The sequence below is a fragment of the Coloeus monedula genome (assembly GCF_965178545.1).
Source record: "Coloeus monedula genome assembly, chromosome: 14".
Taxonomy (NCBI): domain Eukaryota; kingdom Metazoa; phylum Chordata; class Aves; order Passeriformes; family Corvidae; genus Coloeus; species Coloeus monedula.
In genome coordinates this window covers 17,911,637-18,025,544 of record NC_138794.1, presented here as the reverse complement: position 1 = coordinate 18,025,544, position 113,908 = coordinate 17,911,637, and the positions used below count along the sequence as shown (strand labels likewise).

The 113,908-nt window shown below is 40.6% G+C and overlaps 3 protein-coding genes across 7 annotated transcripts; 1 reads left to right on the top strand and 2 right to left on the bottom strand.

Moving 5' to 3' along the window:
- Window positions 1-379: 379 nt before the first annotated feature.
- On the top strand, window positions 380-26,728 carry NRG4 (neuregulin 4). 5 transcript variants are annotated; one of them, XR_014226835.1, is made up of 9 exons: window positions 380-642; window positions 2,022-2,171; window positions 4,396-4,569; window positions 5,560-5,614; window positions 9,577-9,670; window positions 17,271-17,420; window positions 21,145-21,224; window positions 21,321-21,412; window positions 25,827-26,728. XR_014226835.1 is itself a non-coding variant. In XM_082291016.1 (8 exons), the coding sequence occupies exons 4-8, from the start codon at window positions 5,605-5,607 to the stop codon at window positions 21,335-21,337; spliced, it is 351 nt and encodes a 116-aa protein (XP_082147142.1). In that variant the 5' UTR covers window positions 380-642; window positions 2,018-2,091; window positions 4,396-4,569; window positions 5,560-5,604; the 3' UTR covers window positions 21,338-26,728. The 5 variants fall into 5 exon arrangements, 1 of the variants encoding a protein (XP_082147142.1); XR_014226836.1 differs by having other exon boundaries at window positions 2,018-2,091; XR_014226837.1 differs by having other exon boundaries at window positions 2,018-2,091; window positions 21,755-26,728.
- A 270-nt stretch (window positions 26,729-26,998) lies between these two features.
- FBXO22 (F-box protein 22) lies at window positions 26,999-34,861 on the bottom strand. The gene is made up of 7 exons (XM_082290747.1): window positions 34,703-34,861; window positions 34,475-34,607; window positions 33,641-33,728; window positions 33,144-33,239; window positions 32,104-32,268; window positions 31,595-31,760; window positions 26,999-30,527 (listed from the first exon to the last, which is right to left on the bottom strand). Exons 1-7 carry the CDS (start codon window positions 34,804-34,806, stop codon window positions 30,098-30,100), a joined length of 1,182 nt encoding a protein of 393 aa, XP_082146873.1. The 5' UTR covers window positions 34,807-34,861; the 3' UTR covers window positions 26,999-30,097.
- A 142-nt stretch (window positions 34,862-35,003) lies between these two features.
- UBE2Q2 (ubiquitin conjugating enzyme E2 Q2) lies at window positions 35,004-82,813 on the bottom strand. Its single transcript, XM_082290932.1, has 13 exons — window positions 82,408-82,813; window positions 65,519-65,623; window positions 58,876-58,980; window positions 57,182-57,238; window positions 55,004-55,144; window positions 48,569-48,653; window positions 43,729-43,789; window positions 41,598-41,688; window positions 41,209-41,267; window positions 39,880-39,928; window positions 38,914-39,009; window positions 38,400-38,466; window positions 35,004-36,663 (listed from the first exon to the last, which is right to left on the bottom strand). Exons 1-13 carry the CDS (start codon window positions 82,591-82,593, stop codon window positions 36,632-36,634), a joined length of 1,134 nt encoding a protein of 377 aa, XP_082147058.1. The 5' UTR covers window positions 82,594-82,813; the 3' UTR covers window positions 35,004-36,631.
- Window positions 82,814-113,908: the final 31,095 nt, after the last annotated feature.

The window sequence follows — 113,908 nt, the reverse complement described above, 5'->3', positions numbered from 1 at the left end:
GGGCACGGCACAGACCGGGGCTCCCCGCACATACCTGTGGTCCCGGGGCTCCCCAGACGTACCTGCTGCCCGCGGCACCCGCGGCACCCGCGCCGCCAGCGCCTGGCGCGCGCCCCGCGCGGGACCGGCGGCCGCGCGAGGAGGGACCTGAGGAGGGACCTGGGGACGGCCCGCGCGCGATCCCGCGCGCGCCCTCCCGCCGTTCCTGCCGGGTCGCCTTGGAAACGCGGGGCCGGCGCGCGGGTCGGTCCGCGGTAGCGGAGAGGGCGCGCGCACGCCCGCCGAGCGTCACGCGGGCGCGGCCGGGCCAATCGCGGCGGCGGGCGGCGCGCTGTAGTACTACGGGCCGGGAGGGGAGCGGCGCCCCCGGCCCCGCCCCCGTCGGGGCAGCGCAGCCGCCGCCGCGACCCCCGCGCCGGGCCGGGCCGCGGGACCCCCGCGCCGCTGCGGCAGATCGGCACAGAGCGCTGCGCTCACCGTGCTCTGTTCCGTTCCGTAGAGGCCGGGATTACATAACGGCGCCGGAGCGAGCAACTGCAGGATTACACCATGCGGATTAGGGATTACGTTGATTCAGCAGATTGTCCTGTGCATGTCTGAGAAAGATTACACCAGCAGAGTTAAGAATACCCGTTTGCTGTGGTAAGCCGTGGTTTAAGTAGAACAAATTAACTCAATACAAAATTAAATGCACCAAAAAAAAAAAAAAAAAAAAAAAAAAAAAAAAAAAAAAGGAAGTAAAACACCCCAAGGTTAAGAATGTGCTTTAAATGGACAAAATAACAGAGAGACTGAAATTCTGAAATTCACGTTTTGACAATTATCTCCCGTATGCCGTGGAACAGCTGCCGTTAGCAGCAACCAGCTATTACTGCTGGATGAATTTTAAAAACCAAAATCAGTATTATGAAGACTAGTTACACTTGATTCCTGATGACTGCTACGTAAATATCTAAAACTCTTATGGTATACATTTTTAATAACTCAAAATTATTTCAGTAGCACTGGTCTATTTTATTATGTCACCATGTGCTAAACTGTCTCCTTGTATGTTAGCATGTAATACGGTTGTTCTGAGTTCTGATTACTAGGTCTGAGATTACTGACATTTGAGAGCTGACATTATGATGCGCACTACATCTGCCACTGAGGTATGAATAAAAATTAATCACGCAGAGAGACAAACTTTAAATTGCATTAATTTCAGTTGATTTCTTACAAGAGTTAGGGATGAAACTTGGAAGTGAAAGTGCCACAGAACAAATCAGTAAGCACACAGAAAAAGAACAGAAAGAAACAGTGGGGTTTGTTTTCCAAGACTGGGAGTGATTTTTTTAATGCAAGTGTCTTGTAAGATTTATTAATTCCCCTCACATAAGCACACACAAGCTTGAGACTGGAATCTCTATCTCAAAATTACAAATTTGTAGTATGACTACAGTAGTTCCACTTGACAGAAGCCTCAACTTTGTAGCTTTGCCAACTATCTGTATGAATATCTCATACAATAGAACTGGGGTTTCAGATGGCAACTTGCAGTTGGTTGCAAGCTACTTAGGAAATTTTGGCAGTGGAAAGTTTTCCCTGAAATTCACTGTAATGTCTCAAATTTCAATTTCAACATCATGACAAGAGTTTTACCCACTGTTTTAGTATATAGTTAATCCTAGACATACTTCAGTGGATAAAAATGAAAATGCAAACCTAAATTTTTGCTGTAGGGATTTCTAAGATAAGAGGACTCAGTCATTTGTTTTCATTTCAGAAAATTGAAATGGAAAGAATTTTGAACAACTGTTGTCAAAAACTTACCCTGTCAACCAATGCACGTTGAGATTTGTGAGCTATTTGTCATCTGCCTTTGCTTCCTGTCTTTTTGTTAGATCTTCCTGATACTGTGGCTATCCCATCCTAAAAGAAACTTCCACTGTGTAGATTTGAGTAAATTGTTCTTATACAGACTTGTTATAACATCTCACCTGGAATTCTTCCTTATAGAGATCCTCCTTTGTTTCAGGCAGTTCGATGGATTTTTTCTGGTGCCTGATGATTTTCTGTGCTCAGATCAGTAATGAGCTTCAGACACTGAAGGTATGAGAAGTTACACCTAGGTGAGAAAAAACAGACTCCTTTTAACAAGACTTCAGGACAGTTCCTGGCTCTTGGAAAAAGTAAGAGGTGTAGACTACTGACTGCTTGGCAGATATCAAGGACGTCTCAGAAGGCAATTTATATTTAATCAGCCTACTAAGCAATCTTTGAAATTTTTCCCCTTCATTGTTTTCATGACACAAATATTTGAGCTCACTATTGGGGCAGAATGAGATTTTACCTTTTTTGATTTTTAGAAAGAATGCATAATGCACTAAAATCCCATTCTCTAAGACAGCTGTAAGGTGCAACAATCTAAATGTACAAACAATGTATATTTGAAATAGCCACATGACTGAAACGATCTTCTTTAATTTGGGGGAGAGTTTATACAGAGATTAATTTTAAGGATGTTTGAATAGCAAAGATCTATAAACCAGAACCCAAATCATTATTCAGTGCTCATTATTCAGTATTCATTTTTATCTGCCAGTGCTCATTAAGACTTACAGGTACTGTGGATACTTAGGCCAGCTAACCAGTAAAAGTATACAAGAGATTCTGATTTAAATAAATAGGGAGTAAAGCACACAGGTTCATTTAAAGACAAATCTAATGAGTTCAAGACTTGTTTCAATATATCTCAGTATACACGTGACCTAACTTTAATGTATAAACGTTTCAAACAATGCATTACTATTATTAATACCAGTTTAGATGACGAAGATGAGGGGAGAAGGCTAGAACTGATAAGATTTTTCAACAAGCTGGCACAGAGCGAAATAGGTTATATTTTAAATTTCAGATTAAAATACTCTTAACTGGATATACAAAGTAACCTTTCACGAACTCACAAGATACATGGAAGATAAATATTTGAGCATTCATGCAATTGGATTTTTAGTTTCTGTGAGCATAGGCTACATCTGCATCTAGAGGAAGACTCAGTTTGGAAAATGCAAGGAAGGTGCACAGATGATCTTTGTGTTTCTAGTATGAACTCAGTGCACACAGGTGTAAGTGAGTTAGAATCGAGTTAAGCAACAATTTCTGCTGTAGTATTTCCTTTTCTTTAATATATAATCTTATTTTCTAATGAGATAGAGTATCCAATTTATTCTTTTTAGAACACTGATACGTACTTGAACTTCTGTTCAGAGTGCAAGATCTCAGAGAAAAACATCTACTTCTAAATACATGATTACCTAATGATGTACTTTTCAGTCTTAAAAAAGTCAAAACTGTGAATGCTGTCAGCAACATCTCTTTCAAAAACCCAAATTACGATACTTATTATCAGAACTTAAAAAATAAAGTTATGCTTACACATTGGTGAGGAAGTATTTTCACTCCCTCCTTTTGCCACTCCCTATTTCCTTTAATATGCAGGCAACAAAGTTTGAAAATAAATAATTAGTAGTCCCACAGCCTTCCTCAAGCTGTCTTGCTCTCTGCACTCAGCTTATGAACAATTTGTCGTACATGGAACAATTAGTCCTAGTCCCAAGAGATGATTACTTGCATAGCACATCCATTTAACGCATAGATGCAGTAGAAAACTGTCAGCTTCCCCTAAAGGATTTTCTGCCAGATCACTGGATTTAAACATCTTCTAAAAAAGTTAAACTTACATCAGGAGCAGCACCAGGGATAGCGAGGTGCATACTGACAGTAGGATGAAGGAAAGGAGATGTGAGATCTCCTTTCTGCAGTAGCAAAACTCAAGGTATTTTGTCAGTTCAAGGATTCATATCCTAATTAAATCTGGTACAGGAGCTAGTCTGAAATTTAGGTTATATATCCTGTTTATATTTTATGAGAGTTATTGGATATTATAGAATTTTGTGGAGCTCTGTGAAAAGGGAAACTAAACGAACAAGGACTACTTGCTCCAATAAAACACAAATTTAAATCAGATTTTTGATGCCAGTGTAAAATATATGTATGATACAATTTATATGTACTACATTATGTGAGTATTTTGAATTCAGCAATAAACTCTAGTACTGGTAACCCTAGAAAAATATGCAAGTGATCCTGTGAGCATAACGGGGTGTTACCCTATTCTGTACTTGGCCCCTGTACACATGTTTGTCTTTGTTGTAACCTCACCCATACTGCACTATATGTAAATTTGAAACCTTTTTAACAGCACATATAGAATCCAGATCTTGACTGCTAGAAAAATGAATCTCCAGGACGATTTATTTCTTTTTAAAACAGGATTTTAGTTCTGAAGTGACTCTTGTTCATTTGTTTCTTCGTGTCACATGCTATGTTAATTGTTCTTGGTTCTGTACACAGAGCAAAGCGTATCTGTGAACCAGATCAAGAGGACGCCTTTGGGTGGGGACCTTGCTGTTACAGCCCAGTATCACAGGGAACTGCCATTTCAGATTTTCTTGTATGGACAGGACACTTAAAAAGCTAGAGAAGCTACCTGAGGTCCCATGAAAACCAGAATCACCTACTTATAAAGTAAGTACAAATGCTTATACCTTTTGAAATGGACCTCTACAGAAAGTCAGATTTCTGTTAGTTAAAGCTGCAGTATAGGCAATTATTTCTCATAAAGCTGATAATTTATTTTATTTGATCATTTAATGGAGAAAAAAAACCCCATCTTTCTTCCAGTATGGGACAGTTTGCTTAAATATTGACTTTGTGTACACTCTGAAGAAAAAAGAGCAAACATGAAAAAATAAGATGATCTATTACGTTAGACTTGTTCAGTAACCTATTTGGTACAGTAAACCTTGACTATACCTAACAAGAAAACGGAATATAGCAAGGTTAGATGGTTATAGAGTTGGCATGTCTACAGAATAAGTTTCTTTTATCAATGTCAGGTGAACATCGCTTTCTGTCCAGGCAGAGGATTTCTACTGTAGATTTTAAAAATCATTGTACAAGTTCTGGTAAATTCACAGCCTATATTACTAACTTCACCTGACATCCAGGCATGAGGAACACTCAAGTGAAACACATGCTTGCCCTGAGAAATGACAAATTAGAAAGTTCTTCGTGGAATGCAAGAATTCTACCGCCAAGATCTTACCTGACTGAGTAATTAGCAGTCTGAGGAATGGTTCAGTTTTGTGCACTATCTTTCAAGGTGCATGTGTCAATCTAATTAGCTATGCAGAATCAATCAGATTGCCTAAATGCATCAGATATTAGAATTCTGAATAAATATAGCAGTTTGAAAAAAGTATTCACTGTTTAAACATGCTTTAGTGTGAAAGTTAGTTTTATTCTGCCTTCAGGGATCCACTAACTTGACAGCAGACTTGAATGTTTGCCATTAACTGTGAATTAATGGAACTTACATATAACATTACATTACTGTCAAAGTGCAACAGATGTCTTAGCAGAAACACTGAAAGTTGCATTCCAATAGCTATTTCTTCAGGGGAAAAAGACACCAGGTTTAAAAATTACATGCTTAATTTACATGTTTGTCTTTAGGTGCTGTTGCCTCTGATCAAGAACAAAAATTGTTGTTGGAATAATATGCGAACAGGTAATTTCTTCCAAGTCTTTACTTGGATACATACACAGATATAATTAGAATTCATTAAAACTGCACTGATTTTGATAGGTGCCACTGGGATTGTCACAACTGCCCCATCAAGCTGCCATCCCTCACTAGTTTACCAGCCAGTTGTACAAATTCTGTAAGAAGATATTTGCTTTGATCAATCCTAATGTGTCAGTTTGTGATTGACTAGTGTGCAGTCCAAAGTTGCTTACAAGTGAGGAAGCACGCATCAGCCCCCTTTATCTTCTGTCAACATTTCCCACTCCTCTCTCTTCCTTTTTTGTGTTAGCAGTCTCGTATTTTAGCCTCTGGACTAGGCAAGACAGCTGAGTCAACATGTGGATTATCAAGGCTGGCTTGGCTCTTTGGGGTTAAGATGGTGTTGAGCCTGCATTTGTTTTAATAGTCAGGACAGTCAGGTTACAAAAGTTTAAATGCACACAGACCAGATAGTTTAGGGAACACAGCACTGTACCAGCTACTAGGAAGAAAATTAACTCTATCCCAGCTGAAACGAGAATGCCTGCATGTCCTCAAAAAGAACAATTAGGAGTAAGTGTATTTAGAAGCTGCTATTACCTCAGTCAGTTTTAAGTATTCACAGTCTAGCATTAGAAAGAACAACCTCGTTTTATTCCTCTTCACTTCATCCACCAAAATCCAACTTTTTAAAAAAGTAGCTTGTGTGACCTACTTCTCTTCAATCTCTCAAATAGAAGGGGGTATCAAAATGTACATGTATATGTTACGTACAACATACATTGGTAGAGTTCTATTAATTTCAAAGCTATATCTTTTGTATTTTTTTAATTGCCCATCATCACTTGACTTGTTAAACTTTTCTATCTTGATTATGGAGTCTGACTGTAGTATACATTTGACTTTCAAAGCACACAATTTGCATTTTTAGATTAATATAATGTATTAACTTACCTCATGAAAAATCATAACACATTCACCAATGCTAATGTAATTGGGTTTTGGCTTGTATTGAACCCCTTCTGATTCTCCAGTATACTCTCTTGCATCACTGAGTATAGATTTAAAGGGATAAATGGGTGCTTTCACACTTTGCTGTCCATAAATACAGAACTGTAGCTTTGAAATTTGCTGCAAGCTACTGCATTTCAATACAGTAGGTGTGGAGTACAATAATACCTATTTTTGTATTGTAGCAAATTACAACTTGTTAGTAGTATTTTTTCCTAGTGTTAAAGCTTCCTGAATTTTCTTTTATTGTCTTTCATAATTCTAATATCTACTTTATACTGTGTTACTCTGATAGTTTTACTAATTAGTAGCAAAGTATTAATACACAAAATAGAACTAATGAAAAGCACAACTGGATGGAAAAAGGGGCACCTGATCTAGATGGACATAGAGGTTTCTTCAAGTTTCTCATTACTGCTAAAATTAAGGTTACCATTTTTCCCTTAGTATTGGAAGAAAAGTCTATCTCTAGAAAGAAATAGCCTATAGAAAAATTGTCTGTAATTACAATCAAAAAGGGTTCAAAGGCTTCCTAGGCACTTTTTGTTCTCTCTCCACCTCTCTCACTTTTCTCTAATAGACCTAAGAGAAAGTGCCTGAGGTATTTTGCCAGAACAGAAATGTCTGGTTGGGCTGCAGAGCTGGTCCTTGATACAAAGATCACACCTTAACAGTGTTCATTCTCTCAAATGTCCCAAAGCCTCAATGACTCGAGGCATTTAGGTTTCTTCAGTGCTCTGCCAGAATGCCAGTGTGGTACAGGTCTACTTCTGCATAAAGATGAAGAAAAGAAACAGAACTATAAGGCAGGATTTTAAGGAGGTTAGCAAATTCTCATTAATTCTCATGAGAGTTTCTTTGAGACCTTTCCACGAGCTGTTCAAAAGGATTTTTCTGCCGGGCCTACATTCTATCATCTTACTTTTCCATCTGGTAGAATTTCAACAATTAACTCTCTCAGACACTTAACAGAGTTGAGAGCAGATCAAAGTTGAGAGTTTTGTTTTTCTCAGTTGATTCTTTAAATTGTATAGATATTCTGATACACTGTTGATGTGTTCAGTGCCCGCTCTTCATTTAAGGAAGGATGCAGCCTTCCACTGAATTACGCTCTCACAGGAGGTCCACTGTTACATTTGAATAGAGTAAAGTCAAATAAGTTGTAGTTCTTGTTTAAAAATCTCCTTGTTTTTCTCCTGTTCCCATTTTATTCCTATTGCAGTGGTACAGTTACCCATACAAAATAATTTAAAGTCTTTTAATTGTGAACTTGCAGTAGACAAGCACAGAAAGCTTCCAAGTTAAAGTAAATTTCCATTTAACTTCTAACAAGGTAGGACAGAACACACATTTCTGTGCAACAAGGTCAAATATGAGCAATCTTTCCAGCCCTTCTCCCCTCCTCCAGCTTCCTAATTTATCTGCACACAGGCAAGAAGTTCCAGTTACCATTTGGATGCTGGCACTTTGAATTCCTCTTGGGCTGTGGGATATAACTGTCTTCATCTTAAAATAATGTAAGGGCTTTACTCACACTCCTACATCAGTATGCTGTCATAGAAATGGAAGAATGTAGGAAAAAAAGGGAAAGTGGAATTGCTAGAGCTGGCCTAGAGGAGAGCAGGATGCACAATGGTTTTGTTGCAGAGAGGTAGAAGTAGATGAGCATTTCTGCCACTCTTAGAAAAGCCAGGCCTATTTTAGATACAAAGCTGTAGAAGGTCTCTCTAGGGTAGAATGTCTTACAGCCACACGTCTTACTTTTTTTTTTTCTGCAGGAGTAAAGGGGAATCTTAACTCTTTTTCTTGAAGGACAAATAAGAAAACTAAAATCTTGAGTCCTCTTAACTCTATGTTATGTATTCTATACATGTCTTCTATACGTAAATAGTGACACAGCAGAATTCTTGTTTTCAGAACTTCTGGGAGAAATTACAGCAATAACACCTAAAGTGTGAGGTAACACATGATTCTCACCCTTGTGATGTCAGAAGACTACTCTATTTTTGTTTTGATTGAGATACTGGGGTTTCATAGGAATGAAGAAATACATAAAAATATAGAAATATATATATATATAAAATATATATATAATATATATGAAATAAGTTACTGATACATTAAATCTGTCATAAATCTATTCAGCCCAACTTCCAAATTTAGACTGCTTTCAGAAAGAGTGAAGTGGTACAGTTAGATTTGCTTTTTTAAGCACAAAATGGACAAGTGCTGCTACAAGTGCCAACATTAGTGTCCTGTATTTGGGGTGTTATTAGAATGCCTAATTATGCTTAACACATTAACAATTCATCTAAGAAGCCTACTGAGTTAGGAAAAAGCCTTTTTGAGATCTGTGGAAATTATATTGTAGCCAGCAATCCTCTAGATAAGTCACTGCTTGCAGGCTGTCTCCTGGTTTGGCCATTGAGAATTGGGGTGGGAAAACCTGGTGGTGTCCCAGAGCGCTGTAATTCAGCTTTAATGCAGCCCAGACCAGTCTCAGAATGTCTTGGCCCACACCTGAGACTATTCTGGGTGCATCTGTACTGACTGACTCTCCTGCAGGAGCTAGTTAAGCTAAAGATAGTTCGTGCTACTGGAACAGGAAAACCAGACTTCACATACGTCATGTGAATCACTGTACTCCCTATGGTGAGTGGTCATGAAAGGCAAAGGAAGTGATGGAAAATTCAAAAGTGCCTCTCACTGCAAGAGAAAGTTTGATTTATTCATCTAATTTAGGTGTTTCATGTCAAATATGGTGATAAATTGGTGATCTTTTCTGCATATTGTTACATGAAACAGTTCTGGAAAATAGTGCTCTGTGTTGCTGGCCTAGAAGGAAAGACTATACCTTTTTTGTTCATAGGGTGGGTTTTTTTGTGTGGTGGTTTGTGGTTTTTGGGTTTGAAGTCTCTATTTTTCTCAGTGTTTGTTTTGGTCTTACTTTTAAGATCATGAAGAACTCTGTGGCACCAGTTATGGATCTTTTTGTCTAAATGGAGGGATTTGTTATATGATTCCTACTGTATCCAGTCCATTCTGCAGGTCAGTGAAACTAAAGTTTGTGTGTTTAAGTATTGGACAGTAGCTGTCTAAAGATTATTTTTCCATTTTGTTTCTTTAAGAAATCGCTGCTAAAGCATTATCTAAAAGAAAATGCCAATTAGCTATTGCTCACCTTGCTTACAGAGACATGACAATATGAGAAAAATGTATGCATACTTGGTGTATACTTGCTTGGCAGGTGCAACAGTATTCAGTTACATATGCATTCAGGATTATCTTTTGAGCCACATTTCCTCATTACAATACAGAAAGAACAAAATACCCTTTGCCTCATCGAATATAGGCTGTGGGAAAGGCATTCAGAAAGGCAAAGTACATTCCCAGTTTTTCTTACAAATTAATTATATTGCAAAAACTTTTGTAACATAAAATGGACTAACCCAAACAAAATGCAGAGACACAAAAAATAATATAATCTATTAAGGGGGAAAAAAGAATGTAATTCAAGACTTAACTGTGTTCTTCGAATCTTGCTGAAATACTCAAAGGGCAGCTTCTTAGTAACAGCCAAAGACTACTTGATAAAGAAACATCAAGGCAGCAAATACAGGTACTTCTTACACCACTCTGTAACAGAACCATTCTTCCTTTTGAAGCCCATGTAGCAAACTGAAAAGGAAGCACTTCCTGGTTTCACATGAGGATACATATCTTGCGTAAATACTGCCCTATCTTTTTATTCTTTGATTTACCAAGACATAAGATGCAAAGTAAAACTCTATTTTTCATGGCCCTGCATTTACTAATTCTGAGTTATCATTCATCAAAATAAATTACGGTTGATATAATGGGTTTGCTTAACAAAAAAATAGGCATTCAGACAAATATTACATACACTTAAAGATATTACCTTTTTTATCTTCTGTGGCAACTTCTGTTCCCTCTTCTATCTTGAGCTACAACTCATGATAACTGGATAAAACAGTTGAAGAAGGAAACAACATATTTCCCCAGATGCCTAATTAAAATGTTACTTGCTTTTGTTTGGGACAGTTCAACTTAAAACTCAAGCATGTAAACTCATTTAGTTAGACAGGGAGAAAAGACGCAATTTTGTGGTAAATGCTCACTGGAAAATATACACAGCATATCACTGTCATTGTTCAGTGTCACAATGAATCAGAAGTGAGATTAAAGCTCTGAAGTGCTGTATGATGATGATTTATTCTAACTGCTAAACCTTGCAAGCTTGTGCAATATAAGATGAATACTACACAAAAAATATAACATTTTGAAATACATGTTGTTTTTTTCTAGAAGGAATCCTGTATTATTGTACATAAATGAAAAATGAATGGTTAAACTAAATAACAGCAGTTACACAATTTCAAAGCACCCTCTCAACTACTGCTGGACTGTGTAACAAGGAAGATAGATGTATTTGATGCAATAACTATAAATATGAAGTAATAAATACTCAGAACAATTCATTCTTCAGGAGCACAAACTAGTCAGCATAGATAATTTCCACTTTAACAGCTCCAAATGAAGTAATTTTCAATTCAGGTACTATAGGATTTTATAATCTGCTGAAGCAGAAAAGTAACATCTTAAGAGCATTTCTGGTGTACTCAGGCAATCTTGTTGCATTTAAATTATCAACTATTTTTTTCTGTATCTAGTGGTTGATTATGAAGTTAGATGGGTTTAAATAGCAGCATTCTATTTAAGCACATCCTCATTCTAAGCATGTTCCTTAATCAGTCAGAGAAGGCTAATTATAGATGAGAAAGGTTTTGTTTACACACAGATATCTTCGTAATCAGCAGTGATGTGAATAGAAACAACAGAAAAAATGCATCACTATTCAGCAGAATTCAGAAAATATTTGGTGCTTTGGAACTTCATGACTGGCATCATCACACAGTTGCGCAGTTTCTTTGATGAAGGTTTCTGCCAAATCCCACCCAAAGCTCCCCAATATTCTCAATTGATCATCTCCCACTGAAAGAAAACTCAAATCACTTTTAGAATCAAGGGCTGAATGATTGTTAATTAAAAGGAGGAGATGGAGAAAAAACAGACTAGCAAACTGTAAAAATACCTTACAACACATTTGCCTTGACATGGTACTTAGTTACACAAATGTGTTGAGCTAAGCAGAGTTAGTCCAGATTACCCTATGCAACATCACTGGAAGTAATTTCACCACGTGACTAAGAAAAATCCATCATTCTTTAGAACTATGTTTTTTAGCATGATAACAAATTGAGAGCTGCTGTTTACCTTTGGAATTCCAGTTATTTTTATCATTCAGAAACAGATATATACAAGGTGGAGATTTAATATAAACAAAACATTAGTTGACCTCCCCCAATGTGCAACAGTAGCAGATTTTAAATACAGCTGATGTGTGTTAAAACATGAGGTTGCTCAGCTGCCATCTTCCCTCATTGCTTTTCTAACAATGAGTTAATGTTCTCACAGCAAAAGGCACACCTGTCACCATAAACCAGATGAGCTTCAAACCCAGGAACACTCAAATGAATTAAATAAACAGGCAGCAGGACAGAGAAGGATGGAAAAGCAGCTGTCTCAGGTGTATCATGAAACACAAGGCTGAAAGGTGTTTGCCTCAGCACTTGATGCACAGCTGTCCCATAATCATTAACACACTGCAGAATTTAAGTGAAGATTTTGGTTTCTGAGGGGAAGCTCTGGTACTCCCATTTTTTCTTACACTTGGCAGACTTCTGAGGGCATTCTTTGTGTATTTCAAACAAAATACAGATGGTATAAGACAACACACACAGAGCTCTTCTTCGGAGGGCAGTACACACAAAAATTACCAGTGAATGCTCTCCTTTTGGGAAAGGGATCATACTCTGCAGAGGGCTAAGTACTGCAAGAGACACAGGCAAACCTTGCAAATTCCTCCCTGGAATTCCTGTCTATCTTTTCAAGGGTATCTCTGATTTTCCCCTCCTTTGCTTCTATCCTAACAGAATCTCTCCTCCACCTTTCCTATGCTAATCCAGTAAATCCCATGCAAATTCCTTCTACCACTATATGTATATTCCCTCCTTGCCTGGCTCTCTGTGATGGGCCCTTCATTCCCCATTTCAGATATCCCCACACGTCATACACTTGCTGTGCTGTCAGCCTTCAGAATATGCACCCAGCAAGTTACCAGGAAAGGGCTTCCCACTCATTTGGGTTTTTCTTCTTTCTCTGCCTCCAAAAATACACTTTCATGTACCTCAGGCTCTTCTGAAAACAAACTGTCCAATTAGTATTTTTCAAGTCATTTTTAGCTTGAAAGATAGCAACAAAAGTTAGAATACACACCAAAAATATAGATTAAAAGAATCATTAATTAAGATTTATTTTTAATGGGACATAAAATATAAAATGCAACACTATCTTATGTGTTTGAAAACTATCAGTAATCAGAATTAATATAACTGCCAGATATGGAAAAGCTTGCCATATAAACACATAGCTAAGGGACTTTTAGGGAAGAATAACCCATTCTTTCAACTTCTCTCCAGTGGGAACATTTTATTTTATTCTCTGTGTATAGAGAGTAACAGTTTTGAAACTCCTCTAAATGCAAAGCTTTTTAAAAAGCTGCTTAGGTGTCCAGTTAACTTTGCCATTGCTTATTCACTTTGGCTTTAAATTCTTTTTCATACTTACTAGATGTTCTTGGAGCTGATTTTGAAGTTATCAGCCATGTGATCTGAATTGCATTGACAAGCAGATAATTTCTCAGCTTTTTCTGCTCAGAGCTTTGTATTTACATGCAAGTAGTTTTCATACCAAGAAGTATCCAGGATTTTCCTAACTAAGGGAAGACTAAATGAAAACTAAAGTCAACACCCTGATAGTATAATGCAAAACAGTGAGAATCTGTGTGCATATTTGACTCAAATTCTACTTCCTGCTTTTACAGTCTGTCAGATACTTCCTTATGATGTCCACCTTAAAGTCTGGCAAAGGAAGAAACTTTACCTTCTTATTAAATCACAGTGCTATAGGATCATTTCCACTGTCCCACAAGCAGCATCTCAAAGGAGACAGCAGTAACACCTGTGTTACCGCAAGGCTGTTATGCTTTATGGTTTAGTTACTAATCAGATTGTAAAGGATCAATGTAATTTCAGACCTGCTGGTCATCTCCTGACATCTTATCCAATGCAGTCTATTTTCTTCCACCTTGCATTGATGTTGACATGATTAATACCCTAAGGTGAAAGATTCTATGGATTTCTTTCCATATGCTGGTGTTTTGTCTGGAGCTTCTATAGTACTTTTGTATACAACAGTTAAGGCTGGCTCGTGTCATCTGACAAGAGGTGTGGGTGTGTGTGCACGTGTGCAGGCATCTAGGAAAGCAGAAATCTGCATGCTATCTGAAAGTGGAAGGTTTTAGTCACAGATTTTCCTCAAACATTGAAGACTGCTGTCTTTCAACTTTGATTGAATTAGAAATTCTAGAGGGGGAAAGACCTTTTGTCCATTTTAAAAATCGACTTTGGAATGCTGCGTAGTAGAACCATTTAAAGGCAGCACCCAGGATGTGCAGAAACAGCAGGTTAACAGCATGCAGGTGATGTGCAACACCAACACCTGTCCCAGTGAACACAAATTCAGTAAGTGTAACTCTCCCTTACTACAGCCTGCACCAGACTCCTCTGGGTTTTGCCCCAATTCATTCAAGTGCAGCTGCACGGTGCCTGCCGTGTCAACAACTGCTCTTAACTTGTGCTCTACTTTTAGGCATCCGTTATAAACAAGATAAACTATGAGTTGCTACTGGCTTTTAAGGCGGTGTACAGTAAGACTGACTGCCTCTAGGAGACACTATATAGACACCATCATTCTGGATTATGTTCAGAGACTATGTTTCTGTCTTGCTTGCAGTCACTGTATATGTAACTCCACTGAAATTATTAGAGCTTGGTTAGTGCAACAGGATAAGCAGGTCTTCTGAGTGAATTCCACTAATGGTAATTACTCAAGTCTGCTTAGTTTCTTTCTCACCTATTTTAGCAAAGGACTTGCAGAAGGAACCTTTCCTGGTTGTCTTAAAGCATCAGTTGCTTCTATCTTTAACATAGGCCTTTACCTATTTGTATATCAGGAAAGGTGACTTCATAAAAGCTTGTTCAAACCAATATTTGAATATCTGGATTTTCAGAAACACCCTAACTGTAGCACAGCTTGGTCTCATTAGCTATAATTTTATTATTTAAATGTAACCCAGAGATACCTCATCCTAATTTTCCTGTTTCTATGAAAACCTACATAATTTTATATGACAGCATTTTCTACATAGCATGGAATCACTTTCAGCAAGTGTGTCAACAGGTCAGCCTAGAGAAAGTGGATGAGTAGTTTTGCAATCCCTAATGCATTGCTCACAGTTAAACAGATACTATCAAACTAGCTAGTCATGTTTCTACAACTTGTTTTTGTTACAACCAGGCAGAATTAATAGGTTCAGCATCCAGGATGTTTTAAGTTTGGCATGTGCTTTTTTAGTATAGGGTTTTTTCTCTTTGCTATAACCTTGGATTCATATCACTGTAGTTTTCCCCTTATCATCTTAGGCCTTCAAGCTCTTTTCCCTCTTAAAGACTTGTGATTACCTTAAGCATTTGGTTCTGTTTTCTGTTTAGTAAGAAGTGCTACAGTCTTAGTGACCTTTTTGCTATGCTGTCAACACATTCCCAATTTTTTCCTACAGTCTTTTGCAGAACATGAATACAGCTTCCATGCACTGTTCACACCAACTCACTCTACTGTATCACAACAGTTCAGTAACCCCCATCCTTTACCTGATCCTGTATGCAACTCTCTGCAGCTACAACTGTCTTTTCTTCCTCCTGCTTCATTTTGCTCTTTAGGGTACCGACTTATTCCCTTTATACTCATTCTTTAGAACTTTTCCATGAGCCTTAATTTGATGCCAAAACCTTTTTTTTTTTCTTCCTGTATCATTTTAGTCTTGCATTATTCTCCAGTTTTCATTGCTATTCAAGAATACTCCTATGAATTTCTTATTCCATTTTCTGTCCCTGTTACTCTATTCAGCTCTCCAAAGCATTTCTCTCTCACTTGCTAGAGAACAATACCCCACTCAAACTACACTTCTATTCTTAAAGTATTCTACAGTATTTCAGAAATAGGCCACTGAAAAGCCACTACACTTAAAATAAATATCTGGAACATTATCTCAAGCAATCAGAGCAGTCTGCCTACCCTTGCTTCTCCCAGCAGTGAAACATCATGACTTTGAAAAGTCTCAGATTGTCCTTAGTAAATGGTGTCTATTTGATCAGTTGCGTAGCTTTAATATATGATGATAATTAGATGTCTTTTTTTAGCATCTAAATCTTCCTTTGTATTTCCAAAGACAAAGAATTAAAATAAAAGGGTAGTAACTGTTTGTGCAGTGGTTTAGGCCAGCAGTACTGAAATACTGGTTCATAACCTGCAGAAACTGTAGTGGGAGTCACATCAGGCATCGTGGCAGAAAACTCACAGGGATCCTTTGGTCTTAGATATGCTAAACATTCTTCTCCTGGCAGTTCCTCCCCACTCCACCTTCTTATCCCTCATCTGAAATTATACCTTGCAGCTGCCAATGGCAGTTGAGAACTTCAAGTATGTTGCAGAGTTTAGCCCATTTTTCTCAGCTGGAGCCTGAAATTGCTTATGTCACAGATTATTATGACTTCAGTGCCAGAAATAGCAAGAAGGAGCAAGATCTTTAGTAATACAAATAGAGAAGCAAATTTACATATATAAAAAATACATGCAGAATGTAGATATTAAAAGAAGTGCTTTCCATTTTCTGCAATGAAATAAATTCCTTTAGAAAACTTAGCAGAATAAGTGCAAAATACATAACAAATGAAGATTAGTTTAGCTTCAACCTACCTATTTTTGACTGAATATGAATTACTAAACCATTAATTTTATTTATTTTTAATAAAATATCATACCATTTTACCATGGTAAAATACCATATTCATTTTAATCCTTTCTTCGAGGAAGTTTTCAGAAGCTCAACGCATAAAATAAGCATAATAGAGAAGACTTTTACCTAGGTCTCTCCAAGACAGGGTTGTTCACCAAGCCTGTAACATGTCCTGGCATGAATTGTTACACTGCATAAACTACTTTCACAATTTGAGCTGTACTGTGTCTCAATGAATTCCCATTTCCTTGATCTCTTTAGCTGACAGTACTATCTTCAACAAAGGAAGCCAGAAAGTTACCCGAAATGGGGAAAAGAAAGCATGATTACTGTGTGAGAACCAGTGGGATGACACAGTTAACACTAAAGAAGTAGGCTTAATTTATTAATTCTGTCAGTGATGAATATACAAAACTTAATATAGAAAAGCAGTATGGACCAGAATGTAAACTTGATGCCCAGCATGCCTAATTCCCTTTGTTCCACAAATATGAGGTGAGAGGAAATTCTGTAAGGAAACTTGCTATGAAGCAAATAGAACCTTTGAGTTGTGTCATAACTGTGTCATGTTTTCTATCCAGAAGAAGCCTTTGTGCTTTTCATCATAGATGACAAGCTACCATCTAATCCAAATACAACTTGGTTTCCCAGGTGTATTGAGAATTACACAGGAGCTCGTTGTGAGGAAGTTTTACTGCCCAGCATCAAGTCCCAAACAAAAGGTGACCTGTTTGCAGCTTTCTTGGCTTCCCTTCTTCTTCTAGGAGTTCTTGTAATTGGAGCATTCTACTTCCTTTGCAGGTAAAAGTGATTCATAAGGCTGAAGCTATTCAATCAAGCAGAAATTTCTTCTGGTAATCATGTACTAATTATTTGAACGTAAAAGTATGTAATGAATTATCCATAAGGTTGTATGGTTATTCAACATAACGAATGTGGATGTCTCAACTTGTTGCTTGTAATATTTACTTCCTAGCTTGAAGTTTTCTCGGTGTCATTTCTAAGCTATTACTTACAGTTGCTTTGTAAAAAATACACATAGTACACCCATATCTGAGATTTTACAGTCTATCTAGAGTTAGTGCTAACATTTTAAAACATTAGTCTACCTTATGTTGTCCAAAGACTGAAAAATAGAAGGAAATTAACAAAGTGCTTAGGGATCAGAAACTGTTCCTACTGAACTGGCAATCAAAGCAATTGGTGCCATTAGCTCCTAATTCCTCTACCACTCTTGGTCTAAAAAAGAAAACTAAGGAAAGAATGAAATTGAAGAATACTTCCAGGCAGATGTTTACTAGCATTTAGGACAAATCAGAGAGCTAACTAATTTGTCCAGGATGATCCATGTTTGAGTAGAAGGAAAAATGTCAGTGCTAGACAGCAAGTGCTGCAGGGTTGGTTTTAGTAGCATTTTAGACATATTAGGACTTGGAATGAAAACACATAAGCAGTTACTGGGATTGAGGCAACTATTTGATGCTGTACATATATCACCACACTTACACCAAATCCAAACTTATCATTTTCATCTGCAATGCAAGTCAACTTCCTATGTCCCCTCTTTAATTTTAGAGTACAGCACTTTTTGTAAGAACTCATTTTGTCATATACCATTAACATGTGTTTATGCATGTCTATACCTGTATAAGGCAACTAATACCCCCTGTAATTCTTTGCCATCACAGACTTGCAGCCTCTTTCTTTTCTCCTATACTGCATTTCTCCTTGGTTATGATAACCAAAGGTTCTTGCAATTCTGTTCTTTGTGCTCCCATGGTCACGTTGCCAAATGAACCTTTCTGATCTGTGCCTTTCAATGAGCGACCTTTGGAATAGCTGGTCTAGTTTTACCTCAGCTGCTGTCATGGAAACCCAATGAATGCCAGCTTCTCCCACAGCTGAATGTATTTAGAAGAGATAGAGAGCATTTGATAAAACACTTGGTATAAAAAACCCCCTTGTTGTAAAGGATACCCCCCACATTAGCAATTTTAATTAAATTAATCCTGCTTAGTCATGGAATGCCACAGCGGTTGTTTGCTAAAGAATATTTGCAAATTATTATAAAGTTATTAGAACAAAATACAGCTTTAACTAACTTAAGAAAAAAAATCATTCAAGTCTCATAGAGATACAGACAGTATTTCTTTAGAAATAAAATTTTCTCTGAGAAAAGGAAAAAAATGTCTTCAGAGAGTAATGTGTTAGAAGATCCCTTTTCTCTCACATACAGTAAAATTAGGGGAAAGCTGGAGACAATCTGTTGAGTTTTATGGTCCAAGTACAGAAGCTTAGAGTGACAGCAATGACAGGTCTGTGCAAGTTCTTTTATTAGCTGGAACCTCAACTTCTCTTTACTCAAGCTTTACCTAACTGGCAGAACAAGTAGTAGTGCCTCTTTATTAGCAAAATAAGAAGGGCAACAACTCATAACATAGTTGCCCTTGAACCCTATCTTATATACCAGAATAACTTGGGAAATCTCATAAAACCATTATCAACTTCTTTAGTACAGATAAAAAAATCTAACTGGCTAAAAATTATCTTGTCTTACCTTTACACTCCAGAGGCTGATGTAGGATGATCATCTGCTAGAGAACCCATCAATAAATAAAACACTTTACATCTGTAAGTCCTTATCTCTTGGCTGAAGCGACCAACATGTGAGGAGTCTCAAGTGGATACTTTAATCTACTCCCCTCTTTTCAGCTGAGTGAATGAGGATTATTGCTAAGAGCTGTCATTAATCTAGACTTTTTTTCTCAAACTTGATGTATCACCTGTATCTTAGAAGAGGGTGGAACTAGAGTTTACAAGGGTTAGCTGAGAGGTTGCATCATCTTTGACTTGGCCTCCTGACAGGATATATTAAGTTTAAAATGTTAAGAGACATACTGTGCTAAAGTTTCCACTGTTCCACTTTATTAACAAAGACATTTGATCCACAATCAGAAAGTAGGAAGTCTTTTCCCTGTGTTAGCAAACCTTTCCATGGCTCTTTCAGCAGATGGTTCTAGTGGGGTTTTAGTATAAACAGTAATGTAATCTGGAGGGGTGCAGAAGAGGAGATACTAATCGAAGTTCAGAGCAAGGAAACTGAATGCCTAAAATGATACATCAAATCTTTTGGAATGTAGGAACTTAATGCTCTACTCTCTTGTTCTGTATCATCACTTGTATCTCCCTTCCTTACCAAGTTTTCTTTTGCTCAGGCTTGGGGCAGATTTGGGGACCAAGCATGTGCAAGTGCACTTAATGCTCCCTAGAAACAAATCCATTCAACATACAAGGGTGGAGATAAAGGGTTTCACTGCTCTGCTTATAAAACTAAATCATAACTAACAGTGAAAGTAATCCATAAAAGAGTAGGGCTGCATATGAAAGCTCTGGGTGAACAGGGGGAAATAATTCTCCTTTTACATTTAGCTGAGTCATCACATTTTTATCAGCTGATGATTTATTTTTTCCAATCCACAGAGTGCCTGGAGGCAGGGCAAACGCAGATCTAGCTGCTCTCCATCTAGAAACACCCCCCCCCCCACCCTCTCCAACAAACAGTACTGATAAAGCCTGTCCTTCTGACATGGGCAAAACAGGAAAGGAAGTGTACAAAAATCCCTGCTATTACACTGGTACTGAGGAACAAATGGCATATTTTGCTTCCAGCAATTCACCTATCAGACCAGGTCCATCTGGCCTTCTTCCTCCAGAAACATATTGTACGAGGGTTACTGGAAGAAGAAGAAAGGTAGCTGATGAGAGTAGATGCCACGAGCCAGCTTTTCTTTAAAAGCTATAGAGAAGCCTAAATGCCACACATATAGCTCAGAGAAATAGAGCAAACCCTAGGGAAAACTAAAATAAATCTGCAATTCATTTCTATATTTCATCGTAAGTACATGCTGAAATGCCAAACTACCTGTAAGGTAAGTGTAATATTGATGAACAGGAACTCAGCCAGCCAAAACCACACAGTCTAGGAATAAAGCCATTTAAGCTGTCCAAGACAACAGACTTTGTGGAGGTGTTACATCACCACAGGACACAAACTGGACAGAACAGAGAATAGCTCATGACTCTTCTCAAGAGAGCAGGTATCTGATTACTATTAAAAGAAAGGAAACTAGACAGCAAGTGATCAGCTCCATTTACAAGATTTGCTTCTCCTCAACAAAGTGCAGAAAATTTCACATCATTTCCAAACACTAAGAGAATTGATAAATAATTACGTGCTATTTACTAATTGTTTAAATAAAGACCTGAGAAATCAGACAAACAGGAACATTACCTTCAGGAGAGAAGCCATGTAGTTCCAAATGCTGTACTGCCCTCTGTTCTTCTCCCTCGAATACATGCTTCTCAAAATCAATGAGTATTAATTAGAAAGTAATTGGAGAAGATCCATGTCACTTTTTTCAATGGAAACATCATTCCATTAATTTGTCTCTTCCCTGATAACTTTTTTAACTCTCTATTTTTTTTTCTCTCTTTCTGTTGTCTCTTTTTCGTTTCTTATGGTCAGGAAAGTTTCCATTCCAAGGACAAGTTCTTCAGAGTGTGGTGCCAACCTAGTTGAAACTACAAGCAGCAATGGCTGCAACAGTGAGTACAGTTTAAAATTAAATGACCAGACTCCACAAGGAAAGTGGGAGAGGAAGTTTTTTTTAATTAAAGTCACGTGTTTTGTTTATTTTTCAGAAATAACAACAGCATAAAGCATTAGAGTGGAAGAATGGTGGGGAAACAACATGCAGAGCAACCCTAAGAATCTAAGTTGTAGAGGTGACATGGTAAGCAAGATGAGAGAAGAAAGTTGACTGAAATAGGAGGCTAACATGTTGGAGAAGACTACATCTAAGACATAAACAGTTCCACTTAATGGACTTCCTATGTATTTTTAAAGATGTATCAATTATACAGGAATCACTATCATTTATGTTTGAATTCTGTAAGATTTTTTATGGTTTTCAATAACGCACAGGTAGATGCATGAGATAATTTTGGGTTTTACTACATGGGAAATATATAAAATACAGTATTTTTTTTCACTGCACAGAGAATATGAGATACCACAGGGTTTTAGCATGAGGTGATACTATGAACTTTTGATAAGGGATTTTCATTTTTCACAGGATTTCCCCAGAGGAGCTGAAGACAGTCTTGATTCAATAGTTTCAAAATTGATATTTGTGATACATGTCCAGACTTTGGCTTGTTTCAGATACCCTTACCAGATGTAGGGGAAAAAAACCCTACCTTGCTCCCAGCTGTTACTTTTTTTTTTTTTTTTTTAATTGTAAGACAACATCAGCATGAGGTACCACTGGTAGTTTATTGACCAGCTTCCAGGCACACAATTTTAATTCAAATAAAAGGGAAATATTAAGAAAAGAGATTGATAATAGTTAAAAAAGTTTTTTAGGCAGAGTTTGGTGTACATTCTTAATATTAAGCAAGACATCCTCCTTGATAGTTTTTAATTTTGTCTGGCTTTCTTCTAAAAATTTCACTACTGAGGGAAATTTAAACCTTACCTTAAATGTTCCAGTTGATATTTCAGATAGCAAAAGTCAGGAATTTTGTTCATCAGGTCAATTTCTGACACAAAATACTATCCAGACAGGTGTCTTGGCTGAAAAAATGCTGCCCTCTCCAAAGATTTGTTTCTTTTATTCACATAAGCATCTGTTGATCACACTAATATATGATACACCATACTTTGGTCCCTTACAGGATTCTCTTAGACAAACAGACAGAGAAAGAGAGGCCACCTGCCATGATCCATGTCTTTTTTTTTTGCCTTCACAACACAAAGAGAATGTCTGGTTAGTCAGAGGCATAGAAAATGTGAACCGAACAATTTTCTTTTCAACTTACTTCTAGCACTGGAGGCTGAAATCAGCAAAAATCAGATATGTTACCATAATGGCACATTACCAAGCAGGTCATTATATGGGATTTATAAGGTGGTATTGAAGGGAAGATTAGCTGAGAAAACTTCATGAATTGAAAGGAGAGAAAATGCAAACAGAGCTTTCTTATCTCTGAAATAAACAATCTGGAGATGTGTAATAACATAGGTGCACCGAAAATGTTGAATAAGCTCCTATACTAGGATGTCTACTACATGCTCTAGTGTCAGAAAAAGCAGTGTGTACTTTGTATCAATGTAGACAAAAGCACAGTGGGACAGAGAAGAAAAGGCACGTGGCTACAGTGTATAAGGTGAGAAGTCAAAGAGAAATCATGTTACAATGGCTACTAGAACACAAACCAGAAAAATTCATTACCTTCTGAAAACTCCTGTCAGAGAGGTCAGAGTCCAAGTTAGTATTCAGCATGTGAAAAAAGAATCTGAGAGCACCAGATCAGGTAGAGGACCTGATCCAGAGATTAAGTTATATAAAGCACTAGAAGACCACTTTCTCCCCAGATTAACCAATATTACAAGTTATTTTTCTGGACTTCAAATCTTTAGCAGACAAGCTGAAGGAAGCTGATAATATTGTTTTAAAGGCTAGGAATGATAAAAGTTATTTTTCATCACATAGGGACATGCCACTGTTGTACAGAGAGTTCAGGAGATGTGTAGCAGTACTGACAGCTACATCAGAATCAGCGTTACTTTGCACAGCCTCAGTGAAAATTAATCAGAGATGACAGTTGTTATATCACTTTGCTGTGTTATTGATCATGAGACAGTCAGACTTACAGTTTGGTATACTGTCTCCACTGAAGAAGGAAAAGGCTTGTGGTCATCTTCAGTGGCAATTCAGGGAGGAGCTACTAATAGAAGATATAAGAAATAAATGGATTTAACTTATTCTTTAAAAACTCTTAGAATCCTCTCAGCTTTCTAGACAGACATGGAATAATTATTAATTGTTACTGAGCTTGTTTGCATTATTTGGGAAACAATCGGTGCAAAAAGTGGGGCTGAATAAACTAACCCCATGTTTAAATGCAAACAAGCTGATTTATGAAACAGTGTTATCTGTGAAAGAAATGCCATCAGCAATTCAGACCGCCTCAAACCCATTGCATCTGGGAACATTTCGTGTTTTAAAATAATTTCAGTCCACAAACTTTGTGACTATGATGTTCAAATCAAAATGAGATCAGGCTACAAATTCATTTTAAAGTGGTCAAATGCCACAGAAAGTACAGGATAGTCAACATTATATATAATTTAATAAAATAGCACAACACTCTTCAGCAATGATTCCTTACAAAATTAATTAAGTAGTCCTGTGAGCAATAAAGTTAAGGAAACTCCAGTTCCAATGGATCAGATCTTGTGGTTGGTGTCACTGGAGTCTTAAAAATTATTACATGTTTATGAAAGGGTGAGTAATAAGGGCTCTCTCCTGTCTGACTCCCATTTTCATGAAACAGAAGACCTCATGTCTTTGAAACTACCTCTCCACCAGCTGAAAGGTTATGTAGGGAAGAAACTGGAAAAGACAAATTTCCTAAGAAACTCCATTACTATGATTACACAACAATCTATTACAGTGTTATGGCAAAAATTCTTTTATACCTGGGGATCATGTTATCCTGCCAGAACCTTGTAGTAAAAGTCTCTTCATAATGTATTGCAAAAACCTTTTGATCACTTGCAGAACTGACAGCAATTAGCAGGAAATCTCTTCATAGACCTAAGTAGGAGATTGCTTATATGTTACTCAATATGTAATTGTTTTTCATTAGCAGCCCAAACAAACACTGGAACAAAGTACAGTTAAAGAAGAAAGTCAAATGGCTTTTCAAAGAAAATGAGGATTTCTCTGTGCTACACAGTCTTTTGATTTATAATGTTAAATATTAAGCAGAAAAACCAACAAAAGTCTATTTGGTAGCACTCCCCATTTTCAAGATAATTTCAGTGTTGTGCAACCTGTTCAAAACTTACTACACTAAAAGAAAACATTTTCCTTCTGGCCCTGAATTTTTGAAGAGCTGTAGAGAGACTCTGTGTAACGCAGTTTTTTGAAAATGGAAAGCCAAGAAGAAAAGTGGGATAGAACTTCTCACAACAGAAATGGTCATTATTCTGTGTAACATTATCTGCTTGTGCTTATCCAAGTCTGTTCTTGCTTTCCTGGTGACTGTAGCCTGTTCAACATAATCTGTATGTAAGGCAAGAGATCCGTTTCATGATAGCAGAGTAGGCAATACAAACTGTGGAAAACCAATAGTCATGTTGCTGCTTAGTTTCATCTTTGACACGGATACTCCACTTTCAGCAGGAACCATTTCTAGAGCTAGATAAGGGCATGTGAGCAGAACCTACAGCTGCAGAACCTAAAATAACAAGAAGATACTGCTGGTTTTGTCCCCCAAATTAAAGCTCACTTTTCAATGCACCTCTATGTCAGTTTCTGTAGCATTTGAAAACTCTTTTCTCAGTGTATATTAAGAGACTGTTTTCAAATTATCCTCTCAATGCAAGTCATGATTATCTCATCTAAAACTTTTGTGCAGGTAAACAATGGGCTGTAAAAATCTAGGTGAGCATCTACTGGTAGCATTTTTTAAGAGGGCTGGGTCACTTGAATCTATATTGTACATTCTCCATCACAGAATTTGCTCCTGTGTCAAACCACTCAGTCATTTTCACCAGTTCTGAAGAGTCTAGGAAAGTTCCTCTTTTGAGGGGATTATTGTTTGCTGTCACTGTTGCCATTTGACAACTCAGCTGAGTTTATTTCAAAAAAAGCTGTTTCTAACTCTCATAGCTGTGAAAATTTATCATGGAAAGGTGACATGATCTACTACTGACTCAGTGATGTGAATCTTCAAAATATTTATTTTGAGAATTTTGTGCTACCTGCTAATCTCAGGGAAGATCTACCTGTGAAATGTAATGATGACAATTTATACATTGTATTTTAAAAGCATTTAGAAGCACAAATCCCAATGAATTGCAAGTAAATTTTTTCTCCTAAATTATCAAAGCACTTGGAAAAAAAATCTAATTAGCTATTTCTCTGCTAATAATTCTAATAGAAATATCCAGGTGATATCACTTCCAAATAATCCAAACCTGTCTTAGGCATTTTCTCTGAGTTTCCAATTTCTCACTGTAGCTGCATGTTCTCTTTAGAAAAATACCCCACATTGTCCTGAAGTGCTGGTAGGCATGAAATAATCAATAAAAAGGCCCTACAGTGTTTAAACTTGTATTTGTTTGACCTAAAACAGTCATACAGGACCAATGCACACCACCAGCACAAGTGAGCTTGGTTTACCTCACTGCACGCCTTGGAGCCTACGTAATTCAGAACCCCCTCGAAGCTGATCTGGAGTCCTGCTGAAACAGCCTCTTCTGGAGCTTGTGTCTGGCTGAGAAATGGGCTTAGCAACAGGAAAAATTTCAGATGATAGACTCAAACAACTGTGTTACCTGCATTTGTGTGCAGAACATACAACTGCTGTATTAAGATTAAAAGGATTTTAGAGATCTACCACAGATTTATAAAGTAAAAAAAAAAAAAAAAAAAATCTTCTCCACCACATAATCATGAAAAATAATCCCAGTGGAAGAAATCATTACTTTCTTAATGTTTGCAGAGTGCTCAGAGAGTATAAGATATCCTATAAAAGACCATTTAACTGTACACTTATGATCTTTGTAACTTCTAACTATGCAAACTTCTATACCTCAAATGTTATTTTTCTGTATCATTCTGTTGAGTAAAACAGAAGTAGGTATCTGAATGACAGATGCTTTTTGCTTGTTGTCTCACTGGGCCAAACACCAGGAAATTTAATTCCAATTTCTGATATGAAAGCTAAGAACCCCCACCACAAAGTTACTTCTAGTAGAAAGAAGTTCTCCATTTTTAGAAAGAAAAATATAAACTAAGAGGGGGTAATGACACCAAGTGAGTTTTGAGGTAAATTTTAAACTAAAAATTAATTCATAATCATATGTAACTATTTGTTCTTAAAAATTTTGCTCCTCTTTATCAATTTATTCTCGCTTAATTACAACTGCATGTTACAGAATCATCCTATAATGAGGATACCTTTGGATAGTAACTTTAAAATAAAAGTTGCAGTAATAGTTTTATGTTTGGTAGTTCCTACTTTGGTCGTGTGAGTACAAAGTTATACATCAGACTGCTTGCCTATTATTTTTTGTGCTTTGGAAACCTACAGATCAGTTAATTGATGCATCAAGAACAAATGTGCAGCAAAACACATTGGAAAAAAAAATGTCTTTACCTTTTGTCAGCAAAACTATCACTCCTTCCTGCAGTGACTTTGCAAGTTTTACTTTTTTCATAACAAAACCAAAATCCAGTTGTGGTCACTTAGGGACTCTATTCACTTGTTGGAAACATGTTACTGTCAGCACTGTAACTGCAGATAAACCCAATCTTTAGAGCAGTCCTGCTATTCACATTTGCCTCAATTGCTGAATACTTATTTAACTAACTTTACCCACTTCAAAACCTTGTGCTTGCTTGAGTGACAGAAGTATAAATTTTGGCACTGCAAAACTTTCTATCAATTATTTCTGCCTTTTGGTACATGCACCTTGTAAGCAAATATATTTTGGGTTCTCTCAGGAGTTGTTGTGGTTTAAGAGCAAGTAACAGCATGGAGGCAAAATGAATTTGGATAGCAAAACACTTTAATCACAGATGTTGCAATTTTATCATTTACACCACCTGCCTGTCACATGGAAGGCATGATGTGTCCTGGGACAGACAGTGTAGGGGTTCCAGCCATGTGCATGGTTCTAGGGTCTTTTGGGTTCATCCCCACACTTGTTGATGCTGGAAAGAAGGATTCCTGGTTCTGATGCAGACCCCCCCCCCCCAACTCCTCCACCCCTTTTCTTTACTATGTTTACCTCTGAAGTTTCCTCAGCTGTAGGACCTGCTGACTATGCCCTGCAGACCACCCTGTCGGTTCTGGTTTAGCTGCACCATTGTCTGAGCTCGCCATCAGCTTCTCTGACGTTCTGGCCGAGTCTACACTGTTATTGAGTACACATGGTTGATCACACTTCACCTATTCTAGTACAGCAACCAGTTAACCTTCCTAGGCTGGTTAGCATGGCTAACAGCAGCAGGAATCCCATCTGCATTACAGAAATGAAACATTTCCTTTCTGTCCTGGTAAACATGGAGGTTATGCAGTCTCAAAGGGCCAAATGCGACATTCTGGTTATGCTAAAATAACACAGTCACCTCCCACCAAGGGGCTTCTCTGAAAATTCAACCATACTCCATTTTCAGATACCTTTCCTTCTAAATGAAGTAACTGAACGTTGTCCAAGTCACACCCACACTTACTAATCTCCCATCCACAGATGGCCACTGGGAGTTCACAGCTCATCCCATCTTCTAATTAAAAAACCCCATCATCAATACAGCCAGGGGAAGTGCTGTCTGCGCTCAGCACACACTGACACCAACAGGTAAGTCTCAGGACAGATACACCCCTACCTTAGCTCGTCAGGCCAAGTTCACGAAAAGTTTTAACTAGACATGGGCACCAAGTTGCTAACTGAAGTCTTTCTTAGTGCATTTAAAGCAAAAAAAAAGTTACTTTTTTGTACAACATACAGGTAAATATTTTATTTTTACTACACTGAAAATGGGCCAGCTGCCTGATTTTGCATTTAGAAATTTGGTGATATGGTGCAAAATTGATCTTATTTTCTTGTCACTCTATTACTAAGTGAAAATAAAAGGGAAGAAAGAATTTAAAAAGCAGCAAATATATTATTAGCTATACTGAGACTATGCTGAATTTATTTGATACTGCATGCCAGCTGCAGCAATCAAAACAGGTGACTGATGTAAAAGCATAGGAAAAACATGCAAAAGCACAAGTCTTGTTTAAAGTCTCTATATAAATATAACACAGCCAGATCCTGTGAATCCCACAATTCCAAATTTAAGAACAAAAAACTTTAAAAAGAAACTTAAAGATAGACTTATTTCTAAGTACTCTGGATTTAAAACACTGTGATCATGCTACAAGAGAAGAGGCAACCACTATATTCTAAACCACACAGTTAAGACAACTGAAATTCAGTTCAAGATAATGAGCCCAGTTAAACTCTTACCTGGACATTTTACATCAGAGCTTTTTCTCTAAGAATAGAAGGCAAGGTACTTTGACATACTTCTATCTTTATTTAACAAGTACTTTGTTACTTTTCCCTAAAATTTTAATTGATTTTATCTAGTAAAACTGTTCAGTTCTGTAAATAGGACTCTGGCAAAGTTGTACACCTCTCTAGAAATAAAATCCAGGAAATGGGAGATTTAATGCATCACTAGTTTTCCTAGAGTGCTTTACATACGTAAATAGAGCACATCAAAGTACTGTTTCTTTTTACATTTGGGTTTGCCATTGACACTAAATTGGGAGGAGCTGTCAACTCCCTCAAGGACAGAGGCCCTGCAGAGACCTCGACCAAGAGAGATGGGCAATCACCAACCATATGAAATTTAACAAGGACGAGTGCTGGATGTACCTGGGACAGGGCAACCCTGGTTGTGTGTATGGACTGGGGAACAGGAGGGGGGAGGGCAGCTGTGGGAAGGGACCAAGGGGTCCCGGTCAATGGTAAGCTGGATATGAGTCAGCAGTGCCCTGGCAGCCAGGAGGGCCAAACATGTCCTGGGGTGCATCAGGTCCAGCATCTCCAGCCAGGCCAGGGAGGGGATTGTCCTGCTCTGCTCTGTGCTGGGGCAGTCTCCAGTCCTGGGGCTAGTTTTGGGCACCTCCATATAAAAAATACATTAAGCTTTAGAGAGGGTCCAAAGGAGGGCCATGAGGAAGTGAGAGGGGAAGCCTTATGAGGAGTGGCTGAGGACACTAGGTTTGCTCAGTCTGGAGAAGAGGAAACTGTGGGGAGACCTCATTGCAGTCTTCAACATCTCTCCGCTCTCATGACCAGTGACGGGCCTCGAGGAAACAGCACGAAGCTGAGTCAGGGAGGTTTAGGTTGGGTATCAGGAAAAAGTTTTTCACCCTGAGAGTAGCTGAGCACTGGAACCGGCTCCCCAGGAAAGTGGTCAGAGCACCAAGCCCTGCCTGAGCTCAAGAGGCGTTTGGACAACACTCTCAAGCACCTGGTGGGATTCTTGGGGTGTCCTGTTCAGGGCCAAGAGTTGGAACTCAATACTCCTGATGGGTCCCTTCCAATTCAGCATATTTTGTGATTTGTAGAAACCATTTTCATTTTGGAAGAAAAAGGCTTTCTTCAACTGCAGAATTCCATCAAATATAATTTCCTGCAATTCTGGTGTGTACAGGGGATTACACAAGATGCAAGGCTTTCTCACAGATATTATAGTAAACTCTATTGCAACTACAAGACTCGATATTATTACCAAAATGATGTTTACGTTTTGGAAGGGGCTTTGACTGCAAGATGTCCACTCTTCCAGACTTCTCAGCTCTCTGGAATGAAACAAACAGCTCACTGAAGCATTAAACCGTACTTATGCTTGGTTTGCTTTAGTTGAACCAAGGTGAATAAGAGTCATAACGGTAGTATAACCGTGAAGCAGGTCATCCTTTATGTCATTACATTCTCTTAATACGAAATTCCCAGTAACTATTCGATCACATCCTATTTCCCCATGTCCAAAAAAGCCAAAGAGGGGTACGTTTGGAAAAAACTTCCTAAATGCATCTGCTTCCATATTCCTTTTGGTTTTGTAATGCCGATATCCTCTGCCAACACACGCAAACATGAAGCCAATGGTGTTGTGCTCGGGGATGTTTGCTGCTTTGAGACGTTGCATGGCTGCTTCTGCTGTCCTCTCATCAGCCACATCCTGGTCTAACAGGACAGTGGCACTCTGGATCTGGGGACCGCTGAAAGCCAACCCAACCACACCGCAGGCATCACCGGGCTGGGCATGGTTACTGAAAGGCAACAGGCATCAAGTTAGAGAATGTTTTGGGGAGACCACTTCTCGCCTGACTGAACTGCTGCTGCAGCAGACGTAGGTTCAAAGCAGCCAATATTGTGATTCTGATACCATCCAGAGTTAAAAAGCAAACCAAAGACTTCACATTTTAGCAACGTTTTTTTGTAACAACCTTTCACAATGAAAAACTTCCACATCCATTACTGGCTATTAAGCATAAACTTGTTCCACACATGCCAAATTCAGCAGTTTGTGTATGTCACAGCTCTACAATTCCAACTAAACCATCCGTTAAACTTAAGACAAGCAAAGGCACTCAGGAGTTATACATGGAAGCAGGACAGCAGTCAGTAAAGTCAAGTTAGTAAAGGTTTTGGATTCATTTCCCTTTAAACTGGTTGGCCAGGACACATGTGGCTAAGTAGTTACGCACTTAACCTTTATCTGCAGTGACTTTATTTAAGGTCAGCTCTCTTATCTGGGGCAATGGTGCAGCCGGCAAAATCAGATGCAAGAAAAATGTTGGTATTAGTATGGACTCCAGACCTCCAACGGCATGAGAGGAGCCTATGGGCATGGCTGCACTGTGCTCCAGAGGACAGAGTGCCACGTCCTTCAGCCACCACAGTGGATCAGGTGAGCTCCTGGGGCACAGCCCCACTGTGTGTGCAGCTACTGCTCCGTGCTGTGAGCTAAACCGAGGCAGACAGACAAACACGTGTTCACATCCTGGGCTCCATCACAATGGGGACTCATTTACCTGCACTCCAGAGACGAAATGCTGACTGCAATAAATACACAAAGGTACCTGAAGCTGGAAATCTCCCTTTTCAGTGGGTTTCTCCTAGCTGGGTTTCCAGAATCCAAATTGTAACACAGCCATACAAAGCTTCCAGCTTTTCTGGCTAATCATAATGTAGCAGTCGGGACACTTTTCCCTTTAAGAAATTATTATTTTACTGCTGGTAAAGGGCATTTCCAATACAACTAGAATGCTATGGATCTGCAATGTTTCTCTCACTTTAAATCTTTTTAATCATTTACCTCAAAAAAAATACCTACTTCTCAGAGGTCAGTGATGTAAAGCTCTCCACTTGTCCCCCAGCCAGGATGATACTTTTCTCATTCAATGGATTGACTATTTGATGAAGAAATCGAGTAGCTCCAGTCTTCCAGGAGTTGTAGCCAAACAGAAGAACAACACGGAGATCTGGGTTATTCTTCAGACCTACAAACAAAAACAAACACCGATCCTCTTATTTTTAAATCCTGATCTCTGAAGTCCAACCATCCTAGTTTCTCCTCAAATAATACATCACACCTCTCTCTGAACAGTTCCGCTTGAAACGTAACTGAGGTAACTGGAAACTGATACTCAGGATAACTTAACCTTAGTACTCCAGAGACTGGGAGGAGCAGAGATGCAGTTACCAGCTGTAGCCCCACAGAGCCACAGAGCTCTTGGAGCCAGTACAGAAGCTGCCAGTTCTATGCAGAAGTCCAGTCTGGCACCTCAGAGAACAGCACAGCACCTCACAAAAGCCCATGTAAAAGAGAGAAAAATGACATACCTGCTTCAGCAAATTTACTTTCGTCAAAGACCCTGTTCTTCATGTCTTTAGAAAAATGGAAGGTATGAATTTTCACCCCATCAATTTTGGGAAACAACAGAGCAAACCCAGCTTCACCCTCTTCAATTTCTTGAGGCTGATTGCTACTCGAACCCATCGGGGTAACTACAGAGACAAAACCAAGCATCTTGTGTTCAGGGATTCTAACACTTTCATTTACACTGTAACATGGGTAGAAACAGGTTGAACAGCTCAGGTGATATAAAACATGACAATCTATTTCCATAACAACTTATCTAATTGCAAACTGGTGTGATTTTTTGGTTAATGTTTTGGAAAAATGAAACATGTGTAAGTCCTGCTGCCTATGGATCAGGCTGAAGTCAGTTTTGACAAGGAGACATGGATATATTTACACATATTTCCCCAGACACACCAAATATGAAACATTAGGAAAACAAGAACCGTGCAATACAAGCCTTCCTGCCAACTTCTGCAGGCGCACAGACATACTCAAGTTTTTAAGGTGCCCTATAAGCATGTGATGACAATATAAAGCAAACTGACACAAAAATTGGGAATGTATTATTAAAATATGGTAGTAATGATCAAATACCTTACTTATGATGTGGTAAGTGGATTTAAGGTGAGAAACTATAAAAAAACCAACTTTCTAGTGATAAAAGAGTGAAGCATGAGAAAAAGCCTGCCAAGGGGGCTGTGAATTTTCCAGTTACTGCATATGCCTCCTGCTAGACCATTACAAATAGGTATATACCAGGATGCCCTTTACAGTTAGTCACAATATGACTGAAACATATACATAAATCCAAGCAACATTCAGCAAGTACATTAAGGTGCCAGGGAAAGCTGCCTGCCGAATTAAATCAACCTTTTTAATTATAACTGCAATACATGAAGTAAGCGCCATGTCACTTAGCAGTGACACTGCACTCCTCAAAACTGAAGCCAGTACTGAACAAGGTGGGAGACGACACCTTCAAGCTGATCTCTCAAAAACCCACACATTTCACTCCTACCTACAATCCCTGGGGTGACCAGTCCAAGAACCTGACATCGCTTTGGCAACAACTTTTCAAGTGCAAGTGCTGTTTCTTTACTGTTTCTTTTTCTGGCTGTTAGAAGAAGAGACCGAAACAAACCATCAGAGAGCAGTAAAAGTGTGTTCTGAGCAAATCACACAGCCAACCCCGTCCTGTTTAACCAATGCTGCCCATCGGTGGCCGCCCTGGTAGTAGCACGCAGGTTTGTGCTGCTGCCCTCTGAGAGCACAGGGCTGCGGGCAGGCAAACACACTCAGTGTCCTCCACAGAAGGGAAAGGAACCCATCTGCGCACATTAACACAGATCTGTGAGCTGCTTCGTACCACAAATGCAACACTACGTGGTCGTAGTTTCTGCAGAAGATTTACTTTCCACTGAAACCAAAACTCAGAAAATTCCCTTTCAGCTGACTGTGCTCTACTTACATCCCAAATGTATCTTGAAGTGGGGGTGAGTTAGGTCCAGGCTTTACCTTTCTTTTGCTCGTGACACTCCTCGTGCCCGCTGAACGTCTCCGCATCAGCTATGTAGAGCACGGTCTGGGGCAGCACGTGCACCTTCTGCAAAGACACAAGAGGAAGAGTACATGGGACGAAACGGAGTGGAGGGAAAACGGGGATAGAAACCGAGGAGAAACTGCTCTCACTCCACCAGCAGCCCACGGTGGTCCCCTACCCCCTCACCAGGCTCCTGTCAGCCAACAGCCAACCTCTCGTTAGCCTCAGAAGTGCCCAGATTTACCTAATGAATTGACGGCACAGGCAGGGAGCTGACCCAAACCTCACACGACCAAGAACAGCTCTACAGACCGGTCCCATGACTCTGCTTCGTCTTTTAGCAATATCGAAACTCCTTGCATTTATGGTTGCCGGCTTCTGCTATTCACCAGTGCTGATACTGGGAAACAGTGTAGAGGCACTTCCGGCCTTTTTTGTCCCAGTTGGTTTAACACTGATCTGTCTACTGCTTAAGACCCTGACAAGAATCTCTGTGTAGTGAAGACCCAGCATCAGGTTAACACTGGAAAGGAATCCTGCCAGAGAAATCCTGCAGTGTTTCCCCTGAGTCTCCCAGCCTATAAGGGTTTAGCTCTTAACAAGATTGCCAAGATGAACAGATGTGCCCTGAACTGCAAATCCTCAGCGTTTTGATCAGTGCATTAACACGCAACACTTGGAACTGTCAAAACCACCTACGCCTCCGAGCACGCCCCTTTTGCCAGGCGGTGGGAAGAAGCGCGTAAAGCGTTTAAACGAAGGCACTGAGCTCGCGCCCCCTCAGGCCGCCCCTCGCGCCCCCTCCTCACCTCCAGCTCGCGGGCCAGCGCGCGCACCAGCGCGTGGCTTTCGGCGGGGCCCGGCTCCAGCGCCGACACCCACGCGATTCGCTGCCTCGTCCGCAGCGTCCGCCGTGCGCACTCCCTCCATAGCCGGCATACGCTGCAACACAACACGGATACACCGCGTCGGCCGCACCGCCCCCGCGAACCGGAGCCGGCCGCCGCCCACCCCACGGCTCCAGGCCCCGCCCTTACCAGGCGGCGCGCAGCAGCGCCTTGGTGGGCAGGAAGCCGAGGACGCGCTCCACCACCTCGGCGAGGTTGGCGAGGACGAAGCCGCCCTTGGCCGCGGATTCCATGGCCCAGTCGCCTCCCCGGCCCCGCCGCGGCTCCGGCGCCCTGCGTCACCCGCCCGCCACCGCGCCTGAGGCAACTTCCGGTCAGCGTGCGTGGGCACAGGCCGCCACACTGGCACCGCCTGGCGGCGGGGAGGACCCACCCCGCTCTCACCTCACCCCCGCCCCTCGCGCCCCGGGCCCCAGCACGGACACAGCGCTTCGTAAAATGCTTTTTATTCATAAACTTGATGCAAGTTTACAAATTACTGTACATTGCCAAGGAACTCTGCCAGAAGAAATGGAACCCAAACCGAAGCATGCGCCGAAGGGCGGAGGCCAGGGCCGCCCCCAGCCCCCCTGCGTCCGGACAGCGGCACAGCCCCGGCTGCCACCCACCGCACCGGGGACAACACGCACTGGAAGCGGGTCCAAACCTCTCCCATCGTTTCTTTCGAGCTAAAAACTGGATCTAGAAGCAAATGCACAAGGACCCGCGGGTGCCTGACAGAGAAAATAGCACAAGTTCGATAGTCAACCCAAAAAAAGAAAAAACAAAAAACAACATTACAAAAACATGCTTCTGCACTTCTGAAAGTGCTTAATCCATGGAACACACCCTTAGCTCGGCCCCGAGGGGTGCACAGGCCTAATGACTAGTACTACAACCAAAATAGAGTCGATTCTGGTAAGGCAATGAAATTGTGTAAGTACACAGACCCAGCTTCATCTCCTAAAAAAGAACAGTTCCCATTAGTCTTTCAATAACAAAACTGCCGTCATGACTATGGCAGCATTTCTTACACCTCTGAATTGGATGACATGTTTTTGTACTTTATTGTAGCTTTTATATAAAAATTTTCATTCAAGGACTTTCATCTCAATTTGTGCCAATCACTTTATAAGTTCATTAGTTTACAAATGATTGCAACAACCCGTTAATAAAATGGAACACCTAAAAAGGTTTTTAGTATTTTAAATAACTTCAAGCTTCATACTGTGGCTCTTCTTGTTAAGGAGGTTGAGCCAACAAGTAGCAGGAACAGCCCAGCAAGTTCTGATGCCCCAGTGGAAGTGACTAGTTACAAGGTTTTACTGGCACAGCCTTGCTCTGCATAAAAACAAAAAACCAAAACAGAACAAAAAAAAAAAAAGAAAAAAAAAAAGAAAAAAAAAAAAGAAAGAAAAAAACCAAACCAAAAAATTAAGATAATCTAAACAAAGAGCATCTTTTCCAATAAACAGTTCATATTCTCATACAGCCATGAAAGATGTTTAATGACTTAACATACATGTGTTTTTCCTATATCATTAATTTGGAAATACTACAAACGCTGTCATTTTAGACCAGAAAAACTACTGTGATTTGCAAGACCTGACATTTCCTAAAACAGTATTAAACATGTATTAAACTTCTTGGCTTTAAATGAAACAATACAACGCAAGTCTCTGCAGTCTGCATTTTGCAAAAGGTAAGAAATACACAGAAGTGTGTGAACAACTCACTCCTATTGAATGATCTTTAGTAAGTTGATAGCCTGCTGCAAGGAGAGTTTATGCTTTCAAATAAAAAAAGGGAGAAGGGAGGGCGTGGCCCAAATATGCTTAATCCATAAGAAAAATATGGTAAAGGCCCAAACTGCTCAGTCCAGATACCTAAGAGCGGAATGGTAAGGCTGTCACTTATACTGTACGTGTCAGTTGACAGATTATCCACTAACTTATCTAATAGCTAAAGTCCTCAGTACAGCTGTTATAGGGGCACTCATAGCTTGAGTCTGTGTGTTGGAAAACATAAAAAAGAGCTTGTTTTGTTGACATTGGTCCAGGTATACAACAGTCCTCAGCATTAGCCATCTTCTTTTGGAGGAGTGTACCAGCCTGTGGAGAACAGAGACACATTAGGTACCAGGATTGCTGTGTCCAGACCATCCTACTCTTTATCTGTGGGAGATGGAAGCCTAACCCGGCTCATTCCTTCCCTCTTAAAGCAGGCCAGCTCAGTGAGACTCAGCGTCCTAAACGCTAGTAGTCAGCGGTAGGAGACAAATCATGTGGCGCATTCCAGGATCAGACCCAATATTTGCGTGTGCAAACATAGATTTTTGTGGCAGCAGCTATCCTGAGCTGGACCAGCTGAACAGCAGCAAGAGGAAGCTGCTGAAGGAGGAGTATTGCTCTAACCAAACTTAGTAGAAGAGAGGTAAAACCCCCAAGTCTTCAAGCTACTCAAAGCATAGACATACAAACATGATTGCACTGGGACACTTACATAAATACCATTTTGTGTACTGCAGTTAGGCATGCACAAGCAACTGAATGGTTTATCCTACTTCTGCAAATTTTACTGAATAAGCTCAGAAATGTCAGCTGAATAACTGGTCTCCTGACATAATTTGGCATGTTTAGCAGCTGAATCATACCTGATCAAGTGTGCACAGCGTTTTCTAGAGACCTCCAGAGATCCAATCTTAATTCTCCCAGCCCCTCCTGTAAAATTTCCTCTAATTGTGTGTACAGTGACTACAGGGCCTATTTGTGCTGTCCCAGAAAGCAGGTAGCAGCTCTAAGCTCAAGACACCTTTCACAACAGCACTGAGTACTGCGAATGCTTTGCATACAGCTCCTGAGGCAGGATTGATCACTTGTAGCACATAGAAGTAAAAAGACAGCCATGTTGGCATTTGTAGCAAACTAAAGGAGCAAAAGACTCAGTTAACGGCAAGATCAAAATATTGTAAAATTGGAAAGCATGTTAAAGTCATTATCTTTGATCTTCCTCCCAAGAGTACAGGTGTTATGTTCCGTTTTACTGTAGGGAAGCTGAGGTGCTCTCTGCAGTCACACTGAAATACGTTCACAGTAACCCAAATTCCTGGAAGACACTGCATCCAACCCAGAGCAAAAAGCATCACGAAGTGGTAACTGGACTAACTCCTTCATCACAAGACCAGGGTACCAATTCTGCTGACTACCTTTATGTAACATGTAAGCTACTTAAACCTTTTAAAGCCTCAGGCTTCTCATACTGCCACAGTAAATTCAGTTAGATCTGAAGCATTTGTACACTTTTTTTATGCAGCAGAGAGACTTTAAATAGACTAAAAAAGCCCAAACCCAAACAGGTGTCTCCCTATTCTACTGCACAGTTTCCCAACTAGTGCACTTCACTTGGACTTCTTGTATTTTTTTAGTCTCAGGTCTTTCTTTCCACTTTATCTCTTCCTTAATGATTATTTCCAATAGGTTTTTGCCACATTGAAACAAAATCTTTCAGGGAAAGGAATAAACTTCCAGCAGATACTTTACCAATATCAAGAGCCCTTAAAGCTGCAGTAACAATAAAGTTCCTAGATCAACTGGCTGAGAGCGAAATGGAGCTGCCTTTCAAGAAGCAGTAGGAACACACACAGAACATTCAAGTACACTGGACAAGTTGCAATATTGCAAGTTATTTAAGCACTACTGTCTTTCTAGTGCAAGAAGAAAAGAAGCAAAAACCATTTATGGTCTTCCCAAGCCAAAATAAGACACTGTCACTTCAAGTTTCTCTGTGGCCAAACACCAGTTCCCAAGGTGCTGTGCAGACAAGAACAAAGTGGCAAGAACATACATACCATTTTTCTCATGTATTTGTACTAGTGACTTATAGGACTGCTGTGCTCTTGCTAGATTATATTGATTCTGAAAGGAGAAAAAAACTAACATAAAAACCTGCCTCTAGATATGCAAGACTCAGAAACAGTTCTACAAGGAAACTCTACAGTGGGCTTAAAAATAAAAACCATGCACAATGTTACAACATTCCTGGCTTTCAAGATTCCCTTCTCAGAACCAGAAATTCCAAATCCTCCCAATTCTGATCCTCCTTCCCTCCCTTTCCAATACAAGGATAGCAAAAGCCTAACTACTTAAATACCCCGCCCATCCCAAGGCTTTATCCACCTCATATGCTCATAATTACATAAAAAATTCTTAATTGCAAATAAAATAGTCATAGGGGCATCAGACAATTCAAAATGCAAATATATTTGCAGTAACAATTCTGTCATTAAACATCTTCTATGCAAGTCAGCAAGGAAAAGGAAACCCAACAGTGATTTGTGCAACTGTTAAACACAGCACATTTACCTTATTGGCTCCAAACTGTACTCTGGCTTTTCCTTTGACTAAAGTGGCATTGATCTGCATGATGACTGATTCTATTGAGTAGGCACTGCTCCAGCCCTGGAGGAGGAAAGGAATATTAACATACAACATGTACTTGCTGCTTGTGCTCACCTTGCAAATCTATTTTGGAATGTGTGCTTTGGGATTATTTTTTTTTCTGCACTCCCGTTTTAGGTTTAACTACTTCTTTTCCGTTAACTTTTATTTTTCACAGAAAATCTGTAAAATTATGTAACGGTACTAGTACTAAGAACTTGTAAGAAGAGTGAAAAGGCTTTATCACATTTCCAAAATACAGCAAGACAGAAACAAAAAAGCTCCATCCTTACAGCACTGGCACATTTTCAGCAATGTCAAACAGAAATTACAACTTCTTTTTCCTAGAAGCAGAAAAGACTGATTTCTAACAAAGTCAATTCAGTAAGCTATAAGAATTTTGCTCATCTCTGACATTGCTTTACCTTCCAGAGCTCACAAGAGTTTCTGCCAGAGCTTGCAAGTAAGTTACTTCATTCATCTACTTATTTTAAAGAGAAAAATCACTCTGTCTACATGAATCATCTATGCCTATAATCTTCTGTATTCCTCACTTGTCCAGAGCTGACTTTATGCAGTTGAAGAGAAAAGCAAACACTGTGTCTTGCTCCCCAAAACTCCTTTTTCGCACTGCCTTCCTCATAGAAATTATGAGAATTCCAAGTTGACATGCTCACATTTCCTGCCTCTTCCTCTTGTAAGCCACCCAAGGCAGAAGAGAAGATCTCAAGATCAACAAGGCAAATCTTGTGGGATTGAGGTTTAATTCTACCATGTTTCCTCTGGAGTGTGTAATGTATTCCACACAGGGATTCTTCAACCCAAGCAAAGCACCTATTTTCACTATTTTAAAGCATGTTTTATTATCCAGATAAAAGAGCACATATTCACCTGTTTAGTAAGAAGTTCCATGCATAACGCACCTCCACCTAGGACATACCTACAAACAAATGTGAAAGAAAATATACTTGACATCAGCAGTTAGTAAAAAGATGCAAGTGCTCACAGCACTTTAAGCTCTTGCCAGCTTGTTTGTTAAATTCTTTGTTCATAAAGCCGAAATGCCCTTTAACCAGTAATATATTATAACTAGTTAGCCATGTTATACTTAGGCAAAGAAGATTAGCACTGGGAAACAAAAAAAGTTGTTTGCCAACTAGACTTAGTTTAAGCCACTGACTAAGCTGATCTGCACAACTGCAGAGACCATGGAAGAAGGGAAGTTACTTTTTATGGCTACTCTACATATACATAGCACTGACATGTAGATAAAAGAACCCAACAAAATTTAATTCTGTAAAGAAATTTCACACCATTTCAAACAATGTAGGTGCACTTATAAATGGTATGAGATAATCAGATCTTTGCTTGCTCTTTTCCTGTAAATCACTTTCTAATTTCAATAACACTTCATCCACTGCGCTGACTGGGACTCAGCAGAACACCTGAGCATCACAAAACCTGGACTGAGGGAAGAGAATTTACCACTGCCAAAATGTGTTCTCCTCTATGATCAAGACACTTAAACCTCCTATGTCCATATGGCATTTAGAGGGAAATGACCATTGAAAAAGCCACCCTTTTTTCATTCTACAAAGAAGTCTGAGTACAATAAAACTAGAATCCAGTGAATTCTCTGATGTTTGGCTCTGCTCATTTAGTTCTGAGAAAGCAGCACCCCTCATGAACCCTATTTAACTGCACTAACCATTTACTGAATTCAAAAAGGATACATGGCTCTTCAAATCAAATCAGAATCAGCTCCAGCTATCACAGATTGCATTTTCAAATGCAGGTACCATTTCCTGTCACCAGGAGATGCATAAAAGCCTTGGAAGGTGAATTTAGTCTTCTCTCCAGGGATATATACAGTTTCTGTGCCACAGACAGTACTTCAAACACGCTGTAGCTGACATTTGGAGCATGTTTTCAATTAAATTTAGTATTTTTGGATTAGCATTTGAGGAATTTTTAAACAAAACCTTTATGGCAGTGTTACCAGCAAGAGAGAGGCAGTTAACACTATACATCAGACTTAAGGCAACACAGGGATCAAGACCCATTCAAAGCACAAACTCAGAACACCTTACAACAGGAGAAGTAACAGCGATGTTAACCCCCACAGAGGTCAGCTCTTAAATGTTATGGCAAGCACAGAGCTTTTCAAGCTGTAACATTTCTAACACGAAGCACAATTTCTGTAGGGCAACTCAAACCTACCCTCCCGTAAGCACAGGAGACACCACTCGCACAAAGGGAGGATCAAAAGGGAAGTTATCCTGAAAAAAATAACAATAATAAAACAGGTTAAGAAAAATACTGTGACATTGCTTCCCAACCAAAAAATATTTCAATAGCCTTATTTGTCAAATCAGATTTGAAGTAATACAATTTTTTCAGTTCTGTAAAAATTCCCTTTCCACAGTATTGCCTAAAAAGCATTTTTCTGGGAAGCTTTAGTGCCAAACTTACAAGTTAGGGGTTTTTTTCTTCCCTTTTTTAATGCTACAGATATTATTATTACCCAAGTAACAGCTGAGGGTCACTTCAGTCACTTTCTATGGTAAGCCTCAATTTTAACTGCAGCTTTTCATCCCACAGACACTTACCTTAAAAGAGAAGTTGAGTAAAATGTATTCTACACCTTCTTTTTCTTTTAAGACCTGAAGATCACTATGCAGTGGGCTATCAGGATCAACCCTATAAAAGCAGCAGGGGGGAGATCATAGATGAAGTTAATATTTTCAATACCTGTAAACAGTAATTCCTCTTAAAGTCTTTATGTATTTGTAGTTTACAAATTGTAGTTTAAGGTGAACTGTAGGAAAGTCTTGCTCCTTTTACAAAGTAAAAACTTTGCCACGAGATCAGCATGAAAACTTGCTGCAATGTACTACATTCCCTATGCTATCCCCATGTTATTTAAACACAGCACAAAGTAAGCTGTTTATTTGAAAAGAGCAACTTCAGTTCAGTTGTGTTGAAAATAAGAGGGGAGAAAAACAGGAAGACTGTAGTCATCCAGTTTTCAGCACATAGTTAGCGAATCCTTTATGGAATATGTAATTGTAGTTCTGCATCAGCTATTAAAAGTAATCTGCATCAGCAGAAGGACTAAAGCCAGCAGCTTCTGCTCAGCAGAATTTCAACAACTCTTTGTTCCAAAATGCTGGTGGTGAGCAGCCTGGCCATTAATTCAGACACTACTGGGTTAATCCCACCAAGCTCTGACACCCCATCAGCTTTTAAATAGAAGAGACTAGTCAAAAACACCTGCAGCAAGCCAAAAGCAGATGTTAAAGGGACTGAAGGCCATTAAATCTAATCGTCTGCTACAGGTGAAACTGCAAAGTTACTAGATCTCTTTTCAGAATTACTTGGGCAATTTGTCCCCATCCTACCAGAGAGAAGTTATTTCAGAAAAGAAATCTTCCAGTGCTTAGGAATCTCTCGTTTCAAACCATGGCTTTTGCTAGGCCAGTTCAAAGGGACTTGTTCTAGTAACAACACTGGTCCTTCCTCACACAGGCTCTTACCTCTGACATCTATCCCCTCAGCTACTCTGCACACAGTGTGCTTGTTTCCAGACACTTTTTGCCGCAATAAACAACACTTATTCTCTTACACATTCTGGAAGGCATTTGCTGCATGTATTCCATTTCCTCTTTTCTGAAGGCAGAAAATGAGACCTGTTCACAGTATTTGAACTGAGGTTTCAAATCACTGCACAGTGCTTTGAGCACTTGGTTACAGAAGCACTCGATAGGAAAGACCTCCTATAACATGACACAGATTTCTCTTATTTGTCATTCCTGCCATTTTCAGCCTCAAAACCTTCACATGCCCATGATTACACTAAGAAGGAAACAAAACTATTTCAGCACCTGGTAACCCAGTTTGCACCAGCCTCACCCCTAGGACAAGGCAGCAATTCCTACAGGCAGGTCTGTGCTGAAACAGCCTCTGTCCTTATAGCTATCTACCATGACCTATCTGAACCGATGGAAGCTCTTCCATCCATTGCCAGATTTTGCAGCCACCCAGCACAGTTTGGATAGGCTCCTCCTTTCTTTAGGGTACTGTATAGGGATGACAGCAGATGATCCTCTTACCAGGAATAATTTCACTCCAGCACCTCTAGGATTAAAGTTATTGGACTATGGATGTAACAAGGTGAGTTATGTACTGCTTTTCATTTTATGTACTAGGCAATGACAGAAGACAAGTTATATACAGTTATACAACTCACATTTATGTGATAGCTAAAAGTTTCAGTCCTATGTGTCTGTTTAACTGTAGAAATAAACAACTAAAGACACTAAGGCAGTTCTGTTCTTTCTTACACCTTGAATGAAACTAGAAGTTGGATATTCCTGTCATCAAAAACTAATAAAAATAAAACCACGCAGAAACTTGAAAAAAATTTTTATCATTTGAGGCTGCATATTTTGGAGCAGTTTTAGAATTGAACAGTAATGACAGTTACTGTAACACAAACAGTGTTTGCATTGAAAAGCAGGTCTGTCTTTTTGCCAGCTCAATTGCTATAGCTCCATCCCTACACATTTCTATGTATCAGAATTACAGCCACTATCTCGTGGCTACAATTACCACTACTGCTACTACTATTGTAACACGCTATTTAATAGGCTCTGACTAGAGATTCTCATTTATCAAAAGACTCTCTGCAGAAACAGTAAAACAGATTGTTCAGAACATGAAAAAGCTTTAATAACTTACTTGAGAAGCTTAACATGCCATTCATACAAGCTGTCATTTACGAGTTCCACTGAATATATCCCTGTAGAAATATTAGATGGAATTAATTATGCACTAACAGTGTAATAAGAAAACTTAGCAAAAACGTTCTTTGCTTTTAAATATGAATACTGTCAGCAGGTGTAAGCAATGGGTAAGATACTAAGGCACGTCCTTCCTCCAGCAGCAGAAGTGCTTCTGAGCAGCTACCAGGAAAAAGTGTTTTCACTTCTATTAAAAAATCCCACATGAATCTAATTTTTTTCTGATATTTAACCATTTCACCTTCAAAATTCCACAACTACAACTCCATCTTGCTTATTACTCACTATATTTTACACCCAGTACATGACCAACATGCTCTTAAGACACTTTACAAGATAGTTTGAGTATGCAGCATTGTATTTTCACAGGTTCTCATCAGTACAGGCAGACCAGGACAGCACACTGGACAGCGTATGCGGTAGAAACCCAAAAAAGCCCGGATACTGCAGTGGATGAAACATTCCCAACAGCTGACTGAAGAAGCCAGAAAGATGTATCTAAAGAATGGAACGGTCTGTGGGAGCCAGCTGGTGATTTTCAGTGGCCTGTTTGTTTTAGGCACATTAAACAACAGTTGTGCGTTTCACTCCCAGGGAAGGATGGAAATTATCTGCCATTTTCTTGTATATTCAAAGCTTCCTCTCTGCATAAACTCACAAGCAGCTCTGGAAAAAGCAATAAATCTTTAACCAGCAGACAAGATTTAGAGCATGGTATCAGTCATACAAAAGTTAAACCTCTTCTTTCACAGAATATTCATGCATATAGACTAACCCACTATTAATTAAACTCATTACCTGGCCTAATATTTAACAGCATCTCTGTTGCTGACCGAATTATTTGGAAGTCATATGCAAATCAGGAACCTGCCTAGGATTTCTGAAGGCAATACAACCATCACATTGCAGTCACCACATCCTTCCCAAGGAGCAGGGGTATTCATTTCTGAGTTTTATTACGTTAGCATAAAAATCATCTTGCAGATGAAACTTATAAGCATTATTACTTGGAGTACAGGTGACATTTCAAGCTGTCCAGACTTACTTCTAAAGCATTTCAAAACTTGGCATACAAGCTAAAGCACTCATGCTTGTTTCTCCTTACTGAGCGCCACTAACAAGTGGGTACTGCAACCAAGAGCACAATTTCTAATTTTTCTATGTCTAGAATAAGAGTGTAAGCCTGAACACATGCTCACTGAGCTCTCCATGTCCCTTTTAATCAGCAGCTACTTCAGACACAGGGTATTTCTGTTTGAGGATCACCCAAAGGAGCTATTAAGGCCTTTTTCCAACTCCCCAGATCCAAGGACACTATTTTCTGAGCTGACCTTAGTGTAAGTCACAAACTGTAAGAATTTCAATTTGTACTGCTCTGATGTAACAACAAAGGAGTTGACATTCAGAACTCTGCCCATTGTCAACTTTCATTAGTGACAAATCTATTCCATTGTTGTATCCAGAATATTTTCTTCCACCTGCATCTAAATGGGAGCAAAGACTGGAAAGAAGCAGCCTCTCAGTATTACAGTTTTGGCCCCTAGCACGAGCATAGAATACTTACTGCAGACAAGGGAATAAGTTACAGTAAGGATACTGACACCATCCTAAACAATGGAAGATCACAAGAGAACTTCCATCCCTTTGTTCACTCACTAAGCCTCCAGCCCCACTCCTGCACTCCTTCCATCATCCTGGGACTCCTGTTCTTAGCCACAGTTCATACCCCAGTCCTTCAGCTCCAAGGCCGACACATTTTGCCAGCTTCCCCAATGGGAAGAGTTGTACTGCACCAGCTCAGGACTGACAACACAAGCCTAAACACTACTGCAACACTGATTCCATCAGCCTTTCGAGCACCCAAGTTTTGAGCCAAATAGTATCTGTGTCTCCTCACTAACAGCAGCAGGGGGGCTCTGTGTCTTGATACAGAAGCTACTTAACAACACCGTCCGAAAGCTGAGGGAGAGCATTGTTTGGGATTTTCTGAATAATCAAGAGGTGTTATTTGGAAGTAACTCATATGCTTTTTTTTGTAATTTTGACAGTGAGAGGGAAAAGGTTCCTATAAAATAGAATTTAACTTATTAATAGCAGTTTTTGAGAGGTCCTTAATGTAGGAAAGGAACCAAGGTGGGTTCCTCTTGCTGAAACACAAGGTGGGTTTTTTATTCCTCAAAGGTGATCAAGTAAAAGAGGTGACCAAGTAAAAAGAAGCCCACAGAACCATGAAGCAAGCAAAAAAGTAAGAAATTGAAATGTAGAAAGAAAAACAATTCCTTTCAAAACAGAAGCAATGTCTTACTTATGGTAACATTACTGTATCAAAAAGTAAATCCCATACAGTCTTTGGATAAAAACAGTGATTTGAACTCTATGAACTATATATAAAAAAACCAGATGCTAAAGATATGAACAGAAAAGATCTCATTTAATACCCCCAAATTCTTTGTTTCTTGCCCTCTATTCCCAATCCCCTAAATTATGTTAAATCCTTTGTGAATCTCCAATCTGGTACCTGGAAATGAGATAATCTTTACTTTGCTGAACTCGTGGCTCCCATTATCTGAACAGGTTAATGGAACTGTCTAATTCACAATAGAGCATCTTAATTTGCTGGAGTATTTTTTGCTTCTGTCAGCTCATAAGAAAATTATTTTCAGTTTCTTTAAGGGCAATTTTTCCCCTAGATTTCCCAGGTAGATAAGCAACTGCTGTTGAGAGCAAGCTGCTTGTCATCTTTTGCTTGAACTCCAGCAGCATTACTTCAATTGATAAAGGAAATTAATTTCCAAAATAGATACTACCTTGAGTACACACCTACAATTGAAGCCACTGCCTTTTAACAGTACTTTTTAATAAAACAGTCTAATAGGAAAAAAAAAAATCTAGAAGAATATTGCTACAAGTATTATTCACTTCAGAGCTCCCAGTGTTATCCTATTGTCAGTCCTAAAAACATGTAACCTCATGCAAACTAAATAAAGAGATCCTTACCCAACTAAAACTCAGCCTTAGCCTTTCTGGCTTGCCTTACAAAAAAATGAAAACAGCATTAAATTACCTTGCAACAGTTATCAGAACCTGTAAGTTTCACAATGGTTTCCTTTGCGCATTAGCGGGAAGAAATTAAATTTAGGGTAAAATGGACCATGGGGCAAGTACTCTGAACAAAAATGACATTGAAAAAGCCAATTACCTGCCACAGCCTGTGCACATGGTGACAGTTACCTAACAAAAGGCATAACTAGGCTATAAAAGCAGGAGTTTTGCACGATGGAAAAGAACCGATAACAAATTCACTCAAGGTCAAAGAATAAATGAAGCCATAAGGAACAAATCTAGGTAAGTTTAATAACAAACAGCATCAATTTACCAGCAAAATGTAATAAATGTGTCAGTAGGATGGTGTTTCAAAGCAGAATTTCCATCATCTTTGTAGTGTCAACCTCCACTTGACACTACTTCATTACCATGTTTTAGAGATCAACATGAGGCATCCAGTTACAGTGTTCTTAGGTATTTCCAAAGTCATAAACTGTAAATTACTGCACTCACCTTTTAGAACCTCAACTTTCTGTTTAGCAAGACTTGCTCTTCCTCATAATTTAGAGTATGCTTTCCTACATTGAGATCAGTCTTTTGCAACTCATTAAGACTTGTTTATCTAAAGCTGAGAAATGGCATCATTAAAGAGCCTAAATGCTCACTTCAAACCACACCTACCCCAGGGGCCCCTGGCTGACTCCAGTGGTACCACCACATGATTGAGCACCACACAGCAGTCTTTACAGGCCAGTTGGTTCGTTATATCCAACATTAGTTCTAATCATGAAAACAAACCCTGAAGATCAAAATCGGCAGTAAAGCATCCCCCATGACTTCATAGAGATCTACTTCTAGCTCTTCCCTAGACCCCCCAAATCCATTCCTTCCTGGATAGATGGTTATTAGGGCACACTGGCAAGCACTCAGTTGCAACAAAGCTAAAAGTAGGCTGCATTAGATCAACACTAGATTACCTCATCGAATTTATACCCTGGACATTTTACCACTGTCCCCAGCACCTCCATGCATGAAACAATTGACCTAGGAGTTAAATATGACAAATCAAAACAGGAACCTATTGTCCCTTTAATTCTGTTCTTTTACACACAATTGAAATGGCATTGCCAATTAAGATTTAAGTCCACTATAAATAAATATGGGCAAAAGTTCAGAAAAGTGAGAAGGTATTTAAGTTTATACTGACTCTCTAATTAGGCATTCCTCCTGTTCTCTCCCTGGCCTGCACCAGGGTCTCACACCTGGCTGCAGCGACAGAGTTGTCTATTTGGCAGACTTGGAAGAATACAGCTTGCCTGAAATCTACGTAATTTCTATTTCTCACATGGTAACACTCAGACAATTCAATATACTGAATCCTTGGCTGAGCTAGTTTAGATACAGCTCCTGTAAGGAATAAAAGAAACACCCATCCACTACCTAAAGATAATCACTGGTCATTATTCAAACTAATTTAAAATACAAGCTCATTTTCCACTGTAATTCACATCATTATTCCAAGGAATATATGTTCTGACTATTCTCCACAAATAAACTACTTTATGTACTAGGAGTATATATAATGAATTTATGTATTTTTACATACGTGCATACACAAACACACACGTATATACAAACACAGGACAACAAAACACAGAAAAATTAGCAGGAAGTATTTCCCAAGAGAATTCACTTAAAGTATAGTTTAAAAAGGGAAATCTGAGGCATTTTACCTGTTTTATAGCTCTGTGATCTATATATATCCCTGAGTTCTTTCATAAGTCGATCTGAAGCCTGAACTGACCCAGAGACTGCACCCTGAAACAAACAAAAGACTCCAAATAAGTGAAAAGTAATATTTACAAACAGCTTTACATTACAAAGTTATACTAACTAGAAGGTATTAACAATATATTAATTTCTGTATGAGAATTAGGTTTCTGGAAAATTAAATACTGTAGTGAGCAAAGTCTACTCCAAAGAAACAAGGCCCTCCCTCTAAAGAAGCACATTAATATATACTACTAAATGCTAGAGGAGATACAAACTTTTAATCAAGGTACAACAGGCATTTTTCTGTAAAGGAGCTAAATCTTTGGCATTTTAATTTCCAAGATGGATGCACGGTACATCTCAGAGAAATATTTCATTTTACATTCTGTTTTTACACACTGGGAAGAAGAGTAAGACTAATCCTAAGAACAAGCTTCTACACAGAAGGTTTTATTGCTTTCTCACAGGTATATTTTTATTTGGTCACGAAAAAAGGTACAGGAGTTGGGAAGTACCCACAGCAGCTTCCAGATGAATAAGACCAACCAATGAATTTAGAAAATGTGGAACAAAAGCAATACTTATTGCAATTGAGTGAAAAAAAAAAAAAAAAATCAACACCTACACAGAAGAAGACTAAGGTAATTAAACCTTAAAATACAAAATATTTCTTGTGACTTGTCATAGTTCTTGTGATTTATGCAACCAGGGCAAAAATCTCTTCTGTTCTTTTAGAGCTCAGCTCTGTACTACTGAGCGCCTCGAAGTGCGAGAAAACTTAGCACACAATTTTCTTATATGTTATGTGTTTACTCTGCTTATATATCCCACCCAAAATACCACTTTAGGTTCAAGAATTTCAAAAAACAGAGATAAAAGTTAGCATTATAAGATTTAAAATACTGAATAGGAACAAGGACTCCAAATGAGCTAAGGTAGTTACCACCCCAAAGCCTGACCCTGTGACCCTTGGGCTTTCACCAACAGTCTGTTTCCCAAAGGTAGATGGTTCCATTAGACCTTTGCAGTTCCCTTCTGCTCCTGTTTTTCAGTCACTGCACTGAAATACAGGCTAATACATTGAGCTCATAAGCGTGGCTGGGGGAGAAACCAGGACAAAAAATAAAACTGCCCCACTACCAAATAAAAAAGACCCACCTAGAATAATTCAGCCTGTCTGTATCAAGTACTGACAGAGTAAGTTGATGAGTTTGCTTTTTTACTCCATCTAAAAATTCAAAGATACTTATTTCTTCAGTTTCCTTCCAGACATTATGAACATCTACAAACACATCCTTTTTGGACAGAAGTGTCAGAAAAGTATTTCTGGAAGAATATGAAGCAGCTGTGACCAGTGCCTAATACCTGAAACACCATCCCTGTTTGCCTGAAGTCCACAGTGATGTTTTATATTCCACAAGCTCTTAATTGTAGGACTAAATTACTTCTTAATAAGAATTAAGTATCATTAACAGTTACTTGATGCTAAAGCCTCCACATAGTCCTCTGACTTCTCTGTCCAGTAGTATCAAGTAATATGCTTGGCTTCACACTAGAATCTGTAGACTATTCTTTTAAGGCTATTCATTTTAATTTGCCTTTGGATTTAATTACGCAGATTTCCAAAATTCCACTAGTTTTTCCTAACAGACCGGTGTGAAGGATGAACCTTGCAATTAAACATGCAAATAACAGGCAACTCCTTTCATCTGATTAAACAAAAGCTACATAAAGACAGGGCTTCAGACAAGTAATTTTTCCGTTTACTACGCCCCTCTCTATAGAGCAGTATCAGACAAAGAAGGGATTTCTCTAACACCAAGTACATGAAATTTTACAGAAGAAGGTTGTTTATATGCCTTATCTGCATATTACTACTATTTATGCCCACTATTTGCAGATTAGCTAAAATAGGAAGCATTACACTTAACCAGTTAACATAACAGTGTTAGCCACCATGCTTTGTAGAGTTGTTGTGCTTTGTGAGAGTTAGGATTGAGACTTATCAGTATGTTGAGTCTGGAGGAAAGAAATTTCACAGACATGTGTCAAGATTTTGGTTTTCTTCTGTGCAGAGCTGTGCAAATCCTTGCCCCTGCTACTGTTTTTCTTACTGCAAGAAGGAATTTCCTTGCACTTTTCACAGATTATCAACCTATAAATACAGGCAATTTAAGAACAAGTTAGATGGTGAAAGACATCCTGTGGAAAACTACCTCTCTCATTGCATCTCTATTTCCATCCAATTAAACTACTGAATTTCTGTACATAATGTTGGAAGCTCATCTTGGCAAATGAGAATTTAAGTAACTTCTATATTGGAGACATTTAAGCACCAAAGCTTAACACACCCACATCCCCCTAAATTGCCATTATACCTGCTGATAAAATGAGGTGGTATTAAAGATGTTAGTTTTAGTGTGTGTAAGCAAGCCTCAACACACTTTGTCTAGAACAGTGGTTTTCCCCTTTTCCCTAGGAGTTTCTAATTGGGCTGCCCACTTCTTATATAGCAGCATTAAATAGTTACACTTGCTACTCTAGAGAATCGATAGACTGTAAACCAGTAATCTACAATCAGGAGAAAGAGGATGGAAAGCTTAATGTAAGAAGTTTAGCACAGGAGCTTATTTTATGTGCTCTGAACTACCCTTGGAGGAACTTGAGGAGGAAGGTAACAGCTAAACCTGATGGTAAGCCTAATGCCAAACACCACTGCTCTGAAACATGCCTTCATTCTGGTGTCACTTGTGGTTTTTGCAGCTACTGTTGAAGTGCAGTTTAGAAGAGAGCACAACTTGCATCACAGCACTGCATGATACAGAGCATTGAGGTCAGTTTTGACTATAGTGATACTAAAATTAAAAACTTTTTCCGTAACACACTACATGCAAGTTATAATTTCAAAGATTGAACTCAGATATAAATAACTGTATCCTTCTGGAAAAGTGGGACTTGACACTCCAAGGGAGATAAAGTTCCCATTTTTCAAATTGTGACAGTTAGATTTATAGTTGCAACTGCCTCAGAAATAACTGGTCAATCATGGGATCTGACGGGTATCTGTCACATGGGGCTGATGCCAAAAGCAGAAAGGCAAAGCCAATTCACATGAAGTAGTTAACTGAGCTGCCAGACCAGACCCAAGGGACATTTTTTTCCTAATAAGTAATCAAATAGGCACAAGAAGTCTCACTTGATCATCCTCTCCTGTACTAGCATATTTTGTGGCTCTCCAGAACAACGAGCAGGGTAAGATGGAGAAATCCCTGCTACAAGAGGCAAACATCCATGTTGACAACATGCCAATTGCTGAGAGCTGCAAATAACAGAGATACCTGATGCAGGAATTCCCACGGCCAAAACTGCTGGACATGAAAAATATTCCTGAGATGTATCACTACAAGCCTGTCCTATTCTCAAACTCTTCCCCGCAAGGACAAGCTTCTGCCACTGTCAGAAACATGAAACCTGTGCCGCAGTCGGACCAGCACTTGCCACTGCCCTGCTGTACTAAGGCCACAGAGATATCAGGGGTTTCTTTTCCCCTTCCAACCCTCAAAATGCACCCACAGCCTGCTCTTCCCCAGAAGTTATAGGAGGTAGGAGGTGCAGTTAACTGCAGTTTTATATCCGAAGATCCAATTGTTTGTTTTCTGTCTGATCAGAAAAATATTGTGAACACATCAGAACACTACAGGAAACCTCCTCACTCAATACATTTCAGATGTTTTAGCCACAAGACCAAAAATTACCTACTGAAACAAAACATGCTAACTTCTCCAAGAAAATAAACTGAAATCTGAAATGACCCAAAAAGAATTAAAGAACACAAGTTCCACTGTCACTGAACTTTCTCAGTATTTGTGCAGAAGCACGTTCATTCCTAGAAGTAGGTTCATACTTCCTTCAAGGGTTAGACTAAAAATAGAAATGACATCTTAGATTTCATAAAAACTGAAGATTAAAGTAGAGACATTGGAGACTTCTAAAGGGAAGTGCTTAAACTCCTCAGTATGAAATGGGAAAAGCTAATAGCATTATCTAAATAAAAAAGGCATTAATCTTTAAAACGACTATGTGGGCAAAGACCTCAAACACAAGCAGCAGCAAGTTGTTAAATATTTGAAGTTAAAAAAGGTCTTTGAACTGAAATCACTAACTCCAGGTAAGCAAGTGGTTCTTTAAAGTTATTACAATGTTAAGAGAAGGATTAATTCTTGCTCCAAGTTACATACTGTACCACAAGCCAAGTTTGTGTCCTAATGCCAGCAAGAAGGATGGGATTAAGGATACTGCCAAGGACAGAACTAATTTACAAAATTAGTAAATACACATTCTTAACTTGTACAACACACATAAACCCTAAAAACTCCTATGGCAACATCTTGAGAAGCAGAAAAATGTCTTTAATCTATCAGGAATAAATGAGAATGGGAGTGCACACACTGCTTTCCCATGAACAAGCCTTGAGCATGAACTGTAACTCCAGCCTGCACTGCAGCTGAGGGGAAAGGACAACCCATGGACTTGGGCCAAAGAGCATGGAAAGGAACTGAAAAGTCTTCTGGCTGCACTGGGCACCAGTCTAAGCCCTACATTATGCTGCACATTCCCTTTTCCAACAAGCAGCATGTAAATGGCATGGGTTTGTGGTACTGGCCTCTGCTGAGGAAACAAAGTATCCCAAAAGGCTGCGTGGCTCCTGTAAAAAACAGACTATGTTTAGCCACTGCATTTAAGTTTGTGAAACTCATACTGTCCTCTAAGAAATCCAGTTGTGAGGGCTGTACAGACTTAAATTTTGCTTTGTGTCAGGATACTCAGCAAATTTTTGCTCTTAAAGCATGGTTAGCACATTGTGTTAAAAGTTCCCTGTTTTGGCAGCATGGAGGACCATTAAAGTGCTGCTGGGTTAGCTCTGCCCTAGGTCAGTAGCACAGCTATAGCTTTTGGTTCTCCAGCATCTAAGAGTAAACCCTCACAAGTCCTTTGAGAAATTATTTCAGCAGCACAGCTATTTCTGGTGACCCACAAAAATACCACAGTTCCTCAGCAGCAGCTGAATACCCTGTTCCCTGTACTCAGCTGACCTTGTTTATGCACCAGCATCAACGAGAGTGTCTTGGCATGAGAAACAGCTATTATGTAAGTTGAATCTGCTGTTGTCAAACAGAAAACCAGCAGTGTTCATTTTGGCTCCACTAAATGTGGAGGGAAAAAGCAACAGGAAAGGTAATTTTTGCCAAATGGAAAGAGAACAGATAGCAAAAGAAAATCTGCAGTTTGAAGAGGCTTTCTGCACCAAGGAAGAATGCTGACACTACAAAAACTTTTTTTCCTGTTCTACCAAATTTTAGACGGTTGTAAAGCAGGCTATGCCTTTCAGGCTGCAAGAGGATATATTTTCTTTCACGATTAAAGACTCCTTACTATTAGGAGTTATACACACAGAAACACAAAATCTCACTAGGCATCTTCTCAAACAGTGAACATTCAAGTTTAAATAAAACCAGTAAGTGACTGCTGTATTTACAGTTAGTCAAATCTCAAAACCAGACTTGACTGCACAGCAAAAGCAGTTTGGGACCTTACGTATACCTGGTTTTAAACCCTGAAATACCAATCAGGTTTGGGAGTTAAAATTTTAAAACCCTTTGACTGAAGCAGATCAAACAGAAGTATTAAATTTCACGTTTTACACATTTTAAGCCTCTATGAAAAAAAAAGCTCTGATTTCTTTGGAAGTCAGGGTAAACAAAATTAAGGTTGTATGGCATCATCATACCCTCCTACATGCACCTTTGACAAGTAGAAGCCTCTCTGGGACTCGGCACTTGCGACAGAACGTTTCTAAACCTCTGGGGAATAAGCACTTTTTCTACAACTGCCTGCTGGCAAGATCATTCAGGAAACTGACAACGAAGCTGCAGAGTTGCTGAAGGCCCCTTGCTTCATGTATAGCAATAAAAAAACTGCACAACAATCCACCAGCATCCAGTAATTTCCAGGTGGCATAGCTATTACTGAAAAATAAGCTCATGCATAAAATGGATTTAAAGCACAGGTTTACCAAGTATTTAAAGTCACCCATGACTTTTAATACAGTCCATTTTAAATATGGCTTTATTTTTTTACTTTAATAAGGGTTCAGCAACAAAAGTCACACTCACAGCCTAGGTGCATTCTGCTGATTCTGCAAGGAGATGTTTGTAACAAAGGCACCAAGCAAGAAAGAGAGAGACAACCACATGGATATATCTGGAAATGAGCAGCTAAACAGTCAGCTACAGGTTCATTTATGTCTAGGTGCACAGCAGTGGGCTTTGTTGAAAACCGTATCTATTTTAAAGTCAGAAGTACTGCAAAGAAGAAGCATGGAATCAGTAACTCACATTTAAGTGATCTTGCCTTTGATTTTTTCTGATTTTTTCTAAGATTGCAAGGTTCTCTTTTTCAATGCCTTCATCCTCAGATTTCTTCCCATCAACTGGTTCCTCCTCCTTCATATCATAGTGATCCAGATCTTCGATGTCCTACAGGAGAGAGGAAAGTTAATTGCAAGTAACTGTACAATGCTCTTCATTCAATGAAACCCTATCCAAGGGCACTTGGGATACAGTCACATACTGCACAGCACTAGGTATTTGTGACTGTTGGATGCCATTTCTGTTTTGTTCTAACTTCACTCTCAGCCAACACTATCCACTGGAAGTATAGGGAGCCTTTATAATACAAATGAAATCTGAATTCACAACATGTTTCTGGTCACAGAAACAATCACAACCTCTGCAAGAAGATAGGATTGTAGAGAATTAGCCCACTGAAGTAAGTAGCAAACAGGACTTGAGAATCCAAAAGTACTCAAAGCTAGAGTGGCTCCAAGGTGTTTCTAAAAGCAGACTCTTTCGCAATCAGAATCCTAGCTATAATACACTTCTGGCAAGCAATAATTAACATATCTGGCAGGGCTACAGCAACCCTTCAAGAAAGTTAAATATTAGAAAACTAGGTGTACTTTATTCAAGGTTAACATTTCAGCTAAAGATTAGATGCAGTAATTTTGGAATCAGGATGCAAGACAATTCTGTGGTCTAGCATTGTGATCACACAAGCCAACACCTCGGTTCTACGTTCTAGACCAAGGCACTAAGAATCCCTCCGCTCTGTGTCCTGAGATGGGGTTATCTTGTCGCAGAGGAGCACTCTGAGCTTCAGACAACTGCCTTAAGGAGATTCAAATGCTGGCTGTGGAGAGGAGGGGAAGGATGTAAATACCTTGACATGAAAAAGGAAGCACTGCAGCAGCCACACCAGCAAGCTTTGGTTACACAACTACCAGACATACTCCAGTATGCAGAGCTCTGCCACACCTGGGGCTGCTCTTTATGCACCATCTGTTTGCATGGCAGGAAAACTCAAATTCAAGGATGCCCTATGTAGTAAGAAACACACCTGGTGCATTTGACGACCCTGTTTCCTTCACCTGTAACAGACTTTAGACTGAGTATTCTTTAAAATGCTCATGCTTCTCCAAACAATAGAGTCAAGGAATTGCAAACTGCTTCTCCATTTAGAACTGGGACTAGATTACATGTTGCAGATATCACTGCCACACACAATGCCCCCTTGACAGCTTATAAATAATGGAGATCATTTCTTTTTGTGTAAAGTAACCCAAAAAGAATGCAAAAGGCTACTCTAGAAGTCTGCAAGCAATAAGAGCCTTGTGGCAGCAGAATATGGGACACACCACCTTTACAGCAACACCAGCTCCAGCAAACTTAGATCAGGCTGAATATGGCGTAAGAAAGGCAGCTTCAAATTAATTTTAAAAACTTGGTACCATTTAGATCTTTTCTATAGGAAGATCTTTTATTCAGAAAGAGTTGTTCATTCTTACTACACCTTCATTAAAAATCTAAATCTGAAGTAGTCAAAACAGTTCTACTATAAAAAGGCTATCTATAGTGGTATAAAAAGCAAGCATCTTGGAGCTACTCCAACATGTAACAGAAGCAAGCAAAAAGGGTGATTCTTACAACTAAAGAGCTCATTAAAGAGAGCACCATGTTGACAGACGTGGACATAAAAGTCTAGTGTGTCTGTTTCAATGTCCTTCCATTTCCTTGAATTTATTACAGTTAAAATCTAGCTCACCCATTTAATGAGTCAGCAACTGATTTACTCTCACAGCCAGTCTGCTTCAATCTGGCACTTCCAACTGCATCAGAGCCAGTTCACATGCTGCTTGAAATAGGAGTTAACAATGCAAAAACATACTGATTTGGCACACAACGTTATGTATTGTTTGACTAAAGCACAAACAGATGTCCAATTCTCTGTATCCAAGTACCTCACAGCTGAGATCTAGATTTAAGAAAAAAAGTTCACTAGTTTTGTGGTTGAAGTGAAAGCTGACATTCAGTTAAACATCCAAATTTTAATTATCTTTTCTGTTGAACTCCAGGGAGGTTACATTTTATAATTTGGTTTAATTATTAGCCAGACATTGCAAGGCAAAATGCTAAAATTCAACTAGATTAGGACCACAATCTCATATATAGACATACTTCACCCATATCTTCTTCTTCCTCCTCCTCTGATGTAACTTCTTCTGTTGTTCCATTCTGCAATACAACAATGAAGGTTCTGCATAAATTCTGCATGGGCTCCTTTCTTTCAAAATCACCAAGTCTACTCTCAAAGAGAAGTAGTAAGTGCAAAAGTTAGCCTTGTCTGTAAAGGACTGAAGTTTGACATGTAAGATGCATGAAGATGCTTTTCTGGGGTATGATAGTGAAGAGATTTTTGCATGAAGCAAAAATAAATAGAATGTCACAATTAATTCCAATTAAGCTGTAAGTAGAACCTTTAGATTCATATAAGGAACATCCTCTTCTGAGACAGTGACAAATGCAACAAACACATCAAGTGGCTTACAACCCACGATCTCTTAACCATGAAATCAGATCATGGCTCTGGCTGGTATCCATCTACATGCTACACCCTAGAACGAAAAAAACCCAACAAACTTTAGACCTCCAGAACTTAATGGATTCTTTTTCTCACTATCTAGAACTTCTATGCAGCCACTACTATCATTGTGTAGCCATTGCTATTAGACTACTTTGAAATATCAAAACAATACATTGAGTTCATTTTTCATGACTTTCTACTTCAGGATACCACTCCAAGCTCAGAAAGTGTGAGCTGCAGTAATACTCAGGAGAATTCTGATATGCTTGTCCTCTGCTTACTCTTCCTTTGGCAAAGAAGGTACGACACTGCTCTAGACAATATATGGGACCAGATGGATCTTTGGTCAGAGTTACTAAGGCCACTCTTATTTAACTTGCAAACTGTCTGACATTTCTGGCTAAGAAACCTTCCACAAGTTTGTTTTTGAGTTTCATAGCACATGAGATCCTTCACAAAGCTACACCTTAATATCACAGCCCATTGCCTTACAGCTGCACTGCTGAGTGGGCAGCTCAGAGAAAAGACCTATAAGGATTACAGTTTGGCACATGACCAAAAATTAAGCAAGTTATTTGTCATTACTACAGTAGTACTGTCACCACAGGAAAGCCATCTGTTACTCTACAGGAGTTTTTTAGCAATCATTTCATCTTAATGTGTACAAGCAAAAGCAGATCCCATAATCTTACTAAAAATACAAAAAAGAACAGTTACTGTCAGTTACCAGTTCTGTTTTCAGCATAATACAAAACATTTTGGTTAACAAGAACACCTCACAGGCCGTAACAATTCTTAATTTTTCAAGTGCACAAGAAATAAACAAGGCACCTCCCTACCCGAAGTAACATATGGCCTTGATATCCCATGTCTCTGCAAGGGATTGAAGGAGGAAAACATCAATAGCAGTTCATCCAAGTGCACAGTGTAAACACACACTCTTCAACAAAGAGCCCAACATTTCAGAAAAAGTAAGTTTGGGAAGCACTCCAAGTACACAGCAATTGGCTTGAACAGTGTTTAGGAGGGAACTAAACTTGACAGCATTGGTATCACATACACACCTTTCAACGATACAGGAACTTCAAAGGGAATTATGTAATATTATAACACCGTTATTAAATGGATTTTGCAAAAAAAGTCAGACTGAACACACCATAACACAAAACTGTTTTATATCTCAGTTCTGTCTTATACAAGGTTTAATCATTCTCATTATCTTGTTTCTTGGAGTTGAAAAAACAATTCCTTTATTGGCATAGAAGGAGTCCACAGCTTTTTAATTTACCTGTCCAGCTGGCAATGGCTGATCTAACATTTCAACATCTGGATGCTGAGGAAGATTATATAATCTGCAGAGGTCACATATTAATCGCTTCAGCTGCTGAAGAAGCTATAGAAAACAAGAAAACATGGAAATATTTATTTAAACCAAAGCACAGAGCAATATATTTTGAATTTTCTTCACACATTTATCCTGAACTTGAAGTCAGGGTACAGCATTTAAATCTGCTCAGGCTGGAATAAAATTTCCTCTGTAATCTTCATAGTAAAGTCCCCACAATAGAAACTCAAGGACATGGCAAGTTAAAGATGACTCCCATTCATCTTCCTACATCTTAGAAGAAAGCCATGAGCAGAAAAATAATCTACTCTGACAGCATTATCTATTCCAAACATAGGTGTCTGAGCCACAAATCACTATGGAATAAGCAAATGGTCAAATCCCACGAGACAAAATGGTCCATTCCCATTTCCCAGGTTAAAAAAACCATGTCTTCAAAACACAAAGGAGGAAGTCTGGTTTTCCATATCCTGAATTCCTTCACAGGGCACACCAGCAAGGCAGTGGAACAAGAGAAACCCTGTCCAAGTCCCAGGAGCCAGGCAGGCTCTGAGCTGGAGCCCAGGCACTGTGCTTGCTGTATCTTGTGTCACGGTGAGGCACAATCTGTTACTAGCTCTGACTTCTGTTTCCAACCTGCAGTGTTCCATTGACCCTGCTCTGTTAACTGCAAACCATGGAACACCTCACACTCACTAATGCAAGCCAGAAAAAAAAATTTATTCCTGCAGAAACGAACATTAAGTTTGCTTTTTGATCACCCCAGTAATTAAGTTGATTTCCACAGCTGTTAACTTTCTCTAGGCAGCCTCAGATTCCTAGTTAAGGCCAAGACATTAAAGACCATACTACTGCAATTCCTAACTTCCCAAGGTCTTCGCACAGCTGTGTCAGGAAACAAAAAAAAGGACTGCAAAATCCATTTGTAAAAGGGTCAACACTTCATTATTTGCAAAACAATACCCTAGATGAAGCTTGCAAAAATTATACAACCATTTATGGACTTTTCTTCCAGATACCAAGGAGAATTTGTCTTGCCACTTGTCGAGGGCAGCATACAAGACAGGCATTTCTGCACACACACTCCAAAATACATTTCTAAAGCCTTGCTATTGGCCAGTTTAAATGCTCTCACCTTACCCCACTGGAAGTGAAAAATTCAGTCTCTCCAGGGTTAAGAACTCATTTCCAAGCCCAAATCACTAGCAGGGATTAGCAAATGTTGCCCTTATGCTATCTGAAAGCTTCAGTGCTTTTCCCTTCTACAGCAGAATTCCACATTGCGTTTAACAGGAATGTTATTTATTCATCTGAGGCCATGAGCTGAGATACCAGCCTGCATTACAACACTATCACACCACGTCTGCTGTTTCCGCATCATTCACGATAAGTCAATCCAACTCAAAAATGAAGCAGGTATCACCAAAAGGACTGGGGTACCAGCACCACATTTCTTAGGAGTATATACACGAGACACAATAGGTTTTGACAAAAAACTTTCAGTAACAAACACATTGCTCATCAGCATTAAAACTCTACACTTGTTTGAAGTTTCCCGTGTATCTGAAACATCATGAAATCTTTTAGAAGGCAGGAATCAGGTTCATCCATCAAAAAGTTAGCTGCCAGAAAGAATCACAGGTCTTAGAACTATTATTTTCAGTATGTGCAAGATGCGTAAAGTTACACTGCTACATGTTTTGTTGAGAAACTTTTTCTCTGCACAAACATTGCCTCATGGAGTGCTGGAGCATAAACCACACAATTCTAGGAGCTGTAATTTTTCTTGCAGAGCCAATAATTTGTTTACATCTTCTGTGAATCATACAAAAATAAATCTAAGTGGTGAGGGAAGACTGCCACCATTGGCATTGTGCTGGTCGATTAGCACTGACCTTGGAAAAGCAGATGAACACACTATTAGATGTGTCTTGACGGAAAGAGACAATACAGGCTGCAGAGTTAAGAACTGCTTCCTGCCCTGCTTCCTTCACACCCCCTCCTCCCCACAAAACATCCTGTTACCTGAACTGAAATTCAGAAGAAATTTTTGCAGCCAGGACCTAACACCCTGTAAGTTTCCCTTGCTTCTGAGCACAGGGCCACAAGCAAGGAACAGGAGCACCTTCGAAACAACAAGCTGCTGGCACAACCTGGGCCAAATTACAGCAGCTGTGCCTGACAAGGTCCTCCAGCAGCTTTTCACCTTCTCACTTCCACTGGCACCAGAGATCACACAACTATGTGGCAGCTTATCAGCTTTGTGGCAGATCAATTCCTGATGTGCTTCAGCACACAAGCACCACTTCATCATGAAGGGGCAGGCAGAGACCTGCAGCTGAGAGCAGGGATCCCCTTCCTTGGCAGGATTCTACACTTCAGGGTTAGCTTAATGCAACTCACACAGCAGTTCATTTTTATAGATCAGCTGCTTTATTTGAAATCAGTATCTACAATTTGCAAAGATGGTGGCAGAGCAAGAAGCTGATCCTGTCTGTACAACCCTTCCACCCTTCTTCCTTATTGCCACATTTTTCCTCCACAGGAATTAATTTCATACCATTGATCTTTCTGCCATGGATCACCATCACTTATCCCTTATCCTCTGCTCCTCTGTATGAAAAATCACAGGATAATTTGAGCTGAAAGGCACATCTAGAAGACATCTGATCCACCCCTGTGCTCTAAGCAGGGCCTGGCATGATTTGATGTCTTGGTATGTACATGAACAGACTATCAAAAGGGAGAGCAGATTTCTATCATGTATTAATAATTTAAATATATTTCCAGGGTAACTTCACAGGCTTGACAAATGTAAAATGAATGCTTAACAGATGCACTTTGAGGCTACTGAAGAAACATGAACTATCAGTACACCAGTAGTTTCCCTGGAGCACTAACTGCCTAAAGCACAAAGTAAACAGCAACCAGAATGCATAACCCACAGGGTAAATGAGGAAGGTGAATAGCCTGCAGAAGGGAAATGCTCAAGTGACCAAATACAACAACGCATTTATAAATTTGTTATATTGATTATAATTAATATCAAAATTACAAAAATTATATAATTGGAACACACACCCCTATGATTTTTAATGCCTCAGGAGTTCTGAGAAGCTGGTGATTCTTGTGGACACCATAAGGCTGGTTTAGAACACAAACACCTCTTGGAATTTTGTTCCCTATCTTAATATCCTGCATATCCAAAAACAGTTTAGAAGATTTTTTTCTGAAACCCAGCCTACATTAGAAGGCTTTTCTTTATGTACAAAGAGGTCTTCCTAATGCAGTATGAAAGCACTAACAACTTTAGGATACCTTTTAAGATATTAATATCCTGCTGGCTTCACTATGAAACACCCTGTTTCCTGATTACAAAGAAAAAAGAATTTAAGAAGTATAGTTTAATCCTAGAAAGACTTAATTATTCTATGTGTCTCTACCCACACCCACAATATCTATATAAAAATAAATGCATCAATAAAACTTAGCCTACCACTGAGAAAGTGCTGAAGAAGAATACAAATGGAAACAGAGGGAAGCAATAATTGTCACTTGGAGTGTGGCCACTACTTGGCTAGCAGGTAACAGTCACAATACCTCCCCCACACTCAGCAGCCTCGGGCACTTTCAGAAAGTAAAGCAAAGCTTATTCCTGCATTTTGTCTCTGCGACTCCCAGTACAGAAATAGCTGCTGCCACACTGGGAGTTTGCAAGAGACAACATTCTTCCCTGAAATGCCTCCATGTGGGACTTAATCTAAATTATTAACACAGAAGCAGTGTGCTTCAAGACAGCAGCTTATCCAAGCTGTAAACATATTTATGCCAGGAATTGTGTACTTCTGACATCTTCCATGCAAGTTTAAGATCTAGAGTGTGAGAATTAAAGCTGCCTCTCTGAATTTAAGCCCATTTCCCTATTCTTTTTAAAAAGCAGACCTCCAAATAGTGTAGAGTTATATTTAACATCTCATGAAATAAGGTTTGAGGCTTCAGACTTGCATCATGTTACTTCCATCGTACTAACCAGAACAAGGGAATTGCAGTAAGATTTCTCTTTTGCACAGCACAGCCACTAGAAGGCAGATGGCAGCTTCATACTTAAAAAGTCTAAGTGTAGCTGATTTTCAGAAGGAAATTCAGGAGACACTAGGGGCTGAAAGAACTCTGTAGCCCCTTCATCTGCTGACTGAAATTTGTTCAGCATTGACAACCAAGCAGCCAAGCTGTCCAAGCCTAATGGTATCTATGCTGATCAACATTTTTAATAACTTTTCAACATTTTTAGTGTTTTGACAAATTTTCACAGCACAAGCAGCACGCTGATGGACGGAAACTAACACAGTTTCAGACCCACAGAAGATTTTCCAGGAAACATGTATGATTTCGACATCATAAGCCAGTTTTCCTTTTACCATGTCAAATGACAAGGCTTCTACATGTCAAACACTTACGCCTGAAGAGCATGTTCTTCGGTTTCCCAAACAGCTGACACCTGTCACAAGTTACAAAGCAGGTAGAAAGGGCAGTGTAATACCAAAGGCTAAACCAGGGTACATGTGCTAGCAGTGCTTTTAGCACAGCTGAGCTCCTGGAAGAGTTCAATGCCTTTTCCCATTCAAAATTTGACTGCTCTCATAACTATGAGTTTAGAGCAACATGGCACTAATGATACTTTACCTGCAGTAAATTAAATGAAAGCTGGTTTGAAACATTCTAGATTATTCTAAATTAAACAAAGTGAATTTTTATGAGACTGTGATAAATTAGAAGCCTTTGGATTTCTACAGGTAGTTCCCTATCCTTTCCTACCCTACTGCAAAAAGCCTGTGTGTGAACTGCTCCAATGCCATTGAAAGGGAGGGAGTTTCATGGGGAAGAGCTGTAGGGAGAAAAAAACCAATCAAAACCTCACAAGCCAAGTCTTTGGAGCAAAAAAAGAAGTCAGATTATGTAGTGCAAGTATTTGTCTCCTCAACCACTCCCATCTGCCTTCACCTTGGCATAGCACGATGCAGGGTGGATTCCTGAGAAACCAACGGGCCATCACAGGTGTCTATTACATCAACCCAGCAGCTTTTACATGGGCAAGTACAATCTTGATAGCAGAAGCTGTTTTCTTACCAGATACATCAGCAGTCTGTGTGCATATGCAGTTCAGCACAGCAAGTCCCATGCATGTTTACAACAAAGCTTTCCACCCTCTTTCAGGCAGTTGCACACAGGAAATGTCTTGTTCAGAACCTTTAGGCTGAATACCAGCCACAGCAGTTTCAAGCTGCACAATCTTCTGAAAAATGTCTTTAAGCAAAAAGCTCATTTTTCTGTCACTATCCCTTCCTATGTCTTTCTAGGCAAAACTTACAAAGACTAAGATTTATAATACTTTTCTGAATGTAGTTTAGTCTAAATTTTAGGTTGAAATAGAAAATACAGAGATGTACATCTTGTGCAATCGGATCCAACAAAATGCATTAAAACACTGATGCTGCTCTACAACTGCTTTTAATTCTGTCAAGGCCCACAAAGACTATCACTCTTATTAGTTTCCTAGTTATTTCTACCAGAAGTCAAATGCATCCTCAGCTATCTTTAGAAAAAGACACTTGTACATTCTTGTGTAAGGTTAGGTATCCTAGATTAACATTGTCCCAGTAAACATAACAAGTAGTAGGTTTTCCTAAGAAAGAACATTCCCAATTTTTCCCAAATACTAAGCACATAACCCATGCAATAAGCAGTATTCAGCAGACTGATTTTTGTATGCATCACATCCCTGTCCACCAAAATAAACACAAAATGTTAATATCATCAATTAATAAAGACCACCTAAATTTGTCAGTATGCTGCAATACTCCTTTTTGTGGAACAAACTGCATTTGTGCTGAAATTTATTTCCAAGCAGTATTCAAGGAGAGGTCCCTACACAGAATGGAAAGTTAATTTTTATATTCATGTGGCCTTCCCCCGAGCTCCCATCACTACATGTAAAGGGTATTTAAGTAAGATATAATGCTTGAGAGTTTTCTGAAATACAAAATAACCATTAGAATCTGTATACAAAGATTTCCTTTAAGTAGCAGTTGTCCAAAGTCGCAACACTGCTTAAATGTATCAGTACCTAAGGAACATTCTGATGAACCAGAAGCTATCAGGTCAAGTTCCCTTTACTGAAATCAAGAATTCTTTGTATTGTAGTCATGTTTTGGAGAATATACATTCTCAAGAGTAAAAAGTTTTGCCTCTGTAATAGATTTCTGTGCAAAGAAAACTCTACAACAGCTGTTTTATTCAGTAGTTTTAATATGTTCACCCACTTCACTGTTTAATCATTTTCAGAAAACTTCACACTGTAATTACTGGGGCTGAAACTTTACTTAAATGCTTACTCTCTAAAAGAAGTAATCAAAACTTCTGGATTACTTTTGGCTCATAAGTTTTTTTTATAAGAGAAAGTTGTGTTTATAAAATCCCCCCAAATAACCCTAAAACTGAACTACCTGACCTGCTGGTTAATGTGACAAAGCCAAGTAAACACCCAAGCCCAAGCAAATGCCCAAAATAACCAAAACACTTCACTCACCAGAGTATTGCTCTTCTTAATATCTTCTAAACGCTCTAAGACCGAAGTCAGGTTTGGGTCATCTGATTCTACAAACCATATTGGTGATGAAGAGGGGTAAGACTCCTGTTAAAAAAAAACAAACAACAAAAGACCCAACAAATAAACAACAAGTCCCAAAGCTTTTAAAAATAATTTATCCCCAGAATTTCATAACGCAATACTAACATCACCTTTTATCTTACTCTATGTCAGGTAACACAGAAGCTTTTAGCACTGCATTTTTAGGCAATGCAAAAGAAGTTGAAAGAAAACCAGCCAACTGGTTCTTCTAGTATTTCATCCTATTTTCATCTTTCTCAGATGATGGATATACATAAGAAGCAGTGCTGAAATGTTTAAAACCTTGGGGGCAGGTGGAGCAGGAGGGAGAAACTTAAAAATGCAGTATGAGTGATAATTAGCAAAAAATGGAATCTCAAGTAGTACATGTCAAAGAATAAAACCGATGCTGATTTTGCATAAAACCACAGTTTCTTCCAAAGAAAAGTTGTGAAAGCAATAAAACCTGGAATCTTTAGATTTCCTCCTCAAACAGGATTATTGAAACTCTTCTAGACCCACAGACCAAAGCAATATAGCTCAAATTTCCTGCCTTGGAGGACAGTTTAACTGGCAGATCACAGGGCCAAAGTCTGCCATTTTATCTTTGTACACCAAGGCTCACAGAGGACTTGCCACTGTTAAAGATTTCTCATGCAATATACTGCATACAGGAAAGTTTACGGCATAACTTCATTCCCTCCACAGCATCCTACAGCTGCCAGGCAGGTGCCAGGACACAGCCAAGTGAGATCAAACGGGCTCACAGGATTACCAGTGTGTTCCAGTTTGCACAACAAGCCATGGTTCGGGCACATGGAATCCACGGAAGAGATGTGGCCCACAGCTGCTGACGGGGCCACTGTCACTAAGGTGCCACAGGATGCAGCCCTTCCAAAGGCGCTTAACAGACCCCTGGTAGAGAAAGGTGAACAGAAACCCCTAGGCTCTTGTTTATAGGTTTCAAAAAGCAATTCCAATTTTCTTCTCACACAGGTTTGGTAACATTGTGAGGATGGAGGAAACCATGTAGCTTCCAACTCAACAGTAGGTGTCCCTTCACATCACTGACGTACATGGATTCTACTTGTTTGGTTTTAGTTGTTTAAGGCATTCTCTACTTCTCACCTATTCAATTAAATTTTAGTAGCTGAGGACAAATTGCTGAATCTCAGTTTTATCACACAGATTATCTTCATATCCCCAGGTCCTATAAAATAATGAGGGAATTTTCATTCACTGCCCTCACTGCAGTTGAAAATGAAAAAAATCCATCTTTCTCATTCCAGAAACAATAAATTATGCTTCATTCTTCAACACTTAACAGTCAAGATTTGACAACTGGAGAAAAATACAAGCATGTCAGAACTGGCTGTTAATAAAGTGTATTTCCTAACTGACCTTCTAGCTGAAGTGCTGAACCCCATAAAAGAAGCCATGTGACTAAAGGACATCAGTTTTGGAAAAACAGACTGAGTTCCCACCTGGCACCATACTCCAGAGAAGTTCTAGATACAGAGGTTTAAAATTCCCACCTGTAAACTGAAGCCTTTGCATAAACTTATGTTTTAACAAGTTCAATCCCATTGAGTTTATGTATTTTTTTCCTAAATCACACCTTAAAGGAATACATTATATTCCCTGTATTTTTACATAAAGGTATCGTTCACATCTTTTACCTTCACTTCAAAGGACCCTATACACAAAGCAGAGACCTTGGAATATCTAGTCTTGATTAACTAAGGCCTAAAATCTCAAATATCTATCAAGAAAGTCCAGTGCTCAGCTTGCCAAGACTTATGGCTACGGCAGGCTTACGGATGTGGTTTAATCACTTTCTTCCTTTACACAACACAGCACTTGAGAAGAGTGTATTTTCTCCTCAGTTTCACTTAAGAGATTAACCACTATCTCTGTGGGAGAAATAAAGCTGAATCCCCCTGTTGCCACTTCTAAACTGTTATTTTTAGGAGCTAAACTTCATTAAAGGTATTCCAGGTTTCGTGCTGATCACATCTCACTCATTTTTAATAACATGCAACCTATTTGTGAAGTCTTCTGCAATGGAGCAATCTTCTCACCTCAAGCCTTTCACACTATGCACTGATCTGGATGCACAGTGGGCAACAGCATAAGGGAATCTCTGCTAACCGTGGCCCCACTGCCTGAATACTTGTTTAAGCCAGCTGTTTTTGAGACCTGAGCTTCTCTGGCCAGCTCATGAAGTTGAGAAAGGCAGTAGGGTAAACACTACTACCATGACTTTAGATGACACCAACATTCCCATCAAGAAATACAAAGAACAAGCAAAATCCCTTCCAAGATTCACCAAGCCATCTGTTTCTTAAAATCCTCAGACTCATTAGAATAAAAATATTCTCCAGATACAGTCAACACTTGGACTGTGCATGCATGCACCATTCTGTTAACAGGTATTTTTGGCTTTTTTTTTTTTTAATCAAGCATTTAAAAAATTTTGTTAGTCCAGATCTATGCAAGTCTATCAATTGCAAAAATTTACAGAACACAAACACCTGCTAGTCCTCTCTTCTAAATCATGTCTGGAATCTGAAGACTGCTTAGAGAGTGGAACTCAACTCTTCACTGTCTATATTCCTTTTTTCTGACAATTTTATTTCTCCTTTCTCCACCTGAAAAAATTTGAGGAACAACCCCACAGTAGGACATTCCTTATTGCAACCAGTATCTATTCCAGTCTGGGGGCCTATATAAATATGTCCTCCAAAATACTTGCAGCATGTCTGTCATCAGCCAGGGACATGACTGACAGTGCAGATCTGATGATTAAGCAATCCCACTATGACTTTAAATACATTGCAGTGGTGTATTGGGTTGACCCTGAGTTGATGGACAGTCTTTAAGACCAATTACGCTTCTCACAATTTACATATTTAAACTGCACGGAAAGGGGGGACTTCCCCTTTTTGTCGGAGCTCGCTTGCTGGGAGGTGGGGGGCTCTGAGCCTCCCGGCCCCGCCGGGCCGGGCCGGGGCCACTGCCCCTTTCCCCCTTTCCCAACGCTGCGGCACGGACCCTGGGTGGCTGGGGGGGAACTGTCCCAGAGCCGCAGGCAGCTAAAACCAGCCATGGACTGCTCACAGCTAAACCCATCCAGCGCGGCTTCTGGGGACCGGCGGGTCCCTCTCCTCTCCATGCGGAGCCGGCGGAGTCAACGGGAGCCGGCAGAGCCTCCTGTCTGCAGCCAGCACACTTCGTGCTGAACTGAAGAGGACACCACGCAGCCAGCAGCACAGAGGGAGCGAGGCTTTCTCCACCGTAAAGCCCAAACAAGAACACCCTTCAGCGTGGCGGCTGCAGAGTCAGAGAGGAAGAGAAGTGAGTCCCGTGGGACGGAGCTGAGCATGGCGACGGGAGAAAAGAGGGCGGTGCCACGATTCTGGCGCGGCTTAAAAGAAACCTTCTTGCATGCCGTGGTAAGAAACTGTAATACCACAAACTTTTGTCTCTTTAATCCATTTGAAGAACATTGGGGGATGGAGTATCCTCGTGTGCCTGTGAAGATTGTGAAGAGTGCCTATGCCAGGCTATATAGAAGTAGTAAGAGGCTGCTAGAGACTTGTGGCGAAGAAAAAGCTTTTGTGTGCAGGCCAAAAGAACTTATCCTTAAAAAGATGAATAACCCCATGTGATGGCCCATGTTTTGCAGTGTGAAGGAACTGTGAGATTTTTCATGGAAGAGATGTTTTACACACAGCAGATTGATTGTTTCCGGGTGGATCTGCTGTTGGTGGCAGTTTGGGAACCACGTGCAACTGAAGGAAAAACCCTTTTTTCCTTAAGCATAAGAGAGAGACTTTTCAAGAACTGGAACACTGACTAACATCCCATGTTCTGTTATCCCTTGTGTGAGCTGGGTAAAAGGAGAGAAGTGCTGGAGGGGGGGGATTTGCTTTAATTTTGTTTTGTTATTTTCTCTTTACTTTTAATTCTATTAGTAATAAAACTCTTTTCATTGTACTGCAACTGTTTAAGGTTTGTGCCTGCTTTGCTTTTCTCCTAATTCTTATCTCACAGAAGGAAAATAAGTAAGTAATGAATATTTTGAACCAAACCCACTACATTTAATTAGTGTTTTTGCCTGGTTTTGAACTCAACCCGCTACAAGTGGCTACTTGAATGTGCTGCTGCCTCCTGCTCTGAATGACAGTCCTTACTCATGGTTTACACTCACTCCATTTTTTGCCCTGAAAACAAATCCTCCTGTAGGTGAGGAAATGTCAAGAACTCGATACTGCCTGGATTATTAGTGTATAGCACATATGACTATGTCCTAAAAATTATCAACTATTCAAATTTTTAGTCTGATCTAGCTTACAAAACATGAATGGGAAAAATGGAACTTCTCAGAGAAACTCTTCTTTAACACTGCAAGCATATTTACTCAGCTGTATCAGAAAATACTTCAAATTTTAGATTTTTGGAGTACGACTATTTAATTGCACATTCCAACTTTTTCACAACAGATGCTTAATATTAAAATACAAATTTAATCAAACTTCCATTTTGTTGTGATGCTTCTTAATTCTTCAGACTTACCAATAAATATATTCGTTTAATTTAAAAACATAAATGGCATTAAGTTTCTTTAGATCTGTAAGTAATCCATATTTTTGGAACAGCTGATTTCCACGCGGATATGAGTCACTATATTTTGAAATACAGAATTCACAGAAACTTCAAACGTTCTGAACTTGAGATATAAAAAGGCTCATGAGTTTGTAATAACCACAGCAGGCAACTTAAAGCTAAGCTTGTGGTTTGTAAGGTCAAACAACTGAACTTCACAAGAGCTATTTCTGTTGAGAGAATTAAGTCAGGGTTTTTTTTCCTGTATCTGCATCCTATAGAGATAAGAGGTGGATTTGAGCTGTAGTGTCATGTAAGGAACACAGGCTTCTCAAAGACAACAATTCACGAGAGGAACCCTAAAATAGCAGTTGTTTTACTATTAATTGTCAGTGGCTAAAAAGCCCCATTACTGTGGGCCTTTCACTAGAGAGCTGTCATGTCTATATGATTTCTCTCAGCTGCACAGCTATCACCATATTCAGTATCTGAGAGGTTTTATGTAACTGCTGCTTTTTTCCTGCTCTCCACAAGCAAAGGCAGAAGCTCATCCCAAGAGGGAGGGCTGCGGAGCACAGCAGTGCCTGCTGGACAGCAGTGACAGGACAGCAGTGACATCACACCTCGCCTGCACTGGAGCAGGACAAAGGCAGGATGTTTACAGCAGCACAGATACAATTACAATTCATGGCATCATCACTTCTAGAGACTCTTTGTATCTGCACCAGGACAGACTGGGAGCTTTGTCAACACAAATGCTTCTGTGACAGAATGCAGTGAAAGAATTCAGCCCACTAACAAACACACAAAATACAAAGAGAATAAAGCCCTGTACTTCTGCCATGGGAACAATTTCAAAACTGATCAAAGTCATTTAGGAAAACCACAGCATGTTAGAAGAATACACATGGGATCTCACTGTTCAGACATTCCATTACATCCTCTGTAAGAGCTCTACTTACATTTTACTAACAATTTTGCTTACCAAAGGAAAAAAAAATAGAAAGCAGCAAAATGTGACAGAAGATTCCAGGAACACACACATTAAGACAGCTTTTCCTGGACAGGATCTGTCATCTAAGTATATCCTATCTAAGCTTTCTCATCCTTAACAATGAGGCCATTTCCTTGCAATGTTATATAATCTTTTATCCTGCTTTCTAAGCTCCAGTGACACAATTTTGACATTAGTAAGAGACTTTTTTAAATGAGACATTTCGAAATTACTACAATACTGTTAAAATTGTGATGTTGCCAAATCAAAACATCTTGCTCTCACTCTTAACATTAGAACAACCTGTACCTGCAGTTTGCTGCAAGGCAATAGAGTAATCATATCTCCTTGCACACAACTGAGCCATTTTATCACAGCTAAATGGTAGGAAAACACATTTAAACACATGGCTACTGCATTATGATTTCAAATCACAGTTACAAGGTAACAGTTCTTAATTTTCTTTAATTTACAGATCATACTAGATGGAAAAAGTGTGGGGGTGGTTTCTTTTAAAAATCCTTAGCATACTGTCTGAACAAATTTCAGTCAGTTTTACTTCTTGTCTGTTCGTTAGTTTTTGCAAAATCTCCATCTTAGGCAGAATCTAGTTCTGTTCTTTTTACACCAGATACAACTCAATCTTAGATTGGAAAGAGACTGTTCTTGCTCACCCAGATCTTGGTAATGAAGTAAATCCTAATGGAACAAGACGTCTCAGAAGGCTAATACAATCCTCTCAAGGTGAGTGCATTTGCAGCTATAAACACATGCCAAATAATTTATTTTAAATCCCAAATGTCTTTCCAACTTTCCAATTTATTTAATTAAACAGCAGAATCAGATCTTTATTAGGGGTCATATGTACATCCTACATGAACATTCAATAAATACTGAAGAATAATAAACAACACTTAGCTACAATTTAGTACACATTTTTTTGCAATTGTTAGTTAATCATTCACTATTTATTTTTCACCCATATCAAGCTGCCTTTAGTATTAACTCTGTGGGCTTTTTCCTCTAACAAAAATATTAGGATTTAGAAGATTTGTAAAGCTAAAGTTCAGCTTGGTGACCATAAAACACTAGTACTTACAGCTACTTAAAATAGCATTAGTTGTGATTACACAACTGACAGATTGTTTCCCATTATTAGGGGTCAAATTTTCCAAAGGCAGTTTAAGAAGCAGTAAGCATTTTCTACCACTAGCAGCTCAAGTGCCAGTGAAATCTACAGGCTTAAGAACCTTTAAAAGCCAGCCGATTGTCATCTGCCCTCTCAACTGATCCTTTATAATAATTAAGAAAGAAAAAAGCATGAAGAATCACTTTCATTGAAAGTAATCCAAATAAAACCATTTCCCAGAAACCTCCAGTTACTTAACCCCCCCTAACTTTTATTTTCAAACATTCAGACACCACCATTTGCTGTGTTGTATAGATCAAATTATTGAACATTACAGTACCCTAACATCTGCACTTTTAGATATGAAAAATTTGTCATTTCTTAAAGAATCTAACATGTCAGTGATCAAGAGTTCTAAAAGATAAGAAAAGTGTTTGCAATGGAGGGTTTAAAATGAAATTTAGTATTTGTGGTAGCAAGGAAGCAAAGTGAACCCATCACTACCAAACAAGGGGAAAACTTTAACTTGCTTTTCCTCTTGAATTTTAAAATTGTATATAACATGCTATTAACTTGCCTGAAGGCAAGCTTGTATAGCTTTACTTTACTTCCATCCTCCCTAAAGCCTGACAGGCTTCAGTTCAGCGAGAACACTTACAAGTCCTGCACTTGGTAAGGCACCAAGTTCAGCTGTCTGAAATACGCATCTCTCTCTACAACGTACAAAATTACTGCAATTCTACTCTCAAATTTAATGGCTGTATTGACAGCTACAGGCTATACATGACAATCCCAGGTGAAGCATCATCCTTTGGTTGAATCCCTAGGACTGCAAGAGCTTAATCATCTTGCACCTTTGCAGGAGGAAGGTGAAAGAATCCCCTAATCCTGTTCTATGTCAGTTCTGCTAATATGCTCAGCGCTGCAGAAGCCAATACCTTCAGGAGCGTATTAAATCAACACAACTAACAGGGTCACAATTTGCCTCTCCCACACACTCTCCAAGGAATGAGGCAAGTGTAGCAGAGTACCTTGCTTTAGAATTGTTTATGTTATTAAATACAGCCATGCTAGAGAAGGGAGGGTGAAAGGCATGTGCCTCATGGAGCAGAAAGACTGTAACAAACCACAACTCTATAGATGCTGGTGAAATGTACTCTGCAACCACAAATTGCCCCAAACAAAAATACAGTTCTCTGTATGAACAAGTTCTACTGATTGCAGAAGGCTACCACAGAAGTAACCAGGAGGAAATAGTTGTTGAAAGTATACAGAATGGTTCTGGAGAGCCCTTCTGTCTTCACAACACCCTTCTGAGAGCAAAGCCACTGCCCTGCTGTCACGTTCGGTGTCAGCCACACAAGTGGTGCTCTGACACTGCACCTTCTACAGCCGCCTTCTGCATGAGTGCACAGGGACCACAGAATATTTCTAAATCAACTGAAAGCTTAGATCATGGAACACTTTCTGCAATATACAGATGCAGCATCATCTGTAAGTGCCAATCTTCATTGATAGTGACCACAGAACTAAGGAAGTATCAACAGGGACTGTATTTCAATGGCAATTCACTTGCGTACAAATTATTCCAAAATCCATGCAGTTTGCAATTTGCACCTTCACCTGCACTAATTCATTTGTTCAATCCAAGCCCATAGAATTCTCTTGAAATTATTATGGGAATCTTCAAGTTTTAAATTTTTTTTATACACCCAAGACAGAAAACAACATTTAGAGAAAAAAAATCCTGAAAACTTCAGCAGCTGCTGCTTTCAAACGGGCACATACAAGAGGCTAATAAGTTCAAAATTTGTGAAATAATCCAAGCTCCTTTTGTGTTTTACTTCCGTATCTCTCTGTCCAGGTACACACACCTCTCACTGCTCAAAACATCATGACCTGATAAGAAGCCAAAATATCTACAGCCAAAGTAGCAAAGGCACAAAATATCACTTCAAATGGTCACAAACATGAATGCGAATGTGGCAGCACAGTTCTTACATTTCTTGTGGTCAAGTTCTTACAGACAGTTCTTCTTCAAATTATTTAATCTATGCAAAATGTCCCAACTGCCAATTCCAAAACATGAAATTGCACATAACCCTTGGAAAAACAGGTATCAGACTCTTACCAGTTGCCAAAACCTCATTCTCCCTCCATACCAAGCAAAAGGCAGGAGGCTACTTGTCCAGTGTAACAAAACTACACAGAATCAAAACATGAATTTGTAGCATAAAAGAAAAAAAATGCACTTTTCTGATAAAATGCAGTTACTGTTCATCACTGTGAAGCAGCATTTTACTTTCTACATCATCATCATGCAGCATGTCATCTCTCCACTCAAGGAAATTCACAGAAAAAAACTAAACACCCTTAGCACTTTTGTCCAGACCCAAACTAAAATCCACCAAATGCTACTGAACTGCTGCTCAAACACAACCCCATGCTACACAGGATTGCATTAACAGCATAGCAAGTCAGTTGTTCTAGAGCAGTGTGTAGTCTCTGAAAATGTACACTGTTGTGGAGGGCCAATACAAGGGAGCTAAGGAACATGGCTTTGCCAATGTTAACAGCAACAAATAAAGTTACAGATCCTCCACACTCAAAATTGAGCAAAGCACACAGCACTGCTGAAAACAAAGTGACTTGCTTATTGGGAACATGGCTGTAGACCTGAGACTATATCGAGGTTTTTATTACAGCACCTCACAGTAGTAGGATCAAGCTATCCTACTCCTCACACACAAAAAGCCACTGTGTGCTTGTACCCTCAGCCTGCCAGTTGTCAGAGGCTGGTTGTTTGGGAGCTCTCAGACACAAGGGGTTCCCTTTAATGCACACATTACACATGCACTCAAGCTGGCAATGCTTTACCTAAGAGCAGCTACACACAGGGGCTGAAGAGAAAGGTATTTTGCAAATCTCATTCTACAATACTCTCTTTACTACCAGCACAGAATCTGATGTGCCCAAATTCTTCCAGGAAGTCTGGTTACTTGAAACAAATGATCAACTCATTCTAATCATCAAGTTAATTTAATTACCTACTTTTGCAACTATACAGGCCAGTTATCATCTACATGAGCGTCACAAAGCCAGAGCAACAAGAAACGGCTTCTAATATGGATAGAACAGAAGAACTGGTTATAACCAAGTTGTGTCACGTCTCTCTCTCACCAACTTAATTTCATAAAGTTTCCTTGCAAACCTCCTCTCACCTTTATCACTTACAGTTACTCCACAGTATGAAGAGTCTGGTATCATCTCTGCTGTCACCCAAAAGATTGAGGCTTCCCCTTCTTTCTCTAAATTCAGAAATTTACATCTTTCAAGTGTTCAAATCACTCAGCATCCCCTTCTATCTGTGCCCTTTCCCCTCTCTGAGAGCAACCTTTCTCTTTTCCACCTTTTCCCTTTGCAAACTTGCTGTGCTCCACATACTCCTGCAGATAGAAGGATTTTTCGTTCTCACTCACAGCTAAGAGAGGTCCTGTTGCTCCTTACACCTGAGAGCATTCCAGCCACCACTCACCAAGCTCATAGTAACATGTACACAGCTGCCCTGATGCTGCTTAGCCATGGGCCTTCAGATTAGAGCCATTAAGATAAAGCTTTGTCCCCCACATGCAAAACTGCAGTACCATATAGTTCAACCAACGTCTACCACTAATAAGTTAAATACCACAACTCTTACCACAGTTATTTCCTACTTCAAAAATTCAAGGAAGCCTGTGGTATCTTGAACACCACTGCTCAGGAACGCTTTGATTTTTTTCTAATGCCACTATACAAGTTCTAACAGAGCTTAAGCTCCTGCCTTACTGAATACACACTGAAGAAGCTACTACAAGATCTCCAACTGTACTGAACTCTTTCTGCTATGAGGTGGAAAAAAATTTTGATGTCTGAGAGAAAGGAGAATACAGTTCATACTAAATCTTCAGAAATCATGTATTAGCTGCTCTACAGTACTTAGTACACCAAGATGTCTTGTAAGCAAGAGATAAAGAAAAAAAATCCCCACATATAAGGTCATTATTTTCATACCACGCTTAGAGATTACAGCTGGAAGCAAGACATCAGTGAGATATACACTAACTGCTATGCTTGTTTCCACTAGAGATCAACTGAGAACTATTTTGATCATATTAGCTTCAAGTGTACTGCATACAGGCAGTCTGATTGAAGATCTAAATGTTAAATAGCCTCTTCTTACTATAATCAGTCATTTAATTTTCCAGTTGTCTTCTAGGAGCTGGTGAAAGGTCATTTTTGCTTCTCTTACAGAGCTTGCAGCTGAAGAAACTCAGTGGAACATATACTAAATCATCAATTGTCATGTCTCTTAAAAATGGAATATTACCATTTAAAGGAAAAAAAACCCCTAATACTCCAGCCAGGAATTCAGGCATTTACAACCTTGCAAAACTACATAAAAGCAAACAACCTGACAATACTGAACAGGAGTCCACACTGAGACATAACTAAAATAGTAGTCATTTCTGTTAATCAACTTCTACAAATAATTGTTCCTAATGAGAAATTCCACGCCCTCTTTTTCTTTCCTAATAATAATACTATTTAGAGAACTGTCTCCATCTCTGCATCTTGCACTCTGCTGGAATGAATCAGATTTTTCAAGTAAACAAACTCCTTGCAGTTAAGTCTGGTCCAGCTGTCACTGTAACAACATAGACACTGGTGGAGGCCCAGGGGCCTGGTGCCACCCCAGGCGCTGCACCCAGGAGAGGTCAGTTCCAAGCGCCACCCAGGGCTCTGCCAGCAGTGCTGGATGCAGCAGCTCTCACTCAGTCCCGCGCCCTTGTTGTGATGGGACAGCTGTTTGTGCAGCTGAACCAGACTGGGAAATAGTCCAGATCAACAAGAACTTGGTAAGAATTTTTACTTGCCAGCCAGGTCCTTAATCCAGCAAACTCCATTTTAGCCACCTCACAGGGCACATAGCCTCTGCTGGTCTGCAAGAAACAGCACTATTACAGAGTGTACAGGACACCATCACTCTTTGTTCTTACTAGCAATCCTAACTTTCAATACATGTTGAGGATATCAACAAGGCATCAATACACAAAACCTCCTGAATAGCTCACATGCAGAAGGGTGTTGAATAAAAAGAATGTAATTCTTTCTACTAAACTTCTTTAATTATCAAAGGGCACAGAGAGCTTTTTCAAGGACCACTACAATCCTAGTTCTGAAGTTACTGTATCATTAACTCACATGAGCAACACACTGGAAATGAACACAATTTACTATACACATCTCAACATATGCCAGCATTTCTATTTGAAGCCCACCATTGTGGCTTTCTAGGATATTTTAGGAGCACTTCATACCTTGTAGGGAGGACAGAACCATCTGTAAAGTCCTGAGGTACTGGTTACAGCCTTTCACACATCACACAACCAGACCATGGTCAGAAAGGTCCTGCCTTCCAGACACAAAAGATTCCTCCTACTCCTTTATGTGATATTCTTTTTCCAATTACAGCTTTGACATTAAAAAAAGAAATTAAAATCCTCACTACTCTTTTAGTAATTTTTTTATTAGCTTCATTTTGGTTTGCTAAACAATACTAAACTTGTCAATTTCTATTGCATGAGTGCTTCTTTAAAATCACCAAGTACATCTAACTGTAGCTAAAAAGTACATATTATCAAGATAAAGATGTGTATGTTTTTATACAGTCGTGGCATCCATACGCTGCAAGGAAAAGGTCTCAACCTCACTACAGAATGTCTAATGATCTACCAAAAAAAAAAAAAAAAAAAAAAAAAAAAAAAAAAAAATCTGTGGTTGGAACTGAATGGCCCATTCGTTATGTGTACAAATAAATAACCTTTAACGTTTTAAAAAGGTTACCAGCTGTCTAGGCATTAGCTAGGAGTGAGTTCAATACGAAAATCCTATGCCTTTGAAGAACTGTCACATGTTCCAATACACTCACTCTCTGTATACACCCAGCTTGTCAAAAGCTTCACAGGTAATATCTTTTTATCCATTCTGGTTTAGAAGGGAAAATAAAGTCTTGTCCCATCAACTGCAGTTATCTGTAGACAGCAACCTTTTCAAGTCATTCACAGCAGCTTCTAACTCCGATTTAGCAGCAGGGTTATTTTTCAGCAGAAGATGCTTCTTTCCAACAGAGAAGCAAGAGTTTACTGAGTCAGCCACATCACCTGAACTGAATTGCTAATGTATGAAGGATATCACTGCACATCACAGCCCTGTATCGGTTTAGGGCAAACCTGCTCCCACTCGGAATTGGCACAAATCCCCATTCTACCTGCAAGTGTCACTTGAGGACACAGAATTTCAATAGTAATTTTGCATATGGGCGGAGAGATATTAATATCCAGTTTCTCTTTCAGGAGATGATATGAAAAATACAAAATGTTTAACAGCAATCCAAACCAGTCCTTTTCCTTGAAATAACAAGAAAAAGATTTCGGTGGACAATATTTCTAACACACCCTTCGCAATACTATGACCTAAGTCTGATAAGGTACCAAACTGAAACCAGAGATTGTATTGAAGGACACTTGCCTAAAGTCATGATCAACAAACACTCCTCTAAGTAAGGCCATAGGCTTGATACTATTTCAAAACACATGAGGAACAGGACAAGGTTTATTGAACTTGATCAACTGGAATAGTGCTGTTAACTAAAAAGGAAACCTGAGAGAAAAAGAAATAAAACTCCAAATGGAGACACTGCTGTTGGCATAACAAAATGGGAATGTGAAGGTACACAGCCTGAACAAGTTCAATAATTAGACAGCTCTCAGGAATAAGCAGCAATGTTTCTGACAGGGGTGACTCCACCCTGAAGTGCCTCTTTTAAAACAATCTGATTAACCATGTAAGCTCTAATATGGGTCACTACCAGAAATAGTGAAGGACCAAGTTTGGCTGCCACTCTGTAAACAGAAGAGCTATCAAGTAAAATGTATTTTGCTTTAATTTCAAGCAGCGTTCAGTGTCACAGGTACAGTATCCCTGAGATGCTATAGCCAACACTGAACTTTGATAGTTCTACAAACTTATACTACAGAGACAATCAGCAAATCATCTCAGTGAGAAATGCCAGTGGCAGACTTCTCAAACTGTGAATTTTAGTCCAGAAAACTTGTGGAGACTTATACAGTTCCTAAGCATACATTCTCTCTCACCTCTCCAGAGGAATATTTTGTCTTCCCTCTGCCTTCTCTCTAGAGGCTGGAGAGCAAAAAAGATTTGTTGGGAATATCAGAGCCAACTTAGTTATCAGACCTCTTTTTAGCTACTAAAAGCTTCCTTCCCTACCAGGTATTTCTCCATCCCGTAACTTCAGCATCTCTACACGCTGCTAGACAGCTGTCATTTTACGTAAAATACTGAGTATGCTAACAGAACCACAAAGAAAAGAAGTGCTGATTGAGCTTTGTGCTTACTCTTCCCCCTTAACAGGATCCTTGAGCATCCAGATACAATCCACCATATGCTTTTGCTGAGTAAAGGAAATACCCTGGCTGGATCAGTACTGAACGGGCTAAACCAGCTAGAAGAAGCAAAGAGTTAAAGCTGTGTATTTGCTCTGCAAATCCAGAGTGCTAAGACAGCAGCTTCTGATGCAGAGTCTCCCCAAGAAAATATATTTACCAACAACTTTATAGCCTTACCAGTCTTTGCATGCTACTACTGCTATTTAAAGCTCTAGTTCCCACAGTACCTGCAGAGCCACTGAAGCACAGTAAAGACTTAGGCTTTTCTAGTTTACAGTACCCACAAAACCCTCCAAAAATACCTGGAGGCAATTAGGAGTTAGAGCCAAGAGACCCCATTTAGCGGGGAGGGGAAAAAAAAAAAAAAAAAATCACATTTGTGACTCTCAAGAGTTCTAACATGTGTGTCAAAGAACTAGAACAGAAGCTCAGAGATGAGCTTTCTCTTCTTGGTTCTATTACCTGCTGCCCATTTGTTTCAAGGGAGCCACCTCTATATCTCAGGTTGCCCTATCCCCATTTATTTTTAACAGATAGGGAAAATAGCCACCTGCCTCAAAGAGCTAAAAACTAGTCAACATCGGAAAGCACCAAGCTGCTCGCTCACAGACAACTGTGAAACAAAAGCTTCAAGAAGCTCAGACACAGCCTTTCATCAAAGCAGAAGTCTCAGTTCTGGGGTTTCAAAGAGCACTTTTCCTGTTCTTTGTGCAAGTTCATACGCCACAAGTCTAATGGCATGTGAAAGATCTCCTGACCTTCGGGGCAAGAGACTGTAACAGCAGATTGCAGACACTGTTTCCTCATTAACACAAATATGACAACGGTGACCTAAGTGGTTTCTTGCTTGCTCAGACACACCTCAACCAAGGCATACAGCTAAGTGGGCATATTTCTTCACAATAAGAATTACTATTGAAAGTTACAATGAAAGCAGTCTCAGAAGTAGATAAACACCACAGCACAAATTCTGGGCATAACAATTTCAGGTCTTACTGCTGGCTTACCTGTTAGCTGTGACTTGACAAAGAAGAAATAACCCATCAAATTCAACTGGCAACTGAGGGTGCACAATCATCAGACCTTTCATTTTATTGTTTAGAGCAAGACTTATGAAATAGATCATGTTGTGTGGAAACAAAAAGCCAAATTTCTCTGCAATGGAATGCCCTCTACTGAATGAAAAATATTTATAGGAAGTCACACAAACCATCATCTGATGGGTCATGTCTGGAAACAAGAACACCAAAGCATCTTGTTTATTCTACCAAAAAACCCCCAGCATCTTATATCTTACAAGTATCCAGTAAAACAAACATCTATCCCATGACCACAGAAGCAACTTTTCATGACGGTTAACTGTGAAAACTGAAAGATCCACTTAACAACTCTCCTTTAATTTAATAAAGTTACTTTAAGGCAAGTGAGAATCTGGTCATGATTATTATTAGACTTGCCTGGTTTGCATACACATTTTCATTTTTCAGTACTGAAATATTCATGTTTCTACCACCATGGTGTTTGAAACTTTCATACAAAGACCAAAAAAAAGCTGTAGAATTTATCTTCCTTAAACTTGAACATGCTATTTTCACCCAGTTCTTCAATACATCACTGTGTAGATGAATCTTGATAAGGCATTTTAAAACACTTATAACTGCAACCAACCCAACAAAAATGAATCTCCAGCACTTTTGTGTACATGAGTCACAGATGCCAATATATTCCAATCCTTTGGCAAGTTTAGGCCTAAACTTCTAAAAAAACCAGAGGATTGTTACACGTCCCACAACACTGAACGTTTTATTCAGCTTCTCTTCCACTCATTTAAAAAATATTGAGCCAAACGAATTTAAGGGGAGAAAACCCCACATAAAGGGGAACCTCCAAAGCCCTTGGCAGGGAGCAGACCATCAGACTGGACACGGCTGCTCGCACTCCCTGACAAGTTTAAACGCACGGTTATCATAAAACGGCCCTTCGGCAGCAGAGCAGGGGCTCTGTATTACCCCTCCAGGACGGCGACTCTGACAACTTTCCCGTCCCTGCGGCCCCCTCGGGCTGCCCCGCGGGGGAGGCCGGGCCCGCCCCAGGCCGCGGCCGTGTGGCGCACTCGGTAAAGCGCCCGCCCGCCGCCTCCGGGCACCGCGCAAAACGCTCCTGGTGCCCCGCAAGTCGCCGCGGGGCCAGGCCGGGCAGCGGGGCTCCTCTGCTCCCCCCGCCACCGCCCCGGGGCTCTGTGCCCGCTACCCCGGACCCGACCGCCCTTTGTTTCGGCTCGCGGCTCTCCGAAGCGCCGGCGGCGGCCCCGGCCCGCGTCCTTCCCCCGTGCCCGGGTCCCCCGGAGGAGCCCCCGCCGCGCAGGAAAAGAGGCGGGGGCCGCCCGCCCCCCGTAACTTTTGTTATGGTGGCAGCGGGGAGGGCGCCCGGAGCCCCAGAGGAGCGGCCCCGGCGGCCCCCGGTCCCCCCGTGCTGAGTCACCCCGGCGGGGCTGCGCCCCCTCCCCGCGCCCCGCGGACAATGGCGAGGGCGGGCCGTGCCCGGCCCTCCCCGCCCCGCGCGGCCCCCGCACCGTGATGTTGCAGTGGATGGTGAGCGGCGGCGGCGGCTGCGGGCTGGAGCCCGGCGGCGGCGGCAGGAGCACGAACTGGCAGTGGAGCTCGTCCAGCTTCCAGGAGACGATGCGGAAGCGCTCGTGGTCCTTGTCGAAGATGGACTCGAGGAACTTCAGCTCGGCCTTGAGCCCTGACACCGACATCCTGGCCTCATCTCCGGGCCCGGGCCTGCGCTGCCGCCGCCTCCCTCCGACTCAGCCGGCCCGACCCTGGCCCCGGCCGCGCCTGCGGGGCAGAAGATGGCGGGGCCGGGGCAGCCCCAGCCGGCGGGGCACGGCGGAGCTCCCTTTGTACCGGCCTCCTGCGCCCGCTCGCTCGCTTAAAAGGGCAACAGCGCAGTCCGCTCCCCTTCCCTTCCCTTCCTCCTCGGCGGGCCGGGCCAGCCGCGCCAACCGCCCCGCCCTCGCCCTGCCCTCCTCCCGATAGCCCGGCCCCGCGCCGGGGACACGCGCGCCAGGGACGGCCCGAGCCCCGCTCCTCCCCCGGGGCCACCGCCCGCCCCCGCCGGGCTGACTCGCGGCACTGCCTTCTGCATCCCGGCTCGCAGCCCTCCGGTCCCCCGCTGCCGAACCGCAGTGACCGCTCACCCGTTCTTCTCCTCCTCTCCCACTGCTCAGCCCTGCGGAAGGGCACGCGGTATTGCTTCCTCACCGCACTTCTGTTTTGCTGAGAAAAAACTGCAGCTTTGGGTTTGCACTTGTCATTTCAGAGTCCTGTCAGTCCTTCAGTACTCCTCGGGGGTCAGTCGACTTAAGCCAGGAATTCCTGTCCTGACATTTCTGGTGGATCCATACAAATAAAATCTGGTTTTATAAATAAAATCTGGTTTTCAGGCTGGAAATCAGCAATACAGAGGCCAAGAAAAATTGTTACTGCTCCATTTAAGCTCCCCTATAATTGTTTGTACAGCATTTCATCCCCAGAAAAGGCATCACGATGCATGAAAGCAGAGTAAAGTGAATACTTGCTACATTCAGAGATCAAGAGGTGCTGTCCCTTCCTGATACTGGAAATACCATCTCTGCACCTTTATTTGTCCCTTCCCATCTTGATTTTGCATGTAGATAGTTGTCAGTGCTTTGGGAACATGGATCAGCTCTCACATGACATGAAGTGTGATACAAGCAATGTTGTTGCACAGTGTCCTTCATGTTTCCCAACCACCTATTAATTAATGCAGTGCACACATAAACCTGGAACAGGGAATTGCCTTTTTTTTAAAATTGATATTTTATATAAATCTTTAATTCCAGACAAACTGGCAGCACTTCACAAACCACAAGCTGAATCTTGTCAAGTGGTGAGAACTCTAATCTGGATCCAGAAAAACAGTTATGCACATGCCCAACTCCAAGCATATGGAAGCTTTACTGATTTGTGGGCTTGAAATTCCTATCCTTCCAGCAAAGAGAGCTGCAAAGAACACACTTTGCTACAAAAGGACTCAGGAAGGATTGACACCGGTTAAATACTCTGAATGAAAGATACCAAAAAGTCCACAGGTTTTTTTAGGTATCATTTGAAAGACACTGATTATACAGTGTGTGCAACTCAGCTCTCCTAGACAGGCTGAACTATTGCTTAGACTGTACAGTCTGCAAAGTGAAGCCAGAGTGGGTGTAATTGTTGTGTGTCAATATATCAACAGGCAGGGCAAAGAACTTTGAGAGCTAAGGCAAGGTTTAAGTATAAGGGCAAACTAGCTATAAATAAGCAGCAGAAAATTACTATACCTATTAGAAAGGGAGGACCTGGAAGAGCCTCCCTATGGGAACCCCAGAGACAAAACCAAACAAAGCAGACTTTGTCAGGCGTTGCATGGTGTGATGCATGAAACAGCAGAGGAATGAATTTGGTGACTCAGCCCAATTTCCCTGTACGATAGGATTTTGGCCTGGAATGCCTCACTGCAGCAGTTAGGTGGGTAGGCTTAGCAAGTTCAAACTGCACCTTTTGTCATACCTTACCAGAACTGCCTCTATCACTGCCTCTGCTCTTCCATCCTCCTTGTCTTCTCATCTACTTTCCCTCTCCTCTGCCTCTTCACTGACTGTGACACCACACGTTTTTTGGCAGCTGCACAGCTGAGAGGCGTGGATGTGCTGGCTGGGAGGACACCTCGCCTTCAGTAGCTGGCAAGCTGGTGGAAGGCATGGGAAGCTCTCTGAGGCACCCACTAATCCAAACGACATACTGTCTCCTGAGCATCTGGCAGGACAAACAAATTGTTTAATTGGCCAGGTGTGTTCTGCAAACCATATATTATTTAAGTCTGGTCTAAAATTTTCCCCAGCTCCTCCAGTCTGTTTGTTTTGGGCTTCAAGAAGCAACATGCAGCTGCACAGCCACCACTCCTCTGAATTCTCCTGCCCCTCTCAGTATTTAGTAGGCATTGTGCAAGCTGTGAATTAGTTTCTGTGATAAGACCTTGAGAACACATTGGGGCTGTCTCATTTTCTGGAATTCAGAGGCCACTTGAGGGGTGTAAAGAGCTGTTTGACATGTCTGACTCATTCTTGTTTCTTTCTTCAGGACTTGCCATGGGACTTTGACATGAATCTCATGTTGGTCATAAGATGATTCAGGAAAACCCAGAGTTTCCCAAAGACCAAAATGATTGTACACAGGGCAGGACCTGACATCTGAGGTTAATAAAGGTAATGCATCTAGGCACAGCCTCTCAGGAGCACTCTATCAGATTCCAGTAGTTCCAGTTGCTCTTAAGTTCCCTTGATCTATATTGCTTGCAAGCACCATTTTTTTCCTAATGCTCCCCCTGGATGCACACCTTCAACATCATGGTTACCTCTCTCTATCATACATCTAGATTACCTCTCCCAGGGGCTGAACTTTGGCCAAATCCCTGTTTTGAAGACTACATACCTTCCTAAACTTCTTTGTTTCTTTTTTCCTTCTTTTCACTTAAATATAAGAAATTCGATAGTTGAAGAAAGAGTTGAATAAGAATAAGAATTGAAGAAAGACTCTTCAATCGAAATGCTCAGAAAAAACCCAGAAGATTCCTCATTACATTCTTGGGTAGAATAAGGAAACAAACAGTTTGAACCAAAGTTGTCTTTCCCCTTAGCATTTACTGCCAGCCCTGTTTGCAACAGAACAGATAGGCATGTCCCTGGCAAAACAGAAGGCCAGCAGCAAGGGGCAAAGGGAACTGAAGGAAAGATGAGCTCAGGATAAGCCATTAAGAAGGAAATGAAGTAAAATAGAGGATGAATGGGCTTTGATGAAAGCAATAGCTGTCTGGAGCTTAAAGAAAGGATATTCCAGAGCACAGATGAATTTCAGTTTATATTAGTCCTTTTTTTCCTGTGAATGCCTTTTTCAGGTCTGTTGTATTTCCAACTTTACCCCTGAATGAAGCTCCTGTACATTCAGCTGTGTGCCTAGCAGAGGATTGATTTGTTTCTCTGAGAGTAGTTTATAGTTTTGTTTTTTTGACCTCACTTCTCTCACTTACAGCCTAGCCCTTAGAAAGGGTCTTTCTATTTAATTCTGATGTCACTTTCTCAAAAGGAATGTCAGGCACCAAAAAGGAACTGCCATTTTAGGAAGAGGGAAGGCCCAGATCCTTTGTAACCCTGAACCTCAGCAGACAGAGAAACTAAAGGATAAAGTTAATGAGATAGGAGGAAGTGTAAATTGATTTTGCTGATGGATGATGCAGTTTGATAATAGCTGATTCCAGGGTAGAATAGACACTTGAACTTTTTCACAGGTAGCAGCAGAACCTGAGACTAGAAAAGACAAATAATACCTGACACCCATAAAGACAAGGATAAGACAGGGACCCTACCTGAAACCTTGGGCAAAGGCAGAAAGAGTCAATAGGATCCTCCTTTACCAAGATACAAGTCAAGCTGTCCTGTTTGCCAAAGCAAACACATCATTCTGAGCTCACAGCACCAGTGTCACTGCTTCAATAATGAAGTCACCTTCAAAGCATTGAGAGAAATACATCAGTGCATGAAAGCTGATGAAATGGCTGGTTTCAAGAAGCATTGTGTGCAGTGGGTGAGGGATTGATTAGTCCCTCAGACAACAATTTCACTTTTAAAGGCTTTAACAGTTAAGAAATGGCATTACAAAACCAACCTATCCTACAGCAGCTTGGGACAGAGAGGGATACTGTTGCCCAGATGTTCAGGAATAGGTGTCAAGGAGATGCCTGCATGCACTCAAATACTGTGGCCATGAATTTAACATTAAAAAAACTCAAGTTCCATGATTTTACCCAGAATGGTCAGAGTAGTTGTCAACTCCAGTTCTTCCAAGTCCATCCCTGTGGCTGTCAGCAATTAAGTCAAATAGGGCCCTTCTTTGGAGTGCTTTGGTTCATCCACTGACGAGTATTTGTAATCCTATACAGGAAACAGCAATAACCTGTTGGTGGAGATTGCATTACTGTTTGTGTATTTGTAGTTCTGGCTATACTTATATCTATGGCTGAACAATGTCTATTTCTGAACTGTCAAAAGCCAGATAGTGTCTGCAAAGCAAGGTCAATGATATGCTTTTGTTCTATATGAAAGTTGTGGGAGTTAATTTATTAGAAGAAAGGTGCCACAGGAAAGCCAAGCCAAGCTAATCACAGTCTTGCAATGCTGCAGATGGGGATTAAAATCCACTGTACAAACACATCAGAAACCAAACTCTTTGTGCATACAGTGAGGGAATACATCTAGTGCTCTCCTTAATGCCTCACACAGCTTCCTGAAAACAGATAAAAAATACATCTCTGAAAGCAATAAGGAGCCATGCACCCATATCTGAGGCATTCCATTTGATAAAATAAATGAACAAGCTAGAGAAAAAAGGAAAATGTGGTATCATTTTTCTAAACCCAGCTGGGTGAGGGAAGAGGTAGTTGCATGGAACCGTTCAGAGTAGAGCAACCCACCTTCCCTAGACTCCCTAGGATTTGCACCCTTTCCTTGGGATCCACAGACTCATAAGTCTTATAGGGCTCAGCAAGCTTATCTTCCCTTGCCATCACAGATGCTTAAAAGGGATGTTCAGGAGCAGAGGTCAGATGCCAAGCTCAGTCCTGCTAAATACATTTCTGCCTGGAGTGGGAGGCAATGGAATGGGCAGATCCCCAGGTCAAGTGCTCCCAGGGCTGAAATGCAGTCGTAACCACAGCTGAATACTTGGCCCCTTCATCCTCCTTTTGATTTCTTATTTTGATAGACAGTGCAATAGTAAACTTTGTCTATATTTAAAATACCAGGACAGGGCATCTGAGTTGGCAGACACTGAGGTGAACTGGGCAGGTCAGAGTTATTGTTTCAGATTCTGCCACCACCTCACTTTGCTTGGAAAAGACAGATCAAATGCGTCTCAGCAACTTGACCATCCACGGCTTCTCATTTACTTCTATCTCTTTCTGTAGATAAGTTTAGATTTTGGGGGACAAAGTTGTGCCTGTGACAGTACTGTCCCTGTTCAAACCCTCAACAGACTCAAGTGCTGCACAAACACTGACCTTACCAGTGTCACACCAAACCAGGCCCAGGATGCAGCCTCACTTTATGTGTGGGGAAGGTCAGACTGGAAAGCTAAACCAGTGGTTCAGTAAATTTTCCAAATTTGCTGATTTGGAAATCACAAGTGTCCACAGAATACAAGTCAAGATCTACTAAGCCAAGTATGAGATTTTTTATATAGTCTGCATCTGCTAAATTTTAAATATCAAATGCACAAAATTGAGTTCGGTAGGTACAACACCGTAAAAAAAAAAAAAAGAAAAAAAAAAAAAAAAGAAAGGTAGTGAAGTACATCTGGAAAACTAACCCCATGTACCTTTATGGGTGAAAGGAGGACAGAAAATATAATTTTTTTTTTCCATTATAAAGATGGCTTGAAGTCATCTTTCCTCAGAATGATTGAGAAAAAGTCACAGAAAGCAGCAGTCTCAGAATCAAACCTCAGAAAAGAATGATCCTATGATCAATTATTTTCTGTAAATTTGACTATTTTCCTGCTAGAAGAAAGTTCTAAGCACAAAAAGCTGCCGAAACAGATGAAGGATAATAAATTCACAAGCAGTTATATGTGCCCTAGAGTTTATAAGGAAGGGAACTTTCTATAGACTTACAACATCAGTGACTAAAAGGGAAGTAACAGAACCAACATACTTGGAGTTAAACAAACATTTGGAAGACTGAATCACAGAAGTCTGAATATAACTAATTCACATCTCTTTTGACATAACAGCACCCACATAATTTGAGAACTGGCTTAAGAATTGTGAATAAGGAATAAAAATAGCAAATTACTGAGCAGGAAAAGGTACTTAATGTGTTTTAAATGGATCATGGTAGTGCTGTGTTAGAGTTGAGATCAAGACTTTCACTGTGATTTAGAAGAGACTGTAATTGATGAAATTATCAGATGACATAGAGAGACATTTTGAATAGCAATGAAGTCAAGAAAATAATTCCAAAAGGTGCAGAAAAATCAATTAAAAAAATCAATTCCTTGATCTATAAAGCCACAAACCTAGTGATTCCTACTCTCCTATAGATTGCATTTTTATATCACCATCACACTGTATCTCACTTGGGCTCATTCTATAAACCCCCTCCCACCCATCCCTTCCCAGTTCCATCCCATGCCTCCACACTTACTTTCCATAAGATTCTCCATATTTCCACCCCCATTCACCGCCTGTTTTGGCTTGGGGAGGCAGAGCAGATGCTGTGGCTTGTTTCAGAATCTACCCTGCCTGGTACATTCTATTGTGTTCTTTACCTAGAACACTGCAACTGTGATCTTGGCAGAAAATTACCAAAAATCACAGCACAGTGTGGGACTTGGAGGACAGATTTCTGATGTGAGACTTAACAGGACTAAACACCAGAGCTAGATTCTCTGATGCAGCCAATGTCCATTAGGATACTCCTTTACACGCCCGAATCCTAGCCCTGGCTTGCACTTGCTTTAGCTCCAGGCATAACACTGAGCAACCTCAGAACAACATCTGTGTGACACCTGCAAGAATGTAGTATGGCAATGTACTCACCAAGGTGATTTTTTTCCTAGACAAGAGTCTTAACTTGTCTCCTATCTGGTTGAGAGAAATCTGGAAGATTTATCTAGCTTGAAGAACCAGTCTCATATAAACAGTCTTACCTAGGGAACAGTCAAATAGGGATACACTATGTTCCCACAGGGACAGGAGGAGAGAAACAGGGTTGGAGAGAAGGAGTTAAAGGACCTTTATCATCCCCTCCCTTCATTAGTACATGGTTGAATCATAACCAATAGAACAGGTAGTTCCACAGGCCTGCATTTATGTTCTGGCTCCCTAAATTTGTGGGCTGAGAGCACTATGTAAGGGATTATTTAGTACTGATACAGAGAAGAAGCAAGAAAAGTTAAATTAAGCTGGAAAACGTAGCCTGAATGTTGGCCCAAAGCTTTCTGTCACTGTGACATAAGAGATCCTAGAAATCCCTGAGGAAGCAATGCCATAGTGCAGAAGAGCTGCCAAGTGGCCACCAAAGTGGGCCAAGGGTGGCCCAAGGTGAGCACAGTGGGGAAGGCCAAGTGAAAATGCTGCGGTTTTACCATGGCGAGGTGGGCTGGAGAAGGCAGTATGAGGGGCAGCGCTGGGGATTCGGGACTGCCCAGCGAGCTGCCCCTGCAGCGTGTCCCGCGCGTCCCGAGTGTGCCCGAAGAGCTGCCCTCTCCCGGTGTCCCGGGTGCGCCCCGGGCGTGCCCAGGGAGCTGCCCCATCCCGATGTCCCGGTGTCCTGGGCGTGTTCCGGGTGTGCCCAGGAGCTGCCTCATCCCGATATCCCGATATCCCGGTATCCCGGGCGTTCCCCACAGCAGCCCCGCTGCGCTCGCACGGCGCCCCCTGGCGGGGCCCCTTCCCCCCCGCACGGCGGTCCCCGCACGGACACTGCGGGACAATCCCGGACACGGCCAGGGATTTCCCGTGCTCGGGAGGAGAAAAAAGCCCCTGCAATGCCGACAGACATGAAGATAAAAGAGAGACCGATAAAAGAGGGCATTGGCGCTTTTCTGTGCTCTGAAATTGATTTCCAACATTCAGGACAGTAACTCGCATTTTGTCCATCACCTCCGATGGACTGCAGGGAACACACTGGAACACTACGAATTTTTAGACTCAGAGGAGCTGTGTAAAAACTGCATTTAAGCCCCGTAAGTATAGAAGAGAAAAGTAGCTTACTGTCCCCTTTCCCACTCTTGTTCTCAGCTTAAATTAATTACATTTATACAGTATTATTAAAAACTAATGTGGGGAACTATCCCTTTGAGTGTCTGCTGGTGAAGATGGCTGACCATAAATTCTTACTCCTTTTTTGTGTCAATCATGCTATTTCATAAAATGTTTTTACGGATGAAATTCTTTTTGTCCAGGTACTCTGAAATCAGCAAAATCAACAGTGCACTCATCAATTTATCTTTGCAGTTGTACAAATGCTGATACCTTTTTCTCCAGGCAAGATTAGTCAAGAACATTTCTAAACACTTGTTCCGTTCACAAAACTTTAACTTTTTGCAAGAAGAGCTTTTAGAAACACACAGTCATATACCAGCTGGTGGAGCTCAGTAAATGGCAGGAAGATTTGTCCACAAACATTCCTTGAATTGGAAGAGAGTTGTGACTCAGCCACCTTTATTAACCTTCTGCTTTAATTTCCACAAAAGCTGATGCCTTTGGGATATTGCTGCCTTTTTTTCTGCTGACAGAAAGCATTGCAAATGCACTGAATTTACTGTGGAGTTGCTACCACCTCAACCTACTGAAGTTCTACAGAACAGGTTTCCTTGGCACAAATGCAAATGTGTAACTTTATAGAACAGCTGTGACAGACGTAGGTAGGCCCAGCAATCAATTGATGAAACTGGTCAAAGCATTAACCCACGGCTACCATGAGACCAAATACAAATTATATACCAGGCATATATAGACTAAACCACCCAATTCTGATAAACCACCCACTGAGCTCCAGTGGAAATCTGCCCATTGAGTCCAGCAAGCCTTGAATGAGGCCCTGTCAGAAGGGGAACATTTAGTCACTGAAAAGGTACTCTGACCATTTTGTTTGTAGCATGATCTGGGGAAAAAATACTGCAGTTAATGTAAATGAGTGAAATGTCACATGTCATCTTTCAAATGCATTTGCAACAGAATGTTCAAAGACCCAGCTAAAAGAGGTTTTAAACCCCCCAGAACTTCAAACTAAACCACATGTAGCATTTTCTTAATTTGTCACCATTTTTTTCTTGTTGTTTTCTTGGAGACAAAAGGGATACTTTCATACTTTCCACAGCATTTTGAATGCTAAAACATACCTTAAAATTAAACCAGGAAATGTTAAACACTTAAATCAGAAACTGTGTTTTCATAGAAAAATACAAAATGCCTCATGAGCAGCTATATTAAATAGGCTATTTAATTTGGGAGCATGAATGTTTCTGTTAGAAATTATGATCAAACTTCTATATTTTCTAGAGTAATTGAAAAAAATATTCTCCTCATACAATCAATAGAATTAAGAGTTGTCCAGTGTCCTAAGTACTGGAAGAAATTGTGAAAAGCATTACTCTAATGCTTTTTCAGGTTGCAGAAGCAGTGACAGTGATGTGATCTAATCAAGCATTCCATTGCCAACATATCTTCTTGAAAAGTTCTGTTTGGACTCTCTTTAGACCATTCCTGTGCTAGTAATTTTTCTGATTCTGAAACATGCATACTCTTTGAGCTCAACTAAAGCAACCAGGAGGTTTTACTGGGCCACATCACTCTCACACACGAAAAAATAAAGTGTAGGCTTTGTTCTAGGCATACAAGCAGTGCTATAGAAATAGTTGGAATTTAAGCACATGCTTTATATTAAAAGCAAATGCTCAACTGTTTTGCTGGATCAAGAGCTGCAAGTCTTAGTGATGCCATGGTTTCTATGACAACTAAGTGTGATATTACATGAAGGATTATGACTTAAAGGAACACACATCTGGCCTTTTCCATTGATGTGGTCCTAATTTATCCTGTATGTACCTTGTGTACAAATATGCTCATCTTTGTGGAATCACTGAGCCCACGACCAGGAAGGGCAGGCCTCAGCAGACCAGGCAGAAAGCAGGTGAAGTACACTCTATTCCTACAGATTTCAAGGAGAAAAAATAAGTTCAGACTTGGGGCTGCACTATCCTTTCAGGCACAGCTGCAGCCCAGGAGCTTGCTGATAGCTGAGGGACACTGCAACAGCAATGGAAGAAATGAAGTACCTGGTAGAAAGTAGCAGGTGCTGTGAACCCACACTCCCTCCCTTCAGAGCCCTCATAGCCCTGACATGGTTTCCTGCACCCACAACCTGCCCTGGGGCTGGCTCCACATCCTGTTGAAGACTCGAGCTGTGGAATTGTTAACCAAACCGTGGACCAAGCAGGTTGCAGTCCCACAGTCTCTGTCCTCCATCCCAGCAGTGATCTCTGCTGGTTTGCTGCTCCTCTCAGCCCTGAACTCTGCAGAAACTCCACTCTCCCCCTGCTTTCTGATTAACTCATTCTCCCTTTGGCTCAGCTGAGAACATGTTTGATCTCTTGGAGATATACAGCTATCTCCATGGTCCTCAGTGATCTCTGCAAACATAACCAGAAAGGTATTTTCATTCCTTGGGAGCAGGTGCCAAAAGTAATTCCATATTAGGAATTACTGCTAAAAGCTAGCCCAGGCTACCTAGTTTGGAACAGGGTAGGAAATACCTAGAAAAAGGAAACTTTGTCTTTGGCATAAGACAGCCTGCTCTTTAATTGAGAGTGCCTAAACCCAGCCCTGCAAACCCCCAGCAGCCAGAAGGCTGCAGCACGTTCTCAGCTGCTCGTGTGCTGTTGCCCAATTCATCTTGGCAGTTCAGCCATTTTGGGTAGGAATATCTTCCTCTCTGCCTCACTGTCTCATTTTCAGAGAGCAGCCTGGCTCTGGGCTGCTGTGCATTCAGGACACACTGATTCACCTGCTGCTTTTACAGGCAAATGAGAGCCAATGTGGCAAATTTGTTCAATGGCCCTTTTAAGTACATGGCTGGCTTTGTAGCAAACAGCTCCCTTTAGATTAGGAAAAATGCTTTACCAGGGAGATTAGTGCCACTGCACTTGTGAAGTCATGATATTCCCTACAAATAAAATCAGTGACTATAAATAGAACATCTTCCATCCTATGAGATTATGAGCTTCTTCCTTGCAAAACAGATGAGCTCATTGAGAGATAATTTTGTGATAGCCAGATAGCTTCAACATAAGATTGAGCCCATCATCATTAGTCCAATTAAAACTCCTTTTTATACCAGTAAAATAATTGATGTGCTGATAAACTGGTTCAGTTCATTGTAACTGCAAACATCCACAGCTGCTCTGAACATATCCACATAATCAATATGGTCCACTAAAAGGTTTCTAAATGAGTTAACTCCTCCAGGAATCAGCCAGATTTCTGAGGGACTATCATGCTTTTTGTTCTGTGTTTCTTTTATTTACAGAGGCATTAAGTCCAATCACAAGCTGATCACACACACTTGAGCAGAGCATAATATGAATGTCGCATGCTATTATTGTAATAGACGCTGAGCAAGGGAACCTGGCCTTGAGGCTACTTTTCCCCATATTAAAAAAATACCTAACCTAACCTGCATCATTCTGACAGAACTAGGTTAGGGAGTAACTGACTGTGCAGTTACATTGGCAGAGTAGGACGTACTGTAAGGGATGGCAGAATGGGAGCCAAAGACAAGGAGCTCTAACTCCAATTCAGCAGCAGCCAGAACAGCATCTCCCAGAATAGCCTCAGCAACGTGATCAAAAGGGCCCATTTCACCACCATGCCAAGCTGCAGGCCAACACTAAACACAGTGGGCTCCAGTCTTCCTGTTCCTTGTTGGTGCCATTGCCCCTACTCCCTGTGTTGCAGGTGCAAACAGCCATGCAGCTCCCAGGGCAGCAGCGAATGGACTTCTTGTGTAAAGGTGTGGCTGTAGGTACAGTCATCACGTTCCTTCCTTGCTCTCTGGGATAGATTAGAAGCATTCTCAGGAGCCACAGAAAATCTCTCTAAATGCCTAACTTTACTGCAGGTCCAGAAGAAACAAATCTCTCAGGTCAGCCTCTCCTACTCTGCTTTAGGGAAGGACTGTGGAGAAGACAAGCCTGCACACATTTATTAGGGGGCTTGGAGCTTTTGTTGTTGGCCCCAATTAAAAACCTCAACTAAAACTGCCAAAGCCTTTTAAAAGTTTTGTTAACCTTCTATGCGGCAAATGCTTGAACTTCAGACTTACTCGTCCACAAATCTCTTTTTTGAATCACATACTTCTATTTCATGCACTTGCCACATTCTGGAGATAAAGGTTTCTTAGCAGCTGCAGATACCCATGCAGAAGCAATTACTTCTTCCTGATGCCTGCAGCATTCCATGAGAACTTCCCAGTGTGAAAGGCAACTGCCCAGTCTCCTCTCAAGGTTCACTACAGGCAGCCTCATACCAAGCACTAACGCTGGGTCCTGCACATGCCCTAGAGGAGCTACAAAGAGGTATTTTTTTCACACTTAGAAGTAGCTATCACATGCATATAGCCCATTATGGGGGCTACAAAGTGACCTAAACAGAGCTTTTCAGCTGTTTGTTGCTATCTGCTGCTGATGTTGCCACTAGAAATGCAAAAAGGCAACTCTGCGTTTCCCCTACTGAAACATAAACCTTTAATGAGTTTATTTTGAATTGTGTCTCAAAGACCAGGCAGAGATGGGTAGTAGGCTGCAAAGCTTTAAATAACTTGTCTAAATCCTTTTAGGAAACAAAATAACATACTTTTTTTGAGGGGTTCCCATCTGTCTGAATTTCTAATTTGATTTTTGCAGCTCACACAGCTCAGATGGGATTTAGCTGAGAATACATAACCTGAAGCTGGGTTTCTGAAGTTTTCTTCATACCAGGATGGCACCTGCATAAGAAAATTCAGGCCCTAGGTCTCATCTCTGCCTTCATCAGATAAGGAGGGTCACCCAGCCCCAGACCCCAGTGCCCCCGGACAGGTGCTCCTGAATGTGCCAGGTACAGCTGCAGGGCAGCAGCTGTGACAGGGATATAGCACTGAGCCTTCCAGACTGGCTCTGCCTCTGGCCACCTTAGCCCTCCACCATTCCTGCTGGCCCTGGTACCATGTTTTTTTAGTTGGTTTGGTTTAAAATCCCTTTGGAGGTTGTTTACAAAGGCTTTGGCTCATGAGAAGCATGAGGCCCACTTGGAAAGGTGGTATGCCCAGAGGCAGTGAATTCTACATTGCTTCATTTGTAGAACTCTACCTTAGAGTTCCCATCCAGGGAAGGAAGCCAAAGATAGCTGCCTCTTCCAAACAAAGATCTCCTGGAGGCTGCATCACCCTCTGATGTTTTGAAATTTCCAGTGGACCACATCAGTCATAGTTAAGTGAGAAGCAGCATTTACACTCAACCTTTCATCAAGAAGTACAGCATTATCTGTGTTGAGGATACCATCTTGTTTCAAAAATCCCACATCTGTCAGAATCCTTTAGGCTCCTATTACAACATAATTGCTTGTTCCCTGTTGTTTCAGTTAGTTTGCTCTGTGTGCCTGGCAGCATTTTGCAGAGTTCCACTGTTTCCCCAAGGCTATCAGTCAGTTTTGCCTGTTGTTTGTGTGGGCTTTTCACACACAACACAGAAGAGGGGAACACTGAAAAAAAACCCGGGAAAACGTGATTGTAATCTACTTAAAACAGCCAGCAGGGGGATGTGCAGGACCAAGAACTCTTCTGACTTTTTGAAAAAAGTGAATGTATTTCAAATTTACTATGCCAAGTTAGCGACAGAAAATATAGTCTCTTTCTATAACAAAAGAGCACAAATCATCAGCCTACCACTGTCTCTGGCAATTTCAAAATCGGCTGAAGAAACACAATTTCATCTCTATTGATTAAATTATATATGGCTACTTTGGTTAAATGAGCATAAGAAGTCAGTGGTCAACTTCTGCCTAGTATTTACATTTTTAGAAACGCAAGCTGGGTAACATGTTACTCTTTTTAGGATGGAAAAAAGTATGTAGTTATCAAGGCAGGAAAGCCAGAAATTTTTGATTGTTTCTCCCCAATAATCGATAATTAGCTCTATTATCTACAAATCTTTAGTTTTACTTCTGTTGGTTTAACTAACAGAAATTGTGGGCTTCAGTCCCCAAAGGTAAGATCTGCACCCCCCCAAGGTGCAGATCCAAGGAGGGGCACCTACTTTCAGCTTTTCTGTCCCAGCAGCTCAAGCTGCTCCTCTAGACAGCAATCTAATCCAAGAGGCTGCACCTGAGAGCTGAGGCACAGGAAGCTCCACAGCCTTCAGTGTGAGCAATTACAGAGCAATTACCTCGTTAAACTCCTCGGTGCTAATATTTGTCGTGTTTTACAGAACAGTTGCCTTAAGAAAAACCATCCAGGACATGTAAGAGCTCCTATCTATATGGGGACGGAGCTCATAGTACTTTTTGTGACTTTTATGTCTGTGAGCAGACTTGATGTTTAATACAAGCACACTTACTCAGGCGAGTGCCATCCACGTCGTTCTTCATAAGCTCAGGGAAAGCAGCAGGAACAAGAGGGAAAGAGCATAGTAACACCTCCACCAAAGAAGGACATTTTATCATGTTGAATCACTTTCTGTGCGCAGCAGGAACTCAAACCCACGCCTAGTCAATGCCAAAGAGCTGACCAGAAGATGGCGAGAGAGGAACACTTTTGGAAGCACATCAGGCGCCGCGACCCGCTGCGCGCAGTCCCTCGGCAGCTTCCGCGGGGCCGGCGCTGGCCTTGGAAGCAGGGGAGGGGCCAGACCCATTCCACGGGAGACAGGGACGGAGAGCGATCGAGCTAGTTAATTATAGGGATATTTTTGGTCTCCAAATTCCGTTTGCTCTGGAAATCTGAAATGTTCTGAAAATCTGTAAAACTTGAGTACAAAAAGGAAATAACGTCTGCAAATCTTTTGGGCCAGAAGGGAAGAAAATAATTCTTAATGTTCTTAAGACACCGTGGCTGGTTCTCGGAAGGCTGTGCAGACACTACACTCTTTGGCAGGTATCTCCACATAGGAAGCCAGTGACAATCAGGTAAACCTGGAGCATTCTTATGATACCACTGCAGCTACTAGAGATCAGTATTAATTCAGAGGAGATCAGAACCCTGGACATACAAAGATAATTCCTTATATGTTGCCATGGTTATTTTCTTCTCCTACCGAGCTGATGTGCAAGTTCAGAAAATACTGCTTGAATTAAACTGAACTATTAAGTTCAAGCAAAGAGTTCTATTTCTAGACAACTGTTCCTATTAATTTAAGTCACACTAATTTTACTATTCAACATCTTGGGAAAACCACATGGTATTTCCAGAATGGGATTAAGGGTTGCTGATAATTTTACTCTACTTGAGAATCTACAACATACATTGTATTCTGAAAAAGCACCTAGAAATCTATTTTTCTGAGGTTCATAAAGTCTTCACCTGTTTGCCAGTATTTGCTTGGGCTCAGATTGAAGTTGACCAGGGAATTAATTCTGTATGATAGCCAGACAGAGTTGTGATGGAGATTTACCATCTGAATGCAACACAGGATGGTTTGATGTACAGTTTTCAGTGCAGATCCATTGACAGTGGTTACAATGTAGTGTAAAAGGAAAGTACGCTCAGATTGAAGTTCCAAAGGTAGTCCACTCCATTTTATTAAACTTCCACATTTTCACAGGGGAAAAACTCAGTTTGGAGAAGCAGTGTTGCTCAGTATTTATTCATGATATCTTTCCCCTTTTAACAGTCCATTAATTTAATTTTTCCCAACCCATTTTCAACTAGGAATACTGGAAACTGTTCAAATCTGTCCTGATCAACCCTATGTTCCTATCTTGTATATGCTAATATCTTAAATGCTCAAAATAAGAAGGATTTTATAGGAATAATCCACTCTATCTGTTAAACTGGAATCTTCCATATCACCTACTTCAGTAACTCACCCAGCATCCAGTGGCTTTGTGCTCCATCTGGGCCCTTTATCCATCCACAGAGATCCAAATGGCCTCAGTGTTAGTCCCAGACCCTTGCACTCACTTTCACTCAGTTATGCACATGAACTCTGGGGGCCACATGGGTGAGAAGGTCCCCAGCTCCATGCAGGAACAAGTCCAACAACCCTGGAAGCTCCCTGCTTTGCACTGGCTGCATTGGATCATTCTTGACCCATCTGACACTTTGGGATGATGCTTCCTGATTGCAGGTCCTGCAAAGTCCTACTCTAACTAACTTTGTCAGGGTAGCTTTGTGTCTGTTGCAAAGCAGGCAGAGTCACTCATCTTCAGAGATTATATGAGAAGTAAGGCAGTGTTACAGACTGTGGTTTCCGCTGTACATGTTTTCTTTGGTACCTGGGATCCATCTGTCACACTCAGAATGCAGCCAACTGCTTGGCAGATTGCTACAATGCTCTTCACTTTTGTTTGATATTAACCTTTTGCATTACTGATTTAGCTGCTGATTGACTATGGTTTTTTTTGCAGAACACAGTAAGAAATATTTGGAAAACACCCTATCAATGACATAACTACATACCATTTCAAGTGGGTTTCGTCAGTACTACCTTACATAAACAGTCTGCAAATATCCCCAGCTTTCTCCACAAGGAAACTCTTGTAAGACACATCTCTCTGTAGAAACAGGGGCCCTAAATGACAGAGATGGACATGGGAGATTCATGCTAAAGACTTTTCAGTCACACACTATCAAACAGTTACAAAAACCTCTCTGAACACACAAGTTAGGTAACCAGTGGGAGAGAAAAAAAGCACATGATCAGCTGTGAGATAAAGGGAAGGAACAAAGACCAAGAGGAAAGACTGAAATAGCCTCCAGGCAGGTTCTCTGGGGAAGTTCAAAACTCCATCCATATCAGCAGGCACCTAAACACCTTTAAAACAGGCTCAGAGTCTTTCAGAAGTTCACCTCAATCAACCTGTGGTTCCTCTTGGCTAGTGCTTAGTCATTGGCTTTTGCACACACACACAACCCCTCCCATTGCTTTAATGTTGCTGCTCTGTGGTTAACATTAACACTTCACAGCCACCAGCCATCCCGTGCCATCCTCTCCTGGCACCCTCCCCAGTTAACCTTGGAAGTGTTTTAAGGCAGGAGTGGGAGACAATCCTGCATTGCCTCAGCCGTGGTGTTTTTATTGTCTGCAGAGCAAACGTGGCAGGGACAGGGTTTCGTGGGGTGCAAGGCTCACTAAAGCAGGTGGCACTCCTCAGGGAGACAGCTGGCTGTGGCTCCCCCAGTTTCTGCCCTTTGACAGCCCCTCTCCTCTCAGTCATACAGCTGGCTGGGAGGCAGCTATGAATATGTGCCCAGGGGAGCAAGCACTGAGGCATGCTGAATAGCACCTGCTCATAAAAAGTTCAGAAAAACAGAAGTACAAATGCACCCTGTAGCAGAGAAAATATAATGAGAACTGACACTACATACTGATGCTGCAATGAAAATTCCCTAATATAGCTGATAATCTCTTCATCTTATTTGAGTGTGAAAGTCTTCAATTTCCTAATAAACTGAGGGTGATTTCAACTCCACCTATTCCCTGTACAGCACCTCTTTGCCACAAGAGTGCATCCTTGCAGCTTGCACCAGGCACATCCCCTCTTGCTGCAGCATCAAGGTACCTTAAATCCTGAGTTGCCCTATACCAGCTGCCCTTAGCACAGCCTCTGACAAGTAGCTGTTTGCAAATGCTTAGCTTGATATTAGATCTGGTTTATAGCATAGCAAATCTATGGGATGGTAAGAAAATGTCTTGTAACCAGATTTAAGATAGGTATTGTATATTGGTACACTAACAAAACACTTCTAGAAAAACAGTAACCAAAGCAATATTACAGTTCTCTCTGGCCAAATTTCTTACATTTCCTTGCCGTATGACCCTTTTCCCTAGCATGCTAACAACAAAGGAATAACTGCCCTAGTAGTTTAACTCACAGTTCCTTACCAGGTACTGGCTATGTCTTTGTCAGCATTGCAAAAGAGTGTTTTTGTAAATTAAACTTCTCAGCAGATGATCTCCAGGCATGTCTCTAGGGATAGGAACCAAGGTGAATAGAAATAATAGCTGAAGCGTATGCTTGATATTACACAAAGCCTCATACACCCTAGACTATGAAGCTTGTATGTAAACCAGGCAAAGGGAAAGCTGATGAAAACAGAAGTCTCCTCAGGCTTCCCCTTCTAAAAAAAGTTGTTCCATCTCTTTGTGGATTTTGACTTTCCCAGCTGGGCTTGTTCACTCCGGTGCTTGCCCTGCACAGCTGGGTACAGAGTTAAAAACCTAAAGAGAATGTTAACTTGATCATTTCCTGCTTTGGTCAAAGAACATTCTTGCTGAGACCCTGAGAATTAGCAGGAGTAGCATGGCTGATCCCCAGACAGGCTATTTCATTGCTACGGACACCTTTCTGGAACTTTACTGCTGTCTTCCCAGAAACCACTCCCTCTGGGAATGATCTTGTACTTTACAGAAGTAGATGCATCACTTCTGGTATTTCCACAATTTCTCAATGACAACTGCCCTTGAAAAAAGACACTATAAATCCCTAGCAATCCCATTTCAGACATAAAGGCTCTACAGATTATACACACATTCCTGATAATTTTTCCTGGGCTGATGAACAGTTGCATTGTTTTGATTTACAGCCACATTTCACTGTTAGACTCTTTGTAAGGTCTCACTGCCTGATACTTTGGGAGACTGACTGGTCTAGAAGCTGTGCCAAAGCACTGGGGACCCAGACAGCTGGATCACTGCCCCAGCTTCGTCACATGCCCTGCATGTGGAACCTCACAACTGCCACATGAGGTCAAGCAAGTCACAGAGCCTGCTGGTGCCTCCCTTTCATTTCCACCTGTCATCTGTCTCATCTCTTTAGACTGTGAGCTCTGCAGAACAAGGGTTTCTTCTTACAAGAAACATATTCAAGATCACAGGTGTGGTTTCTAGACACAACTGCAGCACAATGGGAAACACAAAAGCAGAGCTGAGCTATTGTCTGAGACTGTCCACAGCATGAGACTGGTGAGATCCAAGAAGTGCTGTCAGAAGGATGTGTCAAGGGCAGAATTCATGACAAATAAGATTGCTCATCTAAACATCTAAAAGCAAATGAGTGTGCACATTACCATCATTAAATTCACTTAAGAGGCAGACAACTAATGTGATACACACAGTTGTGGATAAAGAACAGAGTGTAGTCACTGAAATGATCTAACTAACAAATATTCGAGGCTGTTCTAAGTTTCTCAATGACCTAAAAGAATTTTTGTTTTCAGTTTCTTAAAAAGGAAGGAAGAATTTTTTTTTGCAGAAGAAAGGAGGATTAAACAGGGAGATCAATGGCCTTGGTTAAACAGATACACGTCAGAGAAAAATACTTATAGTGATAAGTGGTGGTTATAAATATGGAACAATCTTGGATGTGAAAAGAGAGGCAGGATATTGATGTGAAGTGGCACTCCTACTAGCAAGAAGACAATAGTTTCTGGATAAAAAAGCAAAATAGGGCAACAGAGAACAGCACTTTAAAAAGACACTACAAAAAACCCGATCTCTCATAGGTTGCAGAGGCCACTACTAGAAAATATGAACAAGAATCTGATCCCAAAACAGATATAAATATGTCCCAAATCTAACCCAAGCAGCTGATTAGTAACAGCCCTGGGCAGGCAGGGACTCATCACCAGAAAAGGAAGTTAGACCTGAATATAAGGCTGGCTCTGGGCTGGAGAAGACAGTAGGGCAGCAGGCCTTAGGCTGGCTAGGAAAGGCCAGGTGCAGTAGGTTTATTGAATTTTTGAACAGCACATCTCAGTTCAAAAACTCAAACTGTGACTTTTCACTCATCAGCTGATGGGTTCTCCATTAGCCAAAACAGCCAGTGGAGGATAAGGAGGTACTCTAAGTTTAGAGCAGTCTGATTAGCAAAAGGAGGATTTCCTGCATCTCAGCAATTAAGAATCAGCTGCTACAGCTATACCTGCCAATTACTGGGTTTGGACTTTAGGAATTAGGAATTACTATTCTTTACTTTTACCTCACATCACTAACAAATCAGTTAACCCAGAACAACTTCTGCTTGTATGCCTGAATGAGCACTCTCAAATGGAAAGTTTGTAACACTGAAGTTGATCCCTTTGTTTTAAAGAAAACTTCCCTCCTACAAGTAAATGTGAAGTAGCACAGTTATGTTCTCCCAGCATACCACCAGGCACTGCTTACCATTTCTTTTCAAGAATTTCAGGCAACAGGTCAGATCCTGCCTTCAGGCATATGTGATTATCTGGGGATCAAATTCATCACAGGTGAAAACATAGCTGTGACAACCAGGTCAATGGGTGTACTCATATCTATCTTTGGAAGTCCAAACATAGGTAAAATTGTTTGCAAAATACATCCTTAGCTTTCTATACTTCCAACAAGCTGAAGTATAGTCTGCTAAGCTATTTTCCATGATTTACAGTGGGATTTCCATGATTTACCTGTGGAAGAAAATATCATCCAAACAGAAGGACAAGTTTCATTTTTCTACCCTCTTCTGGGCTCCAAAAACATCTGAGAGAAAAAGTAAATTCTACTCTTTTTCTGCAATATTGCTCATTTGTGAGCAAAGACAGACACCCAGCAACAGGCAGGCCAAGGACATTGGTGCATGAAAGAGGGACCACTGTGACCTGTTCTTTGGTCTGGGCATCCTGCAACACCATTCTGTTACTACAACAAAATTTGGTTTTATAGCCACTGTGAAGAAGTTCTGGGCTGCCCCTAACCCTGCACAGTGGAACTGGCACAGACCTTGACAGTGGCATTACCTGTGGAAATGTCAGCTGGAACTAGCTCCTGGTTTTCTACATGTAAGAGCTGGGGGAGGAAGCTGAAGACCTCACGTTTGACTATTCTGGGCCTGGTCAAATGGACAAATGATGGGACACAGTATCAGGTTTTTACTGGTGCCACTACCAATGCACACGTAGCAGCTGGTATCTGGGTCAGTGATTCTGGGCTTTCCCTTGGCAGAATGGCTCTGTCCCAGAACTTTGCTGGGCTTTTGCGTGCAGGGAAGGCTTCGATGCCTGTCGGCAAAGTTCTGAGACAGGAGTGGAGACCTTCATGTCAGCTGCCACCTTCCTGCTTCCCTGGTTTTAGGAAAACCAAGGAACACAATAACTTGTGGGTCAAGATCCTCCATTCCCAAACAATACAGAAGGACAGAATTCATCCTCCTTGTTCAGGCTACCTCTATCAGTAACTGCTGCTGGTATCTTTTATATCCAGGTGGATAAAGGAATGTCCCAGCAGCAGTGAGGGCTCAGAGCTGTTTTTTCCTTGCAATCCAGGTTTAAGAGGCCCAGTCCTCCTCCAACCCCTGCAGCAGGTGCTTAAAACAGACAGCAAGTGATGAGTCATCCCACTAACAGCAGAAGAATTGTATTCATTATTTACCAGTCCCTGGGGTCCCTGTGCTGCTTGGAGATGGCCTCCATCTCCTATCAATCATTTAACACGTTCCAGTTCAGTGCAGTTAATACAGCTCAGAGCATGGATCTTGTCTGGAAGAATCTCTCACTTACTGCTCTTTTTCTGCAATCCCTTCCCCAGTCTCATGTTTCTTCACCAGCCTTATAACCTCTTGGCAATGGTTCAGCTCTTTTTCACTTTAAAAATTCATCTGGTGTTCATGAAAGATGCCGAAATGCCAACACTCAAAACTGCAGCCTGATGTCCTCCCACAGAGCAGGCACTGCAGGTACAGGGAGGCTGTGTTGTGTGGCACTGACCTAATAATGCATCTCAGCCCTTTTTATGAGGTGCAGTCTTTGGAGGTCAATTAGTTACATTTACAAGCAAATTCATTTTTCACCTTCCAGCTGAGAATATGCAAGATCCAGCCATACAGAATTGGACTAAATATCCCTCTGGCCCCAGTATCCTGGATCTCCTGGTGTCCAAGCTAGATGCTCAGAGAAGAAGGCAAGAGGGAAAGTACTAGCCCCAAATACCCTTCTACAGAGTGCAGCTCAGAGACTTCCTGGGTTTGAGGTATTGAGTGGTGCCTAGAGAATATGAATGTCTCTTCCACAGACTTCTTCATGGAAGTCATTGGCATCTGCAATCCTACAGCAATAATCCCATCGTTTATCTACCTGTTGCAATAACCCTCATACTCTTTTCCCATGAGGTTCACATGACCAGAGAAGATACTGGTAATTGTTGCCTCATCTGCCAATGACCTACTCCAAGATACAGAACAAAATACAGCACATCTCTGGAACTCTGCTTTACCCGGGTCAGAACAGGAGTTAAAACAAGCAGGCTTTTCTAAGACATCTCTGGATGAAGAGGTCTGTAATGTGCATTTTTGCTATAAGGTGAACACTGGTTATAGCCTAACAGACAGGCAACAAGGTCAAACCACCAGGTCATTAAATGGTAGCAATGCAATGCAGCTCATCTGGAGAAAATACAAAACACGCTCTTAGAAGTAGGCCTGGAGCTCCTTTCTCATCCTCCCTATTGATCCAAGGGTAAATGCTAATACAACAGTGCTCTTACACCACAACCCTCCCCTCAGGGAAATAGCTAAAAACTCTTATGTCCCCATTCAGCATTTCTGGAGGAAAGGTGTACACTGAATATTTGCAGTGACAACTTAGGAAGCAGTGCAAGTTGGAAAGGATTTAGAAATATTCAAAATTAAAGACATCTGAAGAAAAATTTCTATTACATGTTTGCCAAACACAAACAAGGTTTCCTGGGAAATGTTTTGAGTTTTCATTGCAAACCACCGTTGCTGAAGGCAAAATTGTAAATATGAGATAACAGAGTGTTTCCCCTCTGCTTTTTTGACAGAAATATGACTGCATTAATAGAAAGATTATTTCTTTAAGTTTACTAAATCTTTGTTAAAACTAATCTTTGCTAAACCAACTCAACCAACCCTTCTTAAAAACCTTCAACAAATGGAAATGCCAACAGGTGATGAGAAAGAAATAAAACTGAAATTTTTGCCATTTAGAAGATTTGGTGAGTTAAAAAGAAGATAGAAATTTAATTCTAGAAGAGAGAAAGAAACTGAAAGAATTTTTAAAGGTAGAATCCTACTGGAAATCCAGTGTCATCCATGGGATTTCAAAGAGACAGTTCCTGCCTGAGCACCTTGGCATTGATTTATTGAAAAAGGAAAGTAGCTGTTGATCTTTCTCCTGGTGCAATTCCAAATTGCTTAAGTTCACTGAAAAGTTTATTGTTTGAGTCTTACCCAGGCAGAGCAGAGCAAACTGACAATGAGTGTATTTATTCTTCAGGGCTTTGGACAAAGCCAAAGTGCTTTAGTCTGCATGAGGACCAAGGAATACATATTTTGTAGATTATGACTTCGGAAGACTTCTCTCCAAAAAAGACAAACATGGGTTACTGCCATGGAATATTCAGTATTTCACAACCACAGCTACTTCCTTAACTCATTTCTACAAAACACAGCAATGCACTTCAGATAATACCATGGATTGGTGTTTGCCTGGACTAAGTCCATTAACTCCAGTTTAAGCACTAGCAAGTGTTACTACTTCTGCCCATTTTCTATCCAAATATTTTAAAAAATTCTTGGGATGTGGGTATGTATGTTCTGGAATACATTATGAAAAGACAGTATTTTTCTGATAGCTTTGGCAATATTTCTCCACACTACCAATCGTGACAAGAACTTTCAGCTGTCTCCCAGGCTTTTTCACAACTTATTTATGTGCAGCTATTCTTAAGTCAATGCATTCCTCGTGATTACACAGGAGACAGACTGGCAAATATCCTGTATGAAGTAATCAGTTGCAGTAACCATGCTCATAATGTAACATGACAGCTCTTCACTCAGCGACTTTGCAAAAGAAGCTCTGCTATTTAGAACTGTTATTTTTATTTTTATTTTGAGCTTACACAGTAAGAGATTAAGCCTGAATTGTCCTCAGGCTAAATGAGAGCAAAGTCTGTGCGCAGCTGGAGTATATGAAGCCTTGTGTGGCTGTTTTCCTCTGGGTAAACTGTGAATGACACCTCCCTAGACAATGGAATCCAGATTGAGCAAGGTAAAACCTCTCATGACTTTACCCAACTTTAAGTTATAAATATTCAGAGTATAGAATCGCAGAGTCAGGGGATAGTTTAGGTTGTAAGAGTCCTTATAGGTCATCTAGATCCAACATCCTGCCATGGGCAGGGATACCTTCCACTAGAACAGGTTGCTCCATACCCCATCCAAGCTGGCCTGGAACACGTCAGGGGTGGGGCATACACAGCTTTTTTTATTTAAACCATGAACACGAAAAGCTTTATTGTCTTGTATCCAAAAATCTACCACCTTGCTCCACATGCAAAAATTTCAATTATGACCCTATGCTGTAGAAAATAGTAATGTATTTATATTTTACATGACATAAGGTGGGGGGAGATTAAACAGAATGAGCAAGAGCAAAATACTAACGTAATTGAAAGAGAGAAATTAATCTCATGGCATCAAATACTTGTGATAAAAGTACAATGTGAATGTAAAAACACCCCGCCACATAAGGCTCAAATTGAGCTGCATCTGCAATGTGGTGAACGAGCATCATGTCAAATCCAGCAAGATTCACACTGCACTTTCATTCCACATAATTTCTTAAGGCAACAGCAGTGACAATACTCCTCATCTTTATGCTTATTCCCAGCTCTTTACATGCACCTGCCTGCTCTCACAGGACTGCCACAGATTTGCACACTGTTAATTTTTACAGATGGAAGAGCACACAGAAGTTTCTGAGCTGGGCACAGCAGCCTCCCTTGCTGCCGGGCCAGTGTTGATCCTTCAGGCCACGGTGCAGGGCAGGTTTCCCAGCTCACTTCCCACAGCAGTGCAGAACCTGATACAAGCTGCCAAGTACCTCAGGAGCTCTGTGCTGCCAGACCACAGTCCTACCATGACCCACAGGAGAGAACTGAAAGCCAGCCTTGGAATGAGCCTATAGGATTGGACTCTTTTGGCATCCAGGACACACCATTCCCAAATCTGGGAGAGAACTGAACTGGACCAGGAAGCTTTGGCTGTATCCACACCGAAACTTTCCTTCTCAGTGGTTTCTGCTGCCTCTTTGATTCCTTAGAAGCTGCTCCCAAAAGCTGCTCCATTCAGTGCTGTTTCTCCTGGCTGCTCACTTTGTCTCCCACCATTCAACATTTAAATGTGGTTCCCCTGAGGGGAGCCCCCTCTCTTTCCCTGTCTTGTTCAGGCACGTCCATACTCTCCTGCAGGCCCTTGGAACAGGCTGCAGAGCAGGCTGCAGTATAAACACAGCTGCATCTGCAATCTCCAAGGGATCTAAAGCACAGACACTCACTCAGCTCCTCTGGCGCTGTGCAAGAAGTGAACTCAGCAAACTTTTAAAAATAGCATTTCACGTTTTGATATCTTACTTGAGTTGATCATTCCATCAGCATGGGAGTATTTGCTTAACTGACAGCTGACTGAAATTCATGCAGCTCCATTTTTAAGCTGCAGGAGTGTTAAGAAAACCATGAATACTAATACTTTATAGAATCTGAGTGCATGAACCAACACACTTTTATGACTCATCTGTGACACTATTTAAGCATTCTAAAGAGTGAGAAGTTGAACAATGCACAGATGGTTTACTTCACATCAAAAGAAATTCGTATTTTCATACTTCATGACAGTAGTTTGAATTCAGTGAGGCATTGTAATAGATAAGCTGGAACTGCTGACATTTGCAAGCAGTTTAATGGCTCAGTATCGAGTGCTGCAGGCATAAACTCCAGCTGACAAAACAGTTTCTCTCGAGTTTATTGGGAGGTTAATACAGGATGGATTGTGATGATAATGGTTTTCAGGTTCAGCCCTTTGTAGAAAGGTCAAGCCACAAGCACAAATATACTATAGACTCCAGCATTGCCAAAGCCACTGCAATTTAGCAGCAATTGTAATTACAATTGTTGCATCTGCAAGTGGAAGTAGAGGTCACAGGTAAAACAGCCTTTCCTGAGTTCTTGCTGAGCATGCTATATTTTCATGACTGAAAATTAAATTTTAATTATTGCTTGCTTTTACAATAATTTCTGTCTTCTTCCTGAGAAATTTCCTGACAGATTTTGCCCAAACGGACATGTTTCTAGTCAGGAGCAGCTGTAATATTTTGCCATGAGAAAGTTTTCTTCAAAACATTCCCAGCCAACTCTCCTTTTAATACAATTTGTTCATTTAATGATCAAGCTTTTCTGGTAACTCTAGAAACAAAGACATTGAAAGGCTCTGCCTCACTCATGCTGTGTTACTGCTTTTTCTTCCTACCTGCAGCCACAGTTTTGTGGCTGTGTCCAGGGAGTGGCTCTAGAATTTGAAGAACTGCCAGCCTGAGGGATGTGCATTTAACAAGCAAAGTTTAGGATATTTACTAGCCAGGCTTCAGCACACCTCAGGCAATGGGCCAGTATCACTGGAGACAGAAGGAAGTACTAGCAACTCTCTAACAAGTTTTAAGCACACAATAAATAGAAAGATTTGAGCCAAGAGAAAAATATCACCTCTGTAGTCCTTGGCACAGGGAGAAGCAGAAGAAACAAATCTGGAAAACCTTGTAACTGTGGGAAAGTCAAATGACACTGGAACTAAAGAAAGAACAATTTCTTTCCCACCTGAATAGCCTTACAGAGAGCATCAGCAACTGCTATTCTCAGCCACTGGGAGCCAAAGCTGCTAAGTAGAAGCAGAAGAGAGGGGAAAAAACCCCCAAAATTTACAGCAGTTAGCACTGGACTTCCAAGGACAACGAATGCACAACTTTCACACAGAAATGGCTACAGAGAATTTCTGTTGAAATTTATGGTAAGGAATCACTTAACACGATTTTAACACATTGAAGTCACATGATTCTTTAATCACATTCATTAAGTGTGATATGAGGGAGAGTTCCTTACAGAAACGATGAATTAGAGGAAGCATAAACTAGACTAGAAGATTACCTACCTCGCAGTATATAGGAGTAGCTGGCCCCTATATATGCCAGAAAAACATAATCTTTAGCTACACTTATGACAGGCACATCCACCGTAGATATTCTAAACCCCATATGCTACCACACTCGCACAAGTCATTCCTAGTGGTCTCAAACCACTATTATTTTTCTAACAACTCTGTCTCTACTTACATCCAACCCCTCAGCCTTATACTTGCCCTAAAAAGAAACATCTAGGGCCAAATCTGGATGATTGGGCAGTATCAGATATAGACCTTCCCCATGGGAAAATCTCTTTCATCAAATTTTAATGCTTGCTTCCAAGCTTGCAGCTTCAGCCACAAAGCACAGAGGATAAAATGAATCTCCATCATCATTAAGTGTACAATTTTGAGAGCTCAAGAGTGCCCATAATTCCATTTGGATTTCCATTTAGGATGAGACCACTGTTCCACAAATTACACTGCCTATCAAATATACAGCTTTTGTAAAGTGACACTAAATCTCGTTTCCTAATGCTGTCTCAGTGATCTCATGTTGTAAGTACAAGTACACAGACAGAGAAAAACAGGGAAGGAACTTCTCAAGACCCTCTTGATGATTCCATAATGCTGCTCCTTCTCAGAAAAATATTATAAATTTGAGAAACAGACAATTTGCATCCTGGATGTCTATTAGCAAAGTCATTACAATCCCATTATTAGATAAGATTACAATGTAAAAACAACTTCAGTGCAATGCAGTGGAGACCCACTGGTGACCTTTCAGAACGAAATTATAATAAGCTTCCTCTGAAGATGAAATCACAAAGAAAATTGGACAGATTTAACTCAGCTCCTACAGCTTTTCAAAATAACATATGGAAATAAAGACTGCTATTTAAAGAAATACTGTATTATAGACAGTAAAGCCCAGCAACATGTGATCCAAGTACTTTTGCATTTGACTGTTTTCAGCCTGCCCAAGTGTTACCATTTTGGTGTCTATTCTGCAGTAGATGACAACATCTGAGCGCAGCAGATCGCATTTGTGTGAGCTGAACGTACGGGTGGACATGAACTACCTGAGTCCTGACACTCCAATCCACACAGACAGGAGAGCAGCACAGAAATACTGCAAAGCCCCAGTGAGCAGAACTGGTGCTTGGCAATGCAAAGCACCTGTGTGAAAGGATGCTCTGCAAGGCAACATTTACAATTGCTCATGGATCACCTAAATGTTTAGACCCTAATTCAACATAACTTCTACACAGATGTTTTGTTCTAAGCAGGCATCCAAATTTCGGTACTTTTTCAAAAGTGGGTGGACATTTGTACTGGGTCCTAACACAGGTGGAAAAAATGCTGTATTTACATATTACTTCAGTCTGAGTGGGCAAATAATGTCTGGGTGATTTAACCAAAGAAAGACTGTTTTTGATGTAATATATTTCTTAGCCCTTTTAAAATAAGCCAATCAGTAGTCCTTCCATTTCCTCTCTGCCCCACTGGACTGCAGTAGCAAGATAATTTTTTTCCCCCAATATTCATTCTAGTTTTCCATTAGCTTAACATTCATCCTCTGACTAATCTTCAAAACAATCTACTCTCCTCTTCAGTGCTAGGATCCTCTAAAATGATTATATGATAAAACACACTCTATATATGTGGTTTATATATTTTTTTTTAAAGATAAACCCATGCTAAAGCCTAGATACTGCTATGGCTGAGGGAAGGGTTAGATGGACAGAGCTCAAAACAAACCTAATTCTTATACTTCTTTTTGGTCAGACCAGCTTCCAATTAATGTATCACAACCCTCCACTGGCCCCAAATAGAGCAGAATTGGGACAACTGTTATTTGAAATGCTAAAAAGGAACAGAGGTGCTAACACAAAGCAGTGCCTGTAAAAGCTACATTCACTTCACTGATTACAGAGAGAGAAGATTTGTGTGAAATGATAAACACCCAGATTACAATCTCCCATCCAACCATAAAATGTAGCTTATGCCCTGGTGAAGCACTATCAATAAAGATAACGAACATCAGCAAAGGTCTGAAAGGACAGCATCATGAATGTTGCTAAAGAAATGCTTTGGGCATTTTCAGATAAAAAATATCTGCAGCAGGTGTAAAAATAGAAAACACAATTGAAGCTTGAATGATTATTCCAGAACTAAGGTTTGCTCTTCCAAACTTTTTCTGGGAGAAGTTGCTATGTGAATACAGTATATGTGCTAAGACATAACCCAAGAAGGTATGCAAAAATAAATAATGCACTCTGTGATTGACAAGGTTACTCAAGCACAGTCCTTATCACAAATCCTGCAAGTCATCACATTCAGTGCTCTCTTCTAGACATCCCAGATAACTTCAGACACTAGCTCTGAGCTTTCTGAGTAGTCACTATTTCATTAAAAAAAAGAAAAAATGTTGAATGTCAAGTTTAAAATCATGTCCCAGCTGAATATTTTACTGAGAAGGTCAGCTGGAATGCTCAAACCCACCCCAAATCATCATGAACAAGTGCCAAAAATCACAAATGTGTTGCATTCAGCTGCCAACAGTTTCGGCTGGCATTGCACATCTTGGTCACAATACAAAAATCTGTGGTATGGGAAGTGCTGACAGTGCAGCACAGCCAAAAGAATAACATCTATCAGTATCACAGGTCTAGCAATCTGCAGAGTAAGTGCTACGTCTGTCCAAAATCTCATGCTCAACCTCAGATCCCAATCATTAGAACCCAGGCTGGAAGAAGATTAGGAAAAGTATCTGTCACTACAGAAATGCCTCCAGATAATTTGGAGCTACAAGGAGCATCATGGATGTGTCATATTTTCCTATAAAGCATCCTGTACTCAAGAATACTGCCCAGATTAGACTGTACTGCAGTTGTTGTATCCTTGTATTCTGCTCGGGCTTAAGGTCCCAGACCTGCATGATTTACTCCCATGTTTTTCCTTATCTCTGTACTCAGTCCAAGCAAGTTCAGATGAAAGTTCAGATGTTTGCATCTGAACCCTGGAACACACAGGAATCTTTGCAGGACCAAGAAAGGACAAGTTAAAGCACTGTTATTGGTAGCTCATGTTTTTTTAAACTGATCCTGGCCCCAAGGTACAGAAAAGTGGAAAAGGTTTGAATGATGTTTTCAGTGTCACACATCTGTTGCTGTTCAGTGCATAAGAAAAAGTCATGCTGGGAATCCATGGAGATTGAGACACATATGGTTTGGCAGCACCATCATAAATTCCTGTTACCACATTAAACTAATTGACTTTGAAGAAGGAAAAATAATTAGGAGATAGAGAATTCTTATGGCAGAAAAACACATAGCATTAATGAGCATTGCTACTTATTGCTCATAAGCCTGCCTATCTATTTTTGATACACAAGTGCTCTACTGCACACTAGCTGGAAGTGCTATATAAAAATGTAAGAATGAAAAACCACTTTCTGTAAGTTCTATCAGATTATTCAGAATAGAAGTAGAGAAGTTGACAGCAACACAGATCAGACAAAGAAGATGACAGCAATACAGATCAGACAAAGAAGATGACAGCAATACAGATCAGAAAAGAACAGGAAATTGCAGGATATGATGAGGAGTAAAAGAGGGACAAAGTAATTTACCAGTAAAGGAGACCTAGGAGGCCTCTAGATGTTTCTGAGATTGTGCAAAAGAGAGAAGCAAAACCTAGACTCAGGACCAAGCCTGCATATGAGAAAGAAGTGCAGTGTCTCTGCCTGCCTGCAGACAGGGCAGGTACAGAAAGCAGCAGATAAGCACCTTTACAGTCTGAAGGGGTTCTGTTCTTGTCCTGTTCTCAGAATCCTGTAGCAAACCTGATGACCTTACTGAGCTACTTTGGTGCCACTGAGCCCTCTCCCCTCAGGTGACAGTGGTCAGGAACAGCTTCAGTGAAGTCAATGGAAACACTGCAGTATGGCAGAGTGGTGAGTTCAGACCAGATCAAATGTATGGTCAGGAATGGAAACTCGGGAGGGAAGTATCACAGGAAGCTTGGTCGAAGTCAAAGAGAAACTGCAGCCTCCCCTTCAGGCACTGAGTGCCACATGGCACTCAGCTGCTGCCTGGGAACACATGCACAGGCAGTCAGAGAAGCTGAGAATGAGAATCTCTCTCCTAATCTGCAGGCAGAGGCTTTTCCCAGGTAAAGCAGAGCTGGCAGTGTCCCCTTCCCTCACTGCCAGTACAGCCCCAGGGCTCTACACCACAGCTTAGTTAATACACTGAAGGTCACCCAGAAAACTCCTCTCCCCCATACAGGACTCCCTGCTCTGGGACTAACGGGTTTTAAAAAAACCGGTCCCT

Excerpts from the sequence above, each read along its gene's own strand:
- FBXO22 (XM_082290747.1), bottom strand. The coding sequence starts at position 34,806 with ATGGAATCCGCGGCCAAGGGCGGCTTCGTCCTCGCCAACCTCGCCGAG. Across the intron at positions 32,269-33,143 it reads GGTCACCCCAGGGATTGTAG|TTACCCCGATGGGTTCGAGT; the intron begins GTAGGAGTGAAA and ends TTGTCTCTGTAG. Across the intron at positions 31,761-32,103 it reads AAGTAAATTTGCTGAAGCAG|GTCTGAAGAATAACCCAGAT; the intron begins GTATGTCATTTT and ends TTTTGTTTGTAG.
- UBE2Q2 (XM_082290932.1), bottom strand. The coding sequence starts at position 82,593 with ATGTCGGTGTCAGGGCTCAAGGCCGAGCTGAAGTTCCTCGAGTCCATC. Across the intron at positions 65,624-82,407 it reads CCATCCACTGCAACATCACG|GAGTCTTACCCCTCTTCATC; the intron begins GTGCGGGGGCCG and ends TTTTTTTAACAG. Across the intron at positions 36,664-38,399 it reads ACAAATACATGAGAAAAATG|GCTGGTACACTCCTCCAAAA; the intron begins GTATGTATGTTC and ends TGTTCTCCACAG.
- NRG4 (XM_082291016.1), top strand. Across the intron at positions 9,671-17,270 it reads GTATCCAGTCCATTCTGCAG|GTGTATTGAGAATTACACAG; the intron begins GTCAGTGAAACT and ends TTGGTTTCCCAG. Across the intron at positions 17,421-21,144 it reads GCATTCTACTTCCTTTGCAG|GAAAGTTTCCATTCCAAGGA; the intron begins GTAAAAGTGATT and ends TCTTATGGTCAG.